General features: G+C 41.0%; 10 protein-coding genes and 1 pseudogene across 23 annotated transcripts in view; 6 read left to right on the top strand and 5 right to left on the bottom strand.

The window, feature by feature from the left end:
• Positions 1-6134: 6134 nt before the first annotated feature.
• Positions 6135-13179, bottom strand: LOC113030940 (palmitoyltransferase ZDHHC20-A-like). Its single transcript, XM_026182745.2, has 12 exons — positions 13020-13179; positions 11919-11945; positions 11704-11798; positions 11498-11618; positions 11020-11089; positions 10661-10693; positions 8917-9037; positions 8489-8621; positions 8255-8381; positions 7832-7918; positions 7664-7743; positions 6135-7547 (listed from the first exon to the last, which is right to left on the bottom strand). Exons 1-12 carry the CDS (start codon positions 13135-13137, stop codon positions 7504-7506), a joined length of 1056 nt encoding a protein of 351 aa, XP_026038530.1. The 5' UTR covers positions 13138-13179; the 3' UTR covers positions 6135-7503.
• A 1185-nt stretch (positions 13180-14364) lies between these two features.
• LOC113031185 (choline-phosphate cytidylyltransferase B-like) lies at positions 14365-21769 on the bottom strand. Its single transcript, XM_026183136.2, has 8 exons — positions 20330-21769; positions 19152-19251; positions 18686-18802; positions 15709-15860; positions 15524-15602; positions 15289-15431; positions 15008-15196; positions 14365-14801 (listed from the first exon to the last, which is right to left on the bottom strand). Exons 1-8 carry the CDS (start codon positions 20414-20416, stop codon positions 14565-14567), a joined length of 1104 nt encoding a protein of 367 aa, XP_026038921.1. The 5' UTR covers positions 20417-21769; the 3' UTR covers positions 14365-14564.
• Positions 21770-22367: 598 nt separating this feature from the next.
• Positions 22368-28505, top strand: lipia (lipase, member Ia). 2 transcript variants are annotated; one of them, XM_026183051.2, is made up of 11 exons: positions 22368-22524; positions 22830-22908; positions 24087-24457; positions 24531-24639; positions 25358-25459; positions 25564-25653; positions 25735-25899; positions 26053-26142; positions 26744-26852; positions 26943-27128; positions 27248-28505. In XM_026183051.2, exons 2-11 carry the CDS (start codon positions 22851-22853, stop codon positions 27330-27332), a joined length of 1365 nt encoding a protein of 454 aa, XP_026038836.1. In that variant the 5' UTR covers positions 22368-22524; positions 22830-22850; the 3' UTR covers positions 27333-28505. The 2 variants fall into 2 exon arrangements, with proteins under 2 accessions (XP_026038836.1, XP_080163652.1); XM_080307526.1 differs by lacking the exon at positions 22830-22908 and having other exon boundaries at positions 22421-22524.
• On the bottom strand, positions 28327-33438 carry LOC113031215 (uncharacterized). 4 transcript variants are annotated; one of them, XM_080307528.1, is made up of 7 exons: positions 31927-33438; positions 31499-31589; positions 31205-31304; positions 30725-30830; positions 29331-29539; positions 29083-29146; positions 28327-28961 (listed from the first exon to the last, which is right to left on the bottom strand). In XM_080307528.1, exons 2-7 carry the CDS (start codon positions 31527-31529, stop codon positions 28923-28925), a joined length of 549 nt encoding a protein of 182 aa, XP_080163654.1. In that variant the 5' UTR covers positions 31530-31589; positions 31927-33438; the 3' UTR covers positions 28327-28922. The 4 variants fall into 4 exon arrangements, with proteins under 4 accessions (XP_080163654.1, XP_026038982.1, XP_026038983.1 ...); XM_026183197.2 differs by lacking the exon at positions 31205-31304 and having other exon boundaries at positions 30725-30829; XM_026183198.2 differs by lacking the exon at positions 31205-31304 and having other exon boundaries at positions 29331-29485; positions 30725-30829.
• Positions 33439-33677: 239 nt separating this feature from the next.
• LOC113030523 (uncharacterized) lies at positions 33678-42408 on the bottom strand. 2 transcript variants are annotated; one of them, XM_080307525.1, is made up of 10 exons: positions 42156-42408; positions 40882-40943; positions 40001-40717; positions 39072-39710; positions 35944-36056; positions 35710-35821; positions 35448-35523; positions 34492-34563; positions 34247-34396; positions 33678-34148 (listed from the first exon to the last, which is right to left on the bottom strand). In XM_080307525.1, exons 2-9 carry the CDS (start codon positions 40920-40922, stop codon positions 34256-34258), a joined length of 1911 nt encoding a protein of 636 aa, XP_080163651.1. In that variant the 5' UTR covers positions 40923-40943; positions 42156-42408; the 3' UTR covers positions 33678-34148; positions 34247-34255. The 2 variants fall into 2 exon arrangements, with proteins under 2 accessions (XP_080163651.1, XP_026037819.1); XM_026182034.2 differs by having other exon boundaries at positions 40031-40717.
• A 150-nt stretch (positions 42409-42558) lies between these two features.
• On the bottom strand, positions 42559-55088 carry map7d2a (MAP7 domain containing 2a). Of its 5 annotated transcripts, none has more exons than XM_026181840.2 (17): positions 54638-55088; positions 52305-52397; positions 51775-51870; positions 51611-51688; positions 51024-51187; positions 50836-50932; positions 49773-49862; positions 48213-48319; positions 48012-48130; positions 47534-47895; positions 47299-47440; positions 47039-47210; positions 46785-46889; positions 46616-46666; positions 46365-46404; positions 44632-45286; positions 42559-44517 (listed from the first exon to the last, which is right to left on the bottom strand). In XM_026181840.2, the coding sequence occupies exons 1-17, from the start codon at positions 54672-54674 to the stop codon at positions 44259-44261; spliced, it is 2667 nt and encodes an 888-aa protein (XP_026037625.1). In that variant the 5' UTR covers positions 54675-55088; the 3' UTR covers positions 42559-44258. The 5 variants fall into 5 exon arrangements, with proteins under 5 accessions (XP_026037625.1, XP_026037626.1, XP_026037624.1 ...); XM_026181841.2 differs by having other exon boundaries at positions 47299-47443; positions 51784-51870; positions 54638-55087; XM_026181839.2 differs by having other exon boundaries at positions 47299-47443; positions 54638-55086.
• Positions 55089-60880: 5792 nt separating this feature from the next.
• On the top strand, positions 60881-67031 carry pdha1a (pyruvate dehydrogenase E1 subunit alpha 1a). Its single transcript, XM_026181843.2, has 11 exons — positions 60881-61037; positions 62071-62139; positions 62217-62390; positions 62582-62708; positions 63096-63187; positions 63361-63453; positions 63728-63883; positions 64250-64321; positions 64396-64463; positions 64878-64986; positions 65564-67031. The coding sequence occupies exons 1-11, from the start codon at positions 60990-60992 to the stop codon at positions 65726-65728; spliced, it is 1173 nt and encodes a 390-aa protein (XP_026037628.2). The 5' UTR covers positions 60881-60989; the 3' UTR covers positions 65729-67031.
• Positions 67032-71744: 4713 nt separating this feature from the next.
• prdx4 (peroxiredoxin 4) lies at positions 71745-75162 on the top strand. Its single transcript, XM_026182803.2, has 7 exons — positions 71745-72136; positions 72956-73073; positions 73179-73295; positions 73468-73590; positions 73977-74107; positions 74259-74293; positions 75039-75162. The coding sequence occupies exons 1-7, from the start codon at positions 71929-71931 to the stop codon at positions 75087-75089; spliced, it is 783 nt and encodes a 260-aa protein (XP_026038588.1). The 5' UTR covers positions 71745-71928; the 3' UTR covers positions 75090-75162.
• A 1044-nt stretch (positions 75163-76206) lies between these two features.
• On the top strand, positions 76207-77797 carry LOC113030464 (diamine acetyltransferase 1-like). Its single transcript, XM_026181949.2, has 6 exons — positions 76207-76535; positions 76627-76678; positions 76776-76856; positions 76962-77063; positions 77207-77247; positions 77348-77797. The coding sequence occupies exons 1-6, from the start codon at positions 76470-76472 to the stop codon at positions 77513-77515; spliced, it is 510 nt and encodes a 169-aa protein (XP_026037734.2). The 5' UTR covers positions 76207-76469; the 3' UTR covers positions 77516-77797.
• An 877-nt stretch (positions 77798-78674) lies between these two features.
• Positions 78675-87076, top strand: LOC113030776 (zinc finger Y-chromosomal protein 1). Of its 4 annotated transcripts, none has more exons than XM_026182479.2 (8): positions 78675-78931; positions 81245-81341; positions 81599-81916; positions 83112-83261; positions 83396-83524; positions 83617-83751; positions 83894-84037; positions 85348-87076. In XM_026182479.2, exons 2-8 carry the CDS (start codon positions 81275-81277, stop codon positions 86646-86648), a joined length of 2244 nt encoding a protein of 747 aa, XP_026038264.1. In that variant the 5' UTR covers positions 78675-78931; positions 81245-81274; the 3' UTR covers positions 86649-87076. The 4 variants fall into 4 exon arrangements, with proteins under 4 accessions (XP_026038264.1, XP_026038268.1, XP_026038266.1 ...); XM_026182481.2 differs by having other exon boundaries at positions 78737-78987; XM_026182482.2 differs by lacking the exon at positions 78675-78931 and adding an exon at positions 80371-80390.
• A 13253-nt stretch (positions 87077-100329) lies between these two features.
• The window catches only part of LOC145431553 (uncharacterized), an 11146-nt pseudogene continuing 3693 nt past the window's right edge, over positions 100330-107782 (top strand). Inside the window, exon 1 of the transcript XR_013911901.1 lies at positions 100330-107782. This exon is cut by the window's right edge and continues 3693 nt beyond it. The product of XR_013911901.1 is annotated as an uncharacterized LOC145431553 (transcript).

The raw sequence follows: 107782 nt of genomic DNA, 5'->3' as shown, positions 1-107782 counted from the left end.
TAGTTTTTGATTCTCGGCTAATTTACAGTATTTCGACGTTAAACTATTGCTTTAAAGGTTAGCTTTCATTACTTCAGTCTCAGTTTGGCTTTCTGGTGTGAAAGTTTAGGCTCAGCTATGGTCAGGTATGTTACGCAGAAATCTATGAAGCCATAGGAACATTTTATCTGAGCTTCTATCCAGTGCTCCAAAATGCAAAGTGATTCTTTTTTAACCTTTTCCACAGTACTATATATAATACTACTAAAGAAAGCCAGTACGGCATGAATGGGAGCAGAGAAAAACTAATGAGAAACGTTTAAAGTTGAAAATCCTACATAGGCTTTTCAAATCTATTACCTAGAAAAATTCCAGAGGGTTCAAATGTTGAGTGGTGAGACTATTAAACTTTATCTGTTATTCTGTTACAGAGAGGTGAATGGCACTGTGGTCGCTCAACTGTCTCTGGCTAATAATTGTCTAGTTTTTTTTCACCATGTCATCATATTTCTTTTGCAAGAAGGAAAAAAATGATGCTCACAATCTTGATTCATCTCGAATACACACATGCACACTTAAAGAGTAAAATTGGGCTGGGTACGCATGAGCCAAGTGAGGAAACACTATAACAGGGAGCCGTCTGCACCGGGAGCCGGTCACAGACCTCCAGGCTGGGCACACAGCAGGAGGGAGGCAAAGAAGCCCCCCAGCCAGGCTGAGAGGACCCCCAGAGCCCCAGCAGCCATGGTCGATCACAGCCCCGGTGCAGAGAGCGCCCTCTGAGGAAACACTGAAGATATGACACAATAGGATATATACAGGGTAAAATAAATAAGAACGGGATACAATATAAATATAAATAGAGTAAGAAGATTAAAAAATGAATAAGAATAAAATCAATAAATATTAGGTAAAGCCTAAATTAATAATAGAATAACAGGATAGAATAAATAAGCATAAAATAAATAAATGTTAAGTAAAAGCTAAATTAAAAAGGTGGGTCTTACAGTAATCAATGCGACTGGTAATAAAAGCATGCATCAGCATCTCCGTGTTTGCCCGAGAGAGAATAGGGCGGACTCTGGCTATATTTTTTAGATGATAAAATCCAATTTTGGTTACATGTTTAATATGTGGGATAAAACCAAGCTCAGAGTCAAAAATAACACCCAGGTTTTTCACTTGTAGCGAAGGACATAGTGAAAATGCCTCTAATTTAGACAAGAGTTTCTCTCTCTGAGCCTCAGGACCAACAATTAAAACTTCAGTTTTGTCCTGGTTAAGCTGTAAAAAGTTTTCTGACATCCAAGATCTTATATCTAAAATACAGTTAAAAAGGGCATCCATTGGTCTGGTGTCATCAGGAGACACGGAGATGTACAGCTGCGTGTCATCAGCGTAACTGTGGAAGTTCACTCCATGCCTCTTGATGACACTGCCGAGAGGGAGCATATACAAATTAAAAAGTACAGGGCCTAGAACCGACCCTTGAGGCACACCACATGTCATTTTATGGATCTTAGAGGAGCATGTATCCATACTCACCATAAAAGTTCTGTCTGAGCGATATGAAGTGAACCAGTTGTGTACAGCACCAGAGAGGCCCACCATGTGTTTCAGTCTGTTTAAAAGAATAGCGTGGTCTACTGTATCAAAGGCTGCGCTTAGATCCAGTAGCACCAGGACTGAGAGCTTTTGGGAGTCCCAGTTACATCTAAGATCATTTAAAACCTTTAGGAGAGCAGTCTCTGTGCTGTGGTTCACCCTAAATCCAGACTGGAATATCTCCAGGATCTGTCTATCATTCAAAAAATCATTAATCTGAGTAAAAACAAGTTTTTCTAAGATTTTACTTAAAAATGGTAAGTTGGATACAGGTCTGTGGTTATTAAAATCATTACAATCCAAATTGCTCTTCTTCAGAAGGGGCCTCACCACCGCTGTTTTAAAGGCAACAGGGAAGACACCCAACTGAAGAGAGCAATTCATCATGTATAAAAGCTCAGCTTCAAAAAATCCATAAAGTGTTTTAAGGAGTGAAGAAGGGATTGGATCTACAAGACATGTGGTGGGTCTCACTGTGGAGAAAACTTTCTTAAGGTTCTCAGCATTAACCAAGACAAAGCTGTCCAGTGTCTCCTCAGGTACAATCGAGCCCTCAGATGTGTTTAAAATCATATCGCGATTAGATAAAATATCAGATCTGATGGCGCTGATTTTTCCCCTGAAGTGGTCTGCAAACTGCTCACAGAGTGAGTCTGTGGGGGTTCTTTGCTGTTAAAATCAGGGTTAAATAAATGATCTATGGTGGAAAAGAGGACCTTGGGATTATTTTTGTTATTGTTGGTTATTTTGGCGAAGTATGAATTTCTTGAATTCCTTAATGTATTATTGTACATTTTAAGTTGCTCGCAAAATATTTGATGGTTGATAGTATTTTTATTTTTCCTCCATCTCCTTTCTGCTGCCCTGCAATTTCTTTTTTTACGTGTTTTACGTTAATCTTTTTGGTGGTGAGTGGAGCAACGGAGTCAAGGCTTTTCTTCAGTTTGCTGTTAAAATGATTAAAAATCAAATTGCAGGGTGCAGGTAAAATCACAGGGGAGCATTCGTCTAAAACCCTGGTAAAATTTGCAGCCACTTCAGAGGTTAGATAGCGCCTCCTCACAGTTTGCACCGAGGTCTCCCGCTGAATAAAACCGGTGATGTTAAAAAACACACAGTAGTGGTCAGAGACAGCCAAGTCAACAACAGAGGACACGCTGGTGGACAGCCCATGGGTGATGACCAGGTCCAGAGTGTGTCCTCTGTTGTGAGTCGGCTGCGTGACGTGCTGGGTAAAATCCAAACAGTGAAGAATGTTTAAGAATTCTTTTGATGCAGGGTCAGAAGGATTATCTATGTGCAGGTTAAAATCACCGGTTAAAATGATCATATTATATTTTGAATGTATGTTTGTTAAAAATTCTGAGAATTCCTTGATAAAAGCAGCGCTGTCTTTAGGTGGTCTATAAATTGTGACAGATAAAACTGGAGGGTTGCTGAAAACAATAGCGTGGAATTCAAAAGTGGTAAAATGATCAAATAAAATTTGTTTGGTGGTGAGTGTGTTGTTGGCTAAAGATGCAGTCCCACCACCTCTCTTACCACTTCTAATAGAAAAAGAGAAATTTAAATTTGGTGGGAACAACTGGTGCATCCAAACCCAGCCATGTTTCAGTTAAAAATAAACAGTCAAGTTTATTATTTAAAATTAAATCATTAATAATAAAAGACTTGTTCAACAGAGAGCGGACATTTAAAAGTGCCATACTGATTGAGACTGGTGGATTTTTGACAAGCTTATGCTGTGTTTGTTGGTCTGTGATTGGTATTGTAATTGTGAATCTACATACATTTGTTTTGGACTCTTTATTGAGTTTAGTTGATATTTTGGAGCATTAAGTGATAGTTGGTTTTTTTTGCCTGTCCCATTTGGTTCTTTAGCCGTCAGAATTGTTGTCTGAAGACCAACAAGGATACCCAATGGATTTACTTTGCCAAATGGATCATCACGACCTTGCCGTATTGGTCCATTTGATCAACCTTTGTTGTTATTATTTATTTTATTTTATTTTCAGTTGTTACAGACGGGACAGACATGACTGAGGGATAGGAAAGGGAGAAAGAAAGATGAAGGAAAAGAAAAACAGAAGGGAAGAGGGACAGTGAGAAAGGGCACTTAAAAAGAGAAAGACCAGAAAGAAAAACCTCCTGGATCACCTGTTGAGAGAAAAAGAAGAGAAAACAAGCAAAAAAAACAGAGCAACATACTAAACACAACAGCATCACGTTAATCTAGCTAAGTGTAAACAGCAGTAAATACTAAATATTGAATGTTGTTGTGTAGCAAGCAGGACCTACAGCGCACAATGTGCTTGGAAATAGCAGCCAATAAAGGTGTAGTTTATGTCTATGAACACTGAACACCCGTGTGCACACCTGTGTAGATCAGCGCGCTTGTATTCAAAAGGTTTCCCCATGTAATGGTCTGCTAGAGGGTGTAGAGAGCCATAGCCCTGTCCCCCAGGGCATGAAGCAGGCATGGAGGAGATCCAGGCTCCAGACATCCAGAGGCCCCAGAGTCCGAGAGCCCAAGGAGGACCACCGGAGGGGCATTAAGTGATAGTTTGTGGAAGGTGAGAAAGCAGAAGGGAACTGGCCACACTACCTGTGTAGAAAACCTTAGAACTGTTCACAGCTTACAGTGGGGTAAATGATTACTTCATTCCCTGCTGAAGTTGTAAGGTTGTTCAGTTATAAAAAAACCCCGAACAGTCTGTAATTTTTATGGTGAGAAACAGAATATCAAATATAAAATGTTCAGAAAAAACACATTACATGAAAGTTTTAAATTGGTTTGCTTGCCACTGAGCTGTGCAAGCGTAACTTGTCTTAGTACATGGTGGAGAAACCCTTTTTGGCAAGCACAGAGGCAAGTTGATGTCAGAGCGTAACTATTTAAAGCGCATTTGTTATTAAATTATTTATAGGACTTTGTAGAGATTTAGATACGTATTATGTGTCACACTTTTCATTTAGTCTTTTCTTATATGGTCCTGTAAATGCATAAAGGTTAACCTCAGGTCATCGTGAATGTCATGATGTCTGATTTTGATGAAACCTTCAGAGGCCTAAGATGTGTCTGTTTGCCAAATTTGGTTTCTCAACTCTTCGTGGTCTACGAGCTGTTTTCCAGCAAAGAAAAAAAAAACAGGTAGAAAGGTATTTTTTACATTATACTCGTAGTAAGGGGTACTATCAAGCATTGAATTGCTGGTTTCTGTGCTTGTAGATTGCTAGCATTAATTGATAACTTTCATCCAAGTATGCTCACTTCTGGCTTTAAAAAACACGGCCTTGACCAACATGCTAATGCAGAGTCTTAAAAAACTGGTGGCAGTGGGCAGTACCACTCAGCCTCCTAGTAGATGTACCTATGGCAGGGGTGTCCAACTCCAGGCCTCAAGGGCTGGTGCCCTGCAAATATCACCCTGGGTCAACACACCTGAATCAAATGATTAGTTAATTACCAGGCCTCTGGAGAAATTCAGGACATGTTGAGGAGGTCATTTAGCCATTTAAGTCAGCTGTGTTGGATCAATAACACATCTAAAATCTGCTGGACACCGGCCCTTGAGGCCTGGAGTTGGACGCCCCTGACCTATGGCTTGAGTTTCGAAATCTTACGTTACCTTGTTCACAAGTTATCGCATTCACAAGATTTTTAGAAAACTTGACCTCTGACCTTAATGGTCAAGGTCACTGAGATTAGAATTCATCCGAGAATTTAAGTAAAATAAATAAAAAATAAAATTGTTATTTATATAGCACCTTTCAAGACAGAATCAGAAAGTGCTGCACATAAGATTACAAGTCATAAGAAGATTTAAAAAAGACAAAATAAAACAGGCAAAAAATTAACCAAAAGCAGTTTTAAAAAGGTGAGTTTTGAGTTGTTTTTTAAAAACAGCTACCGAGTCCACAGTTCTTAATGTTTGGGGGAGAGAGTTCCACAGTCTCAGGGCCACAGTGGCAAAAGCTCTGTCACCCTTATTTCTCCTCTTAGTCTGTTTTATAGCAAGTAAGCCCTGATCAGATGACCTCAGGGACCTGCTGGGGACATAGGGCTGTAGCAGATCAAAGATGTAGGCTGGTGCCAGTCCATGCACAGCTCTGTAAGTCAAGACCAGGATCTTAAAATTGACTAAATTCAACAGGAAGCCAGTGTAACTGAGATAACAACGGTGTCACATGTGAGTACTTGGAGGATTTTGTCAAGATACATATATTTATCGACAGATAAGCTAACAGCAAAATGATCACTAAGTCTTTTTTTTTTTTTTGTTCTGTTCATATTTCTGGTACAAATATGACAGCCCCCCCATATAAAGGCACTGCTCTGGTATAGATTTCAATGCAAAGCTATTAAATTCTAAGTTTCATCACATAGACTTCACTGGAATCCAGTTAAAGCTTAACTGGTCATGACTAACATCTTGTAAGCACTTAAGGTCCACAAGTTCAATCATCTGCAGAGTTGTTCCTCAGTCAAGGGAACATTTTAAAATCACATTTTTGACAAAAACAAATCACACATTTGTTAAATAGGGATGTATAGTTGTATTACATTTATTGTTACATAGCAATCATTAAGCAGCATGAACAATTTCGTAATAAAATAAAAAGCATCTTTTTTTCAAACAGGCAGCAACTCCAGGTGCCTGTTGTTAAGTTAACTGACATCGGTCATTGAACTTCTGTGAGTCACTAATCATGTAGGCTAAAAGTAAAATCAGTCAATCATGTTTTATTGTGCTACACATCACATACTCCAAAAGGAAGGTAATATAAGGAAACAATGGCGGGCAGTAAAGAGTGAAGAAAGGTTGTGACACCTTTGGATCACTGGTATAAACTCCACTTCTATCGAGCTTTAGGCTCAAGGACATAATTGCCTGTTCTTTATGACTTTTTTTTTTATTGTGGTGTTTTTTTTATGTTCTGTGCTTTTGAAACTTAAATTTCTTTGAAAGTGGTGGACACAAACAGAAGACACTTCAAATAGATTCGTGTTAATATAGAAATACAAAGGATGTTAGTTCTGTAGATGAAGAAGGAAATCACTTGTATTAATGTCTTTTTGAAAATAAATAAAATGTGATTTACAAATAAATACATAGAAAGACAAAGCAATTAATTTATAAAACAGGACAAATTACAGATAATTATAGTGCAATGAAAAATCTACCTGATCATCTTGGAATTATGGGAGACCTGTTGGCTTTCAAGTATCCGGATTGAGATTAAACCATTTCAACAAGCATTAAACTGGATTTGGTCATTTAAGTTTTAGCATTTATCATCTTTATGTTTTTCCTATCAAATATATTATGAAATGAAAAATAAATATTTTAAAGTGTAAACAGAAAGACCTTCAAATATTTACAAATATGTAAACTAAATTTGAGACCATCTGATAACAGACTGCTGCTAATTGCATTGTGCTTGAAGTTCACCTTATAAGACACACACACACACACACACACACATTATTTCAGATGAAAATCAACATACAAACCTTTTGCTCTGCAATTAGTGATTAAGAGGTTGATTAATACTGATAAAGGATGACTCTCTAGATGAAATCTTAAACATAAAACAGACAAAGACAAACATTGGCTCCCGCATTTTGGGGATTATTTGAATGTCTTTGGTTTATCTTAAAGACATCTCCTTCCCTGAATCTCTTCTGCTTCAGACTGGTGCAGTCTATGAGGTCACTGTAGAGGCTCTTTCTACATGATAGCAATATTGTTGCTGTGCTCTTTCAAAGCACGCTGGATGAGGAATGGTCCATGTAATAAAAACAAATACAAAACATGTGGTTTGAGGCTGCATCAAAGCTTAAAATGAAGGTCTAGGATGACTCCCGTTGAGGTGATGATACTCCTGGTTTAAGGCATCGTAGTTGAGATATGTTGTCTACTGCTCCTTCTCTATTGTCACAGAGACAGTCTGTCCGCCATCTAAAAGGAAACAGTATACACAAAAGATGTCTCAGGATGGGTTGTTTATTGAGCACAAACAAAAGCAATTAGGACACAAAAGCATGAAATTGTGAGAAAGGGCATAAGTAACATACTCATTTTCTCTTTGCTGCCATCTTCTGTGTGCTGAACATTATTGCTAAGGACATGCGGGTTAGCTTCTCCATCAGCAGGACTACAATTAAAGTCAAACAGAAATTAATTCAAAGTAAATAAAATTGAAGCCTCTGATATTGAAGATTTGAAAGAAATAGAAAACTTACCCTTTGCCATTCTGCTGGAGGACACTGTTTGCTTGCTCAGGATCTATCTGTACCAATCTGGTGACAAAGGAATGCCCATCTCCCTGACTGAAAATACAGAGAAAAAAAATAAATATCTTCATTGTTTTTTTTGTTTTTAAATATATTTCTGACACTCCATGAAAGTAACTTTAATTAAAAAAGCTGGATAGGTCTGTTAGTACAAAACCAATTACCCTCCCATACTGAGTAGGCATGCACTAACACCATCTGCATGCGTACATCATTTATTCTGACTGATATGAAGTGGGTGAAAGTTTGGGCGTGCATCAGCTTTTGCCCCTTCACTTTGACTCTGTGATCCATTTTGTTAGTGACCATTTATGGAACTTATCGGACGATCCATTTTTAGTGACAAAGCATATCACATGAGAGTAGACTCACCTTGAGAAAACAGGGAAAAACCAGTACTTTGCCTGGTCTCCAAACACCTCAGCTACATTTCTGCTAAATCCCAGAGAAAACCCATTTTTATCCGGCCCATTTGTGAAAAAAGGAGCCCTAAAAGCCTCTAAAAATGGAGGGGAAACAAACAAACAAAAAACGACAAGAGTTAGCCAGTGGTGTTTTTTGTAGAAGTGGAATTAAACAAAGTATGTATTTATAGTATTAATTTACCTATAGTGGTCCTGTTCTTTCCCACGAGCCACAGATGGTATCCGAGAAGTGACACGATGCTGATGAAGAACAAGGCCGCCACAAAGAACAGAAACAAGATATGGAATTTGGCGTGGGTGTCAGGCAGCTGTTTCTTTAGAATGAAGGGAAAAAACAAAACACACTTTTAGCTGATTAATCGTGACAGTCCTGAGTCCAATTATGTGGAAAATGAAACAAATTGATACTACTTTGTTTCCTCAGTACAACAAAGTCTTGCATGGAAATAAAATACTGTTTCACTGCTGGACTATGTGACAGGACCCACTGTCTTGTGTAAAGTGTGCTGCAGAGAATCCCCTAAAAATAGCAACAGGTTGATACTGATACACGTGGTGTTCACACCACTAAATGTCATGCAAACACCACGAGGAGGTTCATGTACTTACGGTCCAGAATTTGATGAAATACTGGATGACTGTTGCACAAATCACTACACAGTAGAGTGACGCATAGGACAAAAACAGGACAAAGTACTTGTAGTTTGAGAATCCAACACAGTTATTCACCCTGAAAGAAGATGACACCACAACAACAGGAAGGAGAAAAAAAAAGGAAAGAAAAAAAAGAAAGGGGGTGCTGAATAACATTATGACAATAGCCATGGAAAATATAGCTGAGATTATGTATGTATGTATGTATGTATGTATGTCCATCTTTTTTCCCCTCCCCCAATTTCTCCTAGTGGACCCAACCTTTGCATAAACATTGTGATGTACCAACATCTATATGAGTTATACAAATACTTTATACAAACCCAGTAATCATATATATTTGCAAATTTGACTGTTTTATTGAGCACCAAATCTCAAATTAGACTGTTTGTATCACAATACAACATATCATAGTGTCATACCATAATGATCATAGAGTATGTATATTCAGTGTTGGGGAGTAACGGAATACATGTACCACTGTTACGCATTTAAAATACAAAATATGAGTAACTGTATTCCATTACAGTTACCGTTTAATAGGTGATATTCAGAATACAGTTACTTTGTTGAAATGAATGGATTACGCGGCGGTATTTTCCTGTTTCATAAGGCTATGCCCTCTCCACTTTTGGTTTCCACGCTGGTGGAAACCCAAAATAAAACACACATTAAGAGGCTCTAATGTCTGTGTCTCAATCTCGCGGCCCATGTCACCCCTACTTGCAGCCCGCATAATGACGTGAAGAATTTTTTTTTTTTTTTTTAATTATTCACAAAATTTATTTAATATGAAGGCAATAGGCAGAGTGTTACAGGCATAGCCCTAAAGAATGTAGCCTCATGGACAGTGTAGTCCGTGCTGCAGGAAGAATGGCCTGCCATACCAGTTATGTGTCTGGGAGCGCGAGGAGAGAGAAAAAGAGTTGAAAAGTACGAGCTGTCACCGACCAGAAACGAGAGATGGAAGCGTGTAAATATAATAATAACCACTGCAGCCAAAAAGAGTGGGTGACAAGCCCAGTTGTAAGTAAGCCATTAAGACTCGACTGTACACTGTGTTCGTGTTTTCCTCTCAAACAATAAGTTGGAGCAGCCTTTCAACGCCTCTCTGTCTCTTGCTAGCAAAGGTGACCCAGACAACAAAGTAAAGCTAGTTTTCGGCTACGAGCCCGACATATTAGCCAGAGGTCCCTTTACGGTTTTACACCTTTACGGTTCGGAGCCGCGGACCCGTTTTATATACGCGCGGAATAGTTTCTATACGAGATCGCTGCAAAAAGTGCAGCCTTACATGTCCACCCTACTGTTACTCATTTTTTTATATTAAGATTTAAAAATCTAGTTGGTATTGGAATTGGTATGGCGAATAACCTTCAGTAAAAGTAATAAATCACACAGCAATAGCACATTCATGTAGTTGTAAAAAGCACGATAATATATTAAGTAATCCAAAGTGTTCAGAATACGTTACACTCACTGAGTAACGGAATACGTTACAAAATACATTTTGGGGCATGTATTCTGTAGTGGAATACATTTTAAAAGTAACCTTCCCAACACTGTGTATATTCCCACTATGCACTGCAAAGTGGGGTTTGATAGTAATATTAACAACAGTAATAAGACTAATGTTCAATTAATGTTCAAGAATTTAAACAAAGAAGTTTAATCGCAAAGTAAAAACAGAATATCATACCAGGGGCAGTGATGGTCCATTTTCAGCACACACCTTGAAAAAAAAGCAAGAAGAACAATGTGCATCCTATCAGTACCATCCAGTATATACCAACATATTGATCTTTTCACTGACCCAGTAAACAAAAACAACACATTTGATAAACCCTTATTAAGATATTAGTTTTCCATATTATCACTTTCCTAAAAAAAAAAACCAAAAAAACAAACAAACAAAAAAAAAAAACACACACATTTAAAAGTATTCTGTAACGTTTCCTGAATTTCTATTGCCAGAAGAAACTACTTTAGGGTGGATGTTTTAAAAAGATCTTATTCAGGAATGTGTTGATAAAGTGTGGACACTTAGAGAGGACTCACATTTCACAGGTTGAACAGTGATGGCAGCGATCAGGCTTGATTACCTGACAGAAGTCGCAGTATCTGATGGCTAGAGAGAGAGAGAGAAAAAAAAAAAAATTAACTGTATACGTGCTGGATATTCTTAAAGCATATTCGTTAAATCCCCCTGTGAATCCAAGCGGGTCACATCCTGACTTTTAATTAGCAGGGGAGCCAGAAGAGAAAGCAAGGTGCACCTGAGTCTAATTAACCCTCCTGACACAGGCTTTTCCGTAAACACAGCACAGACAAGCCTAGTATGTATTAAACTGAGAAACAACCAGAGAAGACATGTGATTGTCATTTGTAATGCTTTTGCAATGTTGATGGCTGATGATGAAAACTTTTGTGCACTTCCTCTTTTGTCAGAGCAACATTTTGCTAACAGAGTTTTCCCTGATGGTGTGTAAAACAAAACAAAGCACAGTCACTTACTACACTGTATCTAAAGCCATACCTCCTCCAGTTGTGCGTGTGTACACGGGTAAATTCCTCGCCACTTTCTTCAGAATCTCTTGTTGGGCCTCAGCTCGCTCTTCTCTCTCATACAGCTCCTTCTCTGCCCTGGGTAGACTGAACTGACAACAGAAAAAGAAAAGTGTTCAGTGTTTTGTTTATTTCCTCTCTTCCGCTAAGCGAGGAGTGTGACAGAAGCAAACTTACTGCTTTTGAGGGATTGGCTGGTTTGGACCAGATAGTTTTCCAGTAAGCCCATATGAACATGGCGAGGAAAATGTGAAAGATAACCAAGTAGCTGACTGTTGTAGAAAAAAAGAAAAGAGGGATCCTTAGCGGGAGAGAAATAACAGCATCAAATATGAGTGAGTGAGTGTGTGTGTGTGTGTGTGTGTGTGTGTGTGTGTGAGGGCAATACTTACTTCGTTCAGCATTATTTGGGATTGTATCTATAGGAAGAAGGTAAAGTATATGTGTATATATTAGTTAGGAGTAATACATGACTACACATCCCCCACTTCTCTTTCTCTTCCTCACACCATGTTGCAGCAGCCTGGCACGGCCAGCAGTGACCCACCCACAACAGAGAGCTTTGTTTAAGCATCAGCAGGGATGTCCCTGTCCTGACCACAGCCGCAACACAGAGACATGCTGATACTGGTCTCATCAGCTCCCGCCTGAATCAAACTATTTAACTTAGCGTCTGTGTGTGGGAGCAGCACAAATCACACGACACACAACTTATTAAAAACTGCTGAAAAAAAATAGCATAAACACTTAGGACTTACTCAGGAACGCGCCAAATAAATTATGTTTACTAGAATTCAAGTTACAATTACAGAATCCACTCCTGGAAGTTAAATATGTAAAACGGGTACAAACAAATACAAATCAAATTCCCTTTTTTTTTTCTCCTGAAACGACAAGTTGTTAAAATGTAATATTGAAAAATCATTTTTAAACTGCTCAAAATATGTTTAATTACAGATAAATACACACTAATAGCATCAAAAAGTCACGGACTAGATTTTAAAGCTGGCTCGGAAGCACCTCATTTATTGACACCCCAAAACTATATAAAATAACAATAACAACAACAACAACAACAGCAGCTAGTAAATATATCTAGTAAACTCAGAAAGTTTTAACATGATTAAGCAACACACAAACGACAAACCCTTTCACAGTCAATCCACTTTTCTATTTTTATGATATCCGTTATTTGACCCATTACGTCTGCCCTAATGGAGTGATTAATTATTAACGGAGAAAAGTAGTTCCTCTCACTGGAGGGGAAGAAAAAAGTAGACAAACGAAGCTGTCATGAAGAAAAATAACAATTTATGTAAAATATTTCCATGAAAAGGAGAGACAGAAATATGTGTTAATATTCGCCAAACGTTTCATCGCATTACGGAGTGTGAAGCCAGATTTTAAATCTTCAACTAGCTCATCAAAGTTTCAAACCCTGTCACTGTCAACGCACGCGGCCGCTAAAGGTTTATAAAGGTGAGCGCACTTACAGACACACAGCTCGACAACGTAGGCGTAATAGGACCAGCCGACGACCAGGTTAATAAACAGGACAGGTACCCAATTCAGAGCCCGTTTACAGCACCTGAGTGCGTGAGAGGGCGCCATCTTTAATCCGTGTTTGACATTAGCTGACGGTGACGTCACAACCACGGCTTTTAAATGGTCCAGCCAAAGATGCATTAGGCTCAAGATACTTCACCGCAGTGCAGGCGACGAGGAACGGAACGTGGATGTTTTAGTTGTTCAAAAAGTGAAATTTAAGTATATTTTTAACGCGCCGTTCGTAATCATTCCTCTCAGCAGAGAAACAGTCATAATAAAACACAGTGGCAGCTAAAGTTGAGGTCTTCTTAGGGCGTATTGAAGCATGTCAGCCTGTTAACCCACAACATTGAAATCATGACTCTCACAATCTTTGGCTAGTTAGTTTCCTCGTGATATGCTCAGACTTTTGTATTTATGAGTAAGAATATGTTGAAAATAAACAAAAAACAAGCAATTTTAGGCCACTCATTAGGTTTAGTAAACCAGAAAAAAAGTCAAACAGAATAGGTCAAAGGTTTCATTTGTTTGTTCATTTATTATTTTGTCCAGCTGGGGGCAGAGAAACACAATGCTGTGTGAAGTTGTGGAGCACAGTTAACCATTGTTTTGGAGCTCGGTGTCTGTCCACCTGTTTGCAATTAAGTAATTTTAGTCTCCACTCCTAATTTGCTAGATGCCTTAATTGTCTTTCTCTTTTTTATTGATTCTTTTTTTCGCTTGGTGCTAGCTGGGCAAGACGGGTGTGTGAATAAGAGGGAGGCGGGAGTTTAAATACCTGGGGTTAGCCATTTAAAGCAATGGACAGTGCACAAAAGAACTGAAGAAGCGAATGTTGGTGAATGCAATTATCCTGTCTTATTCCCCCCCAGGGTGCCCCTCCCTGATCGTTTTTCTACCGGAGGTTTCTTCCTGTTAAGAGGGTTTTTCCTTCGTAATGTTGCCAAATGCTCGCTCATAGAGGCTTATTTGATTATTAAGGTTTTTTACTTCTTATTTACTTCTTTTTACTTTGGGAGAGTGATAAGAAGGAAATTGTTAAATAAATACATTCTGTGACTGACCTCTTTTATTTCTATAAAACTGCTTAAACCTTTATTTATTAAGTCTTCCTTACACCATCATGAAATTGCCTTAGTTTGCCAATACAAAGCAAAAGTTTCAGTGTAGTACATTACAGTTTTAGGTGGAGAACCTCACCGACACTCAAGATTTTTATTGTTTTGAAGATGAGCATGTGCTCCATTACATTTAGTGTTGTATGAAAGAAACACAAATGATAATACAAGATGACATCCAAACAAAATTTTAATGTTGTTTTTCTTTTCTTTTCTGTACACACACATTATGTACATGACGTTGGACTTAAATACACCCCTAATAAATTAAATATTTTCATTTTTAGTTGCTAGTTATAATTAATAGCCTCCTTTCAGAACATTTTCTTCCAAATGAATGGCAAATAGACTGCAAGAGGACAAATGAGGAGCTCATTGTGCATGCTTGCTGTTTATAGAGGCAACTTTCGGTGACGAGCGTGAACGTCTCCCCTTTTTAGTTGAAGAGTGGGAAGATGGAGAGGAAGGTGGGGAGGCAGTTGCAGAAGAGGGGGTGGAGTCAGAAGAAACTGAGCGTCTTCTGGTGGGACTGCTGCTTGGTGAGCCATGGGGCGAAGAGTAGGGTGACAGGGCCTGGAGCATACGGCCACTTCTCTCCTGAATTGCATGCTAAACAAGGGCAGACACAGATCAGATTTTCACTGTGTGTAATGCTATGTTCTGTTGCAGTGATTTAAAGAATGCCTCTTGTGATTCAGTTTATGAAGACGTGCTTGTTTTTGCTCACACACAGACTTTTTTCTAGTTAAGAAGACTGAAATTAAATCTTGTGCTACAGTTAGTGTGTGACGTTTTTATGGTGAGAGTGAACATACCCATGCTCCATCTGGTCCGAAAAGCTCCAGAAAGTTGCCAATGAATTCCCGTGACTTCTCTTCCCATTTGTGGATGAGGTCCTGGCTCTTCTCTTCCACCCTGTAGACAAAATGTTTCGACTTTTCCTCCACCGTACGGACTGTCTCTTTCATCTTGTCCACCTGGTTCTGGAGCCGGTACTTTTTCTCCTGAAATAAAGTAAGGTGCATTTGTGTCTAATTTTGTATTTACAGCCTTTTTTTTCCTTTTAAGTTTGATTAAAAATGAAATATTTTCTTACATTAATGAAGCCAACATTTAGCTCACGGGCTGTGTAGCCTCTTTGCAGGTTGCGTCTGACATACATGTCGTAATTACGAACGATACGAGTGATCAGATCGGATGTGGAGATGCCCTCCGTCCTCTGAGTGGCCACAAACATTCCTGACATGAACACACAAATACTTTAAATATGTGTAATTAATTATGAGAAAGAAGACAACTAGAATTTATTTTAACGTTGCATGAATCTTCACCTGCTTCCTTGATGTGTTTGTAGACGTCCTCTGATCCAGCGGAGGTGTAAGGTATATCATCATGGGCCACAAAGTCAATCTATGAATGCAACAGAACGGTCTACAGACAGTTTGGACACTGTATAGCTTTAACACTTTATGACATTATAGGAAGCTGTGTTTAAAGTTACTGTGTGACCTTTGACCTTATGTTTCTTGAGGAATTCTGGTGTAAGACTCCAGGGTGCATCCCGCACTACCTCGTCAACGTAACGGCAGTGCCTGAGGGCTTCGTAGCGTTCGTCCTCTGTCATCACCGTATAGCCCTTAAACTTGTGAGTGAGTTCATCGCTGCACACTAGGAACACAGAGATTTTCAGTGCTTGCCTCCTTCCTGATTTCTTTTTTCTTTTTTTTCCATATTTGCCACACTGACATGTTTCAGATCATCAAACTAATTTTAATACTGGACAAGTTAACCTGAGTAAATACATAATGCAGTTTTTAAATGATGTTTTCGTTTATTAATGGTAAAAAGCTATCCGACCTTATCTGGCCCTGTGTGAAGAAGTAATTTTTCCATAAACAATGAAGCATTAAGATCAGTCTTTCACTATGGAGGAATTTGGGTCCACTCTTCTTTGCAGAATTGTTTGAATTTGGCCACACTGGAGGATTTTCTACCATGAATGGCCCGTTAAACGTTATGCCACGGCAGATTGTTTCGGATCACTGTCCTACTGCATAACCTAAGTGAGCTTTGGGAAACAAACTACAGGGAGTGCAGAATTATTAGGCAAGTTGTATTTTTGAGGAATAATTTTATTATTGAACAACAACCATGTTCTCAATGAACCCAAAAAACTCATTAATATCAAAGCTGAATGTTTTTGGACGTAGTTTTTAGTTTGTTTTTAGTTTTAGCTATTTTAGGGGGATATCTGTGTGTGCAGGTGACTATTACTGTGCATAATTATTAGGCAACTTAACAAAAAACAAATATATACCCATTTCAATTATTTATTTTTACCAGTGACACCAATATAACATCTCCACATTCACAAATATACATTTCTGACATTCAAAAACAAAACAAAAACAAATCAGCGACCAATATAGCCACGTTTCTTTGCAAGGACACTCAAAAGCCTGCCATCCATGGATTCTGTCAGTGTTTTGATCTGTTCACCATCAACATTGCGTGCAGCAGCAACCACAGCCTCCCAGACACTGTTCAGAGAGGTGTACTGTTTTCCCTCCTTGTAAATCTCACATTTGATGATGGACCACAGGTTCTCAATGGGGTTCAGATCAGGTGAACAAGGAGGCCATGTCATTAGTTTTTCTTCTTTTATACCCTTTCTTGCCAGCCACGCTGTGGAGTACTTGGACGCGTGTGATGGAGCATTGTCCTGCATGAAAATCATGTTTTTCTTGAAGGATGCAGACTTCTTCCTGTACCACTGCTTGAAGAAGGTGTCTTCCAGGAACTGGCAGTAGGACTGGGAGTTGAGCTTGACTCCATCCTCAACCCGAAAAGGCCCCACAAGCTCATCTTTGATGATACCAGCCCAAACCAGTACTCCACCTCCACCTTGCTGGCGTCTGAGTGGGACTGGAGCTCTCTGCCCTTTACCAATCCAGCCACGGGCCCATCCATCTGGCCCATCAAGACTCACTCTCATTTCATCAGTCCATAAAACCTTAGAAAAATCAGTCTTGAGATATTTCTTGGCCCAGTCTTGACGTTTCAGCTTGTGTGTCTTGTTCAGTGGTGGTCGTCTTTCAGCCTTTCTTACCTTGGCCATGTCTCTGAGTATTGCACACCTTGTGCTTTTGGGCACTCCAGTGATGTTGCAGCTCTGAAATATGGCCAAACTGGTGGCAAGTGGCATCTTGGCAGCTGCACGCTTGACTCTTCTCAGTTCATGGGCAGTTATTTTGCGCCTTGGCTTTTCCACACGCTTCTTGCGACCCTGTTGACTATTTTGAATGAAACGCTTGATTGTTCGATGATCACGCTTCAGAAGCTTTGCAATTTTGAGACTGCTGCATCCCTCTGCAAGATATCTCACTATTTTTGACTTTTCTGAGCCCGTCAAGTCCTTCTTTTGACCCATTTTGCCAAAGGAAAGGACGTTGCCTAATAATTATGCACACCTGATATAGGGTGTTGATGTCATTAGACCACACCCCTTCTCATTACAGAGATGCACATCACCTAATATGCTTGATTGGTAGTAAGCTTTCGAGCCTATACAGCTTGGAGTAAGACAACATGCATGAAGAGGATGATGTGGACAAAATACTCATTTGCCTAATAATTCTGCACTCCCTGTAATAGATGCACATTCTCCTTCAGATAGCTGAAGAAGAAACTGATAGCAGAGAGCAGAATTCAGGGTTCCTTCAAGTCTTCCAGGTAGGTCTTGAAGCAGCAAAGCAGCCCTAGACCATCACACTACCACTACCATGTGTTGATGTTCTTTTTATGAAATTGTTAGTTTCATGTCCGATGTAACAAGACTCAAACCTTCCAAAAAGTTCAAGATTTCCTTTGTCAGTGCACAGAATATTTCTCCAAAGGTTTTGGGGGGGTCATCACAATGTGAGATGAAACTTTGTTTGATTAAAACCATGACCCTGCACTTCCCCAGATGTTGTTCTGGAGTAATTTTGGTATGCTGGACACTCCTAAGAAGGGCAACTGCTTTTCCGAGTTTTCTGTATTTGTGTATAATGGCTCTCACAGTGGTTCACTGAAGTCCCAAAGCTTTAGAAATGGCTTTGTAAATCTTTCCATACTGATACTTCAGTTTTTCACTAGTTAGTCACACTTACTTTAAGATTTAACAATGGAAGTATTTTCACACACAATCAGGAAGGTTTGGAGAATGTTCTTCACTTACTGAATGAAATCATCATTTAATAACTGCATTTATATTTATTCGAGTTGTCTTTGTTTAATATTAAAATTACTTTGATGACCTGAAACATGTGAGTGTGACAAATATGCAAAAAAAAAAAAAAAAAAGATATCGGGAAGGAGGCAAATGCTTTTTCACTGCTGTGTACACGTGACTCTTTGGAGGCCTTCTCTGTCTATTTTCATGACCCTGAAGGTTAAAGAGTGTTACTTTGTGCATGCGTTACTGTGGCGAGTGAATGAAAGGCATACTTTACCTCCTACTATAAGATGAGTGTTTGGGAACACATTCTTTGCCTGCATCAGAGCTCGAGCATGTCCCGAATGGAAAAGATCAAAGATTCCATCAGCGTAGACTCTCACGGGGCGGTTAGCTAAACATGAAGGATGGTCTTTAAATGCAGTCATGTCATGACATAAAACTGGAGCAGTTTATATTTTTGCTGTTACAAATATGGAATTCTAATGACACAGTGATGCTTTTAATTGTTAGTTAATCATTATTTTGCTGATTTGTCACTCAGTCAGATTCACAGCTGTGATCAAACCCTGAATCATCAAAATAACTGGCAGTTATGTAACAATGCTGATAATGAAATCACTTTTTTATAACTGATATCAGACAATTACAGCACAGCAAAACATCTTGGGTTAACTTTTCTTTTCCGAATTATCTTCCCTGTGTATTCAGAGTTTTTTTAAAAAGGTGGTGATAAGTGCAACCTGGTGTCCCCCTCCGTGCTTGAGCAATGGTGAGCTTGTCATGTGGGATATCAGATTCAAAACCTGTAGACTTGGCAAAATCTGCTGGCTCCCGTGGAGTCTGAACACAAAGACCAGATGGAGACATTCAGATACAGTTGGTGCAAAAAGTCATCTGTTCTCAAAATCATTTCAATTTTACAGGTCGCCAGAATACATTATATGACACAAAACTATGTGTAATTATTGACGAAACATGTTCCCTCTTGCTTCATTCCTAACTGCTCGTGTTTCAAGTTTATCCAATCTCTTGCACGTGTTCAGACTTCTGCCCAGAAGTGGATGTTATTGGTATAGTCATGTTGCATTTGATAAACACCGGGGTTCATAAAAACAGAAACTGTAAGACAGTATACAGGAACACTTTAGAAAATTAAAGCATTTAAGTGAATTACTTATAATAGAAATATATGAGATGTGGTAAGTTTGCAGGTTGTGCCTCCTCTCTGTATGATAATAACTTAAAGGTAGTTTTTTTTTAACCAATTTTAGCACATGGATGTTCAAAGATGCTATAGACTTTGTGTTGCATGCATGTCCACCTTTATCCTTTGGTGTGCTGAAAGATATACTTTAAACTCTTGATCTCTTTTTAAGTGTCTTTTGCTCCCTGAGTTGTGTTCAAATATATGATTGGTTAGTATACCAGTGCAAAATATTAATTTGACCTTGTAAACATTAGCAACATGCTCCTATGCTTCTTAATTTTTGTCTTGTATTCTGATCTCAGCCTTCATGGCTTATACACATACTGACGCACAAGCCAGCATATTTCCACATCGGACATAAATGTAAGAATTCAAATTCGAATAAATAATTATTGTTTTCGTGTTAAGTCTTTAATTCCTTTTGACATTAATGATTGCTACTGCAGACATGAGTCATGCTGTTCCACGGAGTTAATCGGTTAACTTATCCCAGTCATATAACCACAGTGGAAAAGATTACCTCAGTAATATTCAAAGCATGTTAAATAATAATGCAGTATAAGGCAGAGATATACCTCACTTCATTATAGTGTCCTCTAAATATATTCACAAAAACAAAATAAGAGGGGATCTCGTGGGGCTCCCTGTTGTTTATTATTTGAAAAACAGTGTGCAGTTGGTTCTCTTTGCTAATGACAGAAGCAGGCTTACCCTGCGAGGGCCTCCTCTTTGATTGTGCGCGGCAGCCTGTTGATGGTGCTGTCCATTGCCGCCACGGCCTCGTCTCCTGCGAGCCATCTGGGATGTTCTTTTTTCAGCCAACAATAACACTGCACAAGCCTGGTGCTCCTCTCTGTCAGCCCTACTACTGCAAGGGAAGGATCTCTAAAGCTGTGTGTCTGTTGAAGTATACATCCTATCACCCTGCCTGACCCTGATGACAGGATAACATAGCGGGCAAAGTTCAGGCCACAGTGGTAAAGGCTTTCAGAAATGTAGATTGCATTTGCAATCAATGCTGAGCTTGGAAAGACTTTCCCTTTATTTGTGCGGTGGCAGCAGCAGCATGATCCAGCGAGTGTTGATCCACTGAAAGTCCAGCTCTTTAACATTTTAGTACACATCTGTAAAAATATGCTTGCTTTTTTTTTTTTTTTACCATTTTTCAAAATTTTATTCCTTACGTTTTAACATAAAGAATAGCGGCTGCATACGTAACACTGTAATTTTTTCTGAGAAAGCCATTCAAGATAAACTATGAAGCTGTAATGGGAGGTCAGACACTACCAGCCTTTGGAACCAAACACAGGGGACAGTGAGTCCCGGCATTTCTCAGAGTTGTTAAAATTTAGCCACAGTGGCAGAAATCTGTGTATATCTTAAAATCAATAACATCCTGTCTTTCTTGTGCATTATAGCACACAATGCACATCCTGGTTTTGACATCAACTCATGCAGCTTTTTGGTGCTGAAGTGTTTCCCTATGTAACACACACAAACACGACCGTGGCTCAGGGGGTTGGGAAGCGTATCTGTAACCGGAAGGTCGCCGGTTTGATCCCCGGGCTCTCTGTCCTGGTCGTTGTGTCCTTGGGCAAGACACTTTACCCTACTGGTGTTGGCCAGAGGGGCCGATGGCGCGATGTGGCAGCCTTGCTTCTGTCAGTCTGCCCCAGGGCAGCTGTGGCTACAACCGTAGCTTGCCTCCACCAGTGTGTGAATGCGAGAGTGAATGAATAGTGGCATTGTAAAGCGCTTTGGGTGCCTTGAAAAGCGCTACATAAATCCAATCCATTATTATTATTATTATTAAAGCTGCACACGAAACATTATTTTCTACACAAAAATAAATAAAACTAAGACTTTTCAGGGAGGCTAGCTGCTAAAAAATGTTTTAGCCAGTCAGTGACTCTGTCTACTCTGTTTCAGTTCAAGTATATGAAAAACACTGACTAGTGTGATTACATAACTTTTCATTTAGTGCTAACATCTGGTCAAAGTTTCAGTTTGTCTAGCAGGCTACTTTTATGACTAATATTCCCATCAGACATCTGCCTTTTTTCTTTAACTCTGCTCTCTTTAGTTTCACTTTAACTTTGAGCTGAGCTGTTTTTGAGTAAATCCAATGATTTTGTACAAAACACATTTTAAAAGTAATGCACCTAGCGCTAAGCACTGGTGACAAGGCTGAGATAACAAGGCTGAAAGTCTCTTTGGGTGTGTGGCATGTTCAGGAGATACCAAAGATATGCAGTGATCTATATCTTTGTAATATTTGTAAGGTATTTAAGACTTTATCAAAAGGTCCAAATTATTTATTGTAGAACTATTTTTCTAAAGAGGAAACTTTGAGTCAGATAGTCGGTCACACAGTGGAAATTTAAGAAATGTTTCACCAAACCACAGATTGGATGATCAGCTCATACATATGTCTGCTTTTACGAATTACTGTACTGTAATCCGCAATAAAGTGTTGGGAAATCTTTAACTATTTTATGGAGGTGAGCTCATAATGAACAACTGGCCTTGGTTTTCCAGAAGTGACTTATGGAAAATCCCTTGAACATGTTTCACTTTCATTGTTATTCCTCCCTGATAAATCGCAGCACTTTGAAAAACAAATGCTAGATTTTTGGTTCCAGATCAGAATAATCTCAGTCAGCAACAAGCATAACCGGTGTGATCACACAGGAAGGGGGAGCGATTTCATGGGAATTTCTCACCTGTGAACACAATGACCTGGGGTAAGGGGGTGTGGTTATCTATGCGAAAGCATGCTGGGCGGGAGCATTGCTGTGCTGTTCCTCTCACTTCCTGAACTGAAGGCCTCCAAATATGTGGAGGTACAAACGCAGGATAACCTAACATTCAGGAGCTTTGACACACCACGTTACCCTGCATTGAAGGTAAGACTCTGATTACAATAAAAACATTTCATATTCTTACATTCTTTGGAGAAAGGCAGAACCTGTACTATACAAAAGGCGTGCTCTATAAATCACCAGTCTCAGGGTGTTCAAGGAGCAAACACATATTTTTCTGCTCTTTTCTGACTCCTGTTTGGTAGATGAGTAACCAATTAAGGATACAGTGTAAAGTATTCGAGAAAGAGAACCGTCTGTTTTGTTTGTGTGGTTATATTATGAACAGGATAATGTTTGAAATGTCTTTTTATGTAATAGTCTGATCTAGACTGATTAATCTATTTCAGTTTAAAGTGCCCGTGTAAAGCATGCTCCTGTGGCAGTATCTGATAACCTTTCTGCTGGTTACTGTTCAAATATGCAAAGGTAGGAAACAAATCATGAAAATGTAAATGGCTTTCTTTACATATCAGCTGTGTGTGTGTGTGTGTGTGTGTGTGTGTGTGTGTGTGTGTGTGTGTGTGTACAGTGTTTGCACACACGTACAGCTGTGGTCACAAAACATATGACAAAAATGTATCACAAGTTTTCAGTCAAGCAGCATTTGAGGAAATGCTGTTTCTTGGAATTAGTTAAGGGTCCTCTTCTAATTTGACTGTAAGTGGAGTCACTGCTGATGTGCAACTGTTACTGAAAAACACATTTCTGTACTTTTCTTTTCATCTTAGTAAATAACCATCTTGTCAGTGATAAAATCTTTAAACAATCGAATAATCTAGATATCATTTCAAGTTCTTACAAAGTCCGTGTCTAAAATATGCATTTGCTTAGCAGTAGATAGTTATATGTACAGAGGTGTGTCCTGAGCTTGGGTGCAGTAAGTTTCAGTGAGTCAGTGCGACATGAAAACTTGTAATGAGGAACAATGAACTACACACTGAAACCAGTAGTACTGATGTCACAAGATGACATCAGCACAATGTTGGTTTGAGATATTATACAAACACGCTTTCGGCACTAAGTGATCACAAAAAAATGGTTTGCATGCTTTAGTCACACTGATGTTAAATCTCTTATGAGAAACATGTGGCCAAGGTAGCAGCGATACAAATTCAAAACCCGTTAAAAATGCAGTATTAAAAGACAAGATCTACAACAGCAACAATATCTATGCTGGTCAGATCCATAAAGGTCCCACAAATTACATGAGACACACACTGGATATGAGGAATGGAAGTAGTCACTGTGATGTCAGGTTTGAGGCCTTGATTTTGGGGTTCTGCCCTGTTTTAAATCATTTGTAGAATTCACAATGAAGCAAGCAGCAGTATTTAACAAGTAACTCCTCCAAAAGGCTCCAACACTGAGTCAATGAATTGGAGATGTCCAATTCATTGACTCAGTATATGTATATATATATATATATATATATATATATATATATATATATATATGACACATGCCTCTCAAGATGGCGCAAAGTTTAGACGTATAGTATTTAGATGTTGTGCAATCTTTCCCATGCAATGTCTGCAGAGATCAATTACATAATATCTTATTTACCTGAATGCATCTGTCTTGTTTTGTTTTTTATCTCTCACCAGCTGAGAAATGCGATGAATTTACCGATCTGAATCTTGGTCACTCAATCATTGGTACCAGCCTCAAAGTTCGGTTGTTGCTATACACTAGATTAAATGGGACATGTGGTACCCTTATGTCCCACACCGACCTGTCTGCCTACCCCCAATTTAATGCGTCAAAACCGACCACCTTCATCATTCATGGGTATCGGCCCACTGGATCTCCACCGAACTGGCTCAATAAGCTCACTGAGCGTCTGCTGGTCAGGAAAGACATAAACGTTATAGTGGTAGACTGGAACTACGGTGCTGCGACTCTGAAATATTGGGAAGCAGTGAAGAACACACGCAAAGTAGCATCCAACATCACAGCTTTGATTAATATGTTGCAGGTATGGCAAGTTGTCTGATTTCAAATGTCAGAGTGTGTAGTGTCTAGCGATTCTAAAACTGATATTTTTTCAGGAGCACGGAGCCGATCTGAGCTCCATCCACATGATTGGTGTCAGTCTAGGAGCTCACATATCAGGCTTTACGGGCGCTAACTTGAAGGGAGAAATTGGAAGAATAACAGGTAAGAGTGGCACTTACATTGACGTCACTTCCACTTCCTGATATAGAATTAAAACCTGAAGTGGTATTTTTACTTGTTTTAAATCCCTCTAAAACAGGCCAATAGTAAAGCGAGCCTAATTTATGTTTCAGGTCTTAAGAACAATCTTATTTGACTCAATCTAAAGGAGAAGAAAACTTCTTAAGAACTTGTCCCATTGAGAAGTTTGCATGACGTTTGGAAGCTGACGTGCTTAAGGGTGACATTTTGTAGTGGCTCTTGACTGAGCTTTTAATTCCTAGATTTCCAACTTTAGAAGTCACTAATAGCAAAAGGAGATAAAGCCACTGGTGCTGAAGGGTTTAATAAAAGTTGCAGAGTGTATGAACAATGTGTTATTTGTCATGGTTGAGTTGTGGACTCAAAGGAACATACCGTGCTTCGGGTTTTGCCTGGGTTGGAGTCGCCATGAAAAAAGCGGCACAGTTTTGGTAAAATTCCCTGAGGAGAGATGACGTTCAAAGATCACGCTAATTCTCTGGAGGCTCACTGAGAATATCGGGTTTAAAACAGCAGGGAAAAACTGTCACATGAAAAAAAAGATACGTAGAAAAAAATGAGAAAAGGAGACAGCTATGAAGGTCAGCTGGGATAAGCGCTCGTCCTAGGTGTTGTCGGAATATTTAAGTGAGGTCAACATTCTGTTTTCGACTGATGTTTTCTACTGTGATGTTTGCAGCACTGGATCCTGCTGGGCCAGGGTTCAAAGGCAAAAACCCAGAGGACCGACTGGACTCTTCAGATGCACAGTTTGTGGATGCCTTGCACACAGACATGGATTGTCAGTCAATCACCTTATTTATTATTATGAAGAATTTCTTTTCTTTACACAAAACAGGCATACACGTTGTGTATGTGTGTCAATTTGTTATTGTTATATTACAGTGCTGGGTTTCAGGGAACCTTTAGGTCACATTGATTTCTACGCCAATGGAGGAGCAGACCAACCCGGCTGCCCAAAGACTATTTTCTCAGGTAAGATCAGTAAGTTTAAGAAACTTTTGGTATAAAGAACTGAACTTTATGTTAACAATTTACTTTCTCATCCCTGAAAAGGACAGTATTTTAAATGTGACCACCGGAGATCGGTGTTCCTCTTCATTGACTCTATAAATGCCACATGTACCAGCAGGACCTACCCCTGCTCGTCCTATAAAGACTTTCTGGATGGCAAATGCTTAACCTGCAGTCAGTTTGGTAATGCTGGATGTCCTATTTTAGGTTGGTGATGAAAAACACACAGATTAAATTTTCTGTCAACTAACAGGCAGTTACGAAAATCCAAATATGCACATTTTGCCAGTTTGTATTTTATTTCTTTAGATTTTACAGTGTATTATTCAGCACTGACACAGGTGTTTTAACCTAACCCAGGTTATGACGTCATAAAATGGAAAGACATCCTGCTGGAACAGAACCAAACAAAGGCCTACTTCAGAACAAACGAAAAATCTCCATACTGCAGTGAGTAACAGTTTACTAATGATCAGTAAGCTATAAAAAAAAAATCCTTAATTTCAATACAGCATACAATCTGATTGTCAGCCTGCACTGCCACCTAGTGGTAGAACTATACTTTTCTCAATGGTTTAACACATTTTAATGTGCCACTTTATTAGGTACACCTGTTCAACTTGTTATTAAAGCAAATATTTAATTAGTCAATCACATGACAGCATCTCGGTGCATTTATTACATTTGCCAGAGGTCAGAGTAGAATGACCAGGCTGATTTGAGCTGTTAGGAAAGCAACAGTAACCACTCTTTACGAATAAAGGTATGCAGAAAAGCATCTCTGAATTCGCAACATGTCAGACCAAATGGGCCACAGCAACAGAATCAGAAAGTCTTGGACCAAAATCTCAGAGGAATGTTTCCAGCACCTTGTTGATTCTATGCCATGAGGAATTTATTTGTTTATTTATTTTTTTATAAAAAATCTAAATGAACAGTTATGTTTATAACCCTTGAAATGGGGAATGAGACAGAGAAGCAAGACAGGTTAAGTGTGTTTTATAGTTCAAAACAAAAGACTTGAATTAAAAAATGTCATGTCTTTGCTCAGTGACAAACTACAGGATAGATGTGGTGATATGGAACAAGGATGTGCAGTGGGGATACTTGACTGTTAAACTTCATGGCAATGGTAAACAAGCACAGGCAACCATTGACCAGTAAGTCTCCTCTGCATATATAGCCAAGATTTGTCTTTACCTCCATGTTACTACCTTCTCTAACTAATGTATTTTTCCCCCTCATATTAGTAAATCCTTAAATTTCAAGAAGTTCACAGACACCGAGCTGTTGGCTGCGTTTGACAAAGACATTCAGTGGGTGGAAAAGGTGTCTGTTAAATTCTCCACTGGGAATGTATTGCAGCCCAAACGTAAGCTCAGAATTCTCCGAATCCGTCTCAAAAACCTGGAACCTAAAGGGAATAAAGCACAGGGGTATGCAAAAATTTTACCTTTAAGAAATGACACGCAGCATCAGCTGGTTTCTTTGTTGAAGCACTTCTTATATCTCCCAGCTGTAGATTTACCGACGTGTCTGGTTTTTCCCCTCACAGGCCTCTGTGTCGATATGACGTCCTTCTCGAGGAGAACAAAGAGGTCACCTTCAGGCCAATTCCCTGTGAAGAATCCAACTTCTAAAGGGGAGAAAAATTGCATAACATTTCACTGCATGTATGGAGAGAGATTCGGCTGATTCTACAGTTCTTCCAGAATTGTTCATGAAAAGACCAGCACTGCTAAAACAAAACAAAATAACACAATGTTGCCTCACAGTAAGAAGGTCTATGTTTGAGCCAACTGGCTCGCTGGGACTTTTATGTGCAGTTTGCACTGTCCCACAGTTATTTGGGGGTTGGGTTAACTGGTGATTGAGTCTAAGTTGGCTGTCGGTGTAACTTTGAGTGTGGACTGTTGTCCGTCCCTGTTGTTAATGCGATAGACTGGTTGGCCCCCTGCACCTCTGAACTGGATAAGTGGAAGATGGATGACTAGACCAGTAATGTGAATTAGACAGATTATCTGTCACAAATGAGTGAAAAAATACTAACATATTTACCTTTTTTGATAGAAAAGTAGGGCTGTCAACGTTAACGTGGCGTCACGATTAACGCGATTAACGCTCCAGATGGGTGAATTGTGTTAAAATGGGTGTAGCTCAGGTGGCAGAGCAGGTCAGCCACTAATCAGGAGGCCGGTGGTTCGATCCCAGGCTGCCTCCTGGCTGGGCAAGATACTAACCCCATGTTTGCCTACTGGTGGTGGTCAGAGGGCCCGGTGGCGCCAGTGTCCGGCAGCCTCGCCTCTGTCAGTGCGCCCCAGGGCAGCTGTGGCTACAATGTAGCTTGCCATTGCCAGTGTGTGAATGTGTGTGTGAATGGGCGAATGACTGAATGTAGTGTAAAGCGCTTTGGGGTCCTTAGGGACTGCGTAAAGCGCTATACAAATGCAGGCCATTTACCAAATTTTTTTAATTGTGTTAACCCGTTAACGTTGACAGCCCCTGTCGAACACATAATGTACGACTGATAGATTTTATTCCCTTTAGGCCTTTTGTTTTTGTTTTTTGTTGCTTGTCTTTGCTTTTATTTCTGTTTACTTTTTTATGCCAATATAAATTTTCAACATACATATATCAGTAGTAACTATATTTATTTTTAATAAACACACAATGCACATCAGCACCCAGTAAATTTACATTCTTTGTGCAATCAGAAAGAAAACAAGTGCTATTTTTTTTTCTTTTTACAAGCCTAAAATCTGTGTGCTCATCCATATTACATTATTATAAACAAACTCTTGAGTCTCTGTAAATGAACTGCTGCTTGTCATTTCTCATCCTTCTCTCTCTCTGAGTCACTGTCACAATGGATAAAAATGCAGTTCAATTATGCCGTAGTACATATTGCCACCAATCATTGTCTTAATGGACGGTGATGAGTGAAATCTCCTGGAAAACTCAAAATGTGAGATTACAGTTCCCCGGTAAGAATGTTTATGAATGCCTTTGGTGACGTGACGAGAAAAAAACAAGATGTTTGATGTGTAACTGCGCCGGTCATCTCCAGAAGGAAAGGACAGTTTGCTGCAGCCTCCGTCTTTATGTCTGCTTCCATCTTTGCACTTTCACCAGTGACTCAGTAAAAATATTAAGCCCTCTGGGTCAGCCCACTCAGCAGTCCAAAAAGAAACGGTAAATCAGAAATCTGATGAAAGAATAGTCGTCTTTGCTCATTTAGACATGTGCTTCTTCATTCGCTGAATTTCCATCTAAAACGGAAAAAGATTGGATTTTGAAAAAAATCAAATCATGATAAATCTTCCCACCTTGAAGTGTTTACGCCCATTGAAATACGATGTTACTAAATTTTATTATCCTCGGCCACTTTACCTGTAACGTTAAGCGAATCCTTTTCTCCTCATCCAGCTCATTCATCAGCAGTTTGATTTCTTTGCTGGAATAACACAATGTTGTTAAATTAGCACAGCAAAAACCTGACTGAAACTACAGTTGGTTGGTACTGATGCTGGGCTGGGAGTGTCAAATGCCCTCCAGAGTGAGGATGAGCAGGTAAACAGAAAACTGTGCAGATGTCTACAACTTATAGCTAATGTGCAATTAGGGAAAGACAGCCATACTTGTGCTGAGTCTTCATCTGTTCAAACTGGCCCTTCAGGTCTCTCAGCTCTGTCTGCAGTTGTTCCAGGTTTGGCGAGGCGTGCCCTTCTGGATTTCTGCTGGGCTGTGAGTTGATGCCTGCAGGCGGAGCTGGGTGCAGCACAGCAGAGATAGCCTTTGGCAGGAGAGAGGAGAAAGACTCTGTGGGCATAGTTTTGGTTTCTAATGCCTGTGGAAAACACAAAAGAAATATAAGAAGTTGTCATTTACTGCAGTTTAACAGCTGTGGATTGTACGACCTTTAGCATTTTATTTTATACACTGCTCGAAAAAATAAATAAAAATGAAAGGAACACTTTGAAAACACATCAGATCTCAATGGGAGGGAAAAAACTGTGCTGATATTTCTACTGATAAAGACTGCATGATGAATGATGATGCCACATTGTGAAATAGAAATAAAAATGATCAACCTACAAAGGGCCGAATTCAAAGACACTCATCACCCATCAAAGTGTGGTGTGCTGTGGGATCTTCCCTGGAGGAGGAACTGTCTGCATTTTCTCAACACATTGTGAAACACCACGAGGAACCCACAGGAACACTGCACCAACATAGGGTCTGACAATCCAAGGACTTGATAACTAACGGCTGTCAGGGTACTGCCTTTTAGCCTGAAGAGGTCTGTGTGCCCCTCCATGGATATGCCTCCCCAGGCCTCCTTGACCCACCACCAAACCAGTCATGTTGAACTACAGGCAGAATAGCGTTCTCCACAGCTTCTCCAGGCCCTTTCACGTCTTTCTCACAGCCTGCTCTCATCTGTGAAAAGCACAAGGGGTCAGCGATGGACCTGCCAATTGTGGTATTCTAAGGCAAATACCAGTTGGCTCCATGGAGGACGTTGGGCCCTCAGGCCAGCCTCATGAATCAGTTTAATTGTTTGCTCAGAGACATTCACACCAGTGGCCTGCTGGAGGTCATGTTGTAGCGCTGGCAGTGCTCATCCTGTTCCTCTTTGCACAGATGATCAGAAGGTTAAGGACCTTCTATGCTCCTTTCCAGGAGTAACTGCCTGTTTGATGTGCTTTCCTGGAGCAGTTAGACTACCTGTGCAACCTATGTAGTGTCCAGGTGTCGTCTCATGCTACTGGTAGTGACAGTGACCCTAGGCAAATGCAAAACTAGTGAAAAAACACTCAGGAAAAATGTCAGTGTCCTCCACCATGTAAAACCATTCCTGGTGTCTCATTGTTGGCCCTCAGTGCACCTGTTGTTAATTTTATTAACAGCAAAACAGCTGAAACTGATTAACAACCTCCCTCTGGTCAATATTCTAGAAGTTTAATTATCTTGATGCTATGCTCTGATTAAAAAGTGTTAATTTCATTCAGTTTTTGAGCAGTGCACTTACAGGCGGGATGGATCCATTCTGAGTTGTTTGTTGAGTTCCTTCTGGCAGCGAATTCCTTACTTCACTCTGGGTTTTCTTTCGTTCCTCCTCCATCATGAGTGTTACCTGTAAAATAAAGTCTAGTTTGAGACGTCTGATGAGTAAAATACATTAAATGGTGACATGTCGTTCTAGCTTTTGGTGTTTCTTAGTCCCAGAAGATGATTTTCAAAAAGGGGACCGATTCACTACAGGGCAAGTACCTTTTAACTTTGTTTTAAGTAAGGAGTCAAAGTAGATATCTTCTGCGTCTCTACTTGTCTCTCTGTGTGTGTATGGGGCAGCTCAGAAAAGTTAAATTTATCCCAAGGACAGAGTGACACAAGCAGACCACACCACACACTCTTTTCAAACACAGCACCAAGCTATAAACAAACTGGACGATTAAGAAATGGAATGGCTTGGCTTGTAGATGGCTTTCATTAAAAATGTATACTTCCCAGAGTCCGAAGCTCTGACTGTAACCTCTCATCTACAGCATGAGCTGCGTGCGCATTCAGCTTCTCCGTGATAGACACAACTGACACAAACTCCTCAGTGTCTTTGAGAGAAATGGAGATTACATGTTAAAACACACCTCACAGAGCTTGGAAGTCACTGAATGGTCATTCTTAGACATCTCGCTCCTTCTTTTGCACATTTTCAAAGTCTAGATTAACATTCTGCCTCAGACATGCAGCATCCGAGCACAGTAGCATTTCAATATATGTAACAAACAATAGTTGCAAGGCTTACCGGGAATGAGGGCTGAACTATAGCTGCCCATCGTGACAGAGAAGAATACAGTGAAAGACAGAAAAACCCTGCAGTGCCCTTAAGTCTACATCTACAAATGACAAATGGGAGCAAGTCAGTGGGACACAAATCAACAGAAACCTGTCAGCTCAGTGCAGTCTCACACCGTGCTGCTTCTTTAAAAGATCTGTGCTCTTTGTCATGAATCAGCCCAGCAGCAGAAGTATTTCTTTATCAGTGAGTGTGAGAGAGAGACTAAATGTGTAAGAGCAGAGGCAGCTGTTTCTCTCATGCCACAGCAGTGAACTAATGGGCAACACATGCTGGAGCCAGTGCAGAGTAGGGAGCACAGTGACAGATTAGTAAACGTACTAAACCAATTACCAGATTATTGTCAGTTAAAGCCACGATCCGGAGCGCACGCTCACCTTGTTTTTCCAGCTTCGCCGCTGAGATAAAGCAGCATCTGCGGTAACTCGACACCACCCATTGTAATCCACAGTGGTCTGCAGAGTATGCTGCGATGAAGAGTGGTGCTGTCCGGTCTAAGTTTAGAGCAGAGCCCCCCCATTCTGCTCCCAAATATCAGCGGCGTCACAGACTGACGGCTGACAGTTGTTTAAACGCACAAACGATGCAAAAAAACAAAAAATCTAGAAGGTTGACGACTTCAGTTTAATTCTCACAAGCTGTTTCAAAACAGTCGTTTCAAAACGCTAGAGAGGCATATCCACGTAAGGTTTGCAATAATGTCTTCATAAAAGGACATTCTTGTGAATGAGTTAGTAAAACGGTGAGTAAAAAAAAAGAAAGAGGAAACAGAAGAGTTTCCAAACTCCCTCTACACACATTCACACAACTCGCATAACACAACAACAGACTGTCCTCCTGTCACAGCTCCAGAGATCAGCTGTTGTCGAATGCTTGAAGAAAAAGATATTTCTTCAGCTTAGGTTTAAAAAGTGACCTCAGGCAAGCATCAAGCTGTCTGGGGTCACTTTGGAGGTCATTCCAAAGTGTCAGTGCCACAAGATGAAAGCCAGGACCCCCTTTTTGTATACCTTTCAGCTGTAGGATGGGTCAGGAATGATTAGGTTAGAATCTTGAGGGAGTATATGTACATATGCATTTCTACCAAGACCATTTAAAGCTTGAAACACAAGTACTATCACTTTACTTTGTAAGGGACGGAGCCGGTGCAGGACTGCTAACACTGGAGTAATGTGATCTCGGGTTTTTTTGTTGCAGTTAGTAGTCTGGCTGCAGCATTTTTACAATAGTTGTAAGAGATGATTCACTAGTTGTTTACAATGCTGTAGTCTAAGGTTAACAAAGGCACACATGGCTTTCTCTAGATCTGATGGACCTCTGGAAAAATTAGTATGAAAATTGTTCTGAGGTGGAAAAAATTGCTTCAGGACATGGCATTTGTCATAATGCCTAATGACTGTAATTTCACAGTGCCCCAACTTTAAAAGATGTACAATATTTAGCAGCTAATATCAGTAATATTTAACCATTTACATTAACATTTTAAGTGAAAATAAAGCCTATCAAATGTACAGCTTTAGGAAATGTGAAGATTTTGAACTTTTTACTGTATTTTCATTAGCTTTTCCTATCAATAAAGACCCCCAACCCCCATTGCCACTCAAACTTCACCAAGGTACAAGAACACTTTCTGTGAATTACTAAAATAAACCTCAGAGAAAATAACTTTTACTCAGTGTGATTGTTTTTAATGTTGCTCTTAATTTGTTCTGTTATTGTGTATTCTTTACGTTTGTACGGGATATTGTATGTTTTAAATGTTATATACTTATGTGGTACGTGTATTTTGACTTTTGTTGCCAGGTCTCTCTTGGAAATCAGTTTTTTAATATCAGATTTTTTACCTAGATAAATAAAGGACTAATACAAGAAAAACCCCCACTTATTTTCTAAATGTATAATTACAGGATAGTCTGTATTTTTGTAGGAAACTGGAGGAAAAAAAACAAAACAAACAAAAACAGGAAATCTACAGCATCTGATTTAAACATTTGTGGCATCGATTCCCAAAACCTGTATCCACCGAGGTCTTTGCACTCATTAAAGGGTTACACAGTATGAAAATCATTGTATTATTTTTAAATGTTGTACACTGTTAATGTTGTTTGGGAAAAAGGCTGAGACTGAGTGCTTAATCTCATTTTATTGAAAGTGTTTAAACACATTTTACAAGTAGTACCCAAGTGTCCACTGAGACTGTTTTCTAATCAAAGACATCTTATCGTGGGTCTTTATGGACAGTAAAAGTCAGATACTAAAGAGATTTTTTTTTTGTACTTAAATCTGAAATGTGACGCTGTTGGTATTAAAAAACAAACAAAAAACCCCAAACAAGGACTCCCATAATCACAAGCAGCAATTACCAAATCATCTGAAGAGAGGAAAAAGCAGGGCTGTATAATACAATGGCCTATGTTACAGACAATGTCAACCAAAATACTGCAGTACTTTTACAAAGAATAAAGTAAAACACCAAAATAAATTGAATAAAAAGCTTTCACGATGCAGGATGGGATTGTAGTGAAGCTTTCTGCAGTCCCCCTGACAGCAAAGAGCTTGATGAGAATTTTTCTCCATCCATGTTAGCTGAACGTAGGACCTATACAAGAAAAAGAAAAAAAAAATCTTTAGAATCTTCTTACGTGTTGCATCTGAAGCACGTATCAAACTTGAAGCCGCTGATGCTTCCCAACTCACTAGTGGTCATCACCACCGTTGCTGGTTGGGTCCTCGGTTGTACGGTGCGCGCTGACGCATCACTCTCATGTTACGGTATTTGGACACGATACTGTAACTCTTTCTGAACACTGGTCTCTGATTCGGGAAAGGACGCGGCACCAAGCTCTCCTTTTTCAAAAACAAACAAACAAACATGTAATGAAGAATTCGTTTTAAAGAACGAATGCTTCTTTTCCAACAAGAGAGATGATCTCTCTACTTACCATGAGTGGTCTTCTAAAATTCCCAGACAGTTCAGGGCCCATCCTCCGTGGACCACCAGTGAACTTTGTTCTCTGTAAAAGCACAATGGTAAAAGCTGAGTATATACAACATTTGTGTGATTGTACTGTAATCACAATACAAATTAGTTTTACATTTTCCAAAACATTACTGCTGTTTTTTTTTAAACTAGTTTCAATGTCAGGATGCTATAAAGTGTTAATAATAGTTTATCTTCATACCTCTGCAAGCTCAATATAGTCAGAGTTGGTTGATATGGACAAAACTTTTATCACAAAAGAGAAATCGGTCTGCATTACTAGCTGCAATAACCAGTCTATTCACCAACTCTTAAACTTATCAAAAATAAATGTTAAAATAAAATGTCCTTGAAAATTGGGAAACTTCTGATTTTTGTTTTAAATTTGAGAACAAATTAAATATCTAGCATTATTAATCATGTCTTGAAAATCTGAGAACAGCAGCTAACATCATTTAGGCTTTCTATAAGTCACCGCACACATTTACTTTTTCTACAATACAAGTATTTGGATAAGAATACTTAGCTTCAGGTTTAGCACATGTCCTTTTGCAGATAACAGAAACATGTCCATTATGATTGGCTGTTGTGGTGGCGTAACGACACCCTTAAGTAATGTCTGACATGTCTGAATTTAAAAGCCTACAATTTTCAACACTGACATTCTTTCCCTTTAATAAAGTACTCTGTTTTATAGCCCAGCATTAAATTTTATGATTTCACTGAAAACATCTACATTAACATGCAGACTATATAGTTTCTTTCATATTTGATCTTGCAAATATATTTAATTATAATTACTTTAAGTTATTAATGCAGACTGACATTGTTTTACACAAGTTTCTGATTATTACTGTACATTTAGAGCAGTCTGTCTTTATGGATGATCTTTTCTTCAGCACTGTTTCTTTCACTCACTTGCATGGGTCCGGGTCCGGGTCCTTTCCTTAAGGGTCTCCCAGGTCTGTAGCTGTCATGCATCATATTAACAGGCCTACAAAAAACAAATAGCCATCAGAAACCTGAAGAATACCTTATTTTTATGCTTCTGTGAAATCATACATTTTTCCCATACAACTAAAAGAGCATGAGGCTGTTACAGCAGTCTTTGAAAAAGACTGAACCTCCCAGTAAAGCAAGAACACCGCCTCGAACACTGGCATAGTTCTTTCCAATGTACCTAAAGACCCTCTTGTCCAAATATTCCTGTTTTCTGTCTTCAGGAGAAGATCTGGTATCACTTGACTTAGAGAGGCGTCTGTTTGGTGTGGTATCGGCATCTGAACTGTGATCTAAAACAAACAAAAAACATTTGAAGACACTACTTAAAACAGTTGACACCTTCAACAGATTATCAGATGAAAATTAAAATAAAAAATTAGAAATAAGACAAGTACACAAAAACCTGACTTACCACTCTTTGACTTTGGGCTACGGCCCTTTGGAGGCGAGCAGTCCTTGGAGGAGCTCGGTCCTGGTGGCCAGTGCGACAAAACGACAAGATCACGTTTCTCTATGGGAGAAGATCTGAGGAGAAAGTCACAGAGGTGGTGTTGAGAACACCAGTTCTGAACATAAATAACTTGAAATCTCTGAATAAAAACAGACCTCTAGTACAAACTAAAAGAAAGCCTGGCGGCTCTTAAGTAATGCAATTTAAACCAGTAATGAACAAAACTGTTTTGTATGCTGACAATTCAAAAAGCCACGCATCGCTTGGGTACTTACAAAAAACCCATGGAATGTCCATGCTCCTTTACTCCTATTTTTGTACCCTGAATCAATCAGTGCTCTCTTCATTTACTCAGTGATTGACAGAGGAGCCAAATGTTGGACGACGTTAAGAGATCAGATCAAGTCTTCTATCATCCCTCTTTCACAAGTGCAGGAAGGCAATGCATTTCCCCCCCCCCCAATGTCAGAATGAATTTCTGAAGGCTTTATAATCAGACCACACCATGTTGTTCCTTTAGTCATCTTCAGTTTTCATCATCCAAAGGGCTTCCCCATGCTTTAAAGGTGAGATTGGAGTCACCAAGTGATCTATAGTTCTGAAGGTAGAGGCACAGCTTGTTTTTTTCTTAGTTTCAAGAGATGATCTAAAGGTTGTCTGTTCACAAACAAGTCCAGGTTTAGAGAGGACTTGAGGCTTTTTAGTGCCAACAAAGGAGGCTTCCATCCAATCATACTCTTCTTAAATGTAGGGATGTTAGGTATATTGGAAGAAAAGGCTGGGATCAGTTTGCCAGTTCTGCCATCGATGGGCTACAATGGCACTCAGTTTTCCTCTTCCATTGTAGTTTAAACTTACATTTGGGTAGATCAGGGATATTCGACGGAGAATGTTGGTTTGGGGGGGGGGGGGGTTGGTTCCTGAAACTGACAAGGTAGTGTCTTTACAGGTTGGCATTCACAAGTTTGGGTTAGAGACTTTCGTTGCAGTTGCCTCGTAAAATGGCTCAAATGTTTTACTGTCCATGAGGCTTGTGATCCACACATTTATTATTTGATTTGGGTCAGACATCAGACGGGACAGGTAACCTGATAGTCCAGCTCACGTTCACGCTGATTTAAATAAAAATAAATAACAAGATGTGACGCAGATGCAAAGAGAAAGCTGATCTTGTATCTGTTCTCTTTTAGTATCCCATTAGGATTGAGGAGTCTTGTAATATCTTTCCATTCTTTTGCATCCATTGGTGTCATATCTATGGGCCTCACTGATATTGCGTACCTTTGTGATCTCAGTGCTTTTTCCAAAAAATTTAAGGTGTCATATCAAGACATTTCATATAAGGAAGGGTGATCTGATGTGATTTGTCCATGGCGTAGCTCTACAGTTGCCGATTTAACTTGTTGATGTGATTATCCCTCATGCATTTCATTAGAAAATTTTCAAATAATTCTCCAGAACTGACATGATAGTTATGTGGGGTATGTCAGAAAAGATGGGGTGCTATGAGACTGTTTCTTATGAAGTTGTGGTGACTGCAGAGCAACAGTTCCAGCGCTTAGATCCACTGCATGAAGTGCAAGTAGCAGTTTGGCTCCTCTTCATTGTGCTGATTGGCAATGATGTAGCACCACTGAGCTTCATGGTTACGTTTGTCCAAACCATTTGATTCTGATAAGCTGATCCAGTCCTTCTGCTGAAAATGAATTTGCTTCACTTCTGTCTGACACAGAGTGGCTAAAATGCCTGGAAGTTCCACAGTGTCTGCATACTGGACGTACACATCTGATGAAAGCTCAAGGAGAAAAAGTCCCGACTGTGGTAAGTGCTAGATTTTCGGAGGCTTTTTTGGTTGTTTTTAAAATTTTTGCTCAATTCCTTGTCTCTGGTTTTAAATATTTTATGTTTTCCAGACTCAAGCATTAGTTTGTTTACTGGATTATTTGAAGGGAACAAATTAAGGGTTATGGCTTAGCTAATTAATCACTGCAAATAAATGCTACTATGAACAGCAGCCATGTTAACCAGTGTCCCAGTTTATTTGAGATTTACTGGCTTTTTGGTCTCTGCAATCATCCTCCGTCTTGAAATTTCTTCTTGCCTCGTCTTACGATTTTTCTGTCTCATATCCTAACACCCTGAACAGCAATTAGTCATAAAACAATGTAAAGCTTTCAGATTTCTTTTTCTGCAAGGAAATACGCATTTTAAGGCAACAATCGCCGTACTTAGTGACAATCGCACCATTTTCAGGAGGCTGTGATAAAATTTCAGCCCAATGGAGCCTTCAGCAGCACAGTGACCTCGTCTTCTGATTTGCGCCATTTGTTTTGAGGTTATGGTGGGCTGCTTAACTGCTTCTTGATAGAGCATAGACATAATGTGTTTCCTTATCTGGAGAGCCGAGTTAGGAGCAGGGAGGTTGGATAGGAAGCTCTGTGCAAGATCAGAACTTGACAACGCGATGACCACGACTGCTGTGGTATGTATATTCGCCTGTTCTCCTTCATATATATATTAGTATTATATATTGTTCACCGGGATCTCTCGTGAACACACTTCTGAACACCATGTTTCCACTAAGGTGAAGCATGTAATTACAGTTTAGGCGATGCCAAATGCGGTCCTCTTCACGCCCATCATTTATCTTGTTTTGCATACAGCGACATATTGTTTTACATGAGAGCTGTTAACATCAATTTGCGGATGAAAAGGGCTTCAGAATATGCTGACGAGCACTTCTTTTGAGATCAAGTCAGCAAGTGCTGACAGAAGAATCCTTTGACAGCAAAGCTCAAACTCTTCATCAAGGGGGTTATTAAATCTTTTGGTGAAGATTTAAATTAGATCCTGTGTAACAGACGCATAAAACTTCTCTCCATCCCACTTGACAGGTAGATACTCTGATACATATGTGGTGGTATGTGAAAACATTTGTGGATTTTCATCAACCGAACCACTGCTGCACATTTAGCTCATCATGACATCTCCTTTTTCCACAGTTGGGACCCCCTTTCACATAGAGACATTCTTGACCTCCTAATCATCATCAAGCCCCTGCGAACAGTGCAACAAGGAAAATACCGTACCTGTGCGCGTTCATGGACCGACGAGACTCCACCTGCTCTTTTCCTGTATCAGAGTCTCTGGAAGACTTGTTGGCACTGCTTTCTTCTCTGGGGAGTGACTGTGGGGGTTTTCCCCTTCTTGTCTCCACTTTTCTCAGGGGTACTGCATTTAATTGGAAACGTTTCTTCCTGAGAGCAAGAACAGAGCTGGCATTTCCTTGTAAAGCAGAATCACCCAGGCGAAACCTCGGTCGCACATATGGGGGTATTCTGAGCCTCATGAGTGACTCTGCTTTGACTTGTCGGCTCTTAACCAGGAAACTTCTATCCCTAAGAGACAAGGGTTTTCCACCAAATGGCCTGGGAATGCTGAGCAGTTGCGGTCTCACTCTCCGGATCTGTTTTGCATTGCCATGCTCCAGTGCTGCGTCCGAGGAGGACATGCTGATGTCTGATATCCTCCTCTTGCGGGGTCCTGCCATTTGCCTCTCCTGAGGGCCCCTGTGGTAGGAGGATGAAGGTGATGGGCCTCCTTTCCATGAAGGGGATCTGTAAGGAGGTGGGTGAGGCACATCTTGTGCCCTCTCTCTACTGTGGGATCGGCTACCCTGCCTCTCCATGGGACCACGCTGGCGCCTGGAGTCTTGCTCAGATGACCACCTGCATATCCATCAAACAATAGAGAAATCATTATAATGACAGATCCATTGCCATTTTAAGTTGGAGACGGAACTTAACTCTTAAATGACAGAAGTAAACAGGTAGGAGTACGTTTTCAAAGAGTATTTACAGGTGTGATACTCCTCAATGGCAGGTATAACCACATTTACACAGGTCCCCCCATTAACCCCCTCTAATAACTATGAGCTGGGACATAGTAGAAGTAATCATTACAGCCCCTTTGACTGGGAGGACTGGCCACCTTCAGGCCTCTGCTTTAATAATTTTACCCAGCTGGGCTTGCTGCTTCACGGCTGTACCTCTCTGTACACGAGCCTCTCGCATGCATCTCTCTGGGGTTCCTCTGTGACCCCGAGGGCCCATGTTGCCCATTATGTGAGAATGATCCAGCCTCGTGCCAGCGCTTCACGTTGTGACCCGAGTGTTCCTGAGTGGGCCTTTCTCTTGGACTGTAATTCCCTCGAGGGTCTCGACTCCGCTGCTCCTGATGAGGAAAGCCTGACTGCCTTTTGGGGCCTTTGAAAGATCCCTGGTAGCCTGGTGCAGAGCCTGGCCTCCTATCAGCTGGGTGGCCACGAAAATGCCTTGGGGAAGATGATCTGTGACCAGAGGGGTGACCATGAAAAGATGGACCTCTCTGACTATGATGTCCTTGCGCAGGACCATGAGATGATGACTGATGCTGGACTTGAGGGGAGCGGGTTGGCCTAGATGGAGGCAGCCGTCTCTGGCTATGGTGTGGTTCCATTTTAGGATGGTACGGTTGAAAGGAATCCTGATTTTGGGACCTCCAGTTATTAAAACGTGGCTCCCTTTGCTCTCCCATCAGAGGAACTCTTCTGACAGGTGGGGGTCGTCCTCTACCTCTGGATTCCCTCCAGTTAAGTGGAGGCTTTGCTGGGTAGGCCTGGGCATCTCTTCGACTTCTAGAACTGGGGTTGTAATTGCCTTCATTGTGTCCAGTAGCATGACTATCTCCATAAGGTCTAACAGGACACAAGAAGCAAAAACTGGTAAGTCCCACCAAACACTTTAAATCATTTTTAAAAATGAAGTCCAGAGTTCACGTTAAGTCATTAACTTATAAACTTTATGATGAACATAACACCAGGTGATGCTAATGCAACTAGATACAACTGAAAGACATTACCTGGGCTTTAAGCGTGGTGGTCCAAAATGCGTTCGGACCATCTTTGGCAGACAGTGAATAATCTATGGACAAAAAGAAATTGAAATCATTGATCCTAATGAGATGTAATGCTAGACTCTCAAAGAGGCCTATCCTGACTTCTCGGCCATCCACATCTTGGTTATGCACTTGATGGGATTTAATAGGTAACTTTACTACTACTACCCCCCCCCCCCCCCCCAATACAAAGACAAGCAGACATGTGCAACATCTAAGATTGACAGATATATAGTTCCATTTACTTCCAGTTAAAAATGTAGTTTAATTATAATGGGACAAGTTGCCTTTTTAGGCTTGAAGTCCGGTTTTCATTTAAATCAATTGCAATTTACATATTCCTTCAAAACAACTACCCAAGATGGCTGCGCAGTGTCCATACTTGCTTCTAAAGAGGTTTTCACAAAAACTTAGAATCACACTTTCTAAAGGAATAAACACTAAATAGGATGTTACGAAGATATATAAAATAAAATAAAAACCCTGCAAAATAAAAAAGAGCGAGACAGGAAACGGAGAGGGTTTCCTTTTAGCGCCGACTGCTTGTCGTTTCTAACGAACATGTTTATATTCGCCTCAATTCCTCATGTTTAGAGCATCCCAGTCGTGAGAATGAGCAAGAAATTGCGATAACACCGCTATGAAAGGACCACATTTCCCACACCTCCTTTTACCAGAGCCTCTTGGCTCATTGTGGCGACCCTAATTAAACTCGACGGCTAAACAGTTTGCTACGAAAAGACAAAAACCAGGTGACCTCCATTGATACAGGCTTGATTGTATCACCGTAAATTCTAACTTAAAAACAGTACGCGTAGATAGGCTGGGTGGGTGGGTTTACCATGGTGGGCGCCGTTTTAGTTTCGTCTAAAGCTGACCGTGCTTCCATTTTTGGCATCAGCTCGCTTCAGCTGTTGGTGAAAACAACACCAGACAAGCACGAGTGAAAACCACCCCACGCCAGGCCCGAGTACATCGCCTCAATGTTTTGACTAGGTCAACATTTGGTTTTTTTGTTTGTTTTTTGAAAAAAAGAATAAACTAAAAGCGCATCTAATTGCAAAGTTAGCTGAGCATAGCTAGCTACTTGGGATATTTCGTTAGTTGGTAACGTCCCTACGCTAACCTTCCAAAATGACATTCACCCGAATCCTTTCATAGGAGTAACAACACGTTACACAAAATAAAACAAAAGGTTCACCAATGCGTGCAATTCGGCCATTTCGAGAGGTACTTACCTAAACGCAACGGAAGAGTGAAAGACGAACGTTGAGCACGACACAGCACTCGTCGTCTCACGGCCTTCTTCTTCTTCTTCTACTGCTTCTCCTTGTATTTTACTCGGCAGTTAGCGAAAAGCGTAAAGGCGCATTAGCGCCACCTTCTGTGTCATGACTCTATCGTAGCAATCATTTTAGTTTAAATAATATAGCATAAACTGAAGGATATCCTACCCACCGCAAGAAGTCAGTAAATAAATAACGCGAAACAGGCAAAAAAAAAAAAAACTGTTATCAACATGGTGCAAGTAAATAATCACAGTCATTGTTCATTTCAGGGTTTTGCAGACTGCTGAGTGCTTATGATCCTCAGCACCCGTGCTTCATATAATAGGCACACATGACCACAGAGCCAAAAAAGTCGAAATTCTCAGTTTTGCGCTTTATTGTTTCAGATATCCATGCTAATCATGCACAATGTCTACAGTAATTACATACGCTAGGTGACTGACACTGGTTTCATGTATGGCAATGAGCAAGCGTGAATACTTCTTTGATGTGGCATTGTGTATTATTAATTCATAACCATTTCCAGTCCTCCAGCTGTTTGAATATGCAAAATATATATAGATGTGTATATCAAACCATAACTCAGATATATGATTTATATTTCAATGTGGCTACTTTGCATAAGAATGTTATATGGCCATTGATTTGGGTTGTTTGACAACAAAAACTAAATGTCACTTCTTAACTGCACTGAATGTCGACATTACTGTCTACACCATGGCAGACATGATGCATTTCAAACCAAGTTTCAAGTATTACAGGTCACAGACACACAACTATCCCAGTGATCAAGTTAAGATAAACACAAAATAAGCACTGAAGTAAAGCAGCTGCTCAGTCCCAGATAAGGCATCTCTACTGAAAATACATTTTAACGCAATACAGAAAGTGAATGTCACTGAATTGTTGAAGAAGTGTTCATGATCTCAGATGTAAGGGGGGGGGGGGGGGGTGTCAGCAGTAAACAGTATCTTTGAAGCTACAGGCCAGATCATTTGCAAGTCGCTCAGCAAAGATTCCTGTCCCTGCGCCCTTCAGTCCTTCAGTCCAGTTCAGTATCCAGACATAGAGGGAAATTTCTGTTTCACAGATAAGTTAGCACTGGGTCCAACACAGCAAGGCACTCCTACCGATATCTTTTTAAATAACAAGAAGTTTAAGGCTGCCTTGCTTTCTTGATTTCTGTATATTTGTAGAAGACTGGTTCTGCTCTGCAACATACTGGTACTTTCTTTGCATTGGTGACATGACTTGTTTTTAGTTTGCTGCAACATTCAAGTTTACTTGGAATTTTTTAAGGTCATTTCCCTCCTCATTTGCATGCAGTTAGAAAGATTTGAAAAGGGAATAAAGGGAAAATATCAAGATTATAGTTTGCTGGGACAGAAAGTAAATAATACATAGTTGGAGTAGTCTGCCTGGATTTTAGTTTGTTACATAAATCCAATATCAATACACACACCAGTAACATTGCTAGCATTAAAAATAAACCTGTCATGAACATTAAATAGTCTTGCCTTCCCAGCAACACTTTGAATATCGTTTAAAGGCTTAGGAGGGTGTTTGGAAAGGCTACAGTCATCAGTGCTCTGAGCAGGCTTTAATACAACATGAAAATGAACTGGGAGCCAGTAAGGAATCTGTGCAGGGCAAGCTCTTCTCTAGCTAATGTATTTAAGTAATAGTATGTTTTTGAAATTTTTCTAGTATTCAAATCCCTGATATTTTTTTCCTCCATCGGGTCACACATCTACTGACTGTCTGTCATATGTGGATACTTGTCCTCAGAACAAGTACTGCAGATTCACAACAGCTGTAATACAGTCATTTGCTATGTTATTACTAAATAGGAGATGTTTTGTTTATATTGAAGGTCATATTGTACATTTTTAGGTCAATCTCTATGGCTCTATTCCCATTATTTTAATGACACAAGAGCACATATCCAAAATGTGACATCCTTGTGAGCGTATGTGTGCTTGTGTGTGAGAGACAGAGATGGAGAGGACAGAGACAAGGCAAGCAAGAGAGGAAGAGAAAGGAATTAATCGGCTACTTGATGCTTAGTTTATTCGAGGACGGAGGTGCCATCCCAATGAGCTTTGAGTCTGAGACGGGACTGACGACACCCTCAATGAGGTTCTTGTTGCAGTCACCGATGCTGCTTTCAGAGGACAGTTTAGCATAGGTGATGCTCCCTGTCAGGTCCATCAGCTCTTCGAGGGCCCGGGTGTTACTCATGCCGCTGCTCTGGATTTCATTGACAGGTGAGAACTCTGGGATCGAAATGAGTTCTTCCTTTGAGGCCGGGCTGAAATATGACAATGTGAGAAATCATATATATTACATATTTACACAGCCCCCCCCCCCCCCCCCCCCCCCCCACGCTCACATTTTAGTAATAAAGTGTTACCTAATGACTCACCTGACCTCCATTGACTGCACCTCATTGCAAGACCCTGTGTGCTTCACATCGAGTGGCTCCAGCTTGATGACTGGTGGTGATAGGTTTCCCATTGGAAGGGGTTTTACGGGAGGTCTACCAACCCCAAGCTGGGACCCTCCTTTATCCTTTCCCCCAGCTTTGTCAGCTGATGGCACATCCACGCTCTGCTCTTTGCTTGCTTCAGCTGTTGGAGCACTCCTCTTCAAGGCACTTCCTCCAACCTTTCCTCCACTATTCATCATAACACCCTCTCCCCTCAGCTTTGTGGGGTCTTTCATGATTTGGTCTGTGACATTAACACTTGCTCTGTGCTGCTGGTTTACATTCATTTCCATCTCTCCCCTCTCTTGCTGGAGTACACAGGCTTTGGCTACTTTAAGGTGGCTGCTAATCTCTTCCCTGGTTTGTCTTGTCTCAGATTTCTTGTCAGGAACACTGTGCGTCACGAGATGAGTGTTGTTTTTTACTTGCTTATGATTGTCCATCTGTGCTGCTGCTGTGACTGTGTCTGTCTTACTGAGAGCAGTGTCCTTTATTTTGACCTGAACTATGACCTGCTCTTTAACCTGAAAGTCAACCTTTTTGGTTGCTGGCTCTTTAACGTGAGCATTGCTTTGAATAGTCTTTATATTACCTGTGAAGAATTAAAAGATTTATCTTTTACAGTGGGCTTTCCTTTGTGTCGACTGTCCAGTTCAACATTAACATTTAATTTAAGTTTTAACAGAAGATATCACAGATGTCATTACCCACAGCATCGGCTTAGCAGGTAAAAAAAACAAAAGGACAGCTCAAATAAAGCATAAGCTCAGATTGTGCAGAGCAGCCCGCTAGAGACAGAGCTGAATAAATCTTCCAAGGGCATTTTCAAGAGCGGCTAATTTTACAGTCAGCTCCCTTGGCACTTCACTGAAAGGTGCCCTTTCAGCACCAGGAAGGAAGTCCGTGTCTCCTCATACGCCACCAAACGTTGCAGAAACACCATGAAAGATTTTAAATGCTTAGAAATGTGGCTTCATCAGCTGAGGGTCACACTCATTCTTCTGAATAATCAAAGCCAAAGCACCAGAACAAGCCAAATCATAAAAATGTAGATGCTGTGGCACATGCTCAAAATTAGCTACTGCAAATTCATTCAAGCTAAATCAGTGGTTCTCAAAGTGGGGTCCGGGGGAATATCCATAGCCATCGGGGTGACATTCAGGGTGCAACAAACCCTTCTCACTGCTGCATAGCTTGGTTGAGTTGGCTGACATGCTGAGTTTGGTTTTCTTGAGAGCTGAAACGGGATGGCCAGTATGCACTACGTCTCGTCAGATGTAAATGAAGTCAGACAGGAAGACAATTTTGTATTTGGATCCTAGTCACATTAAGGGTATGCTGAAAATATACAACTGTTTTGCACCTAAACCAACTGAAATGCGTTGGTGTTTAATACCAGGACACAGGCGTGGAAACACACAGTTGCAATGACACTCTGAATGGGACTGTTAGAAGCTTGTGGCTTATTGGTGCTGGGACTACGAGGGGACCCTTAGAAAATGTGCTCCCTTGTAAGGAGCAGCTGCCCTGGCACCCAAAAGTTTGAGAACCCTTGAATTAAATCATAAACCTTGCATGCCCTGATTGCTTCTTTACAGCAGAGCACAGTAAGCAGGACCAGCAAGCAAAACTTAGCAGATCAGCAGGGGGGGACTGAATAACACACTAACCTGGTGGCGAGACGCGCTTTGTCTCCACCTGTTCCTCCATCTGATTCAGCGCAGAACAGAGACGATCAAGTAAACATTTAAGGCAATCAGGACACTCAACCAAAGTATCACCAATGATAGAATTTAATAAAGATAACAACATGAGAAAGTTGTAATAAATTAAAGTCAAAAGAAAAAAATATCAAACAGTCAGCGGGTGCTTAAAGGCAGCAGGTCTACTGTATGAGGACAGAAGCTGTCTCTTACAGTACCTTCGACTCAGCTTCACCCTTCCTAGTTCTCTTCATAATCTCCTCAATTCTCTGGAAAAGAATATCAATATTCAATCACTCTGGGAACTTTCCAGATATTCAAACAGATATTTCAAGAGAAGAAATGCAATCTGAATACAGCAGTTGACTTGTCTGTGTCTACAGTAACCTTTTTTCTTTGTTGCCGCTCCTCTTCCTCTTGCTGTGTCTGCAGTTCTCTGTCTTGCCGTTGACGCTCCACATCCTCTTGAGCCAGGACTTTGGCTTTTTCTCTCTGTTGAGAGCAAGAAGATCCATACATAGCCAAAGACTGCAATGATTTATACAGTAATCCAAAATTTTTAAAGACAAGAAAGCTACAAAAATCTAAATGCAGAATAATTAGCAATAATAACAGACCAGCACTTTATAAAGACCACTGACCTCTCTGTCCATCTGGGCCTGTAGCTCCTTCTCCTGCTGTTCCTTCTTCCATTTTTCTTCTTCTTGTTTCAAATGAGCGTCTGCCTCACGCCTTCCTCTCTCTTTCACTTGCTGATTCACTGGCTCCTGCCGTTGCTGCTCCTGTGCAAGTTGCTTCCGTTCCTCTGGTAACCTGATCCACATGCATATGAATTTGTCATCAACATGTTTTACGTGTATTCCAGACCTTATTTAAGGTCATTCCAGATCAATCAACTCACCTTCCTTCTTCTTCTTGCTGCTCCCGTTTTTTCTCCTCCAGTTCTTTCTGAGCCCGAGCCTGGCGCCTACGCTCAGCCAGCAACCTGCTAGCCTCCTCTGCATTTGATGTGCCAGCAGCCACCTTGCCTGTGCATGGTGCTGCTTCTATCACATAAACAAACATGGAGTAAGACTCTTCCATATGTAGTAAAACTGAATGTAAAGGGGGGAAAAAAAGGAACTTATAGAATCCACCTTTTTTCTTGTCTCCATCCAGAAAATTGCTCTGTGTCATCATCTCTAAGGGATCTCCTTTGGAAGTCAGCTGGTTTCCTCTTTCAGGCGACTGACATTTTTCAATAGTGTCTCCTTTGAGGTACTTATCGGAGGATTTGGTTTTAGCGATTTCACTACTGGCCATATTCTTCTGAGCTGGTGGAGATGAAATTAAGCTGTTGATGTCAGCGCTCTTTTTCACTGCAGTGTCAGCTTTGGTGCGCTCGCCCTTTTTTCCCACCTTGTCATTTTCTGCTTTTCTATTATTACTCGGGTTGGGGCGCTGTCTTGTCGGTGAGTAATGGTACTGATGTGCATTGCTAGGAGACTGGGCGCGAATCCTAGGCACACAGAAGGAGATGTCCAGCTTAAGAATATAGTTTTATAACAAACTGAACAAAGTACTGCTCATGCTCAGAGATACATTTGCCCACCTTTTACCAACAGTTTAGCTTACTTGGAAGGGGTGGGAGGGGAAGCCAAATGTTTGGTGAAACTGGCAGGAGATTCAGATCTTCTCACAGGGGACCCACAACCTGGGGATGCAGTTCTTCTCTCTCTGCGCAGCCGCTCTTTCTGTAAGAAGTGTTAGCTTCATTTAAATCATAGCCTGTATCCACTAATGTCTCGTTCTTAAAGATGTTGTCCAAGGTCTAACCTTTGGGGTGTTGGGAGTGGACTGAGAGCCTCCCTGAAGTCCAGCTCTGTTGTGATCTACACGGTTCACCGAGGTGTGGAAAGGTGATCTGTGAGGGCTGCAGGGTGCTGCATGATGACAGAAATAAATTTTGGTGAATGATACTCACTGATAGAGAGATAAAGACACAGCAGTAGCAGTAAAAGTACTGGACAGCACGTGCTGCATACAACTAAAGCTTACACCCTTATTTTTACAGCAGAAAATAAGCTACAGGAGGCCTTCATTTTTTTTTTAAAACACTGCATTTCCTCTCTCTGATTAAAAGGAAGGCATCGAGCTTTCAGCTTAGGATAAGCAAAGTCTAATGTGGAAAACATTTCACTGCATCTGCATTTTTGTGATTCAGCCATCAGTCAGACATAATAAGGTATTAACACTTTCATTTTAGCAATTAACCCATGCACTACAGTGCACTACAGTGCAGCATGATGCAACCACACATGTGGCAATACAGTGGCTGTGAAAAACAGTGCAGAAACCCACTCCCAACATTTGGTTTGTGACTGCAAATGAAAACAGACAGATTTTGTGCAAACTCAAATTACAAAAGCAAAGGCCCTAAACACTGACCACCTTGCAACACCCATGTCATATTTTTTTTTTGCCATCTTTGCACCTTGTCATCAAGCTGAACAGTCTCTAAGGAGTGCAGTCATCTCAGTGTGGCTGTATCTGTGTCTATTTTTGTGCACATATTTTTATTCTAGGTCACTTACGATTAATCTCTGAAACCGCCTGCTCCAGGGACCCAAAGGCAGCACCACTTAGCTGCTCTTACTCTGAAAACCTAATTTCAGGTTATCACAATAAAACACCCCGACCCATCTACAAACTCTGAAACACCCTCCAGCATTTCAGACCCAGAATCCAGAGTTTAACTACAGAATTTAAATACTAATCCAGAAGTTGTTTTCTGGATTACAGGAATGTCCCTGCCACAGTGAAACACAGCAAAAAAAAATCATATACAAAGGCTTGATGATGATGAATTTATGGAGGAAACAAGTTTAAACTAACAAGATTCAGTCTGTGAAAAAGCTGACACTGTGCACTTTTATTTTCCTCTTTCTCCTGCATGGTGGTCTACTCGCAGATGTGCTGCAGAGTTGGCAAAGAAAAGCAAACTGAAATACTTCTGCGTGCTTTTATGTGAAAATTACGTTACATCAGATTAAGACAAGTATTTTAGGATAAAAGTTTAGAAACATGACAGCAAAACCTCTTTTTCTGATAACATCTTTGTCTTGATTTCAATCCCTGAAGGCATAGTACTGTGTTCACAGTGCTGTGCCTCTATGCTGTCTTTGCAAATAACTCAAATGTAAAAGCCACTGCAAAAACATACACAACGAGGCCTGCAAAACATACAAAAGCAAAGAAGCTATAAAACTGAGCAAAAGAGTAACTTAACAGGCGTGCGTTACAGAAAGAAAAAGTTGCCGGACACAAAGCACACGGTAACTCTTGGATGAATAGGTGGGGTAATGGATTTGGGAGGCAAGGGGGGCTAAACTTTACCAGATTCGCTGACAGCAGGAATGGGGGAGGCAATGCCATGGGAAAAGGCGGAGGCAGCAGAGAGAGGGAGTGGGGCATTCTCACAGTCACCTATAGGCAGCGGGCGGAGCAGAGCAAACAGAGCATTTGTGAACAGTTTATCTGAGCAATTCCTCATCCAGTTGTAGAGACCAGCAGGGATGCTGTGAAGCCATGTAACAGAAACATTTTTTTCTTTAATTTAAAGCTTCAATTTGTAGTTTTTGCATATTTTTGAGTGTATAAACATGGAGTTAGTGTATCAACTACTTTGCTTCATTCATTTGCAGACGTTTGAACAGACAGTTCTCTCCAAAATCAAACTGACATGTTTTTATTCTGGCCCATATTATCCATTGTCTTCCCTTGTGTAGTGCCAAAAGACACACACATAAAAGTGAGGTGTGTCTTTCCAGAAATCATGTTCCTGATACTCAGTAGAAATCCACAAACTTTGTTGCATGCAATTTATTTTCTGTCTATCAACCCACACCTGCCTACTGTATAGAAGGGTGTGTGTATCTACCTATGACGACAGACTTGCGTCAGTGTGACAGGATGCAAACATTAGCCCCCTCAGCTGAGCTCTAATATCAGCTATACTGTATGCATGCTTCTTTTGGTTGGCAGGTGTAGTTTAGTAGAAAGAAAATAGTTCCTACATGAAACAAGGTTTGGATTTTTTCCTGGAAAGAGACAAAGTTACATACGAATGAGGATGGGGGGACATTTGTCACTACCGAGCAGAGGAACTGTCCTTCAAAAAGATGCTGATTAGCGATACACCCGTGCTGTGTAATTCCACCATGTCTTTGCAGAAAAACAGGAAACCATCTCTGTTCACGCGCATTTCAGAAGCAAGGCTGTCAGCCATGATCAACCCTCTTTAACACACACATAGTGTTTGTCTGTGTTATGTTATCTAACAGAAATACAGCAAAATGTAGCTGCAGTGTCTTTTCAGTATTCTGCTATTTCAGACCATCCCACAATATGCTTCCATGCTTCTTTGTTCTCAGGAAAAAAAACCCCAGACTATTCTTACCTGCTCCTTGATGGTAGCCTCTGCTGCAGCGTTTTGTCCTCTGCTCCAGCTGGAGGCTGCGCTCCAGAGAGCGTTTCATCAGGGCCTCGAGACGCTCCTGAATGCAGCACAGCAGAGGTGACTTTTACACAAACATTACAACTTCACCATACTCACCGATCACAAACACACAACAACAAAATGCTGACCCGCTCCTCCTCGAGCTGCTGCCTCCTCTTTTCCTCCACTGCAGCTCTGCGGAGATCCTCTTTCTGCCTCTGCTCCTCCAGCCGCCTCCAGCGTTCCTCCACTGTGCGTTCATACTGCAGCCGAGCTCTGCGCTCCTTCTCCCTGATTAGCTGTTCCCGGGCCGCTGAGAGAGACAGAGTGTCTTTTTGCTCTTTGCTTGTTCATGCATCACACATACCATGACTTTTCTTCTCTTTAGTAAATTGGTTTGGTTCAATTTAATTTGGTTAAGTTGAGTTTGTGTCTCTATCCACGCCTAAGATGAAATCATGAAGTGAGAAAACCCGGTCATCATGAGGTCACCGCTGGCGCTGCGGGATTATCTGCGAGTAGGAGACCTACTTTTGCGGACTTTTCTACCTTAAACTCTCTAAAGTGACACAGCACATCGTATCAAAAACCCAGTGAACTCAAAGTGCATCCTCTAGCCCTTCTATAACCAATTAGACTGCAGAAGAAGGGGGGAAAAAATGAGTGACTGAAACTGGAAAGGAACAAAAAGCCAGAGGCCAATAGAAAACAAAACAAAAACCAGGACATCACCTACCCAGGCTTCTCTCCCTCTCCTCTCGCCGCTCCTTGGCTAAACGCATCCTGTCGTCTGTCCTCAAGTAACCCTCCAGAACTGAAAGAGGAAAGATATTAGAGAGCAAAAACAGGGCAGTGGCAATAAAAGAGAAAAATAAAACAAAAACAAAAGTTGAAACTTACTTGGTTTACCTCCATGGTTGCTGCTGACATTAGCAGGTAGGTGGGAAGGGGAAGCGTGCCCATTCATGTGTAGCTTCTTCTCTGTGTTAGATGGGGCTGGTTGGAGGGATGGAGGGAAAGGACACTCAGCTTTGCATAAAGTGGGGTGACATCAGTGCACTGCTACTTTCTCATCAGCAGAGGGAAACATTCATTCAGCTTGATTAGGGGCTTCTGTGTGGCAAAATGCTCAGTCAAGAAGTGCCAATACAAGCAAGACGGGAGGAAACTATCCTCCATGTGGGAGTCAGTCCACATATGCTGACTGTCGCTTTTTGTTATTGTTGTTGAGCGTTCACAAGCCGCTCCTCCATTCACCGATAACAGCAAGGCCCTCAAGCACGCTGCCCTAATATTCGCAGGCTTGCAGTCTATAAGCAATTGTGCAAAAGTCCAAATGATTGGAGAGTAAGTGAATTTAATCCAGATTAAACAGATTAATGGAAGGAAAAGTGTGATTTATGTGACAGAAGCCAGAAAGGATTACTCACTGTTTTTTCCAGTCCGGGCTGGAGAGCTGTGACTGTTTGTTGGAGATTTCTTGTCAGGAAGTAGAGTGATGGATGGCGGTGCCATCTTTTCACCTAAAGCACAAAACAAAGCAACACTTGGTGTGTTCATCTAAACGATACGGTCATTTTACTACATCAATGTCACAAAATCACTGTGTGAACGGAAAAGCTTGCCTGTGTACTTATATTGGTAAATACACTGGAGTGAACAGGATTTATGAAGAGGTTTTCTATCTATCTATCTATCTATCTATCTATCTATCTATCTATATCGATCGATCGATCGATCGATCGATAGATAGATGATAGATAGATCCATTTGGTCCATGAAAGTATGTTTATGGAACTGTGATGTCATATTTGTGACATATTTCTGCTGCTCTCTTGGCCAGATTTATCTTGAAAAACATATTTTTTTATTCTCACTAACACTTTCCACCCAAATAAACAAAGGAAATGTAACAGTCACTTTACCAAAAACTGATTGGAGCTTCTAACATGTGACAGTGATATTCCTTTTTCGTTCAAAGTAACTTCATGAGACATATGTTTGGGATATTTTTCACACATTATAGGCCAAAAACTCATTTATAACACTTTAAATTCCCACATTCTATTTTTGCACAACACTTGTGCACAGCAAAATAAACCACAGTCACATGATGTGTTCTCATTTTAAGTCTTTTCCCTTAATAAATAGATTGACACCCATAAATTACAGTAATAAGTCAGAATATAAACCCTTTTGGATTTTAAGATTTAGAACAAACACATTTTCTAAATGCTCAAGAGTCAAAACAAACACATTAAGAAAGAGTACTTTATTGATCCCCGTGGGGAAATTCCTCTCTGCATTTAAACCATTCACTCAGTGAAGCAGTGGGCAGCCATTGGGCACCCGGGGAGCAGTGTGTGGGGATGGTACCTTGCTCAGGGGTACCTCAGGGTAGCTGTTCAGGGGAATCGAACCCCCGACCTTCCGATCATGGGGCCACCACTCTACCTAGCTATCCCTGCCCCTTGATTAATGATCAAATATTATACTGTGAGATGACTATTGTCCTGAAATGAATCCTGAAATAAGTCAGTAGCACATCATCAGTGTAAAGCCCAGCCATGAAAATTTTTAATTCCACAGATTCACTCAATCGATCTGTGCGTCGCTGGCTGAACTGTCCTCACACAGCCAGTCACTTCACTTCATCAAGTGAATTACTTCCTTTCCAGTCAGGGCTTTTATTGCCTGCTGAAATCTGGCAGACAACACAGACTCCTTTTTCTGCATGATCTGACTGACATCAGACACGAGAGCTAAACGTTAATGCTCAGCTGACTTCATTAAACATATTCCTGTGCTCACTCATTGATTTGTAACATTTCCATGATGACATGAGCTCTTTTATAGGTCACAGGTAAGTCTACCTCTGAGTAAGGTGGTTGCAATTATTGACTGTAGCTTTTATGGCTTTGAGGGTAATAAAGACCAGGTTGTCTCTGTTTTATAGAGGAGCCTGTCAGATTACTCTTAAACATTAAAAATAAATTTGTGTGTATCTATCTATCTATATGTGTGTGTGTGTGTGGGTGGAAGCTGAAGAGCTCATGGAGATGAAGTTGCTTTAAAAGCATTTAGAGGTGTAAATATTCAGTCCTTTTCTCTTTCTCCTGTATGAAGCAGTGACACGGGCAAATCTTTCGTCATGATAGTTAATTTGATTATTGTGCATCAGGGATATTTCTCCTCTTTCACGGTGTACAGGGTGGAAGCTAAACAAAGTGAAAGCTTATTATTCAGCTTATTGCTATTTTTATTGCACAAAGTCTGAACAGAAATGACTTCTTGTAAAATCACCCACGGGCCTCTCTTGTACCTCCACCCATTTGGACCTTTTTTGAGCGTCGTCACAGCAAACAAAACAAAAATAATGGTAATAATAATAAAGAGCAACATGGGCTCAGCATGGGAGCCCCTATCAAAGCCCTAGCATTGATATCTACCCCCACACAGCTCACACAACGACAGAAACACACAAAGAAACAACGCATTTCTCTTGCTCGCGTTTACTCTGGATTAGTGATTTAGCTTCTTTTTTTTTCAATGAAAGTGAGGTCGGGCATGCACTTTACAGACATTACCGCCATCCCCACAGTGGCTATTAAGTGAGAGAGAGAAAAAAGACGCTGGAGCTGGATCATCACCGCACAGCGTCAGGCAGATAAAGCAGCAGCGCTAATATGAGTTGCGTCATGGATGAGTCTGCTTTAAATCCACGACGAGGAGTGTAAACAAACCCCACATACACCAGGCTTACCTGTGACTGCGCCGGATAAGGCGACTGTTTTCGCCATGGTAGCTATTACAGTCAGAACAGCCTACACCCAAATGTCATCCAAAGCGGGCTACAGTGATGCAGCACGGCGATCCGTTTCCCTCCAGCAGCAGTGATAATCGCAGCCACGGCGGACCAACACGAACACACAGCATTCAGCGAGGTGCCCTGAAGGTCGCTATGCGGCTGTGGTGAAACGTGGATGGAGGAGAGAGAAATGCTGCTGGGCATGAAGCGGCAATGATAAAGCGTATACAACCCCGTGTGCTCGCCAAACCACAGAGTGCGTCTGCACGGCGTGAGCGCGCACTCATACACGGGCCGTCACACATTACCGGCAGATGGAGATTTCCACTCAGTGCAAACAGCAGGCGGGCCCAGAGTGAGCACACTTTGACGCAGCGACAGATTGCGGGGAGACTATGTGTAAGCAATGTGTTGTTGTTGTTGTTAATTGTAATAGCCTCGTTTCAGCAAAGATCATTTATATTAAGCTAAAACTGCGTGTCACACAACTCAAGAAAAGGCTCGTTATTGTGACAGTGATGTTTATACAGAAGTTTGTTTTGTACGAAAGACATGCAGGACACAGTATCATCAATCTGATAAATACAGTGGCCGAAAACAGGTGGGTATGCAGTAGAGGTGGGAATGACCAGACACACAATACGTCACTCATGCTACAACTTTAATTTATATTATTTTTCAGCATTATGCAATATGATGAGCATTGCAATTTATCAACTTTCTTTTTTAGTTAAATTCTATCAACATCTGTTTAATCCCATAACAAAACTATCTCACTTGTATTGTTTTTGTTGCAAAATTACATTGTCAAGTGCACCATCGCTAAAACCTGCCATAAATGTTGTCATAAGACAGAGCCAGTCTGCTACCAGTCTGAGACTGAATGTGGTGAAGTTGGCAATTCCATGCAATCTGTTTCTGATAATACAGCAATAAACTGTGTCAAACTGTTAAAAATCACACATCTGTCTCTGTCTGGATACAGAAATTCACATTTATCTATTACAGTTCTTCTCAGCACCCTTCCTGCTCTATTGGAATAGAACAGCCAGTTGAGTCGGATCTCCTCACTTGGTGCTCACTGACAGGTTCATTCAGACTGATGGCAACATGTTGGCAACCTGTCTGCATTTATAAATCTGATAGATAGTATTTGCAAACCTTTGACAATTCTCTGGAGTGAGTGCAGAGAGGTCCCCCATATCAGGAAGATTGTTGTCGTGTCAAAAGTGGCCATGAGGGCATAACATCTCCAAGTTTTGGGAAACCATTTAGTCACCACAAGTTGCAACCAGTCAAAAAATGTGAAAAAAATCAATACAATCGCCATGCATTCACCAGTTCTTTTATAGATGTTGTCCTAGTGATTAAACTGTTAACTTCCTCTGAATCAAGAGATAGCTTTTTCACATTAAGTGTTGAATGGCTTATCTCTGGAAAGTGGAGCATCAGATGAGTTCTTTTGTTCAATAAAGGGCTATTCCTTTCTTTTCTATTCAGTCTGCTATTTTCTTTCAGTTATTGGTTCCTATGCATAGGAATCAAGAGGAAGACAACAAGGGTTGACTTCACAAGCCTTTCCTGTCCTGTGCGAAGTTGATCCAGCTCATAGATCAGGCCCCAATTGGTAAATACACTGGAGTGAACAGGATTTATGAAGAGGTTTTCTATCTATCTATCTATCTATCTATCTATCTATCTATCTATCTATCTATATCGATCAATCGATCGATCGATCGATAGATAGATAGATGATAGATAGATCCATTTGGTCCATGAAAGTATGTTTATGGAACTGTGATGTCATATTTGTGACATATTTCTGCTGCTCTCTTGGCCAGATTTATCTTGAAAAACATATTTTTTTATTCTCACTAACACTTTCCACCCAAATAAACAAAGGAAATGTAACAGTCACTTTACCAAAAACTGATTGGAGCTTCTAACATGTGACAGTGATATTCCTTTTTCGTTCAAAGTAACTTCATGAGACATATGTTTGGGATATTTTTCACAGATTATAGGCCAAAAACTCATTTATAACACTTTAAATTCCCACATGTCCATCAATGCCTCATCAGAAAAGTTCTAATATATTTTTTCTTTCTTTCTTATTCTTAAGTATCTGTAAAAGATACTTAAACTGAGATTTTTTTACTCAAGGACCCCATCACTGCAACGAGAGCAATAAACATGGTGTCATTGTGTAGATAGATATATTTAAGCCCATGTAGCAATTTTCGTAATAATTTAACACACTGTACTCAATAAAACACACCCCAGCTATCAGGGCACACAGATCAACTGAGTATATCAGGGTATCAGATTTACTTCGATGGAACCTGAGTTTCTCCTTCTTCGTCTTCTTCTTCTTCTTCTTTGGTTCTTGATGGCAGCTGGGTGGGTGCATTACTGCCTCCTGTAGGATTCTGTAGTCATTTAATGTCACTAACCATTCAACGACCCCTCGGATGCTCTTATTTAGCCCTGCCTCTTTAAAATAGCTTGATACTGTTGCTCTCCCTGCATCACTGTCTGCCCACTTCAGTATGCTTTCTAAATGAGGTGTAACGCGGTAAAGGACCAGGGTGCCTGACAGCAGCTTGATGGTTAATGAGCTAATCAGAAGTAGCTTCGACTACAGAGCCTGAGTGTGTGAGTAAAACACAGACAACAGAAATAGAAGAAGTCTCCATCATTTCAAGTGAAATTTCCTTCCTTTTGGTCAAAATTCACTCCTATGAAATGCAAACTTTCAACACTCTCCAGTTCATTCATGATTTCAGTCTGCACTCCCTTATTTTGTTTCTTGTCAAGATGGTCTTTGTCTTTTCTACTGACAATTTGAATCCCCATTGGTATTCAAAAATATATCATCTATGATAATAGAAAACAAGGTCGGACTTAATCCACTCCCCTGAGGAATGCCATTTCCCACTATACATTGAACTGATAGGTCAGTACCCTTTTTTTATTGTTCTTCCATCTAGTCCTTGGTCCAGTTAAACATCTTTCCTCCAATATTCAGCAAACACATCTTGATTAGAAGTCCCTCTTTCCATAGCATGTCATAAGCTTTCTTAATATCAAAGAATTCTGCAGCGACTGTCTCTGGATTCACTTGAGCCTTCCTTACATCATGCTCAAGGCAAACTACTGGATCCATTGTGCTCCTTTCTACCCTGAATCCACTCTGATACATTTCCATCATACATTTCATTTACTTTTAGGAATAAAGCTTTTTGTTGTATTTTATTTAGTCCAGAGTTTCCACATTTAGTTCATTATTAACCTGTGCCAAGTACTTATCACTTGTTTTCAGAAATTTCTTTCAATTGGCTTTGCAAAAATCCATTGTTATATTGCTGTCACATATTCTTTCCTTTTATCCCAACTTTTAACAGCAATATACAACTGTTCACTTCCCACTCATAGTTCTATATTAACTATATTGTTGAACAAAGGGGACACATCTCCCCCTTCATCCCTCTTCTCTGTGTCTACAGAGACTGCCACATAGTCATATAAAGTAAAAAAAGAATCAAATTTTGATTTAAGCCAGAATTACTGGACACAAATTAAATCCTGATATGATTTTCTTTCTTATCTCCATTAAATTTCTTGAATTCCTGGCATGAATTGTCCATCAAACTTCTGGCATTACATTGGGGAATGAGTATAATTAACAGAAATATCCTATACATATGCACTGCAGCTTTTGCTATTATTTATATTTTTGCATTTCCTTCTTTTGATCCAGCCATTTTCTTGCCTTCGCTTGCTCTTTGCTCCATACAGCCTGATGGATGGAGCATTTTTTAAACTCCCTTTTCACCACTTCATAACCCCAAAAAGCTACACTGTGGTTCCCTCTGCAGTTGCAGCATTTCCAATTAACTCCAACGATACATTTGCCAAACTCAAGAACCCCTCCAAAACAATAACACCTGCAACTCTTCTTACATATAACTGCCATGTGTCCAAAGTCTTGACATTTAAAGTATCTCATGGGCTTTGGCGCATATTCTCTGATCCCTTAGGCAATAAACCCAAAACATACTTCAGCATGGAGCTCTTGCTGCTGGAAATGAATTAGAATAGTTTCTGCCTCTTAAAAAAAAAAAAAAAAAATAATAATAATAATAATAATAATAATAATAATAATAATTATATATATATATATATATATATATATATATATATATATATATATATATATATATATATATATATATATATATATATATATATATATATTGTCCGTAGTGCTGCATTAACATCATCTAGCAGACCTTCTGAGGGTACTTCACGTAATCTTGGTAACCGGCTACGGGTGATCCAGGTTTCAAGCTTGGCCATGATCCTATTTTTCAGGTCAGTTCCTCTCGCACTCAACGGTCCTTCTCCTATCGCACTTGGGGCTACGTACCCAATCTCGGGTGGGGGTGATGATATCTCCCCCTGAATGGTAAGAACAAGATCCGGGCCATCAACACGTACGCCCTGCCCGTGATCAGGTACCCTGCTGGGGTAATAGGCTGGCCAAAGGAGGAGATAGAAGCCACTGACATAAAGACAAGAAAGCTCCTTACCATGCATGGAGGGTTTCACCCCAAGTCCAGCACCCTGAGGCTGTACGCTAAGCGGAAGGAAGGGGGCCAGGGACTGGTGAGTGTCAGCACCACAGTCCAGGATGAGACAAGGAACATCCAAGAATACATTGGGAAGATGGCCCCAACTGACCGAGTGCTCAGTGAATACCTCAGGCAGCAGAAACCCAAGAAAGAGGAGGGAGACGAGGAACCATCATGGAAGGACAGGCCCCTGCACGGTATGTACCACCGGCAGATAGAGGAGGTGGCTGATATCCAGAAATCCTACCAGTGGCTGGACAAAGCTGGACTGAAAGACAGCACAGAGGCACTAATCATGGCAGCACAAGAACAAGCTCTGAGCACAAGATCCATAGAGGCTGGGGTCTATCACACCAGGCAAGACCCCAGGTGCAGGCTGTGTAAAGATGCCCCAGAGACAATCCAGCACATAACAGCAGGGTGCAAGATGCTAGCAGGCAAGGCATACATGGAACGCCATAACCAAGTGGCCGGCATAGTGTACAGGAACATCTGTGCCGAGTATAACCTGGAAGTCCCGAGGTCAAAATGGGAGATGCCCCCAAGGGTGGTGGAGAATGACCGAGCTAAGATCCTGTGGGACTTCCAGATACAGACGGACAAAATGGTGGTGGCTAACCAACCGGACATAGTGGTGGTAGACAAACAGAAGAAGACGGCCGTAGTGATCGATGTAGCGGTTCCGAATGACAGCAATATCAGGAAGAAGGAACACGAGAAGCTGGAGAAATACCAAGGGCTCAGAGAAGAGCTCGAGAGGATGTGGAGGGTGAAGGTAACGGTGGTCCCCGTGGTAATCGGAGCACTAGGTGCGGTGACTCCCAAGCTAGGCGAGTGGCTCCAGCAGATCCCGGGAACAACATCGGAGATCTCTGTCCAGAAGAGCGCAGTCCTGGGAACAGCTAAGATACTGCGCAGGACCCTCAAGCTCCCAGGCCTCTGGTAGAGGACCCGAGCTTGAAGGATAAACCGCCCGCAGGGGCGTGCTGGGTGTTTATATATATATATATATATATATATATATATATATATATATATATATATATATATATATATATATATATCCTCTTTATCCTCTTTATCCTCTTATCATTAACCTTTACAGTTTTAATACAATTATTCCTCAGTTAGAAAATTTCCCCAAGGTCAAACAAAGGGAGACCACACTATGGCACATGTTCAAACAAAGGTTTATTCATCCAAATTATTTGTTAATCAAATAGATATATAACATCACCCCCAGAAAGGTGTCAACTCAGCTCTGTAGATCATATTACAGCAGTTAGAATTTTAGATTCAAGCTGCTCTTCATACTTTTGGCCACAAGATGGCACCAAAGAAGACTTTGCTGAAAAGCTTCGGGTAATGAACCCTTTTTCAATACAAGCTTCAGTGCTTCAGAAGGCTTCATAGTGCCATCACCACCGCACATCTAAAGTCTTCGTCCTTGTCAAATATAGGGGGGTCGAAGAAATTATATTATTAAATAGCCAATGATCAGTGTTGCATTTCCTACACTCACTACCAACCACACCTCTCCTCTACTTCTAACACAGCCCGCTGTCGGCAGTTGCGCTTTCTATCTGCCGATATTCAAGACAGCGAAGAAGCCCCGAGCCGGAAGGACACATCCTGACATTAGGACGGTTCTGCGGTGGGTTAGGTCAGGAAAGATGCTAGCCATCATCTCGAATGTGTTTAGAGCCAGTGCCCAGCGGAATGTAAGTGCTGTTTTTTCTTAGTTCTTTAAACGAACTTAGCTAAACATTGCAAAATGTAGTCTCGCGAAGAGCGCCAGTCGACCCAAAACAAAACTGTCATCGCTGTTCTGACCTTGTAAGCCTGAATGATAGCTTCATTAGCTAACACGGTAAAAGTTTGTGCACAGATTTAAAGTTTCAATGTCAGCGGACAGTCAGTAACTACTTAGTTAATGTTTAAATGAATGGAAATGGGAACTGTTAAAGGAAGGATGAAAGCTAGCATTAATAACAATCAGTCTTAAATACTGAGACAGCCAAGAAAACTCACTTTACTGTTCTGACATCACTTTAAAAAAACCGAAACATAAAACAACTGTATTTGATATTTTTGTGGCGCTTTATAATAAGGTCACAGAGGTAAGCGTTATTAAGGTAGTAATAGGGTATTAGCAAGTGCATAATTCATCATTTATATAGCATTACTCTTCCTTAGTATTCCATTCATAAATACAGATATATTATCATGACTGTGATTATGATTATTGCTAGCAGTCATGTAGTAACAGTGATAGATGTACACATTTACAGCATGTACAGCAATGATAGGTGTACATGGTCATTTATAAATGTTATAAATTACATACTAAGGAGGAGTAACAATATATAAAAGATGAATTAAGCACATGCTAATACCTTACTAATGCTTAATAGTCTGAACTTGCTGTTAAGAACTTAACTTAAATCAGATGACAACTCAAACTTTTGGAAACTTAGTTACAATCCATTTAAAGACTATTCAGTGAATGATTTAACTATAAACCAGGTCCTATGAAGGACAAATTATAATAATGGCTGGTTGGGGGAGGAAGCTTTGCAGTAAATGGGATGAGGGCTAACATGTAAAAGTCCAGTCGAAACATTTAACAGACTAATGGGAAGGCACTCTGTAAAAATGAGTGCCTTGGGAGTTATATGATCTCTGTAGTTGTCTCAAAATGTGACACGAATTACTTTTATAGATTAAAAGCTCTTGCATACTTGTTTCTCACAGGGGGCTGCAGTGATTATGTCAGCACGCACATATGCTGACTTCACGACCCAGGCTACCTTTGAAATAAAGGTAAGATTGAAATTGTGATGTCGTGAACACAGACTGGCACTTGGCAGTTTGACTCATGGGTATTTGCTTCTCTATAGAAATGTGACCTCTTCAAGCTGGATGAGGGCCCTGCCACTCAGGTGGTTCTGACTCGTGATGAGGGTCTGCAGTACTACCGCATCATGCAGACGATGAGGCGTATGGAGCTGAAGGCAGATCAGCTCTACAAGCAGAAAATCATCAGAGGATTCTGCCACTTGTATGATGGCCAGGTTGGATGATTTTTCTGATCTACAATGAAAGTTAGGGATGGTAGTTTAAATTTCGGAATATCTGGCAAGGATGTTAAACTTTTTGGAGGAGTGGAAGTTTTGAAGTGTTGCCCTGTGAAACATTTATTGATTACTCTTCAGAATAAATCTCCCTTTAGAACCAGACATGTCAAGCTGTTTTCTCATTATAGGAAGCTTGTGCTGTTGGTATTGAAGCCTCAATTAACTTGTCAGACCACCTGATCACGGCATACCGTGCCCATGGCTACACTTACACCCGGGGAGGGACTGTGAAGGAGATTATGGCTGAGCTAACCGGTGAGTTGTTGGTGAAGACATTAAATATCAGTACACAATGGGACTCATTTTGAATTAACTCCCCTGTGAAAAGCGGCAAATGTTCAGTTGCTGCTGGAGTAACTTGGCAGGCTTTGAATCTTTATTTTCCCAAAAGGGAAGCTGTTGAGCCCAGGACATAGACTATTGAAGTTATAAAATGATGAAACTAGAAATGTCTCCCTAATTGACTGAAGGCGGGACACATTTGTTGCTGGCCCTGCTTCAGCCTGGTTTTCTAGTCCCTGAGATTACGGTTCTAGGAAATTTATTTAGTCTGGCTGAACCTAGGAACAAATTTCAGTTGATGATGTACTTTGAGCTGTAAATGCTTTTGTTAATATCACCTAATATCTTTTTCACGCACAGGCAGAAGAGGTGGTATTGCAAAGGGCAAAGGAGGCTCTATGCACATGTACTGTAAACACTTCTATGGTGGAAATGGAATTGTTGGTGCTCAGGTAAGTATAACATTTGGCAGCTTTGCTTTAAATTTGTTACTTATCGTTCTGCCTTCCATGGTTTACGTTCATCTAATTGCATTACAAGATATTTCACAGGGCCATTGGTTTGAACTGACACTTGTACATTTAGACTTTAACACTGAAGTTTACTCAATGTTGGACTTCTCTAGGTTCCTTTGGGTGCTGGTGTAGCACTTGCCTGCAAGTTTCAGGGCAACAACCAGCTGTGTGTCTGTCTCTATGGTGATGGTGCTGCCAACCAGGTATGTGTAGCTTTTTTTTCTTTTTTCTTTTTACATAAATGGGTTAAAGAGCAACACGTTTGGATCTACACCTGGCCAGTATTTACTTTACTTTGCAGTAGGTTTAATCTTGTTCTGTGGGAATTGAGCAAACTTGTGCTAAATGCACAACATAACTAAATTCTGGGAAGTGTTAAAGGATAATAAATGGCCTTAGTACAAAGGAGAATCTAAACTGATGTAACTGGGCTTCTATTACAGGACACCCTTTTAAAGTCTTGTGTATATTTCACAGGGCCAGATTTTTGAAACGTACAACATGGCTGCTCTCTGGAAACTGCCTGTTATCTTTATCTGCGAGAACAACCGGTATGGCATGGGCACCTCAGTGGAGCGAGCTGCAGCCAGCACAGATTACTTCAAGAGAGGAGAGTTCATTCCTGGTCTGAGGGTAAGGGTCTGGCATGCTTGAGCACATTTCTTACATGTAAAGCTACATGTTAAGCTGTTGCATAGCTACAGACACTTGACAGAAGCTGATATCTTGCACAATTTGTTAGTAATCGAACAGTTATTCAATTTGGGTTTGTTCAATCAAAATTACAAATGAATGATTAACCTTGACTGTCTCGAACACAATGCACACTAGATGGAAGTGTGCTAAATGCTATTTGGAGTGATGTGTTCGTGAAATGTAAACACTTTCAAATGTGTTTGGTGCTACCATAAACTTGTAGAATCTGCATGTTGACCATGTCAGTTTATTACTTTTTGTAAGATAAGATTAAAGAAAAATACTCAGTAACTTTGTGTACAGGTGGATGGAATGGATGTTCTCTGTGTCCGGGAAGCAACCAAGTTCGCTGCTGATCACTGTCGCTCTGGGAAGGTACGTTTAAAATGTTATATTGACGTGTGCAGGAAATGCGACTCGGATCTGTAACTTCTTTGTCCTTTGCTCAGGGTCCTATTCTCATGGAACTCCAGACATACCGCTATCATGGACACAGCATGAGCGATCCTGGCGTTAGGTAAACGTTAGGCTACTTGATTATTTAAATTGATACAACTTAAAGTGGCTAAAGTTCTCACCTACAGTTTAATCTTACAGATTTTCTCTTCACTGTGCCTGTGCCCCTTACCTCTGCTCCTTAGTAGTCTCCATGTACCCCCTTTGTAGTGACCTGACAACAGCCTAGGGATGAATTGAGATTCAGTATCTTCTGTCAGATTTCTTTATTTGATAGGCTTCACACCTCAAAGTAATTTGAATTTCATTTGAATCTGCATAGAAATGATCACAGAAATTTTGAAGGCACTGGATTTTCCAAAATGAGCCTAAATTTGTCAAAAGTAATATTACAAAACATTTGAAATCCTCAAAGTGCATTTGATAGCAATAGTAGTGCATCCCTCCAACTTTCCTGCACCCTCTCCCCTTTTAGCTACCGCACACGTGAGGAGATCCAGGAAGTGCGCAGTAAGAGTGACCCCATCTCCTTGCTGAAGGACCGCATGCTCAGCAACAACATGGCTAGCGTGGAGGAGCTCAAGGTAGGAAATGCTTCAGATATAGAAATCACATTTCTGTGAGCCAACACTTCTGACAATTTGGAAGCCTCAAACAAGAGTCCTTGTTTTTGTAACTGGGTATTAAAAGACAGTCATACTGCAACAACTTAATAACCAAGTGAGTTTAAGATCATTCTGACTAAGCATACTGACATTTGGGTTAGCTTTAGTCTGTCAAGTGAAAGTGAACAGCATGCTTTAGAGGTGAGGTTAATGAAAGTGTCTGCTCTTTTACAATAGTGTAAAATTCTACAGCTGAATTTAAGATGAGATCCTCTAGGTTTCATCCCTTGTCTTTGAGGAAAATTGCATTCATAGACTGGAAAATGCATTTGAGACAGAACAATGCTAAAGTCTTTATAAACAGGTGGGAAAAATACATAGTCCCATGGAACGAGGGGCACAAGCTAGTTACCGCGCTAGAGTTATGCTTCTATGAGCTTTAGTAGCCTTCTCCATTTGAAGTAGGATGGTAAACAAAATATGTCTATTCTCTGCTTCTATTGGTTTGACCAAACGTTCTTTGCTGCAGTGTCTAACTGTCCTTATTTATCTGTAGGAAATTGATGTAGAAGTGAGAAAGGAAATCGAGGATGCAGCTCAGTTTGCCACCACAGACCCAGAGCCCCCACTGGAAGACTTGTGCAATCACATCTTCTGCGACATGCCGTCTTTGGAGGTGCGCGGCACAAACCCATGGGCCAAGCTGAAGTCTGTTAGCTAAAGTTCTTGATTCTCCTCCCTCTTACAATCATAACCCACCCAACCCCTTTCCTTAATGCACACGCCATGTACTTTAAACGAGTGCCTCATCACTAGAGCTTTTAACATCAGCAAGTAATCGACTTCTAGAGCTAAGTAAACAGTTGGGGCCATTTTTACAAAGAAGTGTTGGTTTAAACTGACACAAAAAGAATTGGAGATCAGATTCACTCTTCTATCTCAAGTCTTGAAATTGCTACAGTGAAATGTTAAAACATTATCAGTGTTGCCAAATTAAAATTTATACCTACATTTATCCACTTCACCATATTTAATTTTTAGCCAGAAATGTTTCGTGATTAAAATCGCAGTTTCTGGCAGACATCCTTTTATTAAGACTTCTTGAGGCATATTTATTCCTTAAATCTCTGTAAATCTGACTCCATGTGAATATGTAGTGGATTATTTGCTAATTGATCTGGTAATTTTTGAGGTGCTGTAAGTGTTCACTGTGTCAAACACAGGCTGTATGACCTTAACATGGCTTTGTGCTCTTTATACTTAAATGTACATGATAAAGAAGTCAACTTGAGACATTTGCATGTGTCTTTATTTCAATTGTCTTCAAAAATGCTGCAAATTGTAACTGTTCAAAATGTTAATCTACATGAATGGGTCTGGTAGATCTGAAAGCTGAATTTGACTCACGAGTTGAGCAGATGTCTGTGTTCACATGATCGTGAGGTCTTTTTCAGATTTGGTGGCTTGTCTCCAAACATTTTTAGAGGCTTGGCTTAAACTAAATGTGGGTGAACTAGAAATGAAATGATCAAGTGAAAATTTAAAACCTAACATTGGGTGGCACGCTCATGCAGCTGTGCCTCTGGCTTTGTAACTTGTGTGATCAGATGTAACGTCAGTGACTCATCAACAAGCTTCTATCCCTACTGGCTTGCTTTGCAGACTATTGATGCAAGTTTTTAAAGAACTCTGCAACTCTTTCAAGGGGTACTGGGAGATTAGGACTTTCTACAGAAACATATTGAACTGTTGGCTTCAATGTCTAAAGCTAAAAGTCTTAGTGAATCTGTTACAAGGTGGGGAATGATGTAAAACACTGTGGAAAACATTGAGTTGCTTTGATAAAGGGATTTTGTAATGCTATTTGTGTATTCTGTAAACAGAGTAAAGAGGTCAAGGTAACTTTTCAGTAATGCAATGCACCATGGTTAAACAAGTTTTGGCTCTTCGCCACTGCCAACTTAGGGAGGGTATTGGATCCTGTGTGAAATGCTTACAATAAAGTAATTAAGTCAACAGTCAAATTTGCTGTCAGTTGTCTTTTTTGCAAACATGGAAAATTTCTCAGCTTATAAAGCCAATAAAGCACAAAAAGTCTATTGAACCCTGCAAAAATCACAGGTCAAAAACGAAAATGGCTTAAAATTATTTTCTAAGATAAGATGTAATTTTTATGCCACACTGCCACAAATTAAGTGTATTGGTAATCATTTTTGTATTTCTGTAATGGTTACGGTAATCCACCAGAGTGCACAAGCTCTTTAATCCAAATGATATTTTAATGCTAATTTATAAATATTGATTCATTTCTAACTTCTCACAAAGATGTGAGTTCAGTTTCCTATTTGTCTAATCAATGAAATCATTTGTAGTTTCAACCATGTTTTTGACAGATTTCTAAAATATTAATCTTTTTTTATTTTTTTAATGACAGGTGGTCTGACATTTTGTTAAGCACTGTGTGTATCACCATCAGTTACAGTCTTGACAGGAAAAGATAAATTTGTGTCTATTTTGGAAAAAAAATGAGTATTTCCAGTCTGGCATTGTAACCTCATTTGGACAGGTAGTAGCTGCCAAAAGTATTGTTGCTGTAAAACCTTTAGCCCCAACACCTCCAAGAATTCCCGAAGCTAAGCAACAAGGACCTCGGCCTGGGATGTTGCTCTGCCATGCAATAGCCATCGCTAAAGAAAGTAAGTCGTTTTCCTCAGTAACTGTAGAAGAAGATGTGTACTGAAACTTTGATTTAAGGGATTTTTTAAAAAGCATTTTATAAACGGTATAAACAGCATTTAAAAAGCATTTTTTATAAGCTACATCATCTACAATCCTTTGGATTATTAGAAATCACATGTGTTTTACTAACCTGGTTGACTATCAGGCACGAAAGCAGACAGTCAGTGCATACCAAATATTGCAAGAGAGGGTAGGGTTGAGCTCCCGCCTGTCCCTTAGCTTAAGTCTGCTGTCTTCAGATAGCTGGTAAGAAACGCAGCAAGGAGACATTAAATACTGCACATAAGAAGTGCTGTACACTGCGGCTGTGTTATTTGTGTTGTTCCTCAAGTCATGTTCAGTGTTGTGTGGTGTAAAAACAGAATAAAGAAAAGACGAGGGTTAAAAAGTTTTCAAGCTCTGGCAAAGCACCACTCGCACATCCTGATGACTGATTAGATTAGATTCAGCTCCAGAAAACAATGGACCTGGAAGTAGAAGGAACAGGCTGAGCGCTATTGCTGAAACTTGCACAGACTACAAATGACTTTATTCATCAGGAGGTCAATCAGGCCCTTGATGCCATTGTTGGACAATTGCAGCCATGGTTGGGCCTTTCCTTTGGATTTCTCTGAAGCAGTGCTGGGAGTTTGCTGAGTGGCAGTGTTGTTGCCGTCTTGGTCCCTTGGGACATGAAAACCTGTACAGGAAGTTTGTATATCAGGTTATAGTGTAGTGCAATATGTAGTGAAAACAATTTTCGACTCCTGTTGTTCACACTGAGATAAAGCAGTAAATGAAGTAATTCACATCAAGTGAATTACTTCATTTACTGCTTTATCTCACAAGAATCTAAAATCCATCCATCCATTCGCTTCCGCTTATCCTTTTCAGGGTCGCAGGGGGCGCTGGAGCCTATCCCAGCTGTCATGGGGCGAGAGGCGGGGTACACCCTGGACAGGTCGTCAGTCTGTCGCAGGGCCAACACACAGGGACAGACAACCATTCGCGCTCACATTCACTCGCACATTCACACCTGTGGTGTGAAAGAATCTAGAATTTGAATAAAAAGTGCAGTTGTATTAACAGAAAATGTACTTTAAAAATATATCTGCGGCATCTGAATAAATCTGTAAACAGTAATTTCCCTCACACAGTATACTGTTGGTGCAGATGAATTGAACTTTAGAAGGCTTTAATCTCTAGCAGTGCATGAGATTGTATTAATTTATCACAGGAACACCTGTAAAACCTGAATCTGCAGAGTAACTTTTTACTGCTACTGTTAAATAAATGTACAAAACTTCACTCCCTTTATCACTCTAAAACTAACTGGTTTTGACTGGTAAGTCATACCTTGTTCCCATATAATACTTGTCCTTAGTTAGTTCCGTATTATATAAGATGTCAGTCCCAATCAAAGAGGATCAATATCAATCTTCTGTCACCTTCCTTGTATTTCCCCTTTGTATAACTGTGGTGTGAATCTTTGCTGGTCAGTAAACTTAATCACTCTCAGTGAATCATAATTTAAAATGAATGACTCTTCAGAGCAAAGCGAGGCTATGTATGAATGAGCTTTTATCCACGTTCTCCTCCCGCTGATCGCTTCTTCCACCCAGATGATACCATTGCAGCTTGTCTCACTGCCTGTTCTGTGTTTTGTATGTTTTAAGTGTAATGTGCTCAAGGTTCCTGATAACATGGTCCAGTACCTGCATCCTGTTGGAGAACTGTAGGTATCAGCCTCGTCTCGGAACAGAGACGCCATCATCTACCTGCTCAGTCGTGTCTACACCCATCTGGACCAGCCAGCCAGCACTGTGACGGTCATGTTTTTTGACTTTTCCAGTGCTTTCAACACCATCAGGCTGACCCTCCTGGGTGATAAGTATTAGCGATGCAGGTGGATGCTTCTCTGGTGTCCTGGATTGTTGATTACCTGACAGGAAGACCACAATATGTACGTCTCCCACAGTGTGTGTCTGACAAGGTAATCAGCAACATAGGAGCACCACAGGGGACTGTCCTCTCCCCCTTCCTCTTCACCCTCTACACCACAGACTTCAGCCACTGCACAGAGACCTGCCATCTTCAGATGTACCGGGCTGTGGTTGACTCCTTTGTCACGTGGTGTGAGCAGAATCATCTGCAGCTCAACGTGGCAAAGACCAAGGAATTGATAGTGGACTTCAGGAAGACCAGGAAACACTTAACCCCTGTTTCAATCCAGTGGGTCAATGCTGACATTGTGGATGACTATAAATACCTCGGTATACACATTGACAATAAACTGGACTGGGCTAAAAACACCACAGCACTTTACAGGAAGGGCCAGAGTCGTCTCTATTTTTTGAGGCAACTGATGTCCTTCAACATGAGTCTGTTGTGGCCAGTGCATGCTGGGGGAGCAGGCTGAGGGTCGCAGATGCCAACAGACTCGATAAACTGATTCGTAAGGCCAGTAATGTTGTGGGGGTGGAGCTGGACTCCCTCAAGGTGGTGTCGGAGAGGCGGATGTTGTCCAAGATAAAGACAATGTTGGATAATACCTCCCACCCACTCCATGACATGCTGGTCAGTCACAGGAGCTCGTTCAGTGAAAGACTGAGAGTACCGAAAATCACCACTGAACGACACAGGAAATCATTCCTGTCTGTGGCCATCTCCCTGTACAACACATCCACTTAACACACTGTTTACTGCAACAGCTACACCCTTCTTGCACAAGTTCTTTTTCCGCTATTTATTAATAAGTGACTTTTATGTACATATATGCCTGTATAGATTGTGCTATTCTTAGTTAGTGTATTGTCTGTCTCTGTTAATGTTTGTTTATAATGGAGCACTGTAACGAAAAATAATTTCCCCCTGGGATCAATAAAGTATTCTGATTCTGATTCTATGTGCAGATGTCTATGTGAATTATTGTAATCAGCCTCCTTGAATGATTTCATTCAACTTTACTCAACTATAAAGCTGTGCTCTTACGCCCAGAGCTTGTTCTGTCCTTTAGATACATTTGTTGACATTTTTCCATATGCAGATCAACATGTGAATTTAGAGGCTTTCGCATTTCAAAGCCCTTCAAAGCCCAAAGTCTTCAAGAAGTCTGTGTATTTGGGCTAAATAAAGTAGAAAACAGCGAAGCTGAATTTCCGAGGACTGGACATCGAAAGTGTTTTTATGCTTTTTATGATAAATTTTGTATCGACTAAACCAGAAGTGATCGATACCAATGAAAGTTTTCAGTCTTCTCTGTGTAATTCTATTTGTCAGCTGTCTGCTCAGCAAGGCTGCGTGAGAAAAGAAGCTCTTGTGACCTCAGGGACCTCAAACATGTGTAAGATAAACGCTATGAAAGTTTTCTTTACCTGTCTGGTGCAATGAATAGCTGTCTCCCAGTACTCGGGACGCTCGTCATTGTTTTTGTTTGTCTTTTTTGTGTGCAAAGGTTCTGCAGTGTCATGGCTGCTTTCATGGACACCTTGGGTCCTTTGTCCTCCTATAATATAATCATGATCTTCACAGCTGTAATGATGATGGAGTTGAGGCTGCTGGGGTGCTTATACAGCTTCACTCCCACTGCCATCAATGTCAAGAGGCAGTACTATAAGTAATCTGGAAACTAAATTGTTTTAGTGTCAAGTTTCAAATGCATCATACATGTCTGTATGCTGTCAACACAAACAGTAATAAGCAGCATCACTTTCAATCCTATAAATGGCATTATTGTTACTTTGACCTTCAGATCAATCTAATGACCTTTAAGGAGAGGTCAGAGGTCAAATGTGGCATATTTTAAATCTGTATGTGGTCGCTCTAAGTTACAAGGCTCTTTATCAGTTCTTGACCAATAAAGCTTGATTTTGAAGACATTGGTGGATGTAAGCCAAACTTTAATGGACTGTTAACATTACCCCACTCCACACCTCGACAAAAATATATCAAAATCCATTCAAAACATTTCGAACTATCGTTTTTTCTAGATGAAAACTGGCACTGTGTGTGCACGCCAGTGATACACGCAGTACGCCTGATGGGCTAATTAATTCCAGAAGATGGCAGCAATGCGAAAACAAGGATGTCAGCTACTGGAAAAACCTGAGCGAAGAAGAAGAACAAGGAAGACTGCTCCAATCCTGCAGTAGGTCTGAGGCGCGTTGCTGCTGAGTGGCTACGTGCTGTTAAAGGGACGTAACAATGGAGTCTGCTTTCCACACTGATATGAAGGAGCTTTTCTGTGCTCTGTGCACCGCTCTGCTCCTCCTCGCCACGGTCACGTCTGCAGAGGAAAGCGCTCAGGTGAAAAACCCCCAGTGTCAAAGTTACGCGGGAGGACACGTCTATCCCGGAGAGGCTTTCCGTGTGCCCGTGTCCGACCATTCCCTCCACCTCAGCAAAGCCAAGAGTGAGTTTCTCTCATGCTTTCATCCAGAGAGTGCTGCTAGATTAGCATTTGCATATTTAAAGTGTGCACTGATTTAATTTTTTTTATTTTTTTTTTATTTTTGCTGCTTTCTCCTTCCTGTCAAACTACGACTAGCAGCTTGTGCATGTTGATGTAGCAGGCTGGTGCTGCACAAAGCACCCATGTTATGGTTTAATTTTGCAGTTATTGTTAAAATCCCCAGGTGATATCTTTATTTAAAGTTTAAGCCTAACCTGAACTCTCATGGTTTTTGTAGGACACGTCATACTCTGAAAATCTTGGCATGAGCACCTCTCCCCGCCCCTCTGACACATGACTGTGTGTGGCGCAGTACCTACACTTTTTAATACAGACCTGATAACATAAATAACACTACTTTCAAAATAATAAAAGGGGACCACTAAACTCATGTGATTATGTATGGGAGATTTACTGTGAAGATGTCCGAGTCATTGTCATTACTGCAGGTTTTTCCTCTTCCATATGGAAACATGAGTTTGTAGACTTTACCGGGCAAAGTGCGTAATTTTGCGCCTATTCCACAATTTGCATATTTATGACATGATGCAAATGTACTTTTTAAAAGGTTGGGGAAACCTTTTATCGGCTGAGACTAAAGAAGTCACTTGGATAAGTGACTAAACGTTTCTCCCACTGAAAACACTAAAAACGTCCAGATTAACAGAATCAACCTTTTGGGGCTTATTCCACTGGTTAAATACAGTGCACTGCTAGTTGTAGTACGAAATGCGTTATATTATGTCCAAACGTTTAACTTGGTTTTTCATCCTGGTTTAGTTTCAAAGCCTGCACCCCACTGGGAAGGAACAGCTGTCATCAATGGTGAATTCAAGGAGCTGAAGCTGTCGGACTACAAAGGCAAATACCTCGTTTTTTTCTTCTATCCCCTGGACTTGTAAGTACCATCGAATGCACGTTACATTATCACTTTGCACATTCTGCTGGGATTGCTGCACAGCGTTGTTCTCAAGTGAAAGCATTTGTTTTGTCTTTTCTGCAGCACATTTGTCTGTCCGACTGAGATCATTGCATTCAGTGATCGTCTGCACGAGTTTCAAGCCATCAACACGGAGGTGGTCGCTTGCTCAGTAGATTCCCAGTTCACACACTTGGCCTGGTGAGATTGCTGTTTCCATCACAATTTAATGGCTGAAGATCAACCCTAATAAAAACAGATGATGTTGTATTATTTTGCTCTACTACTTTAACCTTTTGTATGTACTTTTGATAGACTTTTATTCATTTTATGATAATGAAGACTGATGTTTTTTGCTTTCTGTTTTTTACAGGATCAATACTCCCAGGAAGCAGGGTGGACTTGGACAAATGAAAATCCCTCTGCTGTCTGACCTCACTCACCAGATTTCAAAAGACTATGGTGTCTACCTGGAGGACCAAGGACACACACTGAGGTGAAGTTATAGCCATCATCAAAGTTTTATAGCTTAAGCAGCTTAAAGAAATATTGCTTATTATGTAGCATTGTTATGGCTCCTTGCTGTAAGTTAAAGGTTTTATTTGCAGTTGTAAAACTAATGGTTGCGATCAGTGTGTAAATGATAGATGGACTGGGTCTTATACAGTGCTTTTCAACTTTACCTGAGCACTCAAAGTTCGTTATACAACGTGCCTTATTCACCTTATGCAGGAAGGCTTAAATAGTTCTAGAACCACAAATGGCATATATGAGGCAGAGTCCTGCTGCTGACATTTAGATAATTTACCCCCATGGAAACATTAACAGGAAGCATTGAGCAGCCACTCATGCTCTATTCTAACTCATCCATGTCTTCCTCAGGGGTCTATTCATCATTGATGGCAAAGGTATCCTGAGGCAGATCACTATGAACGATCTTCCAGTGGGAAGATCTGTGGATGAAACTTTGCGGTTGGTCCAGGCCTTCCAGTACACAGACAAACATGGAGAAGGTAAAACGATGGATTTTATTATTGGCAGCTGAAATGTCTGACTGTCCTTCGTTTATGCAGAATACCTAGAAACAAACAGCTGGCTGTCAGCTGAGTCTTTGAGCTGTTTCTTCTTTAAATTCTGACTAGTTCTGTGTTATTGTTTTCACAGTGTGTCCAGCAGGATGGAAACCAGGCAGTGACACAGTAAGTATCACTGGGCCAGTGACTAATATGGATCCTTAGGCACTAACTGCTATTGTCTTCCAGCATATTTAAAAAAAAAAAAAAATCAGACAGGCAGCAATGTATTTGTAAAAACTGATGAGCTGTCTCAGGCTGATTGCCATAAAGAAGACTGTATACAAAGATGGATGTAGTTTCTGAGTCTGAAAAGTGAAAGCATGATGGAAGTGCTTTAAAATTGCATTGTTTCTGTTTAGCGGCCAGCAGGGGGCAGCACTAGTTGCAAAAAAGCATCTGACTGTGTAACAGGATTAGAAAATGATCCTGCTGCTCACGTGAACAATGATCTCAGTCTATAGTTTCAAGTCTTCTTAATGCATCATGATTTGATTTAGTAAATTATGGTCCCATTTAGAGTAACATAGACCTTATTATTGACAATTAGGTATACTATGAGATACATTGTCATTGTTTTTGCAAATCAGACCCACCACTTTTTTTTTGTTGTTGTTGTTATTCCTTCAAAAGAGGTTTTATTATTTATTTGTTTAGTTAAAACAGTTCAGTTTGGCCTCGATGGTTTACCTTAAATTATTACCCAGCAATTACACTGCAAAGATAAGAATTCACCTTTTGCTAATTTCTTCCATTGTTAAGTGGGAATTGCACTATGACTAGTTTATTATCAGAAATCTACATTATGTGTCATATAGGTCTTCTTACATGAAATGTGCTGCACACTAATTTAATGATTTCTTTTCCACAGATCATTCCTGATCCTTCAGGCAAGCTGAAGTATTTCGATAAACTGAATTGATGTATTTGTTTTCCCAGTCTCTGAAATCCAACACTTACACTTTAAAATTTCCAATAAAATGTGTTTTCCTAAACTGCTGTGTGTCTGGTCTCTTAAACCATGACGGTGTTGAAAGTGATGTTGAAAAACTAGTTCATGCATTTATTACTTCTAGGCTGGACTATTGTAATTCGTTACTATCAGGATGTCCTTAAAAACTCCCTGAAAAGCCTTCAGCTGATCCAAAATGTTCTGCAGTGACTATATATCCAGTGACTCCCAGATTCTGGAGATACAGAAATGAAACTACTCGTTTCCTCTCTGCTGTCTGTGCTTTGAATTTGATACAATGTAAATATGTGATGAACAAACATTTTGCTGTAAAAAAACAGCCCCAGGCTGTCCAGCATGTGCAGTGAATAATGCAGGTAATGCCTTCAGCATTTACTTAGCATGCTGAAAACTCATTTAATCATTCTAGTTTATAGCTGCAATATGCAAACTTCACTGTGACCTTTGGGCAGCATGATGGCCTGTTGGCTACACTGTTGCCTCAAAGCAAGAAAGTCCTGAGTTCAAATTCAGTCTTTTTGTAGATGCACTTGTTTTTAAAATGCTTTTAAGGACTATTGCAGCAGGGCCCTGCTTGCTTGGCTTTGCAAGAGAAACAAATGCATGCAAAAGTATCAGTGCCACTGTGATTTCAAGGGTAAAATTTGCTCTCGAATGAGTAAAACAAACTCAAATGTTTCATACAATAAGGTAACTGAAGTTTGTTTATCAGCTGCTGGTTACTAACTTGATCACCTATAGATAATGTTCATCCTCAACCACACCCCTCTTTTTTTTAAGCTGTTAAAAGCAGGTTATATAACCTGTTATATAAACTGTTTTTCTTTTCCCACAATGCAAATAACAGCATCTGAATGCAAAGAAGCAGTAAGTTTTAGCAAGGGAAGAACAACCGGCTCAATGTTATGGGTTGATTTTGTATGTAAAATATTTTACACTCATTTTCAAAAGTGGGTTATTCTTTACTCAGCATAACAGATGTGCTTGGCTTTTTTTTTTCTTAGGTCTGGTTAATATTAACCTTTTAAACAACATTCAAATGTCGTCCAGTCAACACAAAGATAAGGGACGAGCAGAAAAGGAAAAGAAACAGGATGTAATGAGCTGTTTGCCCATATATGGGTCACCTTTCTTTCTGGGATGTTTAAAAGAGAAGCGTCTGAAGCTGCTCTGCCACTCTGCAACGCAGCCAATGCAGTTCTGTGTATGTTGGTTTCCCCATTTCATTGTCGGGGGGTAGACTCCTGAGGAGCGGATGAAGAAACAAATTTTGCTTTTGTTTACATTCAGAGGATTAGTGAGCAAAGGGAAAAGGGGTAAAAAGAGAAAATGGCCAGTTTTATATTACGGACAGCTGAACCAAAGGATGTCTCAGATATCCTGCGACTCATAAAGGTAAACCATATGTGAACTGATAATACTTCAAGCCTTTAACTGGGAGTATGCTTAACTAACAGAAATATGACTAAATGACCTTGCCTTTTAGGAGCTTGCTAAATTTGAAGAGATGGAGGAGAAGGTGATGCTGACAGAAAAAGGTGCTGTGATTTAGCTTCACGATGAAGTTTGCATTGATCTGGAGTTTGAGAAAGCTTAAAGATTTAATAATGTTATGGTTTTTTTTGTTTTTTTCAGATCTGCTTGAAGATGGCTTTGGGGATCATCCATTCTACCACTGTTTGGTTGCTGAAGTCCCAAACGATAAGAGCTCAGAAGGTAAAAATGCGCCTCTTAAAAATATTCTCATATTTCTCAGGAACTATTAATGTTGTTCACGGGTCTGATCCACTATTTAATCCCCTGCTCTGTGTTTTCTTCAAGGGTACACTGTGGTTGGGTTTGCTATGTACTACTTTACATATGACCCATGGATTGGAAAGCTTCTGTACCTGGAAGATTTCTTCATCATGCAGGAGTTTCGTGGTATGTTTGATGAAAAGTTTTATTGCAGTGCTAAAGGTTAATGACTAACAGAGGAGAGACTTCTTTCCTACTTTGCGGGACAATTTGTACTCATTGCCAAAGAACTTTCTTAATTGCTCCATGAACACGTAATCTTTCACCAGGTCTTGGCATCGGTTCAAAAGTCCTGAAGGTGCTGAGCGAGGTACTTTTAACATTGCACACTTCAACATTTTTCTGGTGACAGAGTCACCTTTATTTCAGCTGCATTCACGCGTGCACTTTTCTTTTCTCCTTTTTCCTAGACGGCAGTGAAGACCCGCTGTAGCGCCATGCATTTTATAGTAGCAGAAAACAACACCAAGTCTATTGAGTTCTACAAGAGAAGAGGTGCAGCGGATCTGTCCTCTGAGGAGGGGTGGCGTCTTTTTGCCATTGAAAAGAAAAATCTGCTGAAAATGTCTGCCAAATAGAGTTTGCCACTCTTAAACTTGTACTGATGTCTGGTGATAGCAGTGAACTTTGCTCTATGTGATCAGTGACTTGGAGCAGCCTCAATAAATGCATTTATCAATCAGCTGTTCCCTTCTGATCACAAACCATGTCTGGGACTTTTGAGGTCATTGCTAAATTTACACTGATCTCAGAAGTTTGATGAATGAACACTGAAACGTGATAATTACATAATAATCTACCACAGCTGGAAAGTTTGTGAGACTTGAACAAGCATGCTAATAAATACATTAATAAATATAGATTTTGTGTGTTTGGGATTTTCCATCACAACCTACATATCATCCTGTGCCTCTTTGCTATGTTGCCTTTCCCAAGCTGACTAATATTATAGTGCTTTTTTTAAATCATATGCACATTGTAATTCAATCAGACCTTAGAATTATAATACGGCATTAAGAGTTTCTGGGATCATTTTACTCATTAAATGCTGAAATGTCACAATATAAGAGAAAACAAAAGGCCCTCTTACATACTGAGTAATTTTAACAAAAGTGAAAGTGTAGAAGTGTGTATGCATAAAGATAAGTATGGAGAAGCTGTTACTATTACTGATTAACTGCAATAAAAACCCTATCAGTAGATAAACGGCAACATATTTAAAACTGATGGATGCATTTCAGATATTTTCTGTCTAATTTCTGGAAATTTTTAACTGCACTTTAGTTTTATTTTCTTTTTAGATCACTTTTAATGGAGTTCAAAAGAAGCGCAGTTAACACACTATTTGGGAGAACATAAACTACCCAGGTACAGTTGTGCTGCAGATGTGGGGAAAAACAGCTATACTTGTAGGCTTAACAAAACTGCAGAAGTGATAGGTTCATTCATAAAATAGGGCAGTCGTCGGTTTGTTTAAATGTTGAAGCAATGCTCTCTATCTTGAGGTCATAGTTTAATTGTCCTTTTATTGTGATGCACTCTGTTGTTTGGCGCGAACTGACGTAGTCCTCAGTCAAATTATTTGCTGATACACCGAGCCATGGAGCATAAACTAATTAGAGTTACCGCTGCAACGCACGCTTTCACACGACCCGCGTTGTTCTTTAGATTATGGCCTGTTTGGTGCCTGTCGGGCTGATTTCCACCACAACCCTTCCGCATTTTCCTGCTGCTCTCGGGCTGTGACGTGTCGTGCTGACGGCGGCCTCGGAGCTGGAGGAGCGGGGGGCTGTAGCATGACAAGATCTGGCTCGAGACGTCCTGCTTTGCTTTCAGCGGTGCTCCTGAATCAACCCCTAACCCCTCCTTCTCTTCTCCTCTCCGGCCCGCCCAAATAACACAAAATTCCCGACTGAATCCTGCCCGAGTCTGGGGGAACCAGGCGGCCTGGGAAGCCGAGGAGCGGACAGAGGCATCCCTGCAGCACGAATCTGGTACGCGGCTCGTTTTTGTGCCAAAGGCGTCCGATTTCAGAGCTGTGTTTGCATTTGTACGTGCCCGTGGCCTTTTGTTTTTTACATGCATGTTGTATTTTAATTTATTTCTTTATTTTTTCTGAGAGGCCGCAAAGGGTTGGGCCTTTTCTTTTCTGGGCCGGGGCCTCAATAGAGGCCGTAATTGGCAAATCAGGCCTATCCCGTTAGCTAGCGAGCCACCCGGAAAAAAGGGATTGTATATTCGTCTGTCGTAGTTGACCATCGGCATTTGTTATCGATAGCTGACGGCTGATATGCAACGCACCATTCAGCCTCAGTTTCGTCTGACACCTTGTCGTCGCCGAGGAGTAGTTTAATAAACGTTAAAATTAGCATTCGTCCAGCAGTTAAGCTAACAAAATGGCGGACGCTTGTGTGATGGAAATTGGTTGTAGAAAAGGTATGTGTGTGTGTGGGTTCAGCCCTCCTCTCGCTAGCTGGCCGGTACAGAGCGACATAAGTGTGCACTTAACGAAAGCCTCGTTTCTTTGCATCTTTATCTTTTCGCATCTGTATGTGTGCGTGCAATCAGCCTTTTCTAAACGTCTGTTTGCACCGTGACAGTCGGGCTTTGCATGTGTAATCAGTGCTAATCTTCCTCCAGTGGTCAATTGAAGACATTGCCGTGAATCACCTCATCGGGATTTGTGTTGTGCTATAGATTTCTCGTAGTGTGTCCGATCGCCCGAGTTTTTAAAATTAATTATTTTTTTATGTGATGTCGGTGTCTTTTGAGCACAAGTGATGCGGGGTTGTGCCGCACATCTTCCTCACACCGTTGTCATATTTTTCCACCTGGAGGTGGGGGGATGGTACATTCAGTGGAAATTAAATGGCAACCCGGTTGCATCGTTTTCTGTTTACACCTCAGTGTTCCCTTGTGTTAGTTTCAGAGAGATATCTGTGTTGTTTTTCTTGTCCTACATTAGCTCAACTTTACCTCCATTTTTTGGGTGGGGAGGCGAAACGTGTCTTTGATTCTGTTAACTGTAGTGATGCGGGCATGACAATAATGGCACTGGTCATTTTAGTTTCTGTCCGTTATCGCATACACGAGCTAACAGTGTAAAGCACATTTTATTTATTTATTTTTTTTTAATTTTGTGGTGTCCCTTTTAAAAATAGGTTAAAACCACAAAGCTGAAGTCGTGGGGTTTATGTGTGTGTGTGTGTGTGTGTGTGAGAATTAAAGGTCAAATAATTTGGATCTTCACAAAGAAACACTGCGTGAGCCAAGGCAAGGCTACAGCGCGATTTTAACCAGGGTTGTTCTTGATAAAGTTCGATTCAAAAGTTGGTTTATAGAGTACTGTGAGGTAACAATCAAGTCTTTGAAGCCTGATTTGGATGCTTGACGGCTTTTAATGCTCCAGGGCAGAGAAGAGCACACTTTCTATGGGACAAAACGAGAACTGAGGTTAGTGAGTGTACACCATGTTTACAGTATCAAGCCCACAGATGTCCATACATGCCCCGTTTGCTGTAAAGTGAATCTTGAAAGGATAGGCATTAACTGTTATGGTGGTAGCAGGGAATTGTGCAGCAAAGGCCAGTGATGGAGGAGTGTGGGTGACTGTAGAAAAGCATGGACTCAACCAAAGTGGGGGGAAAAAAGATGACTTTTAAAAGTTGATTTAATATACTTTATGCTTCTCTGTTGAGGGCTTCTGAAGTGGAGCATATCATAAAAAGTTTGAGAACCACTTTGTTAAGGAACTGCTCAAGCTACAGTACTTGTACAATGCCAGGCCACTGGTCTGTATCATGTGATTCACGTTACAGTGATTCAACAAGTTATACTAAGTCTTTTTTTGAAAACACGCTGGATGCCAGGCACATTAGGGGCTTCATGGGGTAGTGTGGAAAAGAAATGACACCAGCATTGTTGGGCTAACATTTGGCGATGTTGGCCACGTTTGTATTAGCAGCTCGTGTGGTAACTCTGACAAATTGAAATGGATTTAAAGCAGATTTGGGACATAAACATATGATTTTTTTTTTTTTTAAATCTTTTTTTTTTTTTAGTTCCAGTGGCTTGAGGCTGTCAAAGCAGCAGTGCTTTCATCACATATCGTGTGTGTGTGTGTGTCCTGAGTAACCTGGAGTGGCTGCTCTGAGTGTCATACAGAAAAGCATAACCGTACACCTGTAAAATATTGTATAAGAAGGGCAATGGTGTGTAACAGCATTACAATATATAAGTAACCTATTATCTGCATAATTTTCTGCCTGTGCTTACTTGATACTAAGCTGTCTATCATTTGGTTTCAGCTGTCCAGTAACAAATGCAGTGCGAGGACAATGGATGAGGATGTCACCAGGCTTGCAATACATTCTGAAGAGCCTAAAATAATATTGCACGGATCGGGTAATTAGCAATGCTTATACTTACAGAGTACGTCTTGCTGGTATGAGAAGTACAATAGTACTAGCAGGATTTCTTTCTTTTTTGTGGATAGCCAGATAACTTTAAATATTTGAGTGAAAGTGTTGTTTGGAAGGAGATGACATGACCATCCAGAGCAAAGTCATATTATGACTGTATGACCATTTAAATCATTATCACACAATAAACCCTTGCTCTTCACTGTTATCTGGTTAACCATGCAATCCTGCTTCTTCTAGATGAAGGTGGTGCCGGCGGGCAGGAGTTTGTTGTGGAGCTTCAAGAGACTGTGTTGGTGTCAGAAGGCGAAGGGGAAGGCATGGCAGTTCACAGGTTCGCCCCAGACGAGCTTGTGATCCAGGATGCTGTTGAGGATGTGGTTTCTGAGTACGTGCACTGCGATGAAGATGAAGATGTTGCTGTAGAAACCTGTGTGATGGCTCTGGACGGTGAGGAGGAAGGTGTTGCCATGGGAGACATCCCTGAAGATGGGCTGGACCCAGAGCAGCAGGAGGACGATGACCAAGATGGCTGTGGAGATTATCTAATGATATCCTGTAAGTTTACTAGACTGTGCTGCATTTACACTTAGCATACATGTCTTTGGTTTGTTGTATTATTATTATTATTATTATTATTATTATTATCTGTATAATATCTGTCGCTTGGAGAGATGGAAAATTTATATGCATTTGCGGTGCATTTAAAAGGAAACATCCATGTAAATGACAGGACGAAAGGTTTAAATCTACAGTGTAGGCTAACATGCACCTTCCCACCTGCAGAAACGTAGACCTCAACAACTAATGTAAACACAGTTTATAGATTAGCACAGTGATAGTACCCCTGTGAAATTAAATCAATGGTTTTAACCATATGTAGCTTGCTCATTGTGCTGTGGCAGCCCAACTGCCATGGTGGTGGCAGATGGCTGCCCCTCCCTCAGCCTGGTTCTGTTAAAGGTTTCTACCTGTTGAAAGGGAGTTTTTCCCTCCCACTGTCACTCAGTGGTTGCTCATAGGGGATCGTATGATTGTTCAGCTTTTTTTATAAATAAAACTGAATTGAATGTAAATAAGCAAATCTTTCTCATTTTCAATGTGTTTTTGAATGTGTCAAGTTTTCCTTGTTATTATATATTGTACAAGTTGAAGCACTTATGTGTTTGGCTTAGTTTGCCTTAGTTACTTTGCACATCCAGCTACATAACTACTGCATGTGCACACCCCTGCTGGGGAAAAAATATCACACTTATAGCCACATAATGAGCTGAGGTGGTCAGTTTGTGTTTTTGTTTTTCCCAGGCTTATTTAAAATTACAAAATTGTGGACAGACACACTGTACAACTTCTTTCTCTTGCATAGTAGTAGTTTGCATTGAAACAAAACAAAAGATCAGTTTTTTTTGTTTTTTGTTTTTTTTGGGGGGGGGGGGGGGGGTGGACTCATTTACTCTAATTTCCCTGAGTACCCGGAGATTTTCTTCATAAATGCTATGAAGATGTTAGTTTGAAAAGGTGGAATTGAAGGGTTTTTTGTTGCTGTTGTTTTTTTTGTTTTTTATAAGCGATCATACTAAATCATGATAAGTTTTGATCTTTAGATTTAATATTTAGATAAGCTTCTTAAACGATTGAGTACCTTATTTGCACTCATTTCATGTAAATATTTCCAGTATGTCATAATTAAACTGCTACAAAGTCTCTGCTGGTGACTCTGTTTAATCAAGTCTGATGTGTGTCCCTTTGCTAGTGGATGAAGCTGGTAAAATGGTGTCTGAGGATGGAACAGAGGTGACAGTGGAAGGAGCTGTGGAGGACCAGGAAGTGGAGAAAGATGAGGATGGACAAGAGGTGATAAAGGTCTACATCTTCAAGGCTGATTCTGGGGAAGATGACATGGGTGAGTGGCAGTTAGCTTTCTGTTAATAAAAGAATCATGATAATAAATAATACTGGCTGAATCCTGCAGAAAGCCTTTCTATTTGGGTCTATTTTTCAGAAAGTAGAGAACTGAACTTAAGTTTCATTGTGCAGGAGAATCTGTTGACATCAGTGACGGGGACACAGAGAACGTAGCGTTAACAGAGTCTTCGGGCCATACGCTCAGAGAGAAGATGGTTTACATGTCTGTCGGGGATTCTCATCACAATCAAGGAAACCACGGTGAGTCATCTGGATGCAAGGAGCGGGGACAGCTGTCATGAAACTGAACGTCACCAGTTTTTTGGTTTTGTACCTGTTGGGCTCATCTACAGGTGGGTCCAAGGTGACTGATGAGGTTTATATGGAGGTGGTGGTAGGAGGCGAAGAGCCAGTAACTCACGACCGCTCGTATGACAGCGTGTCTCTAAGCAAGGACTTCATGCCTGTGGCCTGGGCAGCTGCTTATGGTCAGCACCCTTGTCTATTAAATTGCTTTAAAAACCACACTGGAAGCCTGTGCATCAACCACGTCTCTTGGTGTCCTGGTTAAGCTTTACACGCACCGGTTTTGTTTGTTTATATGCCAAAGACGTGCCGTTTTTCTCACAGGTGCAGAAGATAGTGAGAGTTGTGAGAACCGGAACGGTGCAGCCAGCGCGCTGCTGCATATCGACGAATCGGACGGGGTGGACGAAATCAACAGACAGCGCAACAAGACCAAGAGGCGGTCAGAGCCTCGACAAGTCCAGACAGGTGAGAACGGCACAAATCAGACACAGACTTCTCAGGCTTGTTTGGATAAAAATGAGGATTTGTCTAGTCTTTTTAGGACTGAATAGCAGAAGAGATGATGAAAGCAGCGGCTCTATCAGTAACAATTAATTTTGAGATATATTATAATAGTGAGGTTTTTTTTTACACCAGTGCCCTTTTTTTTTTTTTTTTTTCTTCTTAAGTAAATTAAGAGTGTGGTATAACTAAGCGTAGTTGTTATTTTCACATTGTTGGCTGTGCATATTTCTACAGTTTGTACAGCACCATCCAAACCAGTTCAGTGTGTTAGAACAGCGGTCCCCAACCCCCGGGCCTCGGACCGGTAACGGTCCGTGAGTCGTTTGGTACCGGGCCGCGAGAGTTGAGGCTCAGGTGTGAAATGTATAGTTTTCAGGGTTTTTATCGGTTTTCAGCGTCATTTTGTTATCGTTTACTTGGTTTTCCTGGGTCTTTTCACGTGTGTTATGAATAAATCTTCTTTTTTTCGGTACTGGTACTAGTTTTATTTTGTTGTATTTATCCGCGACACCTTAAAGGCCGGTCCGTGGCGCAAAAAAGGTTGGAGACCGCTGTGTTAGAAGCAAAAACTTCTTCTGATCTTGTTTAATAGTTGTTGACGAGCAGCTTCATTGTGCATTACCGCCCACTCCTGGCAGTTGTAACACATTACATCCTAAAAGGCAATTATGAGAAAAACTGAGAAAATATGCAATTTGTATAAAAAAATAACTGCATTATTTATTTATTCTAAAATCATGCCTGTTTGTATTTGGCATTAGCACTCAATATAATACATAATATGATTTTTATTTTTTATAGTGGTTAGCACAGTTTAAAAGGGCTCATTGTTTATGACTTTCCTGCTAGCGGCAGTTAACTAGTTTATCCGGTTTATTGTACTGATGGGCTGTTTTGATGACACCTCTTTATTTAAATACGATTGTCTCTGAGCAGTAAAAGCTGGTTGACATTGAATTCAGATTTTATTTGTACACTAAGCTTGATTAAAAGCACACAATTACTGTGTGCTGCTGCACAGTACATGTTCTACTTTTGTTGCTTTAATTTTCAGTTCAGTTCATATTCAATATTGTACAGCGAAACATTTAATTTATATATATAATTTCACCAGTATTGAAATACTGAAGATAAACACTGTTCTTCAAAAAAAACAAAAAAAAAAGCTTCTGTTTATGAAGGAAATGACCAGCGATGTGGTCATTTCCTTCTCCCTTTTATTTATTTATTTTTTCTCAAATTGAATTTTAATTTTTTCTCTTTCTCTCCAGCCATTATCATCGGTCCATATGGTCAGCCCCTCACCGTTTACCCCTGCATGCTCTGTGGTAAGAAGTTCAAATCACGAGGCTTCTTGAAACGCCACACCAAGAATCACCACCAGGATGTTTTGACCAGGAAAAAGTACCAATGCACAGACTGTGATTTTACCACCAACAAGAAAGCCAGCCTCCACAATCACATGGAGGTGCATGCTCTGAGCAGCAAGGCCCCTTTCGAGTGTGAAATGTGTGGCAAGGAGTTCCACCAGCAGGCGGCACTATTTTCTCACAGACTGCAGCACCACCACCGGGAGCCCAAGAGCCAGCCACCTCCACCTCCCACCAAGATGCATAAATGCAAGTTTTGTGACTATGAAACTGCCGAGCAAGGGCTGCTCAATCGACACTTATTGGCAGTTCACAGCAAAAGCTTCCCCCACATCTGTGTGGAATGTGGCAAAGGCTTTCGACATCCTTCGGAGTTAAAGAAACACATGCGCACTCACACCGGCGAGAAGCCTTACTCCTGCCTGTACTGCGACTATAAGTCAGCCGATTCCTCTAATCTCAAAACGCACATCAAGACTAAGCATAGCAAAGAGATGCCATACAAATGTGAGCGCTGTTTCCAGACGTTTGCAGAGGAGGAGGAGTTAATGCAGCATGGATTAACGCACGAGGAGAATAAGACCCACCATTGTGCCCACTGTGATCACAAAAGTTCCAACTCCAGTGACCTGAAGCGTCACATCATATCTGTTCATACCAAGGACTATCCCCACAAATGCGCCGTTTGTGGGAAAGGCTTCCACCGGCCGTCTGAACTGAAGAAGCACTCGGTATCCCACCGTACTAAGAAAGTCCATCAGTGCCGGCACTGCAACTTTAAAATCGCAGACCCCTTTGTTCTCAGTCGCCACATCTTGTCAGTCCACACAAAGGAGCAACAGGCCTCACCTGAAAAGAGTGAGACCAAGAGGACAGAAACGCACACTCCTGCTGTGACGCCGAAAAAGTCCGGGCCCAGCGGGTCGAGCAGCTCTGGTCCGCCGGCAAGAGTTAGCGCGGCCAGCTTAGCCAGCAGCGTGACTGTAGTTATTGGCAAAGGACAAAAAGAAAGGCGGATTTACCAGTGCCAGTACTGCGACTACAGTACCGGCGACGCGTCGGGTTTCAAGCGCCACGTGATTTCCATTCACACAAAGGACTACCCGCACCGCTGCGAGATCTGTTCGAAGGGCTTCCGACGACCCTCGGAGAAGAACCAGCATATCATGCGTCACCACAAAGATGTGGTGCAGGCAGAGTGACTCTGACTGAGCCAAATACTGTGCCACAGCAAAGAACAATGTTGAAGCATCCGTCAGACCCCGACCACCGCGCCCTCGGCACGTCGCCATTCACATTGAAGTAGTGCGGAGTGTGTGTGCTGCACTCGGTCCATTCTGTTGTTTTGCTCTTTTTAAATCCTCGGCCTACTGTTTGTTCAGATATGTATACACGTGTAGATAACATTAATGCTCTGTCAGAGTTAGCAAACCAAGCCCCTCTGTAGACTCGCACTTTTAACTGCATGTCCCTTGGTGGTGACAGTGTGCATGGCAGATTGTGCAGATGTCTCTTTGTAGATACACTTTTTTTTTTTTTTTTTTTAACTTTTGCAAATAGCAATCAGTTCTCAATCAGAATGGTCCTAATTATTTGTCTTAAAAACAGATGTGTAATTTTAAAAATGTTTGCATAATTTTCTTAAAATGTATTTAACAGCAGTTTGGATTAACAACCTGTTTCCAGTAGCACTTGGTAAAAAAAGCGCGTGTGTGTGTGTGTGTGAGTGGGAGAGAGAGAAAGAAACAGAGGGAGCTTGAGGGACAAAAAAAGCAGCGCAGCCGTTGTGCTTCCTTTGCTCTGACCCGACCACTTTGTAACATAATGCTTCCTGGTGCGTTGACTAAACTCACAAATACAGGCAGAGGGGGAGTCACTCTAAGCTTCGTCGGCAGGGGGTTTATGCTCATTGATTTGCTACAAAAACACAGTGAGAAACTGGATGCATCATGTTGGTGAATAAGGTTTCACACGTGCACACAAATCCGAACGCTGTCACTTGCCCTCAATGCTTGGTTATCAAATGTCCAATATTTCTGTTACAAGTCCAAAAGCGTACTGTACGTTGTTCAGAACAAGTGCCCAAAGCTGTAGAGATGACACCCTCACTAACAGTATTATTTTTATTTTTATTTTTTTTAAATTAACGCATTAATGCTTTCTCGGAAGTGAAATCCTTTTAATTTGACATGACTTTTTCTTTTCTTTCTTTTTTTTATTTTTAAAATATGTGAAGAGAGGAAAATGTTTCCTCCTCAATTTCTTTTGAAAACTGATGAACTGTTCATAAAAAAATTTTTTTTGTAACAATTGACATATCTTTTAAATCACTGAAAAAGGGTAATCTGCAAGTATCAGTATGCTACCAATGTTAGACTGGGTTATAAAAAATATGCCAGATCAGTGTCCTAATATAAGTGTCTGGTCTAAATGAGAGTTGAATAGTATATCTGGTGCTGCTGTTATAAAACTAAGGACTGAACTCTGATTTCTCCTACACAGATGTACTTTTGCCTGTAGAAAGGGAAACATGTATATCTTTTTAGATGCAACTTCAGAAGACAGGTGCTGGTGGTGTACATGTACTTTTGGCTTTTTACATTTTTTTTTTTTTTTTCATTTTTTTGTTATCACCTGTGATTATCTGTTTTATATTTATTTCATTTACAAGTTGTTGTATAGTTAAGTGTAACTAGACTTCTATGGGACGTAAATTATTGTTTTGTATACAGATCTGTACAAAGCGTGTAGATGTAAACACTTGATTAAAAAGGAGATCTCAACTGTGTTGTTGTGGATGTACTTCAGCGTATTTGTTAAAAAAGATAATAAAGCAAAGTATTTTAGCTGTTTGGGAGTTTTTGTTTGCCAGCAAATAGTTGGATTCAATTCAGTTTTATTTATATGGAGTCAAATGATAACAACAGTTGTCTCAAGGTGAAAGGCCCTAGAATAGCCCCAGGTTTGGCCAGGTGATGCTCAAATGGAAGGAGTAATAAGGGGATCATTTATTTATTTATTTTTATAAAATCTGAATGTTTTGGAAGCATGATAATATTTTCACCCAGTCTCCAAGTAGAACTGCCTGAACTTGCAGTGAATACAACTTTACCGAACACAAGTGTAGAATGAGACATTTTGCCTTTTCATGCAATCTGTTAACAACAAAGCTTTGGCTGCCCTGTTGTTGATGGTGTAAGTCAGGTAGTGGTCATCATACTTCACATCAGCTATGCACAAGTCAGAGTGTCCACAGACTTTCAATAATAAAGCCAAGTAGATGATGTAAAAATAGGAATGGTTAAGTAGTGCATTCATAATCAGTTGTATGTGTCAACTATGTGGGCACCTCAGTCTTGTTGGGATGAAGGAAAGTTGTGTAACATGTACCATAAGGGCTTCAAAGACATCGTTTAAACAGTAGTCGTCTTATTAGTTATTACGCATCTCCTTTTAAATATTTACAGTGGCTTGCAAAAGTATTCGGCCCCCTTGAACTTTTCCAGATTTTGTCACATTACAGCCACAAACATGAATCAATTTTATTGGAGTTCCACGTGAAAGACCAACACAAAGTGGTGCACACGTGAGAAGTGGAGCGAAAATCATACATGATTCCAAACATTTTTTACAAATAACTGCAATGTGGGGTGTGCGTAATTATTCAGCCCCCTGAGTCAATACTTTGTAGAACCACCTTTTGCTGCAATTACAGCTGCCAGTCTTTTAGGGTCTGTCTCTACCAGCTTTGCACATCTAGAGACTGAAATCTTTGCCCATTCTTCTTTGCAAAACAGCTCCAGCTCAGTCAGATTAGATGGACAGCGTTTGTGAACAGCAGTTTTCAGATCTTGCCACAGATTGGATTTAGATCTGGATTTTGACTGGGCCATTCTAACACATGGATATGTTTTGTTTTAAGCCATTCCATTGTTGCCCTGGCTTTATGTTTAGGGTCGTTGTCCTGCTGGAAGGTGAACCTCCGCCCCAGTCTCAAGTCTTTTGCAGACTCCAAGAGGTTTTCTTCTAAGATTGCCCTGTACTTGGCTCCATCCATCTTCCCATCAACTCTGACCAGCTTCCCTGTCCCTGCTGAAGAGAAGCACCCCCAGAGCATGATGCTGCCACCACCACAGTGGGGATGGTGTGTTCAGAGTGATGTGCAGTGTTAGTTTTCCACCGCACATAGCGTTTTGCATTTTGGCCAAAAAGTTCCATTTTGGTCTCATCTGACCAGAGCAGCTTCTTCCACATGTTTGCTGGGTCCCCCACATGGCTTGTGGCAAACTGCAAACGGGACTTCTTATGGTTTTCTGTTAACAATGGCTTTCTTCTTGCCACTCTTCCATAAAGGCCAACTTTGTGCACTGCACGACTAATAGTTGTCCTATGGACAGATTCCCCCACCTGAGCTGTAGATCTCTGCAGTTCGTCCAGAGTCACCATGGGCCTCTTGGCTGCATTTCATTAATATTTTTCAACACACAGATGGTTGAATCTGTCTTCAGTTTACCAGGAGTTGGAACAATTGCACAAGTGCTGCTTATTACTTGCAAATGTGCCACAATTTCAATGGAAATAAAAAGGCTTTCCAGTGGTGTAAGGTTTATTGCCACAGAGCATTGTTACAAAAAAGAAAGTTTCAACCAAAAGCTAATTTTCTACTTTTTTACATAACACTGTTCTCTTCAGGACTTTCAGATATGAAAAGTATATTTATGTGGATTCACGTCTGTTTGCACCATTTAGTTATGAGCTGTTGCATCTGTGGATGCCAAAGAGAATCCTCACCCCACTTTGCAGTTATTTATTTGTAAAAAATGTTTGGAATCATGTATGATTTTAATTCCACTTCTCACGTGTACATCACTTTGTTTTGGTCTTTCATGTGGAACTCCAATAAAAATGATTCATGTTTGTGGCTGTAATGTGACAAAATGTGGAAAAGTTCAAGGGGGCCGAATACTTTTGCAAGCCACTGTAAATATGTTTCTTTCTTCACCCATATCACTGGAAAAATGCTTACCTGTTGACAGCGTAACCAGCCCACAATACAGCGTGTTATTCGGCTTATTTTACCCCGCTGTGCTTAGTTGGGAGCACCATTTTTTCCTGAAACTAAAAAGAAAATTACTAAGCTGCTCAGATATGTGTAGAAGGGCTTTCTAAACACTAAAATAATAAATCTGAGGCCAGATCTTTAAAATATTTTTGTTATGTGGTTCAAATGCAGATTTTTCTGAGTTTAAGAAGGACTTCTTTTACTATGACAGCATGACTTTTTACTTCTTTCTTTTTCAGATGTTCTATTAACAGGAATAGTGAAGTGCACTGAACATACCACTGGATAGCATCAGAGGAGTTTTCAGCACTCATATTTTAAGCTTAGTCAAGACCAGATATTTAAGGAGCGGCTATGGCAGCAGTTTGTTGCCTGATTATTGTCTCCTCTACAGCATTAACTCATGCACGCATCCCTGCAGTATTTATAAGTTTGCAAGTCTGACACAGAAAGCAAATAATTTATTTTGTCCTGAGTGAATGCCCCTTAAAACTCACCTATTTCAGACTTGCAATTTATATAGCAAATCTGCAACTTGATAGTGTTAAATAAAATGATTTTCTTTTAAACTTGAAGCTTTGAAAATCGTTCCTTTTTCCATTAGGACAGAAATTAATATGACAAAGACTCTTTTCAAATTTGTTTAGGCGAATAGAAAATATTTTTAAAGATGTATATGGAAAACATGTTGATGCAGAAACATTTATTGAAGCTTCTGAGCTATTTGTGTAATTTTCTCCTAAAGATCTTGGGTAGATTTGGCCTTTAGATTGGGAATTTAACATCTCGTACAAAATTAAAGTTTTTAATTTAAGTTTGGTAGAATTCTATTTCAAAGAAAAACAAGATTCTCTGCTAAGTTAATGACATCACACTCAATTTGCTCTATCAGATCAAAGGAAACAGACCAAAGGGGCACGTGACATCATCTCAAAAGTCCTTAAATAGGACCGCAGCGTGCTCTCAGTATGTCTCAGAACTGTGCGACTCTTTAGGAACACACCACGAGCCAACCTTTAGGAAAACGATTTGAAACGTTCAGTGTATGCAACGAACACAAGTCCAAACCCTGATCAAGTAGAAAAAAATCTTCATTGTACATTGTAAGAGCAAAGACAAGAAGAATGCAGAGTATGCAGCAAAACCTTGATCCCCAGGAAGGAACCTCATCGGCCGCTGTTCGCCCTAACACAAAAGCGAAGCAGCCAAACCCAAAGCAAAGAGGGAAAAACCGGGCACCAAATGAGGTGACTTCATCTGCCAAACCAAAGGGTGAAAATAAGAATAAAAAGCAAAGAAATGCAAACCCAAACCCCAGAGCCAGAAACCCTGGACCCAATCGAGGGCATGGGCCACATCAGCCCAATCCCCACTTTAACCCCAATAATGGGCCTGGGCAGCATTGGTACAAGCCACCGTTTTTACCGAACCGAGGGCCTGTGCATCATCAGCCTGACTTTAGAACCAATGATGGACCATCTCAACCACAGCCTAATCCTCACTTAATGCCAAATGATGGCAAATGTCCATATAGTGAGACCGATGAAATGGCTGCACTGAGATTTCACCTGCAGGAGGCTCAGCACATGAGTAAAACCAATCTCTACAATATGACAGCAGCGAACCACAAAGCCTCTGCGGCTAAATCCCAAAATGATTGGCTTCGCCTAAAGCTACAGTGCTGCAGAGGAAATGCTGAGAAAACCATTCTTGAGCTCCAAAAACAACTGGAACAGGCTCGCAGAAGCAGACCCGAGGAGAATCTCACCCCTGATGTGCGTGAGGCTCCTGTTCAAGACAGCAACACAGCTGTCACAGCTGCAGAGCTGAGTGTGGACGCTTCAACACAAACTACAGAAGCTCCACACACAGACTCTACAGAGGTGAAAACTGTTCGGGAAGCTGAGTTGGAGGTCCAATGTAAAAAACAGCAGGAAGAGATCCAACAACTCCGCGAGCAGCTCCTCAAAACACAGAAAAACCTAGCAGAGGAAGTTGCAAAACGTAAAGAACAGGAAGAAAGAGCCCCCTGTGAGTTCGCTGAGCTCATAGTCAAACTCTGCCTCAGTGAGGCTGTTTGTGAGGCAAATAATTTGGAGGTCCAAAACGTAAAAGAAGAGCTGGAAAAAACCAGAGCTTTCTACCTGGAGATTGTAGAGAGGAAAAACCAGGAGAACACAACAATCCGCAAACAACTCAAGCAAACAGAAGATGAAAAGATCATTCTTCAGGAGTCGTTGCGGTCTCTGCAAGAGACAAGAAAGAAGGAAGAGACCGAGTCCAACGTTGGCAATCAGGATCATTCTCCAGCCAAAAAAGAGACCATAGATCAAAAAGAGACCAGCGTTACTGAAGCAGAAAATTCTCCAGCCCAAGTCGAGACACTCCAGGAGAATAAGCAAGAAAAAGAGGAGGCCAGTACTACCAAACCAGAAAATCCAGAGGCCCGAGATGACAACATGCAGAGAGAAAAGCCAAAAAAGAAAAAGAAGCGCAACTGGTTTCTGAGACTGTTCACTTAAGTGACTTCAGCTCTGTCTCCTATAAAATCAAAGTTATATACAACTAAATATTAACAGTTACTTCAACTCCCTAAACATCAATTTTAAAGCATATTTGCTTTAATATTTAGTTGTGTATACATTTGTCATCGGCTCCACCCCTCCCAACCGGTCGCGGCAGATGGCCGCCCCTCCCTGAGCCTGGTTCTGCCGGAGGTTTCTACCTTTTTAAAGGTAGTTTTTCCTCCCCACTGTCGCCAAGTGCTTGCTCATAGGGGATTGTTGGGTTTTTTCTTTAATTCAGTTCAGTTCAATTCATTTGTATGTAAATGCTGTTGAATTGAATTGTACGGTGGCCCCTAGAGACAAAGCACGTACAAACTCCAAAACACTTACAAAATCCAAAACACGTGCAAAATCCAAAACACATGCAAGCTCCAAAACACTTACAAAATAAAAAACACATGCAAAAGACAAAACACGTACAAAATATAAAAAACATGCAAAATCCAAAACACATACAAAATCCAAAACACGTGCAAACTCCAAAGCACTTACAAAATCCAAAACATGTGCAAACTCCAAAACACTTACAAAATAAAAAACACATGCAAAAGACAAAACACGTACAAAATACAAAACACATGCAAACTCCAAAACACGTACAAAATCCAAAACACATGCAAACTCCAAAACACGTACAAAATACAAAACACATGCAAAATACAAAACACGTACAAAATACAAAACACGTACAATATACAAAACACGTGCAAAATACAAAACACGTGCAAACTCCAAAACACTTACAAAATACAAAACACATGCAAAATACAAAACACGTACAAAATACAAAACACGTACAAAATACAAAACGCGTGCAAAATCCAAAACACGTACAAAATCCAAAACACGTGCAAACTCCAAAACACATGCAAAATACAAAACACATGCAAAAGACAAAACACGTGCAAAATACAAAACACATGCAAAATACAAAACACGTACAAAATACAAAACATGTGCAAACTCCAAAACACTTACAAAATAAAAAACACATGGGGTCACGTGATGCGTCGAGCTGAGCAGACGTGAGTTTATGAGCTCTGCACTGGACAGCTGTAAAATATTGGTATTTTAGCTCATTTTTGCCAACAAGTTGCCTCGAATATCTATATAATGTCTCTAGACGAGTTTTTCGCACACCCTGGATCAAGCAAAAAGAGAGAAATGAGCAAACGTGGAGTCAAAGCAAAAGCTAGCAGTGACCTGGTAGCTAGCAATTGCCCCGAAAAGGAGACCATGTGCGACGCTGAGGATGCACGAAGTACACTGCGGGATGACGTGATTGTGGACAAGGTGACTTCTAACATATCTAAGTATATGGATATCAAGATATCCGAAGTCATAAAGCCAATAAACGAGCTCACTGAGAAATTCGACAATCTGATAGAAAGAATGGAAACAGTGGAGCAGCGGGTCTCGGACTTGGAAGATGTCACGGCTACAAATGAGCCACGTATTGCCGCTCTCGAGACCCAGCTTAAGAAGGCCATGGAGCGTCTGGAAAGCTTTGAGAATCAGAGCCGGCGGCAGAACGTGAGGATTGTCGGGTTAAAGGAAGGCGCGGAGGGTAGAGCACCAGTGGACTTTTTAAAAAAATGGATACCAGAAGTCCTGGGCCTTCAACAGGGTGCCATTACAGTCGACAGAGCCCATCGCACTGGACCACCTATGAGGCTTACCGGCACGGAGGGACCGCGTGCAGTACTGGTCCGGCTTCATTACTACACCGATACACAGAGGATTCTCCAGGCTGCCAGGGCTAAAGGTACCGTAAACACAGAGGCAGGAAAAGTATCCTTCTATCAGGATTTCTCCGCCGAGGTGGCTCGAAAGAGAAAGGAGTCGGCGAATGCGCGTAAAGCTCTCCGAGAGGCGGGGATCAAATATTCCTTCCTTTATCCAGCCATCATTAAAATATTTAACCCCGATGGCACCAGCATCTCCCTCGCGACCACCCAGGACGTCAAGGACTATGTGAGCAAATTGCCAAGACCTAAATAAACTGTTGGTGCACGACAGCGTCATTGTAACGTAAGTTACAAACTCGAGGCTTACAGCATTAAAGTATTGATAATGAGCTAAGGTATAGAGACTTTGATTTTTGACATAGACTCCAGTGCAGGGATGTTACGCGTTTGTGGCCTCCCACAGCTGTACTTTAGAGTAGGGTACATCTAGATGTGTAATTTATTTTTTGTTATTTTGTGTTATTTGTGTTGGGGAGGGTTGAGGTTTCCAGGCTTTGTGTTCAGGTTTTTCTGGGAACCAGTGTTCTTGTTTTATGCTCAATTATTTTGGTTAATAGGCTCAGACTGGTCAAATGTAGATTTGGTTAAATATGTAAACAGCACAATATATACATTACTTTTCCTATATGTCAGTTAAGATAAGTACTTGGAATGTTAAAGGGTCCAACAATGTGGTGAAAAAAAAGTCCATTTTAAATTCTCTGAAGAAAGATTTGACTCACATTGCGTTTTTGCAAGAAACCCATTTGACAGATGATGAACACAGAAAATACTGTAGAGAATGGGTTGGTCAAATTTTTTTCTCATCCTACTCCACAAATAAAAGGGGGGTTATTACCCTTATACACAAAAATCTTCCCTTCAACGTTATAGCCACTCACAAGGACAATGAAGGAAGATATATATTGGTTAAAGGGATGTTGCATGGGGAAACTGTTCTCCTAGGTAATATATATGCGCCGAATGCACAGGATGGCGAATTTTATACGGTATTATTTAGTCAATTAGTGGACATGGACTGTGCTAATATAATATTAGCGGGTGACTTTAACTGTGGTTTATGCCCTAAAATGGATAAATTTCCCCCACAATCTATCTTGACCAAAAACTCCAAAGCCCTTTGGCAAATTATAAATGAGCTTGACCTTATAGATGTTTGGCGACACTATAATCCACTATCTAAGGAGTACACTTTCCATTCTAACCCTCACTTGTCAGCATCTCGTATAGATTATATTTTTATGTCCAAGTGTATCAGTCAGTTAGTTCAGCAGGTAAATATTGGTCATATAGGTCTCTCTGACCACGCTCCTGTTGTCTTAACCATTCAACCCATGAGACATATTGAGCGCTCTAGGTCTTGGAAGATGAGCACACTGTCTCTTTTGGATGAGAAATTTATACATTTCATAACAGAGCAAACAACAGTATTCCTAGAAATAAATGATAAAGAGGAGATAGACACGAGAACTTTATGGGATAGCTATAAGGCTTACATGAGAGGGATGATTATTTCATACACAAGTCATAAAAGGAAGCAACGATTAACAAGGCAGTTAGAGATCGAGAATAATATCAAAAAGCTGGAGAAACAATACTATGTAACAAAATCAGCTGAAACATTAAGTGAGCTTAATATTGCCAGGACATCTTTGCGTAATTTGATAATGCGAAAGGCTGAAAGAGATGTCCTTCTTGCCAGACAACGGCTTTTTGAATCAGCTAGTAAGCCTAACCGCTTTCTGGCTCGTCTTGCAAGGAATACTCCATCAAGTTCCTTTATCACAGCTATTGTGGATGTGAATGGTGAAAGACAAGTAGGAAACCGTCAGATTAATGAGTGCTTCAGAGAATTCTATACAAACCTATATCGATCTGAGATGGACATAACAAGGCTTAACTCAGGCTTCTTCCTAAACGACTTAGTATTCCCTCAGCTTTCTGAAGATCAGGTAAGCCTGCTGGAGTCACCCATAACAATGATAGAGGTGGATAAAGCTATATCTGCACTCCAGTCAGGGAAATGTCCTGGGGCAGATGGTTTCCCAGTAGAATTTTTTAAGGTAATGAAAATGAAGTTAAATAGTTTATTATTAAGGGTTTTTAATAAAGCATTTGAAGAATCGAAACTCCCAGAATCTATGTACCAGGCTAATATAACATTGATAGCTAAAAAAGATAAAAATCCAGAGTCATGCTCATCTTACAGGCCTATTAGCCTTCTTGGTGCTGATAATAAGATACTTTCAAAGATACTGGCTCTTAGGCTAGAAAAAGTAATGTGCTCTATCGTGCATGCTGATCAGACAGGTTTTATTAAGGGGAGGAATTCTTATAATAATACTCGACGCCTATTTAATATTATTCATTTTTTAAATTTTCATCAGATCCCTGGGGTTGTTGTTTCTATGGATGCCGAAAAGGCATTCGATAGAATTGAATGGGAATATATGTTTGAAATAATGAGAAGATTTGGGTTTGGAAAAAACTTTCTGGGGTGGATCAAAATCATATACAAATCGCCAATAGCATCTGTGTTAACTAATGGCTTGTTATCTTCCCCATTTTCACTGAGCAGAGGTACAGCACAAGGTAGCCCATTGTCACCACTATTATTTGCTTTGGCCATCGAGCCCTTGGCCATGGCCATTAGACAAAATCCAAGTGTTCTTGGAGTTAAAATTGGGGATAGACAACATAAAATTCTGCTTTATGCAGACGATATTCTTCTGACACTGACTGACCCGGTTAACTCTTTACCCGTTCTTATTAGGTGCATCAAGGACTTTGGTCTTATATCTGGATACAAAGTAAATTTTGATAAATCTGTTATAATGACTTTGTGTAGTGGAGGGGATAATGAACCTTTATATGTTAAACCCTTTCATTGGGCACCATCAGGTTTTGTATATTTGGGAGTTAAAGTTACACCAAATGTTGGACACTTATATAGAGAAAATATTAATGGAATGGTTCAAGATCTTCGGGAGATGCTGACAAGATGGAGATCACTTCCGATATCATTTTTGGGAAGAATAAATCTCATTAAAATGGTAATCCTACCGAAAATATTATATCCCACAGGCATGTTGTTTGCAATCTTGAAATCAGAAGATATTAAAGTAATTAACAAGGCTATGGTGGATTTCATTTGGGCAGGAAGAAAACCCAAAATTAAATTGGAGACACTACAGTTACCGAAAGATCTGGGTGGGTGGGGAGTGCCAAACATAGAAAATTATGTCCTCTCAATACAAGCGAGGATTCTTTCTTCCTGGATACATGAACATTCTGATGTGCCATGGCTAAATATTGAGGAAGTATTATGTAAACCATCCTCACCTGTTAACTTCTTAGGGAAACGTCTAAATGACTTACCTCACGTAATAAAGCATAACCCACTGATATATAATGCTATGTGGACGTGGGGAAAACTGAGAAAAATTTTTAACAGTAGTCTTCCGTTTAATATCTTGTCAACGTTTATAAATAATCCAGACCTTCTGCCGCAAAACATAGGGTCAAGCTTTGTGGGATGGCATAAAGTAGGTGTAAAGAGGTTTTATGACCTCTTTAAACATGGTGAGTTTAAATCATTTGAATCCTTGAAGTCCCAGTATTCTATGTCAAAGACTGAGTTTTATAAGTATTTGCAATTGAGAAATTATGTGTTAAAAAATGCTAAAACATTACGAATCTCAACTGCCTCTTTTCGGTTGGAGAAATTTTTTTTGGATAATAGGGAGCATAAACATTTTGTATCAAAGTTTTATTCCGAGATTTATGCCCTAATCGAGGATAAACTGGCATGGTTGAGAAAATCTTGGGGGACGCTGCTTAAATGTGAAATAGATATACAGGCATGGGACAAAATCTTGCTCCTTCCATCCAAAATCTCTGTTTGTAACCGATTTAAAGAATTGCAGTACAAAATTTTGCACAATGTGTATATTTCTCCATATATTTATAGTAAGTATAATATGGGAATATCTCCAAACTGTCTCAAGTGTAAGGTCAGAGTGGGCACTAGATTCCACTGCTTGTGGGAATGTGCTATTATTCAGTCATTTTGGAAAGAGGTCTGCGCCAATATTAGTACAGCCATTGGTCATCAGGTGACAGAAAACCCATTAATGTGTATATTGGGATATATTCCTGTCTCACTGGTACAACATGAGCATGTAATTCAATCACTGTTAATGTTGGCCAGGAAAAGCATTATGTTGAGATGGGTGGGGGCTGAGCCTCCCTCCATTTCTCTATGGAAGTCGCTCATCATTGAAGTTATGACTCTGATCAGGCTGGGACATTATATTGATGGGAGCTCCCGAATTTTTGTTTACAAATGGAAGAGACCACTGGAAGCACCTATAAACTGGATCCTAGAGGACAACAGTTATGGACATAATGTCGTAATATTCTAGTGCTGTGTAGTGTTATTATTTTGGATGTGAACCAGTCTTATATTTGTTGGGGAAAAAAAGTTAAATAAAAGTTTAAAAAAAAAAATAAAAAACACATGCAAAAGACAAAACACGTACAAAATACAAAACACATGCAAACTCCAAAACACGTACAAAATACAAAACACGTGCAAACTCCAAAACACTTACAAAATACAAAACACATGCAAAATACAAAACACGTGCAAAATACAAAACACGTGCAAAATACAAAACATGCAAAATACAAAACACGTACAAAATACAAAACACGTGCAAAATACAAAACACGTGCAAACCCCAAAACACACGCAAACCCCAAAACACGCGCAAACTCCAAAACACAACGGAAGTGCTCCAGGACGCTAGGGGCAGTGTTGAGCTTTTGTTACCTAGTAACTACACAAGCCAGGAAGTACCAATGACCGGATTTGGGGTCTGCAGCCTTAAAGGCCGCATTTTAAGGCTGATTATGTCACAGCGACACGACAAAGACTGTCCCAATTCAAAGGCTGCTCGAAATGCGGCCCTCAAATGTGTCCTTAATTTCCCTGAATTTTAAGGATGGGTCTGTGTAGCCTTCATGGCCCAACATATCCCAGACTTCATAGCGCGGCGGTGGTTTGGATAATTTTGCCGAAAAAAAACGGCGGAAGCAGAGCGGACGAAGAGTAAACTAACAGAAGTAAGTACTGAATATTATGTCACTTATTTATGCGCAAATGTTTTTATAATGAAGAACATTAAAACATTACTGTTGGCAACATGTCGGGAAAGTTATGTGACATTAGCGACGTTTGTACTAACTTGGTTTTAAAGCCTTCACTTCAAAATATTCGCCGTTCAATAGCTGACTTTAATCTTACAGAGAATGTGATGATTTTATGCGTAATTAAAGTCAGTCATGTCAGTCAGCTGACGGTTCACTCCTTAAGCTGAAAGAAAGATGCTTTAATCACAGGAGTCACACATGTGTCCACTGTACCATCTGGGAACTCTTCTTGTTTAGCACTCGTAATGACACAAACACTAAATCCTCCTTCTCTGGTGCTGTTTTGTAGTGAAGAAAATATAATCTGATCAAACATTATTCAGCTTTAAATATTGTTCAGCTTTAAAGTTACTGTGCAACTGTGTAATAAAAATGTGCTCACAGCTTTAAAGTTACTGTGCAACTGTGTGCTCACGACTTTGGCCTTGAGAGCGATAAGAAGCGATCGCCTCATCCTGCAGGCGAAAGATATCTGCAAGCGAAGAGACTAGAACACTCAAGGCCGCTTTCCTTTTATGGAGTTGTTTTTCTGCTAATGCAGCACTTTCCTCACAACCCCCTCCTTAGGTTTTAGAGAATATATACCCATCCTCACAGCAAAATATTAGGAATCTCTTGATGTGAGCTGTTTTTGAGAGGTTGTCTCTGTCTCAATAAAAGTTCACTGATTCCCCCATCTGCTGCAGGTGTCCGGTTGTCTTCATTCTCCGCCAGCCTGGTTAAGTCAATTCCTCCTTAACATCTAAAAGAACCTATTTAATGAAGGAAGACGGGTTCACTTTGTGTTTAATATTATTCTATTGCTGTTGTTGTTTTTTTTATATCCTTCAATTGGCGTCACGGAACAGGATCCGCTCCAGGCCAAACTGGAACGGGTGGGAGGACATCGGCCGTGGTCTGAGTGAACGGAGTTTGGACAAAAGCTGTGTGCACACAAAAACAAGGTAAGCAGACCTTTTATTTCTGCTATATTGAACATTATAAAAATACTTAGTGTCCAAACTCCTAGTAATTCATAACCAAAATTGTCTGGCTTACTTAAGGCTTGCTGAGAATCAGACAAGTGAATAAGAGATAAGTGAATAAGAAATAAGTGAATAAGTGAATAAAGATAAGAGTGAACTGAGGTCTGACCACGGTTGCGGCCGACGGGTCGCTCTCCGGTGTCGGATAAATACCTCAGCAGGTCTGGGACCTTGAAAGGGTTTATTAGTAACGCCTTTCTAAACAAATTAAAAGGTTAAAGGCCTTGAGAATATTTTTTAGTAATATTCTCTAAACTACAGAAGGGTTAGGAAGGCCCAGAGGACTTTATTAGAAAAGATCCTCTAAAACTTAAAAAAGAGAAGTACTGGTTGGAGTCCAAAAGGAGAGGTCCCTTTGATCAATAGGAGAAAACGGATCTCTTCTTAAAACCCCGATGATTTTAGTGTTTTAAATGTTTTGATGTTCTGTTTGATATTGGACACACATAAATACACGCTGAATGCTTGCTGTGGAACACTGGGCAGGACAGTTTGGTTCTCCGTGTTCACAGATTACACAATTAAAGGAACTAGGTTCCTCTTTTGGTTAAAATAATACACCACACATAGAATTTTTTTACACATTTATTACATACATAAGGAGGGTAATGAGTGACTGCAGGTAATGTATGAAGTGTGAATGAGACGTGTGAACAAGGTGACAACCAACTAGCACCCCTATCAGGAAGCTCTAGGCAAGGTTACCCGCCAGACTCCGGTTTGGTAGAAGCTTGGTAACACCTGAAGGGATATTTCAGTGCTGACTCACCTTTAAAGCAGCGCCCCAGCTGATTAGTGCCTAACAGAGGCAGAAACCCAGCTGGCCCAAATTCTCCTTTAAAATCAATAAAAGAACACTCCTCCATTGACAGAAAAATGGATGGAGAATTAGATCGACAAACTAATGATGATGGTTGGGGTCCCGGTGTTATTCTTAGCACATTGGGAGAACAATTAACATGTGTTGAGACAGTCATCAACTCCACACACCAGCCTAAAGAAGCAAAAAAGCAGAAAGAGTCATTGAGGAAAACAGCTGAAAGGTTAATGAAAGAAAAGGGAAAGAATGAGGGGAGTAGTGGTAATTGGGGAATAATTTGGCAGAATAAGGCTATGCAGGCAAAAGAGAAAGAGGAAGAAGCCAACTCAGCAGCAGCAGGTGCAGGTGTGATAAGCGGGGTGAGACACAGAAAGGAAGCAGATAAGCACGCAGGCCGCAAAGCTAAATTTAATCACTGGGTGTGTTTATGGGAAACTGCAAAACCACACATGAAGAAAAATAGGTCTCAGCCACCTCCCTATTCTGCCTCAGTCCAGACTCCTCCCTCGGCAGGCATATATCCGGTACTTAATATCTCTGGTGGAATAATGACTATTGGAGAAGAACCGCCCGTAGCTCCAACTCCCATAGATACCAAGCATTTTTGCCCAGGAAGCTCCTCTCTGTCGGCGACACCCTCAGCTAGTAGTAGAGCCCCCTCTTCCATCTCCCATTGTTCTGGAACCGGATCTGAGGGCCTAACTGACCCATTTGCGAGCGCACCATTTGCGGTTCGAATGAACAGACAGGAACCCACTGAACAACAATTAACTGATCTAGAAGCAGCATTACGCAGCTGCTTAAATGAACGTAGGTCAGTGGTCCAGGTGAATAATCGTGTTGCGTCAGCCCCTCTTTCCCGGTCCAACCCATTTGCCAGCACTCCCGTCGCTGTTAAAGGAGATCTGACCGCTACTGCAAAAACTGAGCCTGGCACTTCACCAAATGTCACAGTTAACATGTCTTTGGTGGGCCGTCAGGATCCGGAAACACAGATGAGTTTAGCCCACGTTTTTGCTGACACTGCTACCCCACCAGGCGGGGGAAAAACTGAGGATACTGATGATGAACTCAGTGACCTTAACAATACACCCCCCTCTACCCCTCACAGTTTAGGATATCAGACTAGATCTAAGGGCCCTGTGCCTCAGCCTCCAGGCATGTTTCCCCTGGTCCAGACTAAAGCGCAACGTAGACCAGTGTATCAACCTTATTCATTCGGAGATGTCCAGGCCCTAGTGGACAAACTCCCTGACATAATGGAGGGAGGGAATGCCTGGTTAGCTGGTTTGGATAAATACACAGCTGGACAGGACCTCGCACTGGGAGATTTTAGAGCTATTATAACTAGGTGCACATCCCGATCTCAGGCAGCGGATCTGGAACAAAATGCGGGTACTACCACGCATGAGAACGAGGTGCCACTAATGCAGGCCTTGAGGTTTATTGGACCGGCCCTGCGCAAACAATTCCCACCCAAAAATCAAGGCACCTTACAGAAATTTAAATGGGAGGAAAAGCAAAATCCCACCCATTATCTAAATCAGGCTGTTGAAGACTGGGTGAACCATACAGGTCATCACCCCAGTAGGACTTGTTCACAGAGCATGTGGTTTAGAAGGGCGGTGCTGAGGGGCATTCCGGAGTCAGTAAGCCAGAAAATGGAGGATAATCCTGATTTGCAGGACTGTGACTTTGCAATCTGGAAGAAACATTTGATTTTTAATCTTAACAAAGTGCAGATTAAGTCTGATGATAAAGCGGAGAGCGTCGAAGATTTACAGTTGCAACTGTTGAAGGTTCAGCTGCAGAAAGCGAAAAACGACCTGGGTGGAAAAGGTGACAAGCCTAAAAAGCAGCTTGTGGCCGCTGCGGCTCCCCCTCCTGGTCCAGTTGCCCCTGATTTGTATCCGAACCCGTGGCCAGCTGATCCACAGCCCCCCCAGTATGGTGCTTATCACTCACCGGCCCCTTATGGGCAGAGAGGTTCCCCATTTGGAGGAAACAGAGGTGGTTTCAGGGGAAGAGGTCAGATGAGAGGTGGTAGGGGAGGCCAGATGTATGTTTGTTTCCGGTGTGGACAACCTGGACACTGGGCTAAAGCGTGCCCTTTGAACCCGGCTGCTGGAAGAGGCAGGGGAGCCCGTGGTGGGCCCTATCAGCAACATGGCCACAGAGGTGGACCTCGTGGTGCTTTAGTTGAAGTGCCCCCGGCCCCACAGATGCCTGTGATGGGGTGGGAGTACTACGAGGGTGGTCCCCAGCTATAGGACACCCCACAGACTGCCCAGGACAGTGAAGGGACAACGGCGGACCCTATGCTGTCCGTAACTGTAGATAAAAGAAGAAGCAGCTTTTTAGTGGACACTGGAGCTACGTACTCCACCATTAAGGATGTTGCTCGTGAAAGACTTACTGACAGAGTGACTACAGTGGTGGGCATATCTGGGGAACCTAAAACTCTGCCTTACACCGTGCCTCTCCCCACAACGGTTGGAGATCAGACTTTGTTACACAGCTATGTTTGTTCAAAACAGGCGCCTGTGAATTTACTGGGAAGAGACTTGTTGATTAAATTAGGAGCCACAATACTCTGCTCTTCACAAGGCCTAACTGTGACTCTCCCTACTGGTGTTGTGCTTCCCTGTTCTAATGGGCCAGAGGGAGGTGGTCAGTTTCTGCTGCAACCCTCCTCCTGTTTAGCGGACTCTGCTGACATCTACTGGGCATTATTGGAAGTTGAAACACCTGCTGAACCAGGAGTTTGGACTGCTTTTCAGCAATGGCGGCCGTGGCTCTCACTCCTGCATCCTTATGTCCCTCCCCCTGACCCACCTCATGTTACACTGTTTTATGACAGGCATGACACCACCTGGTACCAGCACATGTTCCAGGAGCAGTGTGAGGGGCGGGCTTGGTCTTTGAACATGTCATGCATTTTTGCGGCACCGGAGGGAGTGGCAGCAGCGGTTACTTTTACAACAGATCAATTACAGTGGTACATGATGTCTGATGAGGCAGCTCCCCATGTGTCACTGGCCTTACATCCTGGACACCAGGCTAAGGAGCTGGGTGGAATGGTTAAACGTTCCCTTGCGGCCACTGACTGGACACCTACAAAACTCCCACAGGTTTTGTTTTCTCCATCTACCAACACATACCAAATTTTAAATGATTGCTTTAATTCCTCAACACTGCAACATAGAGTGGTCAGCGGGTCACATGGCAGAGAACACACAGACCACTGTGATGCTGCGCCTTTACTCGACTCTCTTCCAGATTGTTTGTGGTCCCTTGGACCCACAGATGTAGGTTTAGTTGATGTGGAGCCAGTCTCTTTTCAACTGTCATCTGCTACCCCTTTGTGGCAGCCTCAGTACCCACACAAACCGGAGGCTGAGGCTGGGATTGCAGAAACAATTTCTGGTTTGGTCACTGCCGGTGTCCTGGAGCCCTCCTGCTCTAAGTGGAACACGCCCATCCTACCCGTTGAGAAAAAAGGCACGGGGAAGTTCAGAATGGCACATGATTTGAGAAGGATTAATGCCTTACTTGGCACTCCTACTTTGCCTGTGCCTAATCCTTATGTTGCCTTGACCAACCTCCCACCATCTCATGCCTGGTTCACCTGCATTGACTTGGCTAATGCCTTTTTCTGCCTCCCACTTCGTGAGTCACTGCGTGACATTTTCTCATTTACATTTAGAGGCCGACAATGGCGTTACACTCGCTTACCACAGGGATTTGCCCTCTCCCCAGGTCTGTTTAATCAGTGTTTGAAAGAACTTTTACAAACCTGCCCACTACCATCTGACTGTATGTTAATACAATATGTGGATGACCTTTTGCTGTCTGCTCCCACGGCTGACATCTGTTTGGAGGCCACCAGAGTGGTACTTCAACACCTGGCCAACACAGGTTTTAAAGTGAGCAAAACCAAACTACAGATTGCAAGAAAACAGGTTTCTTTTCTAGGCCGCATGGTCTCACAGTCCGGTATTTCCTTGTCCCCAGAACACAGGAACTCCATTTTGCACCATCCAAAACCTCTAACTGTAAAAGACATGTTGTCATTTTTGGGCCTGACTGGTTACAGCAGGACCTATGTCCCAGACTATGTTGGCCTTACTTCCCCTTTGCGCGCTTTGGTAAATGAACAAGGCATGAGAAACCTCTCCGCTCCCCTCTCATGGACTACAGAAACAGAACAGGCGTTTATAAAGTTAAAACAACAGCTTTCTGTCGCCTCTGACCTTGCTGTGCCAGATTATGCTTTGCCTTTTCATCTTGATGTTTCTGGAACTGGAACCCATATCAATGGTATCCTGTTCCAGAAAAAAGGGGGAGAGAGAAAAGTGTTGACATATGTAAGCGTAATGCTTGACAACACTGAAAAACGCCACCCACCGTGCACACAACACGTTTCTGGACTTGCAAAAATCATTCAGAAAACAGCACACATAGTGATGAACCACCCACTAAAAATTTTGACATCACACAGTGTGGTGGCCTACGTCTCTTCACAGGCCTTCACACTCACGTCACTCAGGCAGAGACGCCTCAGTACCATTTTGGAAGCACCACACATCACCTACTCACATGAAGGCATAAACATGGCTGATCACATGGGATCAGGGGAACCACATATGTGTGAAGAGGTTGTGCAGGTACAGGAGAAAATCAGGCCAGATTTGCAGGCAGAACCTCTAATGGATGCAGAAAAAGATTGGTTCACAGATGGATGTTGTTTCAGAACTGAAAGTGGAATGTTGAAGGCTGCATGGGCAATAGTGGAACAGACAGACATGAGATGGAAAACAGTGAAGGCAGAGCAGTTGACAGGACAACAGTCTGCACAGAGAGCCGAACTGAGAGCGGTGATTGAAGCCTTAAGGATGGGAAAGGGACAGAAAGTGAATATATACAGTGATTCAGCTTATGCTGTGGGAGCAGTGCATGTGGAGCTCAAGCAGTGGCTAAGAGCTGGTTTTTTGACAGCCAGCGGAAAGCCTATTAAACATGAGATGGAAATGAGGGAATTAGCGGAAGCACTGTTGTTACCTGTTAAGGTGGCAGTGGTAAAATGCAAAGGACACAGTGCCGGATTGGATTTAGTGGCATTAGGTAACAAACAGGCCGACTTAGTAGCTAAGCAGACAGCTGGTTACTTACCCTCCCTGATTATGGTAATGGACCCAGAAGCCACACCCCCTCCAGAAAGACCACCCATACAACTAGGCCTAGCCACAATCAGAGAGTTACAGGACAAAGCCAGCCCCCAGGAAAAATCATTATGGGTAACAAGAGGGGCCACAAACACAGACGTCTGGCGTGGCCCAGATGGAAGGCCCATTCTACCGCCAGGGGTCAGACAGACAGCAATGGAAGAGGCACATGGAGTGGGGCATGTGGGACCTGCACAAATGATGAGAAATTTAGCCGTCTGGTGGCACCCTTATTTAAAAGACATGACAAAATACATGGTTAAAACCTGTAAGGAGTGCAACCAATTTGGAATCAAGCCCGCCTTCAAGCCAATAGCAGGGTACTTCCCCATCCCACTTTGCCCAGGGAAAGAAATAATCATTGATTACACAGACATGGTGGACAGAGTAGGTAGTTACAGGTACCTGCTGGTGGCTGTGGATGCATTTTCAGGTTGGCCAGAAGCCTGGCCGACAGCAAGTGAAAACAGTAGAACTGTGGTGAAGTGTCTGATTAATCATTATATACCACAGCATGGGTTTCCCGAGGTCATAAGGTCGGACAATGGTTCACATTTCAGGAACCACGATCTGCAGAGGGTTGAAGCCGCATTAGGTTTGAAACATAAGTTTGGCTCAGTTTACCACCCCCAGTCCCAGGGGAAAGTGGAAAGGATGAATCAAACTCTAAAAACT

Source organism: Astatotilapia calliptera, chromosome 10 (assembly GCF_964374335.1).
Source record: "Astatotilapia calliptera chromosome 10, fAstCal68.1, whole genome shotgun sequence".
In the NCBI taxonomy this organism is placed as follows: domain Eukaryota; kingdom Metazoa; phylum Chordata; class Actinopteri; order Cichliformes; family Cichlidae; genus Astatotilapia; species Astatotilapia calliptera.
The sequence above is the reverse complement of the archived record's forward strand: the minus strand, read 5'-3'. Positions and strand labels throughout refer to the sequence as shown.

What these genes read in the sequence shown, in the direction of transcription:
- LOC113030940 (XM_026182745.2), bottom strand. Translation starts at nt 13,137, where the DNA reads ATGGCGCCCTCTCACGCACTCAGGTGCTGTAAACGGGCTCTGAATTGG. An exon ending in CCCAAATAATGCTGAACGAA is followed by an intron (nt 11,799 to 11,918) that starts GTAAGTATTGCC and finishes TTTCTACAACAG; the next exon opens with TCAGCTACTTGGTTATCTTT. An exon ending in ATGGACCATCACTGCCCCTG is followed by an intron (nt 9,038 to 10,660) that starts GTATGATATTCT and finishes ATCTTCTTTCAG; the next exon opens with GGTGAATAACTGTGTTGGAT.
- LOC113031185 (XM_026183136.2), bottom strand. Translation starts at nt 20,416, where the DNA reads ATGGCTCGCAGGAGACGAGGCCGTGGCGGCAATGGACAGCACCATCAA. An exon ending in CACTCATCTTATAGTAGGAG is followed by an intron (nt 15,861 to 18,685) that starts GTAAAGTATGCC and finishes CTGTGTTCCTAG; the next exon opens with TGTGCAGCGATGAACTCACT. An exon ending in TCGGACCAGATGGAGCATGG is followed by an intron (nt 14,802 to 15,007) that starts GTATGTTCACTC and finishes GCCCTTGTTTAG; the next exon opens with CATGCAATTCAGGAGAGAAG.
- lipia (XM_026183051.2), top strand. Translation starts at nt 22,851, where the DNA reads ATGCTCCTGTGGCAGTATCTGATAACCTTTCTGCTGGTTACTGTTCAA. An exon ending in AGAAATTGGAAGAATAACAG is followed by an intron (nt 24,640 to 25,357) that starts GTAAGAGTGGCA and finishes TGATGTTTGCAG; the next exon opens with CACTGGATCCTGCTGGGCCA. An exon ending in AAAGGGAATAAAGCACAGGG is followed by an intron (nt 27,129 to 27,247) that starts GTATGCAAAAAT and finishes TTCCCCTCACAG; the next exon opens with GCCTCTGTGTCGATATGACG.
- LOC113031215 (XM_026183197.2), bottom strand. Translation starts at nt 32,069, where the DNA reads ATGGGGGGGCTCTGCTCTAAACTTAGACCGGACAGCACCACTCTTCAT. An exon ending in GGCGAAGCTGGAAAAACAAG is followed by an intron (nt 31,590 to 31,926) that starts GTGAGCGTGCGC and finishes TGTCATTTGTAG; the next exon opens with ATGTAGACTTAAGGGCACTG. An exon ending in AGAATGGATCCATCCCGCCT is followed by an intron (nt 29,540 to 30,724) that starts GTAAGTGCACTG and finishes TGTTTTCCACAG; the next exon opens with GCATTAGAAACCAAAACTAT.
- LOC113030523 (XM_080307525.1), bottom strand. Translation starts at nt 40,922, where the DNA reads ATGGTCCGAACGCATTTTGGACCACCACGCTTAAAGCCCAG. An exon ending in GAAGCAGCAAGCCCAGCTGG is followed by an intron (nt 39,711 to 40,000) that starts GTAAAATTATTA and finishes ATGGATATGCAG; the next exon opens with GTGGTCATCTGAGCAAGACT. An exon ending in TTGGACAAGAGGGTCTTTAG is followed by an intron (nt 35,524 to 35,709) that starts GTACATTGGAAA and finishes TGTTTTTTGTAG; the next exon opens with GCCTGTTAATATGATGCATG.
- map7d2a (XM_026181839.2), bottom strand. Translation starts at nt 54,674, where the DNA reads ATGGCGAAAACAGTCGCCTTATCCGGCGCAGTCACAG. An exon ending in CAGCAAGAAGAAGAAGGAAG is followed by an intron (nt 47,211 to 47,298) that starts GTGAGTTGATTG and finishes CATGTGGATCAG; the next exon opens with GTTACCAGAGGAACGGAAGC. An exon ending in AGGCCCAGATGGACAGAGAG is followed by an intron (nt 46,890 to 47,038) that starts GTCAGTGGTCTT and finishes TGCTCTCAACAG; the next exon opens with AGAGAAAAAGCCAAAGTCCT.
- pdha1a (XM_026181843.2), top strand. Translation starts at nt 60,990, where the DNA reads ATGCTAGCCATCATCTCGAATGTGTTTAGAGCCAGTGCCCAGCGGAAT. An exon ending in GATTATGGCTGAGCTAACCG is followed by an intron (nt 62,709 to 63,095) that starts GTGAGTTGTTGG and finishes TTTCACGCACAG; the next exon opens with GCAGAAGAGGTGGTATTGCA. An exon ending in ATGGAATTGTTGGTGCTCAG is followed by an intron (nt 63,188 to 63,360) that starts GTAAGTATAACA and finishes GGACTTCTCTAG; the next exon opens with GTTCCTTTGGGTGCTGGTGT.
- prdx4 (XM_026182803.2), top strand. Translation starts at nt 71,929, where the DNA reads ATGGAGTCTGCTTTCCACACTGATATGAAGGAGCTTTTCTGTGCTCTG. An exon ending in TTCTTCTATCCCCTGGACTT is followed by an intron (nt 73,074 to 73,178) that starts GTAAGTACCATC and finishes TCTTTTCTGCAG; the next exon opens with CACATTTGTCTGTCCGACTG. An exon ending in GGAAACCAGGCAGTGACACA is followed by an intron (nt 74,294 to 75,038) that starts GTAAGTATCACT and finishes TCTTTTCCACAG; the next exon opens with ATCATTCCTGATCCTTCAGG.
- LOC113030464 (XM_026181949.2), top strand. Translation starts at nt 76,470, where the DNA reads ATGGCCAGTTTTATATTACGGACAGCTGAACCAAAGGATGTCTCAGAT. An exon ending in GGTGATGCTGACAGAAAAAG is followed by an intron (nt 76,679 to 76,775) that starts GTGCTGTGATTT and finishes TGTTTTTTTCAG; the next exon opens with ATCTGCTTGAAGATGGCTTT. An exon ending in CATCATGCAGGAGTTTCGTG is followed by an intron (nt 77,064 to 77,206) that starts GTATGTTTGATG and finishes ATCTTTCACCAG; the next exon opens with GTCTTGGCATCGGTTCAAAA.
- LOC113030776 (XM_026182479.2), top strand. Translation starts at nt 81,275, where the DNA reads ATGGATGAGGATGTCACCAGGCTTGCAATACATTCTGAAGAGCCTAAA. An exon ending in AGATTATCTAATGATATCCT is followed by an intron (nt 81,917 to 83,111) that starts GTAAGTTTACTA and finishes TCCCTTTGCTAG; the next exon opens with TGGATGAAGCTGGTAAAATG. An exon ending in GGCCTGGGCAGCTGCTTATG is followed by an intron (nt 83,752 to 83,893) that starts GTCAGCACCCTT and finishes TTTTTCTCACAG; the next exon opens with GTGCAGAAGATAGTGAGAGT.